The following is a 144,179-nucleotide window of genomic DNA, read 5'->3' on the forward strand; positions in this document are numbered from 1 at the left end:
CTTTTATTTTCATTTGATTATTGTCTGCTTACCCCTGGTTAGACTCTAGGTTCAAGAGAGGGAGGTGTTCTTTATCCTGCCTCCATTATACATTCCTAATGGCTAGTGCAATTATCCTAGCATTTGCGGAAGCTGCATTTCCCTGCAGTGAGTGAATTCAATAAAAGTGTACTCAAAATGCACTTACTATGTTCCAGACATATTACTAAATTCTGGGGAAAACATAATGAGCAAGACCCACGATCCATACCCTCAGAGAGGATTCTGTTCCTCTTTAAACTTATCTGTCATTAATTTTCACCCATAGTCTCTCTGCTCCAACTATATATTTCATTTGCTCTTTCTTGAATACATCCATTTCCATTGCAATATCCTTAAGGATATCTCCTCTTTTCCTTCCTATTTTTCTAAGCTTTTGATTGATTTCCATGTTGTGGAAGATTTATAAGAGTCCCCAAAACAAATTCTTCTCTTCTATAGTTACAGATTTTAATAGGTACTTTGGCATCCTAGCTTAAGACTACATTTTCCAGCCTCTCTTGTAGTGGGTATGGTCATGTCCTCCATCCTTGCCAGTGAGTGGAAGAGATGGCTGCAACTTCCATATCATGTACTTAAAAGAAAATTATTTGCTCTCCACTTCAAATTTGTTTTCCACCTCCCTTGATCTGGAATGGAAACAATTATGGTTGAAACTCAATTTCAACCACGCATGCAAAAACAAGTCCCCAAGAGACATCATGAAAACAAGATACAGTTAGCACTTGGTTATCCTCCAGCTTTGCTGACTTGCCTTCTTCTGGACTCTTTGGTGAGATAGCAATAAATTTCCACCCTATTTAAGACACTGTATTTTGGGGTCCCTTTGTTTTAGTAGCTAAATCAGTACTTTAAGTAATACATCTGTTTTCATAGAATTTTGAACTGGAAATGATCAATTCTAAACCCTGTGAAGTAGGCAGAATGCTCCCCACCCCAAAGACGTCCATGCTCTAATCCTTGGAAATTGTGAATGTGTTATGTTACATGGAAAAAGGGACTTTGCAGATGTAATTAAGATTATGAACCTTAAAATAGGGAGATTAATTTGGATTATTTGGGTATGCACAATCTACTCTCAGGAGCCCTTAAAAGCCAAGAATTTCCAAAGTAGGGAAGACTCAACACCCTATTGCTGGTTTGAAGATGGAAGGAGCAATGTGACAAGGAAAGCAGACTTGAAGGAGCTGTGACAGGCTCCCAGCTGGAACAGGAAGCTCAGCCTTGCAATCACAAGGAAGGGAATTCTGCCAAGAACTTGAACATGGTTGGCAGTGAATTCTCCTCCAGAGCCTCCGGGCAGAAGCCCAGACCTGGTGACACTCGATTTCAGACTTCTGAGTCTTAGAGCAAAGGAACTAGCTGAGCCCACCTGGACTCATTTCAGATTTCTGACCTACAGAACTGTGGGATAACACGTGTGTTGTCTGAAGCTGCCCGATGTGTGGTCATTTTTTATGACATTGTATGAGTTTCCTAAGGCTACTGTAAGAAATCACTACAACTTTGATGGCTTAACACAACAGAAATTTCAATTTCACTTAGGACTCACCCTGATAATCCAGGATAAACTCTTCTCAAGACCGTAACTTAATCATGTCTTTTGCCACATTAGGTGATAGTCATAGGTTCTGGGGATTAGAAAGTAAATATATCTGTGTGGCAATCTTTTCAGCTTATTTGAGGCAGAAATAGGAAACTAACACACTGCTCATTTTACAGACTAGGAAAATAATGACTGAAAATGTTATATGGCTTGTGCACTGTCATATGGCTTGTTACGGAAAAAGAAGAACATAGGATGAGTTGGAATACTGGCTTCTTCACCTATTCTGGGCAAATATTTAGCCATTCCCTTATCTATAAAATAGAGATATTAATATCTACATTGCAAGATTAAATGATTAAATGTGATACTATAAAGTGCCTTGTGGAGTAATTAGCATATAGTAGATGCTCAATAAATGGCTGTTATGATCATTATCATAAGTCATCGATATGAACATCGCAATTTCTTTGTAACTTTCTGTTCTGATGGTTTGTAGAACTTGTTGATTCTACTCTTTAAAACTTAGTATTTACTCCCTATAGCTTCTGTATGAATTTGTTTATACTCCTTTAGATGTAGCAGATTGTAAGACCCTTAAGCTTAGAGCTGGTCCTTATTTTGGTTCCAGCTTTATCTACTTGGTAAACATTTAAGCAGTGTTTGTGGATCATATTTATTTAACACAAATAAATTCGGGTTGACTTGGAAAACAGTCTAAACATATCACATTCAATAGAAACAGATTCAATTGCATAAGCACTGAAGGACAAGACAGATTTTTTTTAAAGCTGGGGGTATACAGTAAGACTTCCCCCAAAACATCTTTTGCTTATTTATCTCCTCCTAAATCCTTACCTCATGACAACTGATTCTTTCTTTCCCTCTCTCTTCTCCAAACTTTAGTTTGTCCCATCACCAATCCTCCCTTTCCTTCTCTCTCACTGATCTTTTCTTCTCTAGAGGCTCCATAGCCTTTATATTATGTGGGTCAATTTAATATCTCTTGGATTTTCCAAATACATGTCTCCGCCACTGACCATGATCAGCACATCGATGGGCTGACCAAAGCAAATGGATAATTCTTTAGAAGACAGAAGAGTCAAAATTACTACTTTTGTTTTCATCATAGTCTCATGTCTTAAAAAAAAATAGAAGGTGAGGAACCGAAGCTCAGGATATCAGTATTGGCATTGGGCTTATCGAGCTGCAAACACAATCTGAATAGACTTATTAGGAGGATGTTTTGTTCTGGGGAAAGTAATGGCCTTAAGGAAGCACACTATTTTGTTGGTCCTTCCTGAAATCCTAGAATGTGTGAGATGCCTGATAAATCCACCAGAATCATATAGAACTTGAATATTGGAATAAGCACATGGTAAATATCCTTCATATTAAAAAAAAATTACATACTCACTCAGAAGGTTAAAAACCAATACTTTTCAGATAATTGCAGAATCTTGTGTATGGTTTTATGAACTGTGGAAGAAATAAGGGTGTAGTAGACAGAATAATGACTTCCCACAGATGTCTGTGTCTTAATCCCTGGGACGTGCACATACATGTCAAAGAGGAATTAAAGTTGCTTGTTGAAGTAAGGCTGCTAATCAACAGCCAGGGAGATCACCCCCATACTGCAATGGGCCCAGTGGAATCAGAAGGGTCCTTAAAGGCAAAAGAAAGAGACAGAAGGAGAGAGGCAGGAAGAGATGTAAATACAGAAGAATGGTCAGAGGGATGCAATGTTTTGGGCTTTGAAGATGGAGGAAGGGGCTTCAAGCCAAAGAATGTAGGTGGCCTCTAGAAGCTGGAAAAGGCAAGGAAATGAATTTCCCTGTAGAGGTTCCAGAAGGAAATGCAGCCCTGCTCACACCTTGATTTTAGCCTAGTGAGACCTCTATCTGACCTCTAATCTACAGAATTCTAAGATAACAAACTTATGTTGTTTTGCCAACAAGTGTGTGGTAACTTTTTATGGCAGTCATAGAAACCCAATACTATTAGACTTAGTCTAAATTGTATTATTTAACTTAAGTGTCCTAATGTGTGGTTTTATTTATGCGCATCCTCTCTTTATACAATCCTTCTCTCTCACGCTAACTGCTGTCTCTAATTATCCATTTTTTTCTATGTATGACATATTGGACCAATGTCAGAATACCAAATTCTATTTTTTTGAGAAGGGATGATAATTAATCAACTGATAGTTGCTATAAAAAATGGAATCACTTGAAATTATCCTGCAGCCTTTCCTCTTTTTTAACAGGAAATGGGGATGAGGAATCCGACACTTATCTGAGGTATTTCTAGAGCAGGAGAACTTGACCAGTAATGCACGCACTACTGTACCACCCTGAAACAGCATCTCTTATCATGATTGCATCTCTGAGGATTAGACAGAAAGCTTTATTGGTAAAATGGTGAGCCTTGGGGATTCTTTTTTCTCCTTCCAACCTCCAAAGAACGATCTGACTAACTCTAAACACCAGCATAAGCCTTTCTTCCTGGGACATCTTCCATCAGCAACATTAGGTCACTGGCTATAGTAATCTAAAATCCTTTATTCTTAGATTTGAACTTCACTTTTTTCAGAGTAGGAAAATGAGGGAGAGAGAGGAAGTCATCTTTTGATTTCTTGCCAAACTTTTTAACCAATCAATCTTATTTAGTACAATAATCATTGACTTCACTATTCCAGAGCAGGACAACCAACAATAAATCCCTAACTGCTTCTATTGACGAGACAGATTCTCCAGAGACAATTGGTTGAGAAGTTAATATGTACCCATGCTACATAGTATAAATTTTAAAAAGCAATATCACTTGAAAGACATAAAAGTATGGAGATAGTTTCACCTGAGAGTCATTCTCAGTAGAGTAGCTCTTCACAAATAAACTAGAGGCTCTAAGGAAGACATTCTTCAACTCCTGCCCATTCCCCTAATATCTCCCAGTCTTAAAAATTGATGTTGTCTTTCTGTCTCCTGTGCCTGTCTCCTCTTCTCATACTGTTTTGGGAAACTTTACTGTTAACATCCCTTCTTCACTGACTCCTTTCTCTCAGCTGGTGTCTGATCTGAGGTCACCTGCAAAGGATACCTTATAAGACTTTTGTGTTTATCCTCTGCCTGTCTTTCTATTCATTCACAATCTGCCACTCTACCAAGTACAACAAAGATTTCCACCCTGCCTTTCTTCCATGGCAGTTTCTACAAATGTGCTTTACTCTTCTTTGGAAGACCGAAAGGCACCCCCACTTCCTATCCACTGCTTTGGTTCCAACACCACTTTCTGGAAAAGTCTTATTTGTTCTCCAAATCTCAGTTGTTCTTCCTGATATGGTCTCTGCCCTCCCTTCTTGCCCCAGATCCTTTCTGTATGTTTTGTACCTTGGCAGTTTTGCCTATGTGCTTCCCTATCATATTAAATTGCAATCATTTGTTTGCCACCTGAAGCCTTTTATAGATCCTGAATAATTTGACAGCTTCATTGCTATAAATCCATATTTTTATTGCAAAGCTTGAAACAGTGCCTTCACATATGGTAGATGTTCAATAAGTGTTGAAATAGTAGATGAAAGGTGAAACAAAACATAGCATAATATTTTTACATTTCTCTAATTATAGACTTAATCCAGGTTTTGGGCAAATATCAATCTGTGGAAGAAAAGTTAGGATCAAGCCTATTATAGCCAAGTACTTATCTTCCTCTATAGTTTCAAAGTTCTTTTAAAAGAGGAATTAGCAGTTCTTTACTACATCAGCACTATAATCCCCTTTCCAAAAATGCCAGAGGTCACCTGGAAATTGAATGCCTGAGTAAGGATTAAAACATAAGAATAGGGGGTCTCTGCTAAGCTAACTGGCTCACTGCTTCCATGTCCTTGTTAAATATGCTTTGTGGACCATGACAAGAAAGCATGGTGGAGGTCATGGGTTGAAGAGCTTAAGGGGGAAAGAAGGTTTTATTGATTGATAGTAATCAATTCATCTTATACTATGCTTCTCTTCTTCTGATTTACAGCTTATAGTCTTCAATCTGATAATGTTCATTAGTGACAGACGAGAGTCACATGTTCCCAGATTTTGTGATACTTATTTTTTTACATAGACACCCTTTTCAGATCTCTGAACACTGGCAATCTCCTTGTAAATAAAAAAATCCCCAAAGTGTTTGAAAAGAGTGGAGAGAATTTTAAATTTTCTTGCAGAATAAAAGATGATATGAAATATCTGATTCTTCTTTAGAATTAACCATTTGCCTCCACCAAAAGAGATGTTTACCTACAGTCCCTGAATTTCCCTTCCATTTATAGACTGAAATCTCCCATAAAAGTCACCAAAATCACTTCTGTAGTTTATTGGTTTATCATGGAGGACTGGGGAAAAGTAATGGAATTTTGTATAAATAACAATCTAGGCTTATGTCTTGGTGAATCTCAGTAGACTTCCATCAAAGAAGACAACTGAGCATGAGTACTTCATGCAACATACTCTGCTGGTAATCTGAGCTGAAACTGTGAGCTGTAGAGACAGAAAGAGTAGTTGCCTGATGACTAACATTTTATTTACATTTAGTCTGGCTGTACTTCTTGTTGGATTCCATGAAGTCCTCTCCATCATCAAATAGAGCTTCCATTTTCTTAAACTTCCTTGAGTGAGTGGTTATAAACAAACAGCAAAAGAATGTAGTATGTCAAACAATCTCTTACATTCTGAGGAGAGGATTAAAACTTACTAGGTACTTACTATGTGCCAAGCACTATGCTTGGAACTTTCTATTTTACATACATGTAAGATGAATATTTAAATGCATATAATGTATTTCCAAAAGTTGACTTAAAAGGCAAGCATTATTAAGTCCATTGAATAGATAAAGGAACTGAAACGAAAAGATATAAAGCCGTCTTCTATCGAGTAATTATGGGAGATAGAATTCAAGTCTTTTTTAGTCTCATAAAAATTTTGTCAAAGCTACCGTCACCATCAAAATGGGAAATCTTGCAAGAAATAAAAAGACAATGAAAAACATGTAGAAAATGGAAAGGAGTAGTGTAAAAAATTAGCATTAAGAAAAATTAAGCCCATTCTTCTAGACATAAAATAGACCCAAATCGTGTGATTGGGGGTGGGAATAGGGGGAAGGTGAAGAAGAGGAAGCAGAAAAGTGGAGAAACAAGAATGGTCCCACGAGGGAAACTTTTCTGAATCCAAGCACTGAGGGGATTACCAAAGCTGAATTTTTTGAAATGTCCTCTTTGACTTTGAGAACCAACAGAACAAAAATGTTTCTTTCACTTAAAATTGAATAACAACATGGTCAACAAAACCAACTGATGCTTTAACTTCATCTACTTTATAAAGCAAAACAGGGGCTTGAGATGAATGATTTAAATACATCCAGTTTTATTGTGGTTATCATATCTCATTTCCTTCATATTATTTCCTTATTGTCGGGTCCACAGCTTCCAAATCCAGATTCTTAAGATGTCCCTTGTTTGCCTCAAACTTCCAGGTACTTGCCTCAAGATCAGCGTTACCAAATTTAGTTTCATGGATATAGTTCAATAGGGTATTATCAAATACACGTGAGCTACGATTATTCATTCTTAGAATATATGAAGCTTGGCAAAGTCAAGCAGTTTTTAATGTTTCTCCTTGATTCTTAAGTTACAGAACTTCTCAGAGCCCATTCTGAATCTCCATGTACAGGACTTCTCAAATGTCTTTGATCCCAATTTCTTCTTTTAGAGGGAAAGCTCATGACACTCATGTTTTGGGAAACACAATGGGAACTGTTCTTGATTAAGATTTCATAATCCGTGGACCTGGAAATACCAATTGATCTTCAAATATTGCCTAGATATCTACTGCTGCCTCTCTCCTATGCTGCTTTTTAAGGTTGATTTCCACTAGAGAAGGAAGTATGGCACCCATTATCCATTCTCAAACATTAGTAACTTGCTGTCTGAGAACCCCCTCATTTCTTGCCCAAGGATGCAAAAGACCAGAGACGTAAAAAGTAGCTTCTCTTGAGAGAAAGTTTAAGAACTCCTCTTTTAAAGTCAATGAGATATAACAGAAAGACTTTCATTTGAAATCTGTTAGCATGAGTTGGTAACATTGTAACATCTGTCTTGTTACTTAACCTTTCCAAGGCTCAGTTTTCTTATCGGTAAAGGGAAAATTCTATCGACAACGTAGGGGTATAGTCGGAATCTACGATGTAGTGAATTCTTTCTTAATATACCTAGACACTGCAAGGTCAATAAGGACACAGTTCCCATCTCTCTTTCTTCCTCAGGCTCCCGAGTGTCTCAAGGTATTATGTCTTCCTGGACTGATCCTCCAGGAAACTGGATCATACCCAAAACATGGATGCCCCATTGGCTAATGTCTCTCTTTGCAAATATTACCTTACCAAGTTGTGTGTGAAAAAAATCCAATCAACTGGACAATGAAAACTAAGTAAAGAATTCAGATATTCAAAACAAGGTCTTTGTTCCCAAGGAACTCATATTAGAGTTGAAAAGTCTTGACAAATTTACATATTAACAACATATTAACAAGCTCAAGGCAGCTCATGCACTCAAAGAAAGAGTAGAAATAAAGAGAAAAAGCTACAACATTTCCGAAGAGGGAGAAAATAAGGATGTGGGATTTGAGTTGCGAACTCTTGAAAGGGTAGGGTCTTCCCATGGAATATTGAGGAGTTTGGGGTGATGATTGAGATCTTTTTAACCCCACTGTGCCCCTTCAGTGTGCACATGTTGGGTAGAGATCCTTGTCCCTGAAGCATAGTGAGCTTCTGGGTGGGCTGGATATGAGTTCTTAGCCTGAACATTTTTGTAGGTGACAGCTGGAGAGAGGGAGTTTGCTGGGGACAGGGCGGAGAAACAACAGCATGCCTGAGCCACCCCAAAGATCAGAACTATATGCCAGTCCTTGTACCAGGAACGCAAGAACAGTGGCCTCAGAGATCCTAACCACTCCTTCCATGTCAATTGTTTTCCTTCTTTATCTGGTTTCCCAAACATGGGGTATACAGACAAGGTCCTGAAGAAGAGTTTGGCTCACACCAGCAACTTGGATATTTTCAAGATTTAGTTTAAAATATGGAAACAAAACAAAACCTTGGAAAGTAAGAATTAAACGACTTGAAACAATGAAGTTTTAGAATTCTCCTCAAAAATAAGTCATGCTAATTTAGGATGATAATATGATGCTTTTAGAGTTAAAAGCCATAACATGGTGGTGAGAACTTGATGCCAAAGGAAACCGTGAAAAGACTTGCCATTCACCAAGTCGTCACTAGAGGGGGTGATTGCACGCAGATAGGGTTCAGTTCCTGGGCAAGTAGCTCACCCTTCTACAGCGTAGATTTCCCACCTCCACTAGCGGTCACAGCTTTTGGTTGCTATGGGAATCCCTAAACAAGGAGTAAATATGTCGACAATAGCCATAGACAATTTTATTTTTCATCCTTTTTTAATGCATGGCAGTCTCAGAGCACTCCATCTGCAGCCTGATGTTGCTCACTGGCCTGTTAAGTCTGGGCAGCACAAGCCATCCATTATTGCTAAATGGTATCACAGCACGTAGCTCTGTTCACACACTGTGGGGCATTGTAGAGGTCCCCGCTCTATGGAGAGAGAAGAGAGGAAAAAACCCCTCTTTTTTCCCCTCTCCTTTTTCCCTAGCTTGCTCCCCCTTCCAAGCGCAGCTGAATCTTCAAATGTGGATAATTCCTGAGCCTGTCTGTATCAGGCCAGTAGGCACTCACACTGATTAAGCATGGAGAAAGCCAGTTTAATGTGAGGCAAAGAGGAATTGAAAAAGAGGCGTTCGATTCATTCTTTGGGGCTCAAAGCTAGATGTACGAGGTGACTATAATATAGTTGAAATAATTTGGCTTACTAAAACGCATTCCTCTAAATGGAGTTTGTGACAGAATTAAAGCTAACAATGTCAATGCCTGTGCCATCACTGAGCCTGTCTCAAGACGGTCCAGTTTGTAGGCGAGAGCTCTAAGCCACTAGGAAGAACCTTAGACAGGGACGTGAATTAAGCTGAGAATGGGGCTGTGTTCCCTAGTAGCAAGTAGCAAGTAGCAAGCAAGTAGATATTATCTCTGCCAAGATTTCCAGAGTTGTGCTCATCATTTACTATGTACCCACTAGGTATTAGGCACTCATCTGGATACAAAGTGTTAGTAAAGATGACCTTCCATTTGAGACGCTTACAGTCAAGGGAAATTTTACCTGCTAAGAATTGGCCCTGATCCAAGGAAACGAGGGTTGCTATGGCAATAACACAGATTCCTAACTCACAATTAGACCCTTCCTCTCCACCCAGCCCCCTTCTCATGTTAAATGAAGGAAGAGCTTCCTCACATGGAGGAGGAGCAGGGCTTTAGACCTGGTTCCTTGAGCTCAGGAACTGGGTCAGCCAGTTCCAAGAAGTACCCTTTATAGATATGCCAATATGTGGCACCTAACATGTGTTCAATAAATTTGAGCTCACTAAATGAAAACCTAGATGATTGGATGGATGGGTGGAATAATGAAATGGGTAAGGTGCTTTGAGGATTTTTGGTGGATATGTTTAAAACGGAAAAATATTGATACTCACTGTATCATAGAATGCCAAATTTGCATAAAAAATAAAAATATTCAACATTCAGCCTTTCATTTTAGCTTAATCTCCCAAGTTTTATCTTTTAGTGAGCTAAAATTTCTTTTATCACTCTAAATATCAGAATATTTAAATCATAGCACTAATAAAGCCCATTTTACTGTCTTTAGCTGGTAAAAATTCATGTGTAAATTATTAGGAAGGAGAAAGGAAATGAAATAATTGGCTGTCCAGTTTCTGGGAGGGTTGTTCCAAATACCATTCCTGTAGAGAATTGTTGGCCTTTCCTTAAATTTCCATTGATGATTTGGGTTCCTGACACGTGGGAAATTCCCTTCTCAGTCTGAGATTTCCCAGAGGGTGTATTCCTGGGAGTTTCAGGATATAAAACTAAGAAGGGTGGAGGGATCTCTGAATTGTGGGCCCTTATCGCCCAGCCATCGGTGATGCTACTATGATGATGTTGGCCGGTGTTGGCTTCTTCCCAAAGGGGCCTCGGGGTGTCTGCTTAACTGAAAACACATTCTGCTGTTACAGCCAAGAGGGGCGACCTTTCCCCAAATGGTTCTTGTTTTGTGATTCAACATGTGAGTCATTTGGTTAACAGCAACTTCCTTTCTGTCCCAGACACCCCTTGGGAAATTTGAATCTCTTCTGATTTGGGGAGGAATCCTCCAGTCAGTTGCTAAAACTGCTAGTTTGAGACTACTTGTCAGTGTAGTGGAGGTGATAGAGACTTGCCATAGCTTACTGAGCTGCAGAGGAACTGGCAGTATTATCATCAGAAATCAGACCTTGCTATCAGAAGGTTGCCTTACAGACAGTTATGAAACGTTCCCAAGAGAATGTCACGCTACCACACCACTAAAAATGAGCATATGTGATTGCTCACAGTGGAAAAATCCCTTCACTCATTCACACATGTCACGGACTTTGTCCCCTAGCATCCATTCCATCCCTTCCTTATTATTTAGTCACCATCAGCTTGAGGTAGAATGGACTCACCACCAGCTCTGCAGTGGGTTTAAGTGCATAAACTAATCTTATCCATATTGGTACAATGCTCAGATTAGGAATGGGCAATTAACCAGGCTTAAGGTAACCAGGACAAGGCATTTTCCTTGTCCTAGGAAATCTAGGTCATTCCCATCAGGGTGAAGTTAGCAAGCATTCCGTGAGTTGAGGGAAGATACTATTTTTTTTTTTGGATACAGAAAAGCATGTACATAGCTCTAGAAACTGTAGACAGCCATGCTGTGTCTACTTGGGCACCTCAGCCTTAGGATGAGCTCACAGGAAGAAAAGGGAAATAGGAAGAAACTGGTGACAGCAACAAACTCCTGGATGAAACCAAAGACCATTCTTCTGCTATACTCTTTTTATATAAACTGAACTATTTCCTTTATTAGTTAAGCCACTTTGAGTTGGGTTTCCTATTACTAATGACAGAAGGGATTCTTAATGCTTAAGTGATATAATTAATTAATTGGTCGTTCAATCACTTATTCCATAAATACTTACTGGCTGTCTGCTCTGTGCAAGGCTTGAAGATAGAGGTAGTCCTTTGTCTCTGGGAGGACAGAACATCTTGGAAAAGCAGACATACAAATGGAAAATAAATGTATAGAATGGTAAATGCTAAACACAGGGGAATGTATACAAGGTACAGTGGGAACAACGAGGAAGGAACCCTAAAATATGCCTTGATGGAGGCAGGCAGGGAAGCTTCGCAGAGGAGATGGTGCTTGAGACGACCATTAGAGTAAGGTCGGGAAATAAGGCAGGTGAAGGCAATCCGGGAAGAAGGAAACGCACCTGCAAAGAAATTTAGGCACAAGAAGCCATGGCTTATTTGAAATAGGTAGAGCATAAAAAGCAAAGTAGAGGAATGGCCACAGGGGAGGCTGGACAAATGGCCAGGGTGAGATGTTAAGGAGTCTTTCATTAAGATATTTCTTTTTCTTGTTATAATGGGGAACTGTGAAAAATTTTGACCTGAGTTTCCATTTTGAAAGCACATATTTTACAAGTTTTTAGCCTCTCTATGATGTAAAGTAGTAAAACATTGTGGTAAAAAATATGGGCTGTAGAATAAAACTGCTTGGTCTTAAATCCTGGTTCTATTGTCTCCCAGTGCCTCAGTTTCTTCACCTGAAAAACGGATGCAACGAGATTGTCGTCACGTTTAAAGAACTTCCTAGTACAGTGGCAGGCGCATAGTATATTTATACACTGGTGTTTTTTTTTAATCCAAATTCCCTCTTGTTGATTTCAGCTCCTAACAATACATACTATGAGTAAGTTCCCTTTGCCATGAGGAACAGAGTGCAGAAAAACCTGTCACCCAGCTACTTTGTTATACAGTGTGTAATCTCAAACCCGAGACTTTGTTTTAAATGTCAGGTAACCATTGTTTCCTGCAGTTTAGTGACGTCTGTCTAGGCTGTTTTTTTGTAATTCAGTTATTTTTGTGTTTCTGGAGCACTTTGTGCATACCAATAGAGAGGGTATGCACAAAATAAAACATCCTCTTAAATAAAAATATCCTCCATGAAAAATAAGGTAAAAGATAAAGGCATACTAAGAGGTGTGCTGTAGGAGGTCCATGAGAGCTCATGATAGCTCTATGAAGTAAGCAAAGTGGGTTGTCTATGTAAGATTTTGCCAGAACAGAAAAGAGTAACCTTGATATAGGCATGTGCCAGGCACGGTTGATATTCAGCTGGTGTTTACACCATATGGCTAAACTGGTTGATTATTATTGTCTCTCTCTCTCTCTTTTTTCTTTTTTTTGAGGAAGATTAGCTCTGAGCTAACACCTGCCACCAATCTTCCTCTTCTTGCTGAGGAAGACTGGCCCTGAGCTAACATCTGTGCCCATCTTCCTCTACTTTATATGTGGGACGCCTGCCACAGCATGGCTTGCCAAGTGTTGTGTAGATCCGCACCTGGGATCCGAACCGGTGAACCCCTGGCCACTGAAGTGGAATGTGTGAGCTTAACCACTGTACCACCAGGCTGGCCTCTATTAGTGTCTCTTTTGATTGGTGAGCTCTTCTTTGATTAGCTAAAGGTTGAGCTGTGGTACATATTAAGTATTCTGAACATCATTCTTGCAACTAAGGCTGTCACTCTTTATGCCTAAAACTCACAGACAGGGAAGAGTGGTGTTGGTAGGCAAAACAGTGGGCTAAGTCGGTACCAGCTGTGTGAGAGTTGAGTTCAGGGGAATAAAAATCAACAAATCCTAGACGAAGAGTGTGGAAGGAGGACAGGGATCAAAAGTGCAATACGATGGGGAGTGGAGCATCAGCTCGCCAAAGAACCAGACAGCTCTAGGTTTGCATCCTACCTTCTCTCTTTCTAACTGCGAGAATTTTTATAAGTTGTTTTTGACTTCTCTGAGTCTCAGCTTAGATGGAGAATGCAGACAAGGATTCTTACCACAAAGAGCTACTGGGAAAACTAAAAGAGGTCATCATCTAGTATGGAATCTGGCCTAAACAGTGAAGGCAATTGGCATCTGTTATTGTTATTGGTCTCTGACTAGCAGTACTGGGAAGATCACTCAATTTATATATTATGAGCCATTTAGGAAAGGAGTATAGATTATGGATCTCTACTAAGGTTTAACTCCTGCCCAACAACTAGAGAAGTTTTAAAGGCTTCTTAAGAAATGTTTTGAGAATAGCTTATTCCACCTTAGGTATACTATATTATTCAGGGGCCATATAGCACAACTTCAACAAACTGTTGTGATTATGTTTTGCCTAGATGGGAGCAAACGCTAATTCCAGTATATTTCGTTTTACTCTATCATTTCGTCCCTAGGCCTGGCACAGCATTCTGTACATTACAAATGCTCAGTGAATGTGTATTAAGTGCATGAATACATGGGTAGCCTATAACTGATGAGTAATACCAGAAATCAAGATCGCCTATAAGATGTAATTGTTCTTTTATTGGGAAGGTTTTGACTTCACTCTTCACCTCTTCACTCTTGTAATTTTCTTATCCAGTTCTGCCTTGTAATATGATTATTTTGTTCATGTTGCATCCCTTACTGAGTTATAAGCTCCTTGAAATCAGACTGTCTTACTTTTTCTTTTCTAAAGATCCTAATAGATAATTGATTCTCAACAAATATCTGATGGATGATGAAGTAGTCTAGGAAATACTGTATTCAGTTTTAAGATGACTTGTCCTTCAATGGGTGTACACACTAAGCACATATCATCTCTTTAGTTGAGACATGATGCCTGCTCTCAATTTCATTGACTCTCTAGTGGATCCCAAGTGCTTTGCCTCTGGGACTGGCATGGGCAGTGAAAGGGATGCAAGTCTTGTAGTCATACATCTCACAGTTCTGATCATGGTAGTCATCTGTTCTGAATCACTTTAGCCTTGGCTGCCTCCCCACAGTCTGTCAGTGCCAGCAATGGGATGGTCACCATGGCCTACCAGGGAGCCCAGTATGTGCCTCCCTCTGAATCATACAGTGCATCTTGCCTGCTTCTGTTGGCTTTGATGTAACCTTCTATGAAGTGCCAGCTATTGAGAAATACATAGTCATGGCAGAGGGTGTGCAGAGATGTAGGGCTGCCAGAAAGTATAAAAGAAAGCACTCTACTTGGCTGAAATGACGTCCAGAATCACATCTGAAATTCTACCATGTTCTTCGCCTTCCTCCTTCCTGCTACGTCCATTTCACAAAGCACATTCACTCAGAGACATGATGAATGGGAGAGTCCTACATCCTAACACAGCAGAATCTTGTGAGTTGCTGACATTCAGTTCACAACAGATGCTAGTTGCCCAGTAGTTAGTTAAAATAAGATCTCACAAAAGAAATTGAATAAGCCAAAATAGTTTGACCTTATGCTCCCGCTTGCCGACTCTCTTTGACTTTTCTTTCTCAGATATTGCTTCTGTCAATTTCTTTTTTTCTCACAATAAACTCCCTGCTTCTTACTATGTCTTTGGATAAGAAAGTGTCTATTTTGGAAGCTACACAAGCATATGAAGGCACTTTCTAACACTTTTATGCATTCTCTTGGCCAGCCAGGGAGTTTCCACTCTGCGTCTACTTCAAAAGAGAACTTGGATCAGAACTCTAAACAAGTTGTGGAGAAAGGAAGTTTCATACTGTCATTTACTCATTAAGAAAGTTAGTGGGTAAATTATTGCCCATTCTAAGCAGATTCAAAGAGTCTTGGGTATTTTTTCATTTTTCATTCCGTCTAGGAACAGAATGTTTCCAGTTACTCTGAGTTATACACAAAGAAAACCTAAAATACTTTAAAAGATATAAACCAGGAACAATTGTGATGCTTAATAGGTGATCTGTATTTTTATATGGTGTTCTATTGAAATAAAATTGTATTGTCTTTTTCCCATAACCTTATCTTGCTTTCATCATCATATCTATTCTCACAGCTAAAATACTTTACTCATAAAATACATTTTATAGTGTAAGGAGAAACAGGAAGTTCAGCAAAGAACTAATAGGGTTTTGTGACTTTGAATAGTATATTCAATATTTTTGTCAACATTACCAGTAGTTTTGAACTCTGAGTTAACAGGTAGGAAATTTCAGGTTATAATAATTCTTAACCATCAATGTATCATAAACAGGAAGACTAATTTAAGCAGACAAAACTGTGCCTTTAAATAGCATGAATTATTCAGCATGTTTTATTTTCATATGAAATGTCTTTTCTTTTTTTTTTGCTTTTTCTCCCCAAATCCCCCCCAGTACATAGTTGTATATTGTAGTGGTGGGTCCTTCTAGTTGTGGCATGTGGGACGCCACCTCAACATGGCCTAATGAGCAGTGCCATGTCTGCACCCAGGATCTGAACCCTGGGCCGCCAAAGTAGAGTGCGTAAACTTAATCACTTGGCCACGGGGCCGGCCCTAAGTCTTTTCTTAAGGCATAAGAGGAGTTCTGGAATATAGGACAGGATCTGATAAGACAACACAGAGTTGAATAACGTGTTTCTCGGACCAGATGGTGCAAAACATCATTTTCAATAATAGTAGAAAGCATAGGCATCAATGTGCCTGCTGGGACACTTGGACCACGTTTAGAGAAACAATTCAAATAATTTTGGTGCAAAATATTATTTGACACTGTCTTATAATGGATTCCACTGAAACAGACCCTGAGACAGGGAGTTTTGTGCAAAAGTTTATTGGGGAGTGGTCTTGGGAGATATACCTGCAAGGAAGTAAGATTGGAATAAGCAGAGGGGAAAACTGACCCACAATGCAGTTGAAACTGAGACCTCGGCTGATCCCATAGTGAGCTCTGTAACTGGGAAGATGCTGTAGATGATCTCAATTGAGACAAGTTGGCAAAGCCTCTGTTTCCCTCCTTCAGCCAGTAATTTGCTTCATGCCAAGCCCTGGGTGGGGTCAAAATGTTGGAAGAGGCTGAGAGTAAATTCCAATAATCATCACAACTGTGAGTGGGCAATAGCCAATATTACCATTTAGGGGGTGGTGGAATTGGTGCAGTGGCCTTGAAGAAGGGATTGAGAGCACTAGAGTGTTGATACTAGAGCGGTCATTCTTAGAGTTTAGCATCCAGAGAAGTAACATTCACATTACCTGGAAACTTATTAGAAATGCAAATTCTCAAGCCCTATCCCAGATCTGCTGAACTGGAAATTCTAGGTGTGAAACAGAGGAATCTCTGCCTTAACAAGCCCTCCAGATGATTCTGATGCACACTGAAGTTTGAGAACCCCTTCACTGACCCATCTATTACAGGAACCCAACAAGATAGCATCAACAAAAATGTTTGGCTATCAGAATGAAATTTTTTGCGGTTAGACTTTTCTTTCTGTTAATAATGCACTGATTTATCCATCTGGTTATTTGTATTATTTTACAGCCTGGAAAATCAGACATGATTTAAAGCTTTAGTCAATTTGGTTATGATGGCCAATCATCACAAGATGCCACTGTCAGTGAAATGCGAAATAATAGTCTCTGTCATGCTGTGGGAGCCTAACCAAAGGAAATAGCTAAGAGGAGTGAGTGAAGAAGACAAAGAGAGATACAGATGTCACCTGTATCCTTGCTTATATTGGACTGTGAAATTTCCACATTGTGAAAACCTCTGACTCGCTTTGAGTTGAATTTAGATAGGTACCAAATGTCTGCCGTTTTGATTTTGAGAAGAAAACAAATAAAGCCTTCCTGTTCTTATAGAAAATGTATACAAACATTGATTGGCCATGACGATAATGCCAATAACCAAGGGGGAAAAATACTACCAAATGGTAAATGATATGGTATTTACAAAGTGTGGATTGTCTATAGACCATGAAAATCAGAACATATTCTCAAAATGAACAAAACAGGAAACTAAAGATGAAAGTGCTTACTCATTAAATCTTGTTTCTGAGTTCAGTTACAAAGTTCATTGCAAAGCTTGTCTCCTTACCTCCAAATATGATTCAGAATGCCCATGTTTTAGAAAGCTCTGAGACTTTGCAAGTCCTTAGACACTGCTTCTGTTTATTCAGTCTGGGTTTCTGTTATCTGCCTCTAGGAACTATTAGAAAAAAATAGACCTAAGGGACAAAGGCTCTGTTCAGCCTATCCCATCTCATCTTGATCACCATTTGCCATGTCTTATCCACACATGCCTGTGTTGTTCTAACTCACCTTCTTTTTCTGTGTTGTTCTAACCTAACTCACCTTCTTTGGAATGGCAAATGCCTCAGCTTGCTCAACAGCTAAGGGCTTAATCCTCTCTTCTTTTCAAATAGCATTTGGACATCATTTACTTTTTCAATTGCAGCTCAGTTATTGGCTAGGCTGTTGCAGCTTCCAAAACCACTTTTACTGTATGTGTGGGAGGCTTAGATAACCAGGAATACTTAATTAAATGCAACATATTTTCCCAATGAATCCTCCATGGTGGACTCGTTTTTAAAAGCATCTTAAGCTTCTTTAACTCTAGGGCAACTGGTCTTGAATTTACTAACAGCCGGATTCATCATGGAGACACATGAACTCTGGTAAGTCCAAAGATGCTCTCAAGTGGCTCTTAACATCTGTTATTGTATTTTGCAGCTTGGGTTCCCAATCAGTTGGGAAAATGAAAACATTCTCACTGCACGGGGGCCCTGTTATAAACTTCAACCTGAAGAGCTACTCAGTTCATTTCACAGAAGTCCCCTTGAAATACTAAATTCCAGAATCCTCTACTGCAGAGAAAATCAGTAATATTCCCAAGGCTGTTTTTCCTCCCTGAGACTTTTAAATAAAAAGATTAGCCTTTCAATACGTTTGGAGGACTTCCTAAAAGACAGGATGTTCACACTTATCTCAGGAGAAGCTGTATGATTATCTACTCATATGGCGTCTCATGTTCCACTGGCTGTAAGGAAACCACTCTTTTGTTATCACACGTATAAACGAAACAATGATAAATTATTTCAGAGTTATTGTTGTTAACATTTGTCCAAGCCAGCAATGAGCTGGGTATTCCAAGAATCACTAAATGATAGCCCCATTAGTTTTTCCATGAAGTAAAAGTGGTCTGAATTATATAGTGCAGAAATGTATGCTAATTTAATTTTAGTGTCTTGAAAAATTACTTAGATGAAAATTCACTACAGGTTAGGTAAAAATTTGAATAGAAAGATACATTAAATACCCTTACTAATATAATTTGGGAGTAGTTTTTTGTTTGTTGTTGTTAAGAGGAACGCCATGCATATGAAATGTGCACTGTAAGTTTCCCCTACATTATATGAGGCGGCATAGCTCAGAGGTCGTAAGCACAGACTCATCTGCGTCCTTTCCTATATAGGATTGTGAGGCTACACCACTTACCGGCTGTGTGACCTTGAGAAAGTCACTTAATCTCTCTGTATTATTGTTTATTCTTCTGAAAAATGGGGGATAACAAAATACCTACCTTACTGAGTTATTGTGAGAATTAAACATGTTAGAATACGTAAAGGAGTTAGACCAGTTCCTGGCACATTGTCAGTGACACGTAAGTGTTGGCTTTTAATATTACATTGTTACCACATTGTGTCAGAAGGAAGTCTATGTGCTCCCTACACCACTTGCTCCTCCAGAACACTAGGAAGATAATATTTTCTAGCCTCCTTTGTAGGAAAGTTATCACCTTATGACTGAATTCTGGCAAGTGCAACAGGAGTGAAAATTATATATCATTTCCAACCTGAAGCATGTAAAGGGCCAGTTTACCTTCTTTGTTCTTCTCTTTTCCCAGCACGGAGACAATGTATTACGATGGTTCTGTTGAAAAGCTGACTCCCCACCTATCACCGCCACACCTGTTGATTAGATAAAGCTGAGTTTATTGCTTTCCCCCCATAGGAGAGACCACTTCACAATCACAATTCAATAGTCCAGGATTCGTGGAAACTGCAAGGTAAGGATTTTGAGGCAAAGGATTCAAAGGATCTTAGGTCACAGTCCATCGATAGTTTCCATTGAATAGTTGATGGGTTTTTTGGAAAGTTCCTGCAAGGAACAATCAAACCGTTTGCTCTCCCAGGACAGTGGTGGAAGAGTAAAGAAATGCTAATGATGAGAGTGAAATACCAAAGTCATGTTAGTGCAGACAGCCAGGCACAGTTCAGTTCTCAGTGTCCAGACTGAGTGTGTGCGTAGATGGTTTTGGCTCTCAGTGGCGTCACGGATGGAGCAAACCTGGATTCCAGAGTCAATGGCTGGTGGAAAGCTTCTAATAATTGGCATCAGACTTAAGGTGAGCCAGAAATAAGCTTCTGTTTTATTAAAATGATTGAGTTTTTTGTGTTATCACAGTTTAGCTTAGATTAAATTATCCTGATGAAATATATGGATCATATGAAATAGCATATGTGGTGGCTATGAACACAAATGCAGGGTTTGTTATTTGCTGAAGAGTGAATTTGCCTTCCAAGCAGGTAGTCGAGGACTGTAGCACAGTGCCACTTCAGCTAACCCATCAAATTGACAACATTTGCACAATTCGAAGATCTCTAGACACACAAATTTTTGAAGACGCTTTGGGAGAACAAATCACATTTGTGTGATTTATTTTTTTGCTTCTTAATTTATAGCTTTGGCTTTCCAAAGACACAGCTTTTAAATTACAGCAAAAAAGAAACAAAGACTAAAATAAAAAGAACAATAAAACTCAATAGGAAAATGCCAATGAACCTAACTTCCACCATTGTTTTTGAACATACATTCCCTCCACCTCTTACATTAGCGCAAGAGCCGCCACCTCGTAGGTTAGTACAGATTCATAGTGGGAGCTATGAAAATATGTGCTATGTTAACAGCTGCCCCATCTATCTTTCCCAAAAAGATTTAATCAAATCAAATGGTGACAAATCCAGATGACTCCAGATGAATCCAGAAACATTAAAATTATAATCAAAGGATTTAATTATATAGAGTGTTATAGGGTCAGTAATTATCTAAGACACAGTGGTTGCTTCTTAAAGGATGGATGCACTAAGCATGTATGAATGGGTGACAGATGCCCTATGAACATTTCTAGAGTAATCAAGGATATTTGACAAGACTGGCCACGTTGTGCAGACAAATTCCATATGATAATGCTAACTTCATGACCAATTCGCTTGCTGTGACTTTCCAAACATAGGTCATAGGCTCACTTACAGAGTTACTCCAAGGAGTTCCTAACTCAAAGAATTATCAGCAGCCTGCATAATTTTAAAACACAGTTGCTACCAATGATTAATAGCGTACAAATTCATTTTTAAATATTACTGAAGCCAAAGGAGCTCTTACAGTCTTTCCCAATAGACCAATATTAAAGTATTTATTATTACTATGTTTGAAGGGAATGTCTGAAAAATTATATTAATAAAATATTCAGATACTTTAAAGAAATTAGTTTGTAAACTCAAGGCTGGGAATATCATGTGTATACCCCAGCACCCAGAAATTGTAGCCTGTACTCCAGGGCCTGTCGTAAAGTGGAAGTGTCATAGCTCACTGTTTAAGAAGATATAGTAAAATGGGCCTAAGGAAAATTCTTTGAGTTTTTGAGAGGTATAAAATGAAGTAAGTAATGTAGGTTACAGGCAATATCCTAAATAGTGACAGCCATCATTATTTTGATAAGTGTTCAGTACATGCATAGTGAATAAAAGAAAAACTCATACATGCTAGACCTCAGTTGTGTGATCCCAGCTCTATGTGTGGGTGTTCTGAACACTAACCGTGTATGGTTTGATGATGACTAAGAAGACAAAGTTCCGGATAAAAGCTGTGGACCTAAGCCTTTGCCTAAACCTGAAGGCTTTTTGTTTTTCTGTTTCAGTATTTTTGATGAACTCTTTTTCCTCTGCTCCTGAAGAAACAGAAGGATGACAGTAGGAGGACTGAGGAAATATAAGATTTCTCATGAGATCTCAAATTATCCAAATCTGAATGAGATCAGGCATCCTAAATAAGGCCAGGTGTATTCTTTTGGCATATCCAACTTCTTAAGCATTTGAACTTAAATATAACTGGAGTGAACTTTAAATCTGTCTGGCATGGGGGGCTGGCCCCGTGGCCGAGTGGTTAAGTTCGCGCGCTCTGCTGCAGGCGGCCCAGTGTTTCGTCGGTTCGAATCCTGGGCACGGACATGGCACTGCTCGTCAGACCACGCTGAGGCAGCATCCCACATGCCACAACTAGAGGAACCCACAACGAAGAATACACAACTATGTACCGGGGGGCTTTGGGGAGAAAAAGGAAAAAATAAAATCTTTAAAAAAAAAAAAACATAAATAAATCTGTCTGGCATGGTTGCTTGTGTGTGTCTGCCTCCTGTATTAGACTGGGAAAGCCTGGAGAAGAAGCATCATCTCTTCATCATCTTCTGTTTCCCCACATGGTTGAGTCCCATGTAGGATCTAAGTAAACTGTTGCTGAGTTGAACTGAAGAGCTGAATGTGGTAGGCTGTTGTTAGCCTGGCTTTGTCACACTTGTTTCTAGTCTGTTCTACATCCCAAAGGAAAAATCCAGGGTTGCATTTCCCAGATCTCTTTCTTCTGTTAGAGTTTGCCAACTGAGAGGTGATCTTATGAGATCTAGAAGGTGGATGAGAAGGAGAAGCCATATTCCTGGCTGTAACTGCAAAGAGATGCATGGGCAGAGAGCAGACAGAACGGCAAGATGGTGCTTTGGTGCAAGAGGCAGCTGATATCGACGGGGAAGCTCTCTTGAGGTTCCTGAAATTCACAAAGGATTTTCAGCAGACTCCTGGGAATCACACACATGGGTTCCACAGGCACCTGCAATCACCTATGTTTTCCCATAGGTCTAATACTTCTTGATGTCAGGAAGTCAGGCCGCAGCTTCCTCAGCCATCCAATACTTGTATAAGTTTTAATTTCCTGTATTATGTATTGTCACTTGGAATACAACTGAGTGAGCTTTGTTTTATTAATAAAACTCTGTCTGATATACTGGGGATGGAGAAACAACCAACAGAAGAATTAAGTTGGAGATTCTTCAATGCTATATGCCTCCACATCATATAAGATTAAAAAATATTTCTTGGTAGTTTCTCACCTTCAGTGGATATGTGGTAGCTAAAAACTAATGTTTGTATGATTAGGCAATATGGAAAACAGAACAAAGGAAATACAGAGGTAGAGGCAGTGATATGTGACTTTCCACCAGAAATTCTCACACAAAATTCTCTAAGCCTCTCATTTAAATTCTTCCTCGATTGCTGGTTAACTGAGGAAGATCTCACAGAGAAAATGAAGACATTACATCACGTTGCTAGTCGAAGATATTGTCATTGGCATCAGCTGGTGCTTGTTAGAGATGCAGAACCTTGGGTACTTAAACAGGATCCCGAGATGAAGAGAATGCTGGTTAATGATGAGAACCACTGCTAGGGCAGATTTGTTAAAACAGATTGCTGGGTCCCACTCCCTGAGTTTCAGATTCACTTTATCTAGGGTGTGGCCTAGGCTTCAGGAAATTTAAAAGCTCCTCAGGGAGTCCACCGTGCAGCCAAGTTTGTGAGCCTCTAATAAAACTCTTCTGGTACAGTCTGAATACCTGCAGGAGATTTGGCATGGCTAGTGAATTAACTGGAATGGAATTTGTTTCCAGGTGCCATTATCCTAAATACCTGCGCTGAATCCAAGTTCTGGGCTCTCCTACGACGATAGGGTTGTTTGGGCTTTTGCCAGCACGTAATAGGGTTGCCTGGCTAAGCTAGCACTCCACTGTCTATTTCCTCCTGAGCATTATGCCTGCAATTCATTTATTAGCTACAAAGTAGATGGATGCTTTTTGGAGGTGCAGACATAGCTTTGTGGTCTAAAGAGCTAGTCTTTCTAAAGACATGAGGTATTAGTCTCCTATTATTGCTGTAAGAAGTCAATACCAATTAGGTGTCTTAAAACAAGACAAATGTATTCTCTTACAGTTTTTGGAGGTCAGAAGTCCAAAAATTGAGTCTTACAAGGCTCCAATCAAGGTGACATAGGGCTGCGTTCCTTCTGAAGGCTCCAGCACAGAATCCTTTTCTTTGTGTTTTTCAGCTTCTAGAGGCTGCCAGCATTTCTTGGCTTATGGTCCTTCCTCTGTCCTCACAGTACATCACCTACCGCAAGCTCTGCTTCCATCATCTCATCTCCTTTTCTGACTTTGACCCTCTGTCTCCTTCTCACAACCCTTGTGATTACATTTGACCCACTCAGATAATCCTGAATAATCTTCCTATTTTAAAATCCTTAACTGAGTCCCATCTGCAAAGTCCCTTTTGCCATGGAAGGTAACATATTCACAGGTTCTGGGGACTAGGACGTGGACATCTTGTGGGGAGGAGGTGTTATTCTATCTACTACGTATGGTTAAATGTGTCAAAGGAATAGTGTACACAATATTGCTTTTTCTTAAAGAAAAAGGAGTAATTTATTAAAACAGTGATGCATCTGTAAACCAATCATTCAGGTTTTTAAAAATACATACAGCAAGATTTACATGAATATAAGCACTACATTTCCATGCAGTTCAGGTTTCATATTACCAATCTTAGTTTTTCTTGCACCATTTTGCAAGACCCTCCTTCCCCCTCCCCAAACCCTCGCTATACTGGGCACTATTTGTTGCCTAAACCTTTGACCCTTTAACAAAATTCAAGTCATCTTCTAACACAGGTGTTCCTTTGCTTTCATCTTTATTCTAGATCAGTGATTTTCAATCTTGGCTACACAGGAGAATCATCTAGGGAGCTCTGGAAAATCCTAGTGTCCAGGCCACACCCAGGACCCAATAAATCAGAATCTCTGGGGAGGAAACCCAGGCATCCCTGTATAATTAAAGTTTTCCAGGTTATTTCAACAGGCATCTGAGTTCGAGTACTGCTGCTCAAGAGGTCCTGTTTGCTCTTTCAAGCTTCAGCCTTCCTCCTACTTTCTACCCTCCGATGCCTGAAAGAAAGAAGAAAACTGCATCACAGGCTGCTCTGCAGAACAATACTGTGATGATCCTTTTCTAGCCAGGTAGTGTCTGAAGCAGCAGCATCATGTATCAGGAGGCAGGAGTTAACCAAGCAGCAACCACACCCTCTCAAGAGCGTACGAGGTTAGGAAAGGCCAACAAGATGTCCTTACTCAGTGTCCCAAAACTGACAGAGGCAATGGGGACTTCTTGCAGGAGGGTTGAACTTTGCCCCCACTTCCCCTTGAAGGTTCAGTCATCTTTTCTTCCACTCTAGCAATTCCCAAGGACAACCGTGGAGATGAAGAGTTCATAATCTGAGAACACACAGGGGCCACCTGTGTCCACACCTGCAAAGGACATTTCTTTGAATCCAGTCAAAAGTCAGAGGCCAACCCAATTCATCCTTCATAATTGTCTCTCTGCACAGGATTTTTTGTTTTCATTTGTTGCTTGTTTTTGCCCTGGAACCAGGGGCATTAGCAGTTTATAGGTAAATCATTTTATGGCAAATTTGAAATAAACATTTCTGATTTTAATTGCAGTAATATTTGCTAATTCTAGTCTGTTCTTACTCTGACAGGTACCCTGTTAAGCCCCTTACATATGCTGCCATATTCAACATGCCTTTCCCACTTCCTGCTTAAATTTTCTCCATTGTTAGCACTTATTGACATCAAACATATTATTTACTGTATTTATCTCGTTTATTGTATGTCTCTATCCTTAGACTGCAGAAGAAATCAGAGTAGAAATCTTAGCCTTTTTTTGTATCTAAAATACAGCCTGCGCATAAGAGGTGATCAGTAAATATTTGTTGAATGAATGATTAATAATTTCATCCTCACAACAACCCTATGAGAGTGGTACATCATTAGGCCCATTTTACACAGGATGAAACTGAGGCACTGGAAGTTAAGTACCCAATTAGAAAGCAGCAAAGACGATTTCAAGCCCAAGCAGCTGCCTCTCAGTCCCAATCATCTGGCTATTACTTTATATTGGTTCTTGCTCATCAGCCACACTCTTAAAAGCAACTCCGCATCAGCCCTGACAGCCTAGCAGTTAAAGACTGGCACGCTTCACTTTGGTGGCCCAGGTTTGGTTCATGGTCACAGAACCACACCATTTGTCTGTCAGTAGCCATGCTGTGGCAGCAGCTCACAGAGAACTAGAAGGACTTAGAACTAGAATACACAACTAGGTACTGGGGCTTTGGAGAGGAAAACAAAAGGAGGAAGATTGGCAACAGATGTCGGGAAGGGCAAATCTTCCCCTGCAAAAAAATGAATAAAATAAAATAAAGCAATTCCCTAAAGGCAGCACTGTGGGAAGAAGACAGCTATGGGTCTGAACATTGCCTCTGACAGTTCCTAACTGGGTGTTTTCCAGCAGGTAATATCCCTCTCTGAGCTTTAAGCTCATATGTGAAACAGGAACAAGTCCCTCTGGTGACTCGTGTGGATGCAGATACTCGCCCATCCTTTTACAGCCACCCTATTCTTTGCTCCTGGCAGGTCCTCGGACAAAGGAAAGGGCACATGAAATTTGGGGATGAGACAGGTGTTTCAGGAGACACAAGTTTACTCATCTCCACATTTGGGGACATTTTCATGCAAGGGTGAAAGAAGTGCCCTTTTGGTCCTTAAAAAAGCTGTTTCTATCTATCTACTCTTACTGTGCATAGTTGTGTCTAGACATCTGTGTAATTTGAGAGATGACTTACGCCTCTGCTGAAAGTATCTATGAAAAGAAAACTGACTAATAACTCATTTGTTACCAATAAAAGATTTAAAAAAATTTTTTTAAAGAAATACTTGTTGCTGTATGTTTTTTTAATCCACTGACTTGCTTTTATGAACGTGAATTTAAAAATTATTATTTGCTATGAGAAACAATATGTAGCTCCATGGATATGAGGTGTGACATTGAACATTCTATTTTTTTAATAACAGCTTTGTTGAGATATGATTCATATACCATAAAATTCACTTTTGAAGCACGTAATTCATTGGTTTTTAATATATTCATATAATTATGCAGCCATCACCACTGTCTAATTTCAGAATATTTTCATCGCCCCAAAAAGAAATCTTGGTCTCATTTGCAGTCATTCCCCATTCCGCCCTCTCCCCTCAGCCCATAGCAACTGCTAATTTCCTTTCTGTTTCTATAGATTTGCATATTTTGGAGATTTCATGCATGTAGAATCATACAGTATGTGATCTTTTGTGTCTGGCTTCTTTCACTCAGTATGTTTTCAAGATTCATCCATCTTGTGGCATATATCACTATTTCATTCCTTTTTATTGCTGTATAATATTCTGTTGTAAGGATATACTGAATTTTATTTATCCATTCGTTAGTTTATGGACATTTTCATTGTTTTCCACTTTTTTCTTATTATGAGTAATAAATGAACATGTACATACAAGTTTTTATGTCGAAATATGTTTTCCATTATCTTGAGTATATACCTAGACTGGAATTCCTGGGTCACATAGTAATTCTATATTTAACAGTATTTTTCATTTTGGTACAATGGGCATTCTAAAAATTAAATCCATTAAGTAATTGGAGTGGCAGGATAAGAGGTGAGTCCCCAAATCAGACACTTTATTTTTATCATACAATTCTACCTTCACAGTTGCTCTGAGATAGACATCCATATTCCTATGTTACAGAGGAGGAAACTTAATCTTAGAGAGGCAAGTGATTTGCCCATTGCCCCACAGCTATAAACGGGAGAGCAGCAATTTAATCCAAGTCTGTGAGACTTCAAATATTTCTATTATTATGTTGCTTATTATAAAATAGTACATACTGCTTTTTGCTTTTTCGTTTTTTTGTTTTTTTTTTTGCTGCTTCATTTTTATCTGCCTCCATTAGACAAATTTAGAGTTTTTAGAATTTGGAACTTTTAAGGAATGTTTCTCTTACTAAAAAGAAATGTGAAGTCATGGTCTGGGCAGTCCATCTCTTCCGTGATTTATGTAATCGGGCATCCATGCCAGACAGCAAACATTTCTTAAAATCAAAACACTGATAAATAATATATATCAATGGCTAATTAATAATATATTCCAGTAGATAATAAATATGTCAATATATACTAAGTAATATATGCCAATTTGTTTTTGAAACATAAACTTTGTTACCAAATACACTAGAATGCAATTTATACTCTAGAGAGCTGCTTTCTCTGCAACTCAGTGTTTTACTTTGATATTCACTCAAATTCTCCAAAATAAATGTTGACATTTACCAGAGTTCTTTTCCCACAAATGAAAATAGTTGGTACGCTGAAACAGTAAAAGCTATTTTTAATGGTTTAGAAATAGCCTTAAGGTCTGCTTACATTAATAAAGATTACTGATTTCCACAGAGCATACAACATTATTTTATCTGACAGTCACCTCCATATTACTGCTCACATTTGTGCAGTGGAATGCCTCAAATAAAGCGCTACTTTAATAATTTTTTTAAAAAAACAAAAGTGATGATGTTAAAATTGATGCGTAGTGACTACGAAAAAACTTGACTTGGGTCAGCCAAAGTAACAACTAGCTAACAATATCCATTAATTTCATACTCAGTACCATTCATTGGAATATTCCTGCAAATAAAAATATGCACATATATCAATGCATAAATAAGCATATTAGTAAAAACTTTTTAAACAACATAAAAGAATAAAGATAATGATTATGGTAAATTATAGAGTTATATTTGAAATACAGAATGGTACTCTTAGCAATTGTTTGTATTAAGTATTCCAGGAAAAAATTTCCAAGGCAACGTGGTTGGTGAGATATACTAAAATCATGTTGAGAAAATATGTGGCTTTGTGTTTTCTCTCTTAGAAATGCCAGTTAGAAGTAGATAGACTGAGTGTTGGGAACAATGAGAGAGATGAAGTAAAAAAAAATAAATCACTGCTGATTCATAACCTGGATAACCCATCCAATAATAATTTTTTGAATACGTTAAAACTATTTCTTTATAGACCAATTTCTTTGAATCTGCTTTGTTGTAAGAAACCATTCTGGGTTCCATGTAGTTCATTCATTCACTCACTCATGTAACAAAATTTTTATTGAGTGCCTACTTTGTACCAAGAATTGTGCTAATGATGATCAACGCAGACGTAATCCCTGCCCTCTGGGACCTTATTGTCTGTTAGGGAAATTTGTACAAAGCACAAAACTAATGGAGGGCCGAACACTTCCTCCTTCTCCATGACTCTTGGAAGAGTAGTCCCTTATATCTCCAATTTTGAAAGCTCTTCGCAAAATTTCAATCATCCCTCTACATAAGATTTTATTCTTTCAAATAAATTTATTTATTCTGCCAAGTAGTAATTAATTAAAGGATGAATTACCTAGTAAAATATTCTATAATAATAGAGGAATATTAAAATATGCATTAATTAGAATATATCTTTCCAAAGAAAAAAACAACCTGTGCAAGGCTTGCTTACTAGGTGTCTTCTTTCACATAGAAAGAACCCCAAGAATAACAACTGAGTCAAGAGGAACCAAAGTGATAAATGGATGGACAACATCAGGAGCAGGTGACCGAGCAGAGTGCAGAGCCTGGAAGGGCAAAGATGGAAGGTGAAGGAACAAACTCTTCTACAATTCATCATTCTTACCACAGGCACTTTCACACACTGCCACTTTCTAAACCCCCATCACATGGGTGGATCCAACTATCTATGTGATTCTTCTCTTAGAATCGAAGACTTCTAGAGTATGCAGGAATCATAGAGGTCTCCCCAATACCTATCTACCAAGGCCACTTTATTGACCAAAATAGAAAATTAAGACACGAAAGAACATAGTATTTCCTATAATTTAATTATTTCATATTCTTCTTTCTGTAACTCTATGTGCATAACTAGACTATCTATTTTATTACTGATTTGATGAAAACTTTGGCATTTATAAATTATTATCTGAGAGAGCACCAAGGCATGTCTGGTTTCTTTCCTTCGGTAATTTTGCCTGCTTCCGTTTGATGGAGGCATATTTATCTCAGGTTTCTGCTTCTTGCCCTCTGCAATGAATGACATTTCTTTCAGACATTTCCATTTCCAGATGTGATATTAGGTAGCTTCTGTAACACAGAGAAAAAAATCAAAGAAAGGAAAGCCTCACATAGGAGTGTTCTTTTAAACACATATCTTTTTTAGCGATAATTTTGGAAAGACATCTCTTACAGTCTTTTTCATACGCACACACTTTTAATTTATAGGATGTTTTAAATTACATGTGCAAACAGCCTGCAGTGAATCTTTTTGACATAACAGATCATGGGCTAAGAGGAGGCTGGTGAGTCTCTACTAACAGTGTTATGTAAAGTGAAGAGATATGAATATTTTCATCGCTCAATAGGTATCACTTTTTAAGAATATGATTTTCCCTGGGTCTCAGAAATATTATCTTTTCATCAGCCTTAGTCATGCTCACCAAGTTAGGGGCAAATATATGAAATAACCCCCAACTTTTGTTTCCATTGCTCATAAATCATTAATTTCTATTTTGGGCTAATATCTTTTGCATGTCAAGTGTCTTCTCTCTTCTTCTAGCTCTTTCTTCAGTGAAAAGAATTTCACTCCATAGGGCAGTGGCTAAGAAAACTACACATGGAGTGGAAAGACTATAGAGTGGAGTGCTGAATTTGTACTAAATTATTTAAATATGAGTTACTGTGGCTTCGTTTCAAGCAAATTCTGTGCAACACCCATGTAGGATGATTTGTAGGGGAAAAAAAAGTTCCAAAGTCAAGTAACTTTGGAAAAATCTCTGTATTTTCTTAGAGAGTAGAGTGCTAAGATTTAGGGAATAAAAATACAGAACATTCAGTTAAGTTTGAATTTCAGATAAACAACAGATAACTTTTTAGTATAAGCGTGTCCCAAATACTGCACGGGACAACATTTGGCTCTTTGGAAGAGTGTGTAGCTGATCCAATCGTAGTCTCTTAAATTGGGCAAGTGATGTAGGCCTGACCATCTAGGATATTTCTTCCTCCTGGCAATGGTGATTAACTCAGGAAACGGCTACCAGCCTTGGACTTCTGTTGGCACTATTTTGAAAGAGGCACCATTTCCCTTGGAGTTGCTATAGGATGGGATCTGAGGCCAGAGGTACTGGCAGCCATTTTATCTCCCTCTCTTTTGGAGAGCCTTCCTGCGAATGAAGCCAGCCCAGATGAAGTTGAGCCAAAGGAAGGAGCAGGAAAGAATCCAGTGACATCACTGAAACACTTGGATCTGGCTGTGGCTGGGGCCAATATTGAAGTTAATAAATTAACCCCTTCCTCTTTCTTTCTTTTTCCTTCTCTTTCTTTCTTTTTAGCTTTCTTTCTTTTTTTTCTTAGGCCACTTTGAATTAGGTTGTCACTTGCAACCTGAAGACTCCTAACGTCCACTTAAAAAGAGTTTAGAGTTGGATTATTGAAGGTATTTAATTTCAGGGTAAGACTTGAGCATTTTAGTCTGTCCTCTGTCATTGAATATTTCTGAGCAAGGGAGAAATGGGATTAGAGATGCGACGTAGGAAGGCTAACGTGGGGAAGGGTTAATGAAGAGAAGGTTTAAGAGCCGAGTGTACGGGTCAGGAGACTGTCACAAAGTCTTTGGCAAGCAGGGCTGCGACAGTAAGCTGGGGCATTAGACACAGCGTGGTTACAAGAGACTACAGAAAGAACTAAGATGAGATAGCTGATTAAACGATGGTGGGCGAGGGACAATTTATTATTCAATATATAAGTTTTACTAAACTTCTAGGGAGGTACAACTTATTATCAGGGTAGATCTTGAATTGGCTTCCCTAGTGATATAAAGAATATTTTTAAAAACTATAATCTGGAGGAACGAAAGGGGCAGAATAGACCACTTGTAGAAATTCACTGCAGCTTTGTGGTTCTATCAGTTGATTATTATGAGATGATGATAGTCATGGCCAGAAGCTGAGAGACTTCCTCTTTAGACTTAGGTTCTATTTATGTTGCTGAATAAACATCCATTTTTAAAAGCACAGCCATTAATAATTTGCCCATTTGTACATTTTCCCAAACCACCATGTTTTCCCAGTCTAAGGGCTATCATGTATGGCAGTCACTGTTAAGCTTTTAATGGCCATTTATTTATTTCTGCAATATGTTCATTGAATGTTTTCATTGAACATCCAGACATTTATTAGTCATTTGTTTACCGCTCCACAAATTTATGGAACTGTTAAATGCACCATCTTGGGGAGCTGTCAGAGAAGAGTTATAGTGCAGAGGAGCATATTGTTTGGAATTTGTTAGAAGCTCATCCCAATACTATTAATTCTGTTTATTAGAGAACTGAGATGATTCAAGTAATCTCACAGAGACATAAAAATCTGACTTGAAAAACATACTTCCCTTCAAATTGAGAGGCTATCGCTCTGAGGGAAAAAAGGCTTGGAGGAAGGTGGTTGTCTGTTGTAGGGACCCATTTGGAAGATGAACAAATAGCTAAATAACTGAGAGTTTAATAACACACAAGACTCTAGGTACATTATTCTCTTCGGGTCCATGTTTCAGAATGGCCAGTGAAAGATCTTTCAATAATTCAGTAATAATTGTTTCTTAGATGGGTTCTAGAAGCCCCTTTATACTGAAACTTTTTTCTTAGCATTTGCAGGACATTTTTGAGCTCTTTCTCTGATATCCCTAATAAATAAAACATGGTCTTTTGGAAGCAAGCCAAAGAAATAAAGTTACAGACTTTTTAAGTGAGTCATATTTGTATTTGAATCCTGTCTCTGACTCTTCACTGCTGTGCAGGCTTAGATAAGTGCCTCAAACTCTCTGAGCCTCAGAAGTCTTATCTGTATGATGGGGGTAATAATACTTTTTACTCCACATGGATGCTAGAAAAACTGATATAGGGCACGTAAAATGTGCATTTAGAACAAGATCTACCACAGTAAGGACTTGAGGGAATACCAGGTGTTAGTTTCATTATTGTTCTCATTATTTCTCTCTAATAGTATCTTATCAGAGTGATGCCTTTGGGTTGGTGATCTGTGCACTGCTTCGATTGACTTAATGTCTGATACCTACATAGCATTAAAAGATATTTTTTGAGACCGTAGTTAGAGCATATAACAATTAAACTGAATTTCTGCTTTTATAGTTAAGATAAAGTTCCTGTTCTTAATTTAAATCCTAAAGTGGGCTTTCTCCTCTGTGTTCCCAAGTACTGTGTTTTAAGGCAGCATGCAAAGAAAGCCTATAGGATTTAAATGGGGGCATCCCTGCCTGCCCACTCAAGGCCTCTAGGTGGAATCTGGAATGTTAGTAAACTTTCCCTCTTGGTCGAGCTCCAGCCCTCACAGCTGAGCAAGGACTGAGAATTGCTGCCTCCTGCATATTCTTCCCTCCCACTGTCCTTCTGTTCATTGAAGACAATCTCTCGCTCTTTCTACTAAACAGAAAGCCATTGAGTCCTAACTCAAGAATGAGCTAACACCTTTTGATTATAACGGCACATCCAGAGTCTTTTAAGATGAGGAAGACGAATTGAAATAAAAGGATGATAGGGACTAAATGGGGTCATCAGTTGATGTTACCATCTGGCAAATTGGGCCAAATGGCCTCTGTTCAGCATTTCAACTCATTCAACTACATATAGTGCGAACTCCAAGACTTTTATTCCAACAAGAAACCATCTGTAGCATGAAGCATGAATCAGTCCTGAATCTTAATTGGGCATCAGAATTATCTGTGATCCTTTTGAAAAATATAACTGCCACCTCTAAAATCAATAAGTCTAATAGGTCTGAAATGCAGCCCAAGAGCTTGTTTGTGTCTTGTTTTTAAATTTCCACAGATCATTCTGTTGAGAGCTAGGACTGAGAACTAGTGAATCATGAGGAAGCTTGTGGGTGAGGTGCTAACAGAGGGTGGCTAATTATCTCACAAACGAGCCAACCCTAAAAACAAGATTTAGGGAGTGAGGGAGCTGATACACATGAGTATGGAGGGTTTGCCAACAACGCATAAGAAAATTGGAGTCCCTTTTGAAGAATTTCACTAAAATATTTACTCCTGCCCTTCAAATAGTGTGACCATTTCTAAACCACTTGAAGTTACGTAGCCAAAATGACACTTTGGCCTCTCTTCACTTGGCAATCCTCCTTATCAGGTCTGATAGCTAAAGGCATGGCTGGGCAAGAGAAAGTGGTTCTATAATAAAGGGAGTTTTTTTGTGACTCAAATTATCTATGTTCATCATAAACAACCTCAGAATCAACTACGTTTTGAGTATGAATGCAATTGGACCAAAGTTCAAATACCATCTCTGCGTCTCCTCACCTACAAAATAGGATTAATAATATTTACTTTTTAGGTATGCTATAAGGCTAAGAGATAAAGTTTGCTGAATATCTATTAATATAAAGCTCTATTGTTATTATCCAGGAATCCTGAATATAGTTCGCTTTGTTTTTAGTAGAGGATAACTACTTTTATTATCACTAAAACTAGGTAAGCACAGAGAACCGGGTACTAGGAAAAGGTGCTAGGTACTGGCGTTGTTACTAGATGAAAGCCTGGAAGGTAAGGTACAGGAAGCCACCTAAACCCGCCCAGTGACGTCCCCTTCCATGGGAGAATCTTTCTCAATGAGGGCAAAGCAGCATTCATTCTGACAACGATTGACACCAGTGATTTCTTTAAACTTGATCAGAAGCTCTGGACATATTGGAGACATCACTTTTTAATGTCCCAACATTTGTGTCTCAGTTTTTCATTTTACATATTAAAATCTCAACCGGGAAATAAAATAAGCATGTTTAGGAAGACTCCTCAGCATTTTCCAATAGAATAGTCAGAAAGAACTTACCTTCTAGTTATGAACACAAACAGAAATGAATTTGATAGGAACTCATGTAAACATTCATTCTACATTTCACTTTGTAATGCTGTGTTTAGGGACAAGCACTCACGAGCACATTAAACTGACCTTTTCTATTTTGTGTTTTAGAAAATAAAGGTGCTACCTACCATGAATTTGGTGATTAGATGTCTCAGTTTGCTTGAGACTAAGAAGGTTCCTGGGATGCTGGATTTTTCAGATTTAAAACCAAGACAATCCTGGGCAAACCGTGACGCCCTGTTTGGTTGGTCATGTTTCATTTTAAGGTCATGCACACTGGAGCCTCTCCCACAGAGTGTAACATAACAGCTAGACCCATAATTAGGACCTAGCAACAATGTGTGGAACTGCTGTCCATATTCCATCTCTCACCCCAACCATGTGCCGAGGCTAGCTTTGAAAGACCAGGAATATCACCAAACGAAACAATCTAAGAAGCCTATATATTGACTTATCACTGACAATCATTTGTACTTGAATATTCATGAAAATTTTTACACAATACCTACATATTCAAAGATACTATTAGGTGTGGAAGTGCCTTGAAAACTACTAAGCCTATATAAACATTCTATATTGTTATGGATACCACTGAAGAATAAAGGAACTTGTCTACTGTGAGCATTATAGTTTCTTATTATTTAGCAAGTATCTATAGTGAACTAGGTGTTATTTACCATCCAAAGTATATGTTGATGCAGAAGTCATCTGTTTCCAATGTGACAGGGATCAGCTGTTTAAGAAAAGTCCTGCAACGGACTTTTCTATCAGTATCTACAAAGAGAAAATTTCGCAGAGAAAGGATAAGAGCTATTGAAATGAGTTTCCTTCTAATAGTTGAAGTGAAAGTGAAAAAGACATAACAAAGCCCAGATGTTCCTGGAGCAGTGATGGGAGGGTTAACTTTATTATGGATTTCATAGCACTGGGAAGTGTCAATTGATTAAGAGAGTTTGCAGTTCTGAGTGTTTTAGCCAGCCACCCATCTGTTTCACAGAAGTTTGTTAACACAGCTGGAAAGGATGGAGTTGCCAAAGCTTTCTTAAGCCTTTCAAGTCTCATCTTCTTCTTCTTTTTTTTTTCCCCCAGTAAAAGAGCTAAAACAATTAGAATGCCTTCTCCAAGGAACTAAGGAAGGGAGGAAAAAAAAGACTTTTCTTCTCTATTCTTTTGCCATGGCTGGATATTATCCATATTTGTGGCATTAAAATATAGATGCAATTATAGTTTCTAGCAGTCCTGAATATGCCTGTTACTCTTTTTTTAAAAAATGAATTATCTCCTGGTGTTTAAGTGTATATCATCACAATTTAGCCCGAGGTCGCAACCCTCACTCAAAAACTGTTTCTGTGATTGAATCTTCCCAGCCCAGGCTCAGTTTTCAGATTAGAGCTCTTATACATTGATTGGTGTTAAGCCAGTCATAGCCCTAACACGATGATGATCAGGAAAGCATATTCTGCCAATTCAAGTTCAGGGCTGTATTCATTATCCTTTAAATTCCAATTAAAAACTGCTGCGCTCCCTAAACATTACTAAGCATGATGACAAAGGGCAGGGTTGCTGACTGCTTGCCAATGTGTTCCCTGGTTGTTTTTAAAACAATTTGCTTGAACCCAGGAATCAGGCAGACAAGGGCTATCATCCATGGACTATCCTTTAACGCCAAGCATAATGGAGTTCTATGTTTATATCTTCTCATTTAATTGTGTGCTGACAATCATATTCTAACTGAGCTATTGCTTTATAGATGAAGAAATTGGAACTTAGAAAGTTCAAGTAAATTGGCAAAAGTCATAGAACTAACGTGTGCCAGTCAAGTGTAGAGGGTTGCAAAATCTCTTTCTTTCCTACTTTATCAACTTCTTGACCAAAATACAAGAGTTCCCACTTAGGTTTTATGGCCTTTTACATGTGATAAAGGATATTAAACACAACTTCTCTACTTTGAAGTTTAAATGATTGTGGAGTTGGAGCATACTTAAACTCTTTGTCTTTCAATGTCTCTATTAGAAGAATATGATTTACTAATAATTGTATTTTTGATACTCAAATTTTTTTCTGAGGAAGATTAGCCCTGAGCTAACTACAGCCAATTCTCCTCTTTTTGCTGAGGAACACTGGCCCTGAGCTAGCATCCGTGCCTATCTTCCTCTACTTTATACGTGGGACGCCTACCACAGCATGGCTTTTGCCAAGTGGTGCCATGTCGGCACCCGGGATCCGAACCAGTGAATCCCGGGCCATCAAGAAGTGGAACATGTGAACTTAACCACTGCGCCACTGGGCCAGCCCCTTAAATTATTTTTTTGGTGAGGAAGATTTGCCCTGAGCTAACATCCACTGCCAATCTTCCTCTTTTTTTTTTTGCTTGACGAAGATTAGCCCTGAGCTAATATCTGTGCCATCCTTGTCTATTTTGCATGTGGTGTGCTTCCACAGCATGACTGATGAGTGGAGTCAGGCCATGTCTGGGATCCAAACTCACGAACCCAGGCCGCTGAAGTAGAGAATACGGAGCTTAAACCAGTAAGCCTTGGGGTCGGCTCCTCCAATTTTTATTTTCATTCATTTAAAAGGATGTATTACGGGCCTGTTATCGCCAGGCACAAAGTCTAGTGCTGAAATACCAGCGCTCGATACAACTGACAAGACCTCTGCCCTCAGAAAGCATGAACTTTAGTAAAATGGTTCTCGAACTTTAGTGTCAATAAAAAAATACCTGTGGCCAACTTCCTGTACTCATGATTCTAAAAGTCTGGGATAGTGTCCAGGAGTCTGCATTTTAATAAGTCTTTCAGGTGATCTTTAGGTGAAGAGGGCTTCTCAGAGCAACACTGGGAGCGAGGGAGACTTTAAACAAACAGGTGACAAATTGTAATCACAGATTGTGTTAAGTACCTTGTCAGAACAGAACAGCATGATATGAAAGAGACATTGAACTTGCACTGGGGATCAGAGGAGGGAAACGATTTTCATCAGAGAAGGTTGCAATCAGCCAGATAGGGCCAGGAAGGGAGAAAGAAGGCAGACAGAGCAACAAAGGATAATAAAATGACTACAGGTAGTCTACAAAAATCTGAGTTGCTTCTTTGGAGATAAAATTGTTCTCTCTGATTTGTGCAAAGAAATTAAGCTTTGCACAATGAGGAAGCTGTAATTTTCACCAGTATCAGAACACAAGGATTAAGTTATCTAAGTCATAGGCTATGCACGGACTTGCTTGCATCCCTCAATGAGGCCACAGCTCCAGAATCTGACTTCAGCTCTTCCCAAATAATTTGGAACAATATCAAAAGGCAAGAGAACTCAGTGTAATCTACCAAGCTCCATCCATTCTCCTTGTTTTGATGTGTTAGGGAACTTTCCTGATAACTACTTCCTGTGAGAGGAATTGGCTGATCTTCAAGTTTCTATTATGAAACATCTAAGAGGCCATAAACTCAATGCTTAAGCACCCAGGTGTGGGGTGAGCTCTCAGACGCACAACAAGTAAGATTGTGTGGCCCCCATGAATATGATCATTTTGTGCAGCTCAGCATGGCAGGGGGAGTTCTATGCTCTGTGGAAGACCAGTCTCTACAATATAATCAGTTCCTCTGAGGCTCCAGCCAGGCTGTGTGACCACACAGTGGGATGTTGTCAGAGGCCTCAGTTGGCTCACTATGCCCGTGGGCTCTGCACACCCCTAATATAGAGTTCATTGTGTCATGATGGTACTGTCCAGCTGAAAGCATCATTTGTGCAGTGTAGAAATGATGGGCCTTCACAGCTAAGCCTCCACAGTAGGTAGCTTCTGGATGCTCGGGACAAATTTTGAATCCTAGATACTTGGTGGAAACAGGTAATTAGATTAACTTTATAGATCGGTAAATTCTCCCCTGCCCCAAGGGAAAAAAAATCCCAAAAAAACCAAATACTTTCTTTTCTTTCCTTCCCTCCTTCCCTCCATCCTGTTTTTATGCTTCACTTAAGGTAACATTCACAGAGCACCTACTATGTGCCAGGTACCTTGCTAGCCAATGGGGAAACGGAAATCGCAGCATCCCAGTTTGTTACCTTCGAAATCTAGTGAGTGAAACAGATGTGTAGGCTATTCATTGCAGTAAAATGATATAAATGCTATAGAACTGTTATATCTCCAATTAAGTATTAACTATATGTCAAGCACTATTTAAATGTTTTACGGTAATGACCCATTTAATCCTCACAAGTCCTAAAAGACAGTCAGGATAGATATACCCATTTTGCAGAATAGGAAACTGAGGTACAACAGGGAAAGAACGTTGGCTGAGTACATATTTAAACCCAGGAGTTTGATTCTAGAGCCAACACTTGATCCCCTTTGATGTCCTCCTGCTAGAATGTAGAAGGCAGGCAGAGGAGGAAGGTGTTTATGCTACTGGGGGTTAGTGAAAGCTTCAAAGAGTTGTTTTGGATCATTTGAACATCAACTACTAGATTTGGGGTTGTGGTGGGGGGATGTGGGGTGGTGTTATGAAGATGAATAAGTGAGCCTTCATGATTTCAAGGAACATATAGTAGAGTGGGAGTGACAAAGTTCAAAAAAGACAACTTCCCTATTATGTAAATTCTAGGTCTCACTACAGAAGACAGTGTGGAGGAGAGACATTTCCTCCCAGAACTCCTTTTTATTATGGAGGAAAATCTTTAAATTGTCTCCTCCCCACACGCCCTCTGCCCTCCTCCTCCACCCCTCTCCCCCTGCCCCAAGCCTTCCCCTTAGCTTTTATTGACCAATATTGGGCCACACTGCATTCATCAAAACAATCACTAATCTAATCAATGGAGTGAACCGTGATTGGATTAGGATGATCGGGGTTCAGTTCAACCCTGGGGTAGGGAAGGCTCACCGACCTGAGTACCAGGGAGATTAGCTACCCGATCTGCACTGGCTTTCTGCCAGCAAGGAAGAAAACAGCGTGTAAGGCTATTTGGTAACCAATGGGACTGTCACATTGAAACTCTGATATGGGTAAAACAATCTTGTTTATGACCCAGTGTAAAAATGGTTAGTGATGCTGAAAATCGCTGGGGAACCCCCGGACTGTATTAAGAGTTTCATTTATTTTATAGTTCATAGGATAAAAGGCAGAATGAAAGGGTATTACTAAGCGAAGGGAGCAATATAAAAATGACAATAAAATGTATACATATATATGCTAATATATATATATATACACTTTATATATAAAGCATTTATAATACATGCGTTACTTTAGTTAATCCACACCATTCCTACAAGCTAGGTAATATTATTATCCCATTTTACAGACCAGCAAACCTAGGCACAGTGAGGTTAAACAACTTGCGCAAAGTTCCAGAGCACAGAAGAAGTAGAGCATATATTAGAATAGTTAGTCATTGCGCTGTATGATACCACTGAGAAACACGCCAATGCCTCTGCTTAAACGATATGCAAATAGCCAGGGACTCCAGTCATTTACTAGTTAAAGCTAAATTCATCTTATTTTTGACCATAGTCAAATTTCATTTACATATTCTTACAAGGGTTGCTAAGCACATTTGCTGAAAAATAAGTTAAGATTTTGTCTTAACTTAAGATTTTGTCTAAAATAAGGTTCGAAGTCAAAGCTGTGGCACTGCATTTCAGGGCTTACTCCTTCCTTGACAGTTTTTATAATTTCACCTAAGACCAAGATTCAACCTGGGTGAAAGGGTTCTTTACGCTCATTTTGCCTCTCAGAAGGGGAGGAGGGCAAATGGGCAGGCATGGTTTTGGAATGTGGGGAGGTATTCTGAGTCTTCGACACACACCTATAACCTGATGTTCTTATGGGGAAGTTAAACAAATAAACAACAGACCTGTCAAACTCTCTGCCCAGTGCATCTCATTCTGTGGTCCTTTGGGGTATATTTTGGACCCTAAGGTATGTCATTAACCGACCCAGTCACCTGTGCCCCCACAGTCAATATTTGTGGCTTAAAATAGATAGTATGAGAATGGGAACATTACACATCGCCATTTTTTTAAGTTATACAAAAGTGAATGCACATTTTTTTAGAAAAGAAATAAAAGGGAATATGAACAATCATATTTAAATCTCAGATGGTGAAATAACATGACTGATATTTTTTTCAGTGTTTTATATTTGATCTAATGTTGTACTATGTGGCTACTAACAAAAAAAAATTCACGTTTGTAGAAATAGCTATCAGTTGGAGAGAATTTATAGGTGGTTCTCATGGCGTGCTTAGTATCTTCCAGGTGCTGTGCTTTGAATGTCTTATCTCATCCAAGAAACGGTGTTGACATGACACAGCTACCCAGCGTTTTATCTTCTTTTCTCTTATCTTTATTTAAAGCCTCCTTTCCTCTGTTCTCCCATTCCCATCCAGCCTTGCCAGCAGGGCAGGTACATCCTCTTCTATGTGTATTAGAAATATGTAATTGCAATTATACAAGAAAGCCTAACTGTATGACTATACTCCCATAATAACACCATCTGAGGAAACAGAGTCTGAATGCCAAAGAAGAGAAAAAATTATTAGTGGAATTTGAGGCAGTCCCAGATCTCATATGTAATGTCCCCAGCCATCTTTCATTACTTGGCCATTGGATATGAATTCTGGGAGTGTCAGTTCTAAGCAAATGGTTAGAAGAAGAAAGACCACAGATGCCCCATTTTTTCCCCCTTGGAACTGTTTCATAAACAGATAGGCATGGGCCTCGAGGTGGGGGCTAAATAGTAGCAAGCTGCTGGCAAAGGTGATAGAAATCTTCCAAGGATTGTAATTTGTGACAATCAGATATTTAGTGTGTGTGCGCGGGGTGTCGGGGTGGTAAAAACATTGCCAAATTATAAATAATGTGGAAACATCCTGGGTCAACAACAAGCCCACAGTTCAAAATACTGGCTGAAAGTAGTTGTAGCATATGAGAAAGAATACAGGATTTATGATCATAAGGATATTTCCAGTTCTTAGATCTGCCATTTCTCCACTGCGTTGTGATTAGAATCAAGTCAGTGCCTAAGTCAATGCCTGGCAGAGAATAAAATTTATAGATTAAAAAAAATGACTTGGGGCATGGTAAAAAAAGACTACAAAATTTTTACTACAGTATGATTTTAACCATGTGAATATATGTATGTATGTAAATATACAAAAATATATCACATATATATTACGGGGGTTATATATTTCACTAGACACAAAAATATGGAAAAATTTATCAAACTAGTCAGAGTGAGATTATGACTAGTTTTGATTTTTCTTCCTTATGCTTTCTTGGTTTCAAAATGTTCTGCTTTGAGCAAAGCTTTTGTAAGCAGAAGATAAAATAGAAATATACACACACACACACACACACATATATATGAAAGAACACAGAATATACACACACACACACCCCTACCTTAATTTTCATTATCCTTAGTTTCTTCACTTTACCAATGGTAGAAAAAATGATAAATCCTAGGGTCATTTTGAAAGTTAAATAAATATTCAAATACACAGCATACTTCGTAAAATCGCTAATATGACAAGGAGAATTTACTAGGTGTATGGATACCAGGGTTTGTGATGATACTTCAGATTATTAGTCAGCCTTGTATTAGCTGGATATTCTCCAAGGTTACCAGACTGTTCTTAGTTTTTTAGTTTTCTTTTGTCTCCCTCGGACCTACTCAAGCAATAAAAGTCAATGAAAACTATGATCTTCTCATTCTTGTGTCACAAATTGAAATTCTGATGAGTAGTTAAGAACTGTTTAGGTTTGATCTAATTGATAAATATCTGGGTAAAAAATCAAACATTTGGTAAAAGAGCTAATATACTATAGGTCATTTTTTAATTCATTGTTGGTTCTTTGCTCACTATATTTGGTAATGATTATTTCTCATGAAGAAGTAAGATCATTCACCACTTAGTCAGCATTTTTGTGCTTATCACCCGTTTTGGGTTCCTGGACCCAATTTCAACATGTGTTCATGCATGCACGTGTGTGTGTGTGTGTGTTTGTGGGCTTCTCCACATCAACAAGCAATTCTCGGATACCAGCAGGGTGTCTGAGAATGCAACTCAGTTCAACTCAATGCTGACACTGTCTACCCCGGAGATAGCATCAGATTCCACAGGTAAAGGGTTCAGGCCCCCCCAAGACTGTTCTCCACTTTAGATGCTAATCGCAAGCCCAGGTTGCCACCTGTGCTTCTGACTGGCTATAAATCAGAGGTTCTCACGACCCCCCTCTTTGGGTTCAAAGAATTTGCTAGAATGGCTCACATTACTCAGGAAATGCATTTACTCACTAGATTACCAATTTATTTCAAAGGATATTAAAGAATGTAAATCAACAGGCAGATGAAGAGACACATAGGGTGAGGCCTTGAAAAAAGGAGGTTCTGTCTTTATGGGGCTTGGGCCCCAGTATGGTGGCACTTGAAAGTGTTCTGGTCCCCAACATGGGAGCTTTCTGAACCCTCTCCTTTTGGGTTTTCATGGAGGCTTCATTACATAGGCATGATTGATTAACTCATTGGCCATTGATGATTGATTCATCCCCAGAAATCAGGGGACGGGACTGACAGTTCCAATCCTCTATTCATGATTGGTTCTCCATCCGGCAACTAGCCCCCATTCTTAGGTGCTTTCTGGGAGTCACCTATATTAACATAAACCCAATTGTGGTAGAAAAGGGCTTGTTATGAATAACAAGATATCCATTTCACCTTTATGGCTCTGAAGTGTTTTCAGGAACTGAGGACAAGACCAAATATTATAAAAAAAGATGCTCCTATTGCTCTTATTGCTCAGGAAATTCTAAAGGTTTTGGGAGCTGTAAGCCAAGAATTGTGAAGACCAAGTATATATGAGAAATATATTTGGGTCATCTGAATGAACATATTAAAAACATATTTCTTATAAATCACAATATCATACCATCCTTTCTCTGACCCTTGGAAATGCTTAGCTCAAATTTTAGTTTTTATATTAAAATTATTTTTGGTCTCTTCTTCTCCCCTCTTTATTCTAAATGTCATAGAAGTCTTAAATACCCTAAAGCATGGCTATCCTGTTGTGTCCACGTTCTGGAGGCTTCCCTTGCTGTTAGAATAATAAGAATGGAATTAAGATATATCTAGGATATTTCCAGGGTCCCAGCAAGAAAAGAATAAGGAATTTTGATGAAATGCTTTCTTCTGAAGTCAGGACAAGATTAGAGAAACAATGAGGAATGTCGAGGCAACTGGAGACTAGCATCAAGGGAAGCTGCCTGAGCAGGGGAAGAGATTCTGTTATCAGAGCCCCCATGATATCAGCAGCCATGGAGAAGCTCCTGACCTACAGGAGCTGTTGTCACGGAAGGACACAGTCACTGCCTAAGCAGGGAGGGGCTGGGGAAAAAAAAATAAATACCATGGCTTGTACCTCTTCCCGCTTCGAAATCTCCTGCCAGTGCCTTCCACTGGCCAAGCCCAACCAGAAGCCAGGGGGTGTAGGGACCCAGATGACACAGTTCACAGAAGCCAGCCTCCCTGAGCACAGGGTAAGTCAGAGAAGGGCAGATAAGGGATGTGGAGGGTGGACTAGTGGAGGCCCTGTATCAAACCACCAGTCTACCCAGCATGTAATGTGCCAAAAACACTGCTTTTATCTTTTCAGATTCCATCAGCGTTCTTGAAAGTTATTATCTTTATACGACAGTTTGGGAATCTGAGTCATATTGGTCGAATAAAGTGTACAGTTTCTGGTCTCTGGAAATTAGCAAAGCCAGGATGCAAAATGAAGTATATTTGAAATCAAAATCTACGTTCTTTGTAAACAAAAACCTCAATATTTTTGGCCTAGCCTTCAAGGGTTCCAGCGCCTTTCCAATCTTTTACTTGAGTTCACTTCTTTAGCCAGCCTGAGCCAGTGTCAGCTGAGCAACACTGTCGCTCCTGCTAGGAAAGCCTTGCTTTCTCCTTTAAGGTAACGAAATACGGGTTTCCTCTGCTATTGGAAAGTAGAGCGCTCATATGGAATCTTTCCCAAGCAGAAACGGCATAAAGTGAAGAAGCAGTTACCTTAGCAGACATCTTGCTAACGGATGCACAGTATAAATTGAGATAATGCACAGATGCTCACAGACACAGTTCAAAGCCATGGCAGCCTGACGCGGGGATGCTGAGCATCGTTCGCGGTGGGCACGGCGTGGGGGAGGGAGGAGCTTGGCGATGCCGCTCTTGCTCCTCGATGTGCGCTGCCTCTACAGCGGCTCCCTGTAGAACAAACGCTGAACGCTATTTTCCCCTTTCTTCTTCAAAGGAAAATTCTCTGCGGAGACAGAGACTAATATAGTACTAATATAGTACTAATATAGTATTTTGTAAAAGCGAAGTGGCCTAAAGCAAACTTTTGAAAAGCAGAAGATACTTGTATATTTATATTCCATCTCTCCAAGCCCAACTCAAATTATTCCCTTTTTTTTTAAACCTTCCCAGAGTGCACTAGCTGACAGGATTTTCTCTTTCACCTAAACTCTTGTACCTCTTAGAGTTCTCATTTAGCACTGTTAAAAGATAAACTGAGGCGTATTAAAAATTTTAAGAATTTATTTGAGAAAAAAGTCATTTATTTTTATTTTATTTTATTTTTTTGAGGAGGATTAGCCCTGAGCTAACATCTGCCAGTCCTCCTCTTTTTGCTGAGGAAGACTACCCCTGAGCTAACATCCGTGACCATCTTCCTCTACTTTATATGTGGGATGCCTACCACAGCATGGTGTGCCGTGCGGTGCCATGTCCACACCTGGGATCCGAATCGGCGAAACCTGGGCCACTGAGAAGCAGAACATGCGCACTTAACCAGTGCGCCGCCGGGTCAGCCCCGGAAAAAAAGTCATTTAAATTGGGCAGCATCAATTCTAGCATATAGAAAGGAGCTCTGAGGAGCTATTCAAAACATGAAAGACTTTTATAGGCAGAAGGGAGCAAGAACAAAGAAGTTATATTAGGCAAAAAGTGGGTTGGTTATTGCAAAGTTAAGTTTCCTTTAGGGAATGACAGGAGTCTATCAGGCAGATTCCCTAACTAGTACTGATAAGGCCATTCCTGATTGACTGGTTCAAGATTCTATTTGTGGGAGTAATTAAGTTAGGTCTCAGTTTGGTGATGTGGGGCTTAGCGTAAGTGACTCCATTTTGGGCTTGTTGTTTTTGATAGCACTCGCCTTACTGCTGCCTTGTAATGTTATTGATCTGATGGCTCACCAACAAAAAAGGAAAATAGAACCCAGATATGGCAAATAAATTGATCATGATAATGTCCCTAGTAGGAGGTAGCCTTGGATTTCAGTCCAAGGTCTTAATTAATCACAATCAGAAATGTTTTCATGATACAATTGTAATTGGAGAGGTATTCTGGTAACATTTTACCTAGTTATCTGATATGTAAAAGGACCCAAGTCATTTTTAAACAAGAGCTATGGAAGAGTTAGGAAGTTAGCACTCGGGGCAAGACTTTGAAAGTTTGTGATAGGTGATGTAACATGAAAGGACATATGACATAATTTAGAATACATCTCAAACTAGAAGACTTTTGTACTTGACAATAAACAGATTCGTTGAGCTCTGTGCCTGTTTGGATAACATGTTCTAGGTCTTACTGTCTAAAAGTTGAGAATCACAGGGTCCTTACTAGGGAATATTTGAACTGGTCTCTCTTCAGTTTTCCAGGCTCGCAAAGCATTTCTTGTACCTTCTGCATGAAGCAGCCATGGATGTAAGTGTGAGCTTCAGAATTTTTGAACAGATCAAATTCATCACTGCATTTCTAATGAGCCAGCCCTTGAAAATTGAAGACACCAGTTTATTTCTTCCATATCCTGTTTGCTCTGCTTCAGACATATACAAGGCAAGTAGACATCATCTTAGCATTCATTCTATCCAGCAGTGGAAAACCAACAATGTGGCATTTTAAAAGATAAGATGTTACTACTGTTCCACATAAGATCTGGGTGTTAAAAAATCTCTAAGTCCTGTCTCAAAGATTCTTAGTCAACACAGCAAAAAGCATAAACCAATAATGAACTTTATGGAGCATTTGGAAACGCTCATTTAAAAGGTTTCACTTTTCAGGACAGATTTACCGCACCCTATTGGTGGGAAAAAATGGCTGTGTCCTTCTGAACACTTCCAGTTTGACAAAATTAGTTTTAAATTAAGAACAGGCACAAGATAACAAGTTTGATTATTTTTTTCACTTTTTGCTTTTGTTCTTATTACAAAGCAAATTGAAAACCTCATGAACATACTGAAAAAAATAAGAGAAGGAAATATGTAAATACATGTCTAAGGAAATTTTGTATATAGCATACAACAAATTCAGTTGTTTTCAGTATAAATGAGATTTGTGGCTTCATGGATTAATCCCTGTTTCATGCCATTTATCTAGGAATTAATTAACTGGTAATAGTAATAACAGTGATGACCACAACTTCTATTTATGAAATGTCTACTCGGTTTCAAACATTGTGTTAAATACTTACATGTATCATCTACTTTAATTATAACATCTATCCAGTAATGTAAGCATTATCATTCCATTGTCCATATCAAGAAATGTGAGTCTTAAAAAGATTATGTAGCTGTCCAAGATCACTTATTTTTTTAAAAAAATAACAGAATTTAAACCTAGCTTTTTGTAATTAATATTCCATGCTCCTAAGTCTCATGCATACTTCCTACTATGACTATAAAGCATTGTGCTAGATATCATGGAGAGTTGAATATGGATACATAAATAAATAAATTTATTTATTTTAAAAATACATGTTTATATAAAATATAAATTATATATATTTACATAGAATTAAGTGTGTATATATAAAAATATATGTATTTGTTTACTTTCAAATATCATGTAACGAATTTGAGGAACAAAAATGAATATGCCAAAATAAGTGCCTCATAACAGAGTGTATATAGAAAGACTGAAATGTGTGATATATTCTCCTGAGTATTGTGATAAGTCACAGAAGAGCAAACTCATAGGCTGAAGAAACCAAGATGGGTTCATGAAGAAGGTAAGGCTTGAACTGGTTTCTGCTGGATGCATTTGCTTTGAATAGGGGCAAAAGGAAGGGTGGTTGGTTGTTTTGGGGAGGCAGGAAGCAGGGATAGGATATAGCATGACACAATCATGGAATCAGGAGTGAGAATGACGGAGGAAGGAGGGGGATGATGAGTAAAGAGATAACCCTGCCACTCTATTTGTGCAGTAGTAATAATAGCCATCATTAAATGAGTGTCAGATGCACTAATTGGCATCTATTCATTATCACATTTAAGTATTAAATGACTCTAGTAGTTAGGTATTAATCATTTGCCCATCTTTATTAATGAGGAAAATAGGACACATAGAAGTAAAAGTACCGTGTACAAGGTACACAGTGCTTGATAAGGCCAAGGTAAAGTCTTTTCTCTTACAAACTTGGATTCTTAACCACTCTATTGTATTGTCTGTCAGGATATGTGGATTGGAATATTGTGATATTTACTTGAAAGTGAAGAGTTATCACTAAGATTGAGTTTTAAATGAGTATAATATAGATTAGAAGAGATAAAATATATCCTTTGTTTCTTCTATTCAACAAATGTTATTGAGTATCTAAGTATACCAGGGCACCAGGGGCTATGGGAAATCCAAGATTAAGGCAGGGTCTCTGACCTCCAGGAGGGTCTAATCTATTGTGGTAGATGAGACATGTAGACTAACAGATAGCATACAAAGTATTATTATATGATATGTATTTTTGAAGAGGCAAAAACAGACAGAAAGGAATATAGAAATGATTATCTCCAAATAAATGAGCAAATTAGAGAAGACTTCATGGAGATGGTGGAGTCAGATATGTGTGGGATTCTTATAGGATAGAGAGAAGCAGAATCTGTTACACAGAGATAAACCAGTGTGGACTCAGAGTATGGAACAAGATTGATCATACATGGTCTGATTTGCTTAGGTCATGAATGCATAGAGGGTTATAATGGAAAGGAAGATGGGAAAGGTAGATGAAATCAGATATGGAGAACGTTGCTGTCAATATAATAGCCCAGACTTTACTTTGTAGACAATGAGGAATTATTGAAGAGTAATGAGCTGGGAATATAAACTCCCCAGATGCAGAGGCTTTTCTGTCTTTTCAATCCTTGCCTGGCATATATTTGCTCTTGATAAATATTTGATGAAGGAATCAATGAACTGCCATCACCCAGTCAAGGCTCTGTTTTAGGAAGGCAGCAACACATAAAATGAGCTATGAAAGGGAAAGGCTAAAGAAAAGGAAATTAATTAAGAGGCTGTTGTGTTCAATCAGGAAAGACAAAATGAGAATTTCAACTAGGCTTCTGGTAGGGGGAATAGAATTGGAAGTGGGAATAGAATTCATTAATGAAGCATAGTCAACACCTGTTGACTCTTAGGATATATGGAGAAAAGTGAAGAAAGAGTCAAATATGGAACCCGAACTTTGAATCTGATGAGAAAATAAGACACTTAACAGAAATAGTTGACTCAGGAGTTGGAGTTGATATGTTCACATATTCAAAGAATATTTTTGAGGGACTACTGTGTGCCAGGAGTTTTTCTCAGACATTGAATACACATCAGACACAAAACAGACAAAAATTCCTGCTCTCCTTGAGCTTACGTTCTATAACATGGGAAGAGGGTAAAATATGAAAAATAAGCAATAATTGGTTTAATTATTAGTATATTTAAATGTTACAAAAATAGAGCGTGGTAATAGGATTTGGGGTGCAGTGGCAGGGAATAGTTGTCATTTTAAACAGGGTAGTAAGGGTAGGCGTTATGTTGAGGGGATATTTGAGGAAAGAATTGAGGTAAGAGAGCTGGATATAGAGATCTGAGAGAGACACTAGAAGTCATTTGCTTTAAGGTGACCATAGACGAGGTGTGGGTGGGTAAGAAAAAAGAAAATCTCTCCTTCTTCTATCTGAAGACTGAGGGTAGAACTCTGGGGGGCATCTACGTTTAGTAGTTGAAAGATGCCAGAATAGTTACGAAGTGACAAAGGAAAAAGCTGTATACTCATTTCAAGATCAACATACTATTCTATTTTATCTGCTTTAAAACATCTCAGTGCCTAGCAATTAGGCCCGGGTATTTAAAGCTCCATTAAAAACTTTCCAATTTCTCCTTCAGTTTAGGAGGAAGAGCGGATTGTCTTACATGTTGAGCTTTCTGTGAACCTTTTAATTCTCAACTAATAATAGAAAAAGCCAGAGGACGAAACTGAAGCTACAAATATACTTTGGGAATGAATTTTTCAATTTTGCTCTATTATTCCTTATACCTACCAGTAGAGAAATCATAGAACTCGGCACATAGAAGGTTCTCAGTGCATGTCAGATGAATTAAAATTAAGCTAATCAATGCCCATCTTTGGGGAAATGTATTGATGATTGTACTGTGCAATTGCTATTTAGCAGAAAAGACTTGAGTGATTCGATATGCCAGCTTTGACTTAGGGGATCAATCGAGTGTGGACACCATCTGCTGATTCCTGGGCTGAAATGACCTTCCCACACAGAGTAGAGTCCTCAGAAGGTCATGAGGTTCAGTTCCCTTCCTTCAGGCATTCAAAATCTGAAACATCAAAGCTAGTGAGAATCTATTCTCTTTCATTAAAGTTGATTCTAAAACATCTTATACGTTCAAGACAATAATTTTATATTGAACCAAGCCTCTCTTGATGAAATTGAAATTCATTTCCAATTGTTCTTATTGCATGTTTGAGTATGTAAGAGATTCCAACATTTAGACACTTTTTGACTACAACCCTATCAGTTTGTTCTCAAAAGAAACCATCATCGGCTTTTACATGGCAGTTAATGGAATGCTACACTTCAGGGCAGATTCATTCACAATAGACTTAACTTTAATTTTTAAAATTTGATTTTCAAGAATTATATTACTGGAGGGATATAAACTTCAGATTTGATTCCCTAGAATTTTCCTTCTTGGTTCTTCTGCAGTGGGCCAAAGATAGCAATAGCAATAAAACCTAGGTTCTATATTAAATAAAGAGGGGGAAAAAAAACTGCTCTTGATTTTTTACTGAGACTTAAAAGATTTCCCCAAATGTTTTCTCTTTTCAGATAAGGGAGCCAAAGGCTATGATAGCAGCTTGTCTGGATTAGAAGGTTGATTGTTTGCACTCTTGTTTAGTTTTGCTGCTTAATGTAGACCAGGATGCCAGGGGTCTTCTGTGAGAGAAGCTGAGGAGAGCAGAGACCCAGGGTGGGGCCTGGTGGAAGACTGACTGTGAGGTGTGTGTGGGGGCAGTGCCGGGGGAGGGGGATGGAGGCAGAGATCAAAGAATCATCAAGAGCTCTTCAGCCTTCAGCAGCAGAAAAGCCTTTGGCAACTCTTTGATGTCCAATTTGCCCTCTGCCCCCAATCAGAAGAGTGTCTAGGGCCTTGAGTGAGATGGATTTGGGCAGGACCATTTTATAGGTCTGGGAGGCAGAAAGCATCTTTGAGTATCTTCTAAAAGAGTTGTGCAGAAAAAATTACTGTCATTCCTGACCTGCAGGAGCTTACATTCTAGTTCAGCAGACAAAACATGAGTGACATGACCAATCAACTTTGCCAAGATCCTCCCACAAACAACAGAAATATTTGGTTGTATCATAATTGTAATTTCTATCCTTAACACAATAGTTTACTAAAATCAATTACTCTCCAGAATAAAAAAGCACCTGAATACAATGTCATCATTCTGCCTGGTAGGGTGTCTATTCTCAGTCATGTTCCTATATTGACCCTCTTTTTCTTCTCTGTGATCCATTTCTAGTGTTTTGTTTTTTGCATTCCCAAGTAGGTGTGACAACGTTATGGTCATATATGTATTTTTCTTTCAGCAAACAAAATAATTAAGTCTTATCTGCCCTCTGGACAACATAGGCTTTGGAAGGACAACTTACTGCTAAATTAACTTTAAATTCAGAACTCTTGAAAGGACAAATCTGAGTAAATATCACTGACAGTATAGAACTGATAACTTCAAAATGACAACTCAGGTAGCTAATTCAAAGGCAAACAATTAGTGCTCTATTTTACAAAGTAAAACAGGAATCCTGAAGATGTGTAGGTATGTGAATTAAATAAGTATTGTGTGATTTCCTTAACATCAGTATCCTTCTTCCATGAAATTAACTTCACATTGAGTTTACATCCAACACACAGATGGCCCCACAGAGAAGTGAAAAATAAATAAACTCCCTTCCTCATTTGACCCAGGTCTGCCCGTCTGAATTTCTTTGTTCCGGTTTCCTAGATTTGCACCTAGTGATTCTTTGACCTACTGGGACTGGAAACACTTTAATTTCTCTTTTCATCTTAACTAGGCAGTAGAAAAAGCAGAGAAGATCTGCAGGGAAAAATCATCCAAAACTACTAGTGGCTTTAGAAGCCTACAGAAATTACCTGATGTGACCTACCCGGCATGGCATGGTTGTTCAACTAGCACCATGTTAGCAAGTTAAATTCTGACCTTCGGGAGAATGTTATCGTTTGTCTCCGGGTAAAGAACAAAATGGAGCTATATTCTTCACAATTAAGTTGTATTAAATATCAGGACAATAAGCAACATTTTGCAACTCACCCGCTTCCAAAAATGTTCCCACTATGTCCTCAGTCCTTTCCTGGATCTTTAAGGGCAGAAAGCTTAGTATAAGGGAAAGTCTTATAAAAACACTGGCTAGTTTTACTTTACCTCAATGTATTGCATCTCTACACTGGAAAGTTCCATGTATATAATCAAAGCAACTTCGATTTTGAAAGACAATTTGAACCAATCATTGAAATATACTTTGTAGACAATAAAAGAAATTTGATGATTCTAGCATTCTACCAGTTTTCAGTCTTCAAAGGAAAGTGCTATTGTGTCTGTGTCTATGTCAGGAGAACAATATATAAGGAATCAAGAGCACTCTGTGTGCCTCCTTAGCGCAGTAGGCAGCGTGTCAGTCTCATAATCTGAAGGTCCTGAGTTCAAACCTCAGAGGAGGCAGTTCTGTTTTGCCATTGTTCTTTGCCCCCACCTACCCCAAGAAAAGAACTTTCAGAATAATATTCTTTTAGGGATTTTACATTCCTCCTAGTAACTTTACTTTCTTTAATTAATATTGGTTAATAATAAAGTGAAAAATGAAGGAGTGGGCCATATCAAAGAATAAGCCAATTGAAAATTATGATTATAATATTACTAGATTTCAAAACGCATGTCAAATATTTCATTAAAGACATTGTTTCAGATAGGAAGCATGCTACATGGATTGAGATTACAATGAACTGAACATAAAACTAAAAATATTGTATAGGAGAAACTGGTTGTAAATCAAGGTAAATATAAATATATATATATTAATTAGCATCTTTGTAAGAAAAACCTATGGAAGGAGTGTGTTCTTTTGACCCCAGAAAGAGTGGTAGTGGTTAAGAAATGTGTGTGGGTATTTTAATGGGATGCTTTGAACCTTAGAGAATATATACTGACAAAAAAATTTGTGTGTATATATGTTAATGGGTGTATGAGGGACTGGGAGAGCAGGAAGGGACCTGGTAGGGTTCAATGTGCATTCAATTTCAAACAGAGAAACCAGGCCAAGAGGCCGATATGCTTAGATATACATTAGGATTAGTGTAAGCAATCACTCTGGGGCTTTTAAGAAATGTCAGTCTTTAAAAAGGAACATTGGGCAATCTGTAAAAATAATCAAAGGGATATGGAAAGGCTTGTTTTTTATCCCAACACTTCCAACCAATCACCAAGCATCCCTTTTGCCCCATACTGTGTACTGAAGAGAAACACGGAGTGGGGAGAAGAGAAATGGAGTGAATATGAAACGGAGTGAATGAAGTCTGAGGATTAGGAGATGAAATTAATTAATCATTATTTTTCCTTTCAAAAAATGATTAAGATAGAGGTCCATCTCAGTATCAGTCATAGTTTGGTGTATAATTAAAGAACCTTCATATTATGATGCTGAATTTATAAAAGAAAATTGAGTATTTAAACATTTTATGTCAAGAAAGTTTCAGGAACCAAGACAATAGTACTAAAAATAACTGAAAAGAAAAAATAATCATAGTATAGAATCTTCAAACTGTGCCTTGGATTTACTGTGAAAAATGGCATGTGGGACCTGACTTCGAAGGCCAACAGAGAACAGATGCATCAGAGTCTGGGTTATATTACACTGATCTCTTAAGGGTTTTTATCTAATCTTTCTGGCCACGGCTAAGTGCCAGGGATATGATTGCCACTATATAAATATCAGAGATTATCTCAGCTTCTCAAGAGAAATCCATCTATTAGACATCAAAACCAGTCTAGGCATTGTGTGTCCTTAGTCCTTCTTTGGCAGAAACAGAGACAAAGGCAAATCAAATCTTTCCTTAACAAAGGACCTGTAATTTACCAACTTCTAAATATTTTCATTTTACCTTCCTGCATTTACAATATCATTTCTGAATGTGAGATCCTCTAAAAGCAAGGACCAGTAGAGAATATTTAGTTTATTTACTCCTGAGTTAAATAGTCATGCAAATTAACCCTAATCTATAGGTCTGGTCACAAGGGGAAAAAAAAAAGTCAAAATGTCATGAAGAGAGAAATGAGCACTGTAGTACAAAGCATGGCAATCTGTGTTTCAAAATGTTCCATCTTGAGGCCATAGACCAACAACATGCTTAAGCACACCATAGGCTTTGGAGTTTAGCACACAAGGGTCTGAGGACCATCTTTGCCATGTGATAGAGGTAAGATCCTTTCCAAGTTACCAATAACTTTGAACCTCTAGGTTTCCTTAATCTATAAAATACAGAAAATACAAAGCTCGCGGGGTTGTTGGGTACACTAGAGAAGGCAACTGATACAAAATGCCTGGCAAAGTCCCTGACACCCAGCAGACACTCAGTAAAGAGCAGATGTTTTGTTCCCATTAATTGTGACCAGGAAAACAAGTAACAGACTGAGGAAAAGTGTAGAAAATGGGCCTTTTGACAAAGAAAGGGACACTGTCTTACGTCTCTAAGGAAAATCTAGGGGACAAAAGTGCTGAATCAGACAAATTACAGGAATAAGGGGACAGATTTGTTTGTAGACCTTTTCCTTATCGCTCCGAGTCTCTGCTTCCCATTTCTCCTTAGAAAGACGTCGGTAGGTGTAGAGATAATGCATCTGTTTTAGTTTGATTCTCTAGTGATAAAATGTGCCATATCTCTCTTCATCTTTCTATCTTAATGTCTAATACAGTGCATGAAAAATAGTAACTACTCATATTTGATCAACTTCCTTCGGACAAACAGTGCAATAAATTTAGTGCTATTTCTTTGTTCGATGAGCATTAGGCATTTTGGTTTCTGGGAGTGTATGTGTGTTTAATTATCCTTTTCCCTTTAACTTAGTACAGATTGAATTAATACATGGGATCCCAAAAAGGCTGTGTGGTTGGCCATTATGACTTTATTTTTCTGGTTAAACATAGTAGTGCCAAAAATCGGATTGCCTTTTGTTGTGTATCTCAAAGCGTTAATTGAGAAACTCCTTAGGATTTGGCCCTGAGTTTGCTTATATTTGTGAAGTGACTGTTCTTCCATTAACCTGTTAAAACATTTTGTTAGGACCTTGTCTAACGTGTGCGCTTGTCTTTCTTTCGCCACCCAGTTGCAAAACGATGGAGAGCAGGATTATTTTACTCATTTGTCAATACCTGGCTCCGTGACCCTTGTTGAATTGCACAACCTTAGCTTCCTGCCTGAGTCCCTCACACATCCATTTTGCTTTGCTTAGCTTTCCCCTCTTTCTTGCTAGCGTTTCCAGTGAGGAAGAAGAGCAAGGCTACACTTTGTTGACATTTTTTTCTCCTATGGAGTTTTCTGGTACAGAGGAGCAGGAGCATTAAAAAGGAAGCATGTTTATGTTCAGGCACCCAAATTGGCCCAAATTGACCCACAGTTTTCTGGATGCTTGTCTATTTTATTCAAGAGACAATAAACCAAATTCTTCTTTGAAAAGAATATCTCTATACACTCATCAGTCAGTATTTTCTGAAAAATAATGTCCCAGAAGTGGGGTGCTAGATCAAATCATATGCGTAACTTACAGTTTACAATAATATAACCAGATTTATTTTCCAAAATTTATAGAAATTTCCAGATTCAGCACTGCTCTTGAAAAATAGTGTATGAGAGTGTTGTTTTCCTCACAATCTCATGAGCACTGGGCGTTAACAAGATCTTTCATTTTTGCCAATCTGAAGAGCCAAAAGTTTTATTTTATTGTTGCTTTTATTTTCACCTCCCTGAATATCAGTGTTCCTTGCACTATACATCGTTTTTACTAATTTGAAGATCTACTTATATCTTAAGAGTATTAATCTCTTGTTTTTCTGCATAGCAAATATTTTCTCCCACGTTGTTATTGTTTTTTAAATTTAAGTTGCCTTTTCCCATTCAAATGTTTTATGTTTCATTGTTTTATAATTTTATCTGGTATTTTATTTTTCCTTTTTATTTTTTTGTTTCCATCTTCCTTACTAAGCTTCCCTTTACCCCAAGGGTATATACATTCTTAACTTAATTTTTTTCTTTTAATATTTTATTTTTATGATTGGAACTTTCGTCTTAAGTTATTTTTGTCTATGGGCACACAATTGGGGCTACATTTATTTTCTTCCAGTAAATAATGATTATTAATACCAATTGCTGGTAAATTCATAATTTCCCCAATGACTTGCAGATTAGTTGTTTCATTTATTAAGTTCTCCTATGTATCTGGATTTTTTTCTGGCCTTTGAATTCAGTTCTTTGATTCAATTGTATAGGCCTGAGCAAGTGCTTTATTATTTTGAAGATAGTAGCTTTATATTGTCTCAATAAACAATAAATCCTCTCACCAAATTACCATTATTGAGTTTTAAGACTTTTAGACAATTCTTGCATATTTTTCTCCTGCATGGACTTCAGAATCAGTTTATCAAATTCTAAAAATGATTGCAGCATGTCTTTGATTTTAAGAAGCTGGAAACAATATAAATGTTAAATAGGAAGATGGTTGAATAATTTAGTGCCACCAAATTATAGAATAAATTTCAATCATCCAAAGAATGGAATACCATCCAGCTATCAAAAAGAATGAGGTAGGGCCAGCCCAGTGGTGCAGTGGTTATGTGTGCATGCTCTGCTTTGGCAGCCTGGGGTTTGCCGGTTCAGATCCTGGGCACGGACCTACATCAAGCCACACTGACGCAGCATCCCACATATAAAATAGAGGAAGACTGGCACAGATGTTAGCTCAGGGCCAATCTTCTTCAGCAAAAAGATGAGGATTGGTGGCAGATGTTAGCTCAGGGCTAATCTTCCTCAAAAAAAAAAAAAAAAAAAAGAATGAGGTAGACCAAATGTATTTAGAAGGAAATATATATGTAGGAAGGGTGTCAAGTATAATAAATACAGGAAATTATAAGATAAAATATTGAATGCAATTCCATATTTGTAAGAAAAACAAATCAACCTACAAATGTGCTTATATGCTTGAATAAGCAAAGAAAACAAACTATAGAATAATACAAAATTCTTAGTAATGATTTTCAGGGATGTGGGCATATTTCTGTGAGGACTAATAATTTTACTTTAGATGCTTTAGTTTCCCCCATTCATGTATTACTTATATAACTAAAAATTCAAATGTCTGAAATTAAGAGAAAAATGTGTTCTTGCTATATGCAAAAAGGCAAACAACAACAAGAAACAAGAGTTAAATCCTCATTGATTCTTTTATATTTCTATCCTTTGCAGAATCTGTTCTAGATAGAGAACCTCTCATCATAAGATAATTTACCCAATTGTCTTCCATAACACGCAATCCACACTGTTTTTCTCTCAATTTGTGTCCAAATCTCAAATAGCTATAATTGTAGATGAAAGTGTCGTCAGATATCTTATAGACCAAGTTTCTCAACATATAGGTGAAGTGTCTAAAAGGTTAAATACCTTGGCCAAGTGTAACGTGTGCTGTGCCCAAACAGAAACAAATAAGCTTTTTAAATAAAACTTCAGGTGGTGTTCCTTGACTGGTTCTGCTCATGTCTTGATGCTGCAAGTCACTAGGATTCACAATTTCAACATTTGAAATACCTGTAGAATTCTTTTACTTAAGACCTTGTACGTACATGATGGAGTCTTGGTGGGTGACTGAACTCCACACACATATATAGTCAAAGGTGCTATCTAGCAGCATGAGCCAGGGGAAGCCCACAGGTGGCTTTGTTACCCTGAAGGAAATTATTATAAAATTTAAAATAATTGACAACATTTGGAAATGAGGATGCTTTTCTGATTACTCTTGAAAAATCAGAATATCTGGAGAAATTGGATTTACTTTCTTGTACAGTAACAAATGTTCATACCTGGGATTAATTTGAAATCTCAAACTTTTATCTGCCCACGAAATCCCAAATTAAACTTACCACTTTCTCCTTCATTGTTAACAACTGGAAAATCCATTATATCATGTGGTTGGATTCACCATGAATAAGTGGTCTTTGGTCATTATAAACAACAGGCTCCAGTTCTATAAAAACTATAAACCTGACTCCAGCTAAGAAACTGGAAGTTGTCAGTGTCTTCAGAGCTGAACAACATTTTGGGAAATGATCACCTATTAGGTATGACATTTTGATGAAAAAAAGTTGTCCAGGCCAGGGCTGGAGTTTTAGTTTCCTAAAACTCTTTTATAATTTGTTTTGGGTAATTTAGCATTTTTAATAACAATCATAATAAGAATAATAAAAATAATAGAACAAAAAATTACATAGTGCTTATTCTATTTGAGACCTTATGCCAAGTGCTTTGTAGATGTTAACATTCTTAGATATTTCGTTGGTAAAATTTGTATAGAAATATTTTATCTGCTTATAAAAAGATCTGGACCGACCATAGGCTGTCAGAGACGGAAGTTCAGCGAGTTTTGAAGCTCATAGTGCTCTAAAATGATAGAGTTGGGACTGAAGTGCAAACCTCTTAGTCTCTTCCACTATTGTCCTTTTCAGTTCCCAGTCTCTGATTCTACGACACCGCCTTAGTCTTTTTTCCAGAGATCTAAATATTTAAAATAGCTTGGAGAGGTCATTTTGCTCAGCTATGCTTTTCTACCATTATGAGGTCTGTAAAATTCCACGCTATAATTTATTGTCTTTCCAACTTAACAATTTCAAAATAAGTCCTACAAATTCAAACAGAATTCAGCTGTTCAAAATTTTCCTCTACTGAAAATGGCCCCCCAAAGAATTTGATTTAAGACTGTGACCTTAGAAATGTTGCATTTTCCTATCTAAAATCGAAAGGAAATGACAGAGCAAAGAGGCTTTACAAACATTTTTTTGTTTCCTTCTAGTGCTCCTTTGAACTCTTGACTTCAGGGTCCTTGAGTAAGCAGTATACTGCTGGAAAGTTCTCTAATGGGACCAAATGGCAGAACAAGATTTTTCACCTTTCCCGCTCTGTGCTGGAGGGACCACCAAGTTGCGATGTGATTTTAATCTCTGGGCATACTATGATTTTGGCCTTTCTGCAGAAACTGTCAACAAGAGTGCTAATGACTGCCAACTGTTATGGGAAGAAACAGGAGTCCATGCAGAACTGAGCTGAGATAGCTGCTTCATTTCATTCAGAGCATTAAATCACCTGCTGCTGCCAGCAGCTTTCATCTACTCTCAATGTAAGCCAGGCTGAACCAGTGACCCACGAGGCAGAATTACCAAGCATCATATTACCAAGCCAGGCAGTCTGGGAGCCCATGGACTGGTTTGCATCTCTTAGGCTGTGCACTTCTCACATTTGACTGGATTTTTCCTCCGGCCTGTGGGCTTAATGTCACTTTTCACTACTTTGTCCCTCTTAAGGGTGGGATCCATCAGTGGAAACTGTAACGGTTGATCCGATGGTCCACACTGTAGTATATTATGTGAATTTAGAATCTATTATCTTGGGGCCGGCTCCGTGGCCCAGTGGTTAAGGTCATGTGCTCGGCTTCAGCAGCCCAGGGTTTCGCTGGTTCAGTTCCTGGGTGCAGACATGGCACTGCTCATCAGGCCATGCTGAGGCGGCGTCCCACATGCCACAACTAGAGGGACTCACAACTAGAATATCCAACTATGTGCTAGGGGGCTTTGGGAAGAAGAAGAAGAAGAAAAAAGAAGATTGGCAACAGATGTTAGCTCAGGTGCCAATCTTTAAAAAAAAAGAATCTATTATCTTCCTTCCATCCTCTGTCTTATACTAAGTTGCTTACATGAGATAGAGAAGGAAAGAGAGAGATTTCATGGAGATGTTTAAAAGCCTCTTGGCTTGAGTATCAGCTAAAATTCTCTAGGAACTGTCATTTTGAAGTGTTTGTACTCATAAGCTGTCAGTAGTATCACCAAGACAGTTAATTTTTTTTTAATCCAGTGAATCCATATTATATCTTTCGAATGAGTGTAACATAAACTTGAGGTTTCATCATGTAACATAAATTATTTAGGAAAAATTTTTTGGTGACTTCTCTTTTAATACTCATGACCCTTGGCAGTGGTACTGGTAAATGTTTAACAACTGACTACATAAGGGAATAAACGCACTGATTTTTAGTGTTTGTCCACTTCTGTGGTGTACATAGTCCTACTGTGGGCAATTTCAAGCCACCAACATGACATCACTAAAGGCAGAGTTGGGAAAAGATGTGCTGTAGCACGCCATGCTGTAGTACTCCCACCATACGGATATAATAGGCACACAATCTCAAGAGCCTAGGTACGAGCAAAGGTAGAAAAATAATTAGGATTTGGAAATGTAGAACTATAATATAGTGTATAGTAAAGTATATACTATTCCCAGTAGTAATATTATTAATGGTATTGGTTTTATTAGTGTTACTTATTAATTTTATTATTAATGTTCTTCTTATTATTATTAGCATGACAAATAAAGTGGGTGACAAAGGTACAAAAAGATTTACCTCTATTTTTAATATAATTTATTTAATTGCAAGTTTACAAAATTTAACTTCTAAAAATGATGTGTTTGACCACCAGCTAGCAAAATCCTGGACATTTAACAATTAGTTCCTGCAAGTTGGTGTGATGTGGCTCCAGCACACTATTGCCTCTGGGGAAGAAATGGAAAACATCGTGGTGCTCTGGAAAAGGTGTTGGGGTGAGAGATGGCTGACCCAGAGAGTGAACAGCAGTTAAAGGCAAAAATTCAGGAGCCAGGCTACCCGCTTCCAATGCCCAGCTTTTCTCGTGGGCTTGGACAAGCTGCTTAACCTCTCTGAATTTCAGTTTCCTTTATAGTACAAAGGAGATTGTACGAGAACTTAACTTACGTGGATATCGGGGCTTTAAGTAAGATAATGTTTGCACAGTGACTGTGCCTAGTAAGCAAACAATAAGACTATTATCACTAAATTTCAGCTAGGCCAATAAGTGCTGTGTAATCATGGGCAATTTTTTTCCCTCACCATTTCTTCATATGTAAAATAAGGAGTTAAATACAAAAAGATTTATAAGGTTCCTCCTAGTTCTCAAAGACACAATGATTAAGAACTAGAGCTCTTGAGTCAGACGGCCTAAATTCAGCTCCTGACCCTCTTTATACAAGCTGTGTGGCTTGGGGCAAGTTAATTCATCTCTCTTATCCTCCACTTCTTCATGTGGAAGTCAGGAATTAACACAGGAATTTGTTGAACAGAATTTTTTGAGGGTAAAATGAGGAACATCCAAATAAGTTCTTAGCCCACTTTTTGGCATGTAGTAGGTACTCAATAAAGAGAAGTTATTTTATTAACAATATTAATATTGTTATCATATATAATGATATTAATAATAGTACTATTTTAGTATATCATATAGTGCTAAGTAGTATATAGTATTTGTGTACTATATAATATATTGCATATATTGCACATACATAGTAATGGTATTGATATTTCTATTATTTATTAATATTATTTAATACTATTAACATGAATAATATTAGTATTATTAATAAAATGGAGCACAAAGGTACAAACATTTATTTTTTTGTATATGGTATGCCTTCCCAAGCCAAATCTCCATCCTAAAAGCTTGTCCTGTGACATCAAAATTAATATTAATAATAAAATAAATAACATTAATAATAAAATAGGTAATATTATTAGGCATTTTCTAAATGTCAACCATTGTAGTCAGTGCTTCACGTATAATTTAATCACCCTCTTTGAGTCTCAGTTTTATTATTTATAAAATGACTTTAATGCATATCACGGAGAGTTGTTAAGAAGAGTATAAATATTATTATTGTAATACATTGAACTCAATGTCTGAAACACAGTAGGCATGCCATAAAAGGTAGCTAGAATAATGATTATAATAATAATAGAATCTATTTTATAGGTTGCGAGAATATATTTATGCATTTTGAAAAATGCTTACCATCTTGCTTAATGCATTATATATGTTAATTAATGGTAGCTATTATAGTTATATAATAAAAATAAATGACGGGCATTTGCCACAAGTATTTCCTATTTACTGTCAATTTACCATTGAGAATAGTTTGGCAAGTCAAGATGCAGTTCAGAGAATTCAGAATACAGAGCTCAGAAGAGCTGTTAGAAAGAGTGGCTGTTGTGTTTTAATCTCTTGCTCCTGGGGTGGAGGAGGCGCAATGTGAGAATCTTGAGGGGGAGGAGCCAGCAGGTTCTTGCAGGAAAAGGGTTAGATGTTGCCAACACTGAGTTACGGGGTGTTATTCTTGTAAGGAAGAGGTGTTAGACCAGCATTGGCGTGAGGTGGCAATGTTCATCGTTATTCTTTCCCGTCTAGTAGCAGTATTGAATTAGGACAACTGAGTCTTTGGAGGAACCTGTTGAAAGCTGTGGGTTTTTTGTTGTTGTCACTTGGTTATTTGCTGATGCCGTGTCTTTTGCTATTTTAACACTTTTTGCTTCTTCTGTGGTACTTCAATGGGTACTGTTAACTGTAGCTGTGTCCAAAACATTATCAAATTATTCATAATCCCAGTTTTTGTGTCTTTGTGTTTATCATTGCACTTACTATGAATCATTTTAATAATTCCTTAAAATATCATCCCCAAGTCAGTCCATATGGCCTTGTGATCTCATACTTAGTAATAAACATGGGGACATATGGTTATAAAATGAAGTCTTTCAGGATTCTCCAGTCCCTCAGCCTATTGCCCCTCAAAGGAACAGAGTGAGCTGATCCAAAAGGCCAGATAGGAAATGAGAGTGATCTCATCCTCTCTCTTGGCATTAGCTGCCACCTCCTTGGGGAATAATTACTTAATAAACTCAGGCTTCCCCCTTCAATGGCTCTATAAAACACAGGGTTGGCTTTTTAGAATGCATTTGGAATTAATGCTGCTCATACCTGAGAACAGAGAAGCCTAAATAGATCTGGTTCTATTGAGTGATGTTAAGAAATCTGATCCTTGGTAAAGCACTTCTCTGGAACATCTGAGCCTGAGTTCAAACCCAGGGCGGAGTTCTCAACCAAATCAGACATTGTGATTATGTTCATAGAAATATAAACCCTAGGGGCAGTCCCAGAAAGATAAATAAAATTACCATATAAGGGACACACCCATGTGCATCTGCAAGCTGGTGGATGCTGAGAAATACGAATGTGTGTGTGTGTGTAACACACACATAAAATTTCAACAATCCTGGTAACCAAAAGTGCCGATTAGAATAACGAAGACATTCCTCTTTGCTCATGAGATTTGAAAAGGAAAACAAACAATGCCCGATGCCCTTAAAATTGTCGTGAGAGGGATGGTTCTGAAATATTGCATGTAAGAAAGTAAACTTTTACCATCTTTTTAACAGTTATTTAGAAATAAGAATCAAACTCCTCAAAATCTATATAATATATATTCCTTGATACGGTAATTTCTCATCTGTGACTCTGGACTTGGGAAATGTACAGAAACTCATGACTGCAAAACTTGTTATAGTAAAAAAATTGAAAACTACCTAAAAATCCAACATTAGTTAGCAATAAACATAATGTTTTTGAAGACATTTTTATGATAGGCAAATTACTCAGAGTGAAATGAGGGTGAAAATTATATAGAGAGCTTCATGACTTTAGCTTTATTAAAACATGTGAAGAAAATAATGCAAGAATGCAGTTATTTCCAGTGAGTGGGATTATAAGTCATTTTTATTCGAGTATTTCTTTAATGTTCTCTGTAGAGTATATAAACATAAGAATGAAAGTAATTTTTAAAAGATACTTAATGCTTATCTGGAAAAGCATCCTGAAATATGTGTGGAGAGACACAATAGAGAAAACTAAGGACACAAAAGGGATATAAAATATTGGAGTAAATTGGGTTGACTTTTCCAGAATTGAAATAACCCTTTTCTCTTATTAATTGCAAAATTGCTTTTAAAAAATATTTTCAGTTTCAAATACCCAGAGAGCTCAGTTCGAGATACATTGAGTCTAAGGGAAAAAAGTTTAAATAAGAAGAAAAAATGTCATTTTTAAGGATGGTGGTTTCAAATGGGTTTGGCACAATTGAAAATGTGTCTTTGAAATGTGTTTAGTATTTCCAGACAAGGAAGAACTGTCGCCTCACATTGTTTGCGAATCACGCTGCACATCTGGTCCTTCTGCCCTGGGACAAGGACTGCAGCAGGAAAAAGAACACATTCAAAGAGAAAGGACGTTGCTCTGCAATCAAACCTCAGATTCTTTTTTTGCGTGCTTACCACGTTTGAAAAAAAAATTGTAAATCATGTTTCTCCACTCATGGGAACTTAGCATTGCAGCCTGACATCATATTATTCTGCACTTTTTGCTCAACCATCCCTCCATGGAGGTCGTGTGAGGGTTTGGGTGGTATCGTCAACATGGGAAAGTGAACTCTCGAAATTAGCCAGCATCATCTCAGTTTCTTTGAAGTTTCTCCTGACTTATTTGAATGATAAAATCTAGAAATTGAGTACCTTCCTTACAGTCGAAATGCCGTAATCTAGACCAACTAAACTTTAAAAATAAAGAAATAAATAAAAGGTTCAGAGCAGCAGTTTCACATCCACAAGAATTACTGGATTAGTTAAGGTTTAGTTTTTTTTCATTGTCATGATGTTTTTATGTAGCGATAGTCATTTTTTTCTTATGGCATAGACAACATTTAAAATGGTTTTCTGCCTGGGCTGGAAATGTTCAGTACCATTCAGGGAATGGTATCTGTTGGCACAGAGACAGGGCAAGTGGGTTGGAATGGAGGCCATGAAGGATGGGTTTATTTTCTTTTTCTTAACAATTCCACCTTTCTCGCCCACCCCCTCCTGTTGGGTGTCTTTTATACATACAGTGTATCTTTGCCCAACTTTATATCTAGTCATTTCAGAAACGATTGTCTTCTTTTCTTGAGACTTTCTACATGAAAGAACATAGCTTATCTTTCTAAAAAATAAACAATATGACTTTTCTAATTGTCATTTTTCTTTCTTTTCCTTCCTTTCTCCCTTCCTTTCTTTTTTCAATCACATATTAATGAACTCCTGTTATATACCTGGGAGAGAGCTAGATGCTAGGAATATAAGAGTGAACAAGACAAGGTCCTAAACCTTAAAGAATTTACAACGAATTAGAGGTCACAGAAAAGTAAAGAAACATTTACCAAAGAATGGGGTCATTGCCTACCTTTAGTAGAGGTAAGTACAGTGGATCTGGAAGCATCCAACGTAGACACTTAACTCAGACTTGGGGGTGGAGAGAAGTGGTCCTATCTGTGGTCAATTTAAATGCTGAGTTGATGGGACTTATGTTTGGAGAAAAAAGAGGAAAGAGGAATTAAGGATGCCTCCTAATATTCAGACAAGACAGAAAGAGAGAGACACAGAGAGAGGAAAATGACATGACCATGTTGTAATTTTAGTTCCGTATAAAGAATGAATTAGAGAAAAGATAAGACTGAATACAGAATGTCCAGTTGGAGTTCTTTTGTCTCAAAATTCTTGATTTGAACAAGAGATGATTGTGGCCTAAACAATAGAGGTAGTCTGAATCAGGAACAGATTTAAAAAGTCTTTAAAGGACAGAATCATGAGGACTTGGTAAATGATTGTAGGTGTTAGAGAAAGGAGACCAAGGAAGCAATGAAGATTGGGAGGGATGGTTTAAGCAACTGAGAGACTGATGGATGGCATTCACTGAAATTCAGAGCACAAATGAAGATGCAGTTGGTGGGGGGTAAGAGCGTGAGTTCATTTTGGGAAATATTGAGTATTCCTCAAATATTTATCAGATATTTATCAGATATCCAAATGGAGATATCTAATATGAAATTGAGTATAAAGGTCTGATGCTCAGGCGAGATATCTGGACTATAAACATATGTTTAGGGAGAGAAACATGATTGAAGTGAAAGGAATGTTTGAAATCACTCAAGGGAAATATGTAAATTGATAAGAGGGCCTATGACAGAATGCTGAGAAACAGCAAGGAAAAAGTTCATTTCAAGAAGGTAGTCATTGGTATCCAAGAGGCTGTTGATGACTTTGTCAAAATCAGTTTCAGTGGTACAGTGGAATTAGAACCCAGATGGCAGGATCTTGAGAACCAAGGAGTCAAGAAAGCTTTGGAGTGTCCATGAGTTGATTCGCATGCATTTTTCAGACAGATTTAATTATAAAACTGAATTCTCTAGGTTGTTTTGGAAGAGGTTAGCAAATGCCATTTGTACTTTAAGGTAGGAATATCATTCTCTTCTTTCCAATTACAGTTTGTTAAAATTAGGTCATTTTAATTCTTTGGATATTTCTGATGCTACAACTTGGTGAGAGGCATAGACTAATTAATCAAAAATTTTACCATGCTTCTCAGTGTGGGCATTCACTACATTTCAAATTGTATAAAAATCATTTGTTTCTGGGCCTCTGAATAGGAGAAAAAGGAAAATAAATGCTTATTTCTTGCTATTGGGCATGAGATAAATGGTGTTCTCTAACTAAAATAAAATATTTAATTCTGAAGCTCAATGAACAATGTGGAGTTTAACAGAATAAATATATTCAGTCACTGGAGATTGACACAGATTAGTAAACAAAACAAAACATACAAATAGATTCCCACCCATAAATCTTCACAGTGCTTCTCAAAGAAGAAAAAACACTCAGTGGTTATCTGTTCTTCTTCTTCAAATAATAAATATTAATACAATATGGCTGAAGTAAATTACAGTATTTAGCTTTCCAAAGATGGCGTGGGAATACGTAGTTAAATGGAGAGCACAGCCAGCTGTTTCCTCAAGATAGAAATATCTCCAAAACAATTTTAACATGCTTCTACTTTTACACAGGAAGATTTTGGAGGCAAGCTCACTTTATGATTACTTTTGAAATTTCATGGATATTGAAATCGTTCCAAAATTGACTGTAAGATTTCAAAGAGGTATATTTATATTTCTTTTTGAATTTAGAGTCTGCCATTCTTCAAAATATTGGTTGATGATCCAGAAAAGAAAGAAAAGTCCCCTTTTCTTTGCTTATAGGATGGATTTTTATCTAAAAATCTCAAAGTACTTTTCACAAGTGAACTCATCATCCAGTCCCTTTAATATTCTGAATGAGGATTAATAAGACTCCTGTTCCACATACGGTAACATGGAGTTTCTGGAGTCCTTGGATGAAGTGAATGAGACATGACATAGCTGCCAGCAAGTTTGCAGATGAGCCAAGAATAGCAAACAGCATTTCTACTTTACTGTTTTAACCACCAGACACACAAATATTCATAGATATTAAATAATTAAAACAGCAGACTAAAACATGGTCTAGAAGGAAAAGTTCTTGACTCCAATTCTGCCAGTGTCTTGAACAAATGTCTTAATTTTGATGGTCTTGGTGGTCTCATTTCCCCATCTGGGGTGAATTGATTTCTAAGATTTCTAGGTATGGCATTCTGATTCTCTGTGGACCTTGCTCTGGAAAAGGAGCCTTGCTTGAAAATAAGAGTGGTTCAAAATATTTGTGGAAATATTGTGGCAGGACATCCCTGTGTGTCTCTTCATTCTTCTCCTTAGCGATATTTACTGAATGCTGCCTCTTCCTCAATAGCCCTCAAAACTAGCTCTTGTTCCTTTTAAATTGCTATTTCCCTCACTCCTTTCCAACAAAGTCAGTTACAATAAAGTCAGTTATGATATTCTCTAGATCATTACATAATTAACCTCACTCTTTATCCTTTTCTCTGAGAATAAAGAACTTAGGTACACAAAAGCAGAGTAGTTAAGAATGCAGGTTCTGGAATCATACTTACTCGGAACAAATCACAGCTCTGCAATCTATTTGGTGTGTGACTTTGGACAAATTAATTAGTCCATCCAAGTTCCAGTTTCCTTGTCTCTGAAATGAAAAAGATGATATACTACTACTAATGAACAGTTTTGTAGGAAGTAAATGAATATAAAGAATTTAGCACAATACCTGATACACAGTAAATAGCCTTGTTTCTCCTTTTCTTTGGTCTTTTTTTTTTCCTTTGCTGAGGAAGATTCACTCTGAGCTAACATCCACTGCCAGCCCAGGAACCGAACCCAGTCCACTCAAGTGGAGTGCACCAAAGTTAACGACTAGGCCACCGGGGGCTGGCCCTGTCTTTCTCTTTTTGATAGATACCTACCCAGACTCCAGTCTATGCCATCCTTGTGTCACAGGCTGGAAGCCTAGGAACTACATTTCCCAGAATCCATTGCCATCAGTCTTCTGGTTTAAATTTCCTTAATGAGATATATTTACATAAGATTTTGAAGGCAGAAAAGAAATAGAAATTAATATGACTCTCTCCCAGGGGCAGGAAAGTGCATGAACTTTGGTAGCAGACAAATATGAGGTTTTGCTGGTGGCTTTAATGAGTTCCCCTAAGAGTTACCATTTTGGTGCCATAGGCAGCTGAGATCATTGGCAGTGGTTTCCAGCAACTTCTATAATATCCAATTTCGTGAAAATAAACAGTAATCTCACTTAAATTTCATTTCTTTCATATCTTTCAATGGTTTTGTAAGCACCTAATTCCCTCAAGTAAATGCCTTCCAGCTTGAGTGGTCTCTGTTTTCTTGTATAGCCCCTGGCTGATATATTTTCATTCTTCTCCTCCTGCTCATTGAATTGTACCACAGATTACAGAATAAGAAAGGAAGAATGGAAAATAATAGTAATAGTAATAGCTGTTAATATTTAGGTCTTTACCCAAATGACATCATTTTAGTGAGGGCTTCCTGACTACTCTAGCTAAAATTTTGACCCTGCTCTTTGAAAATCTCCGTGGCATTTTTTCACTATTTTAAAATAATAGTAATTTTACTTGTTTATTTTGTTTATTGTTCCTTCTGGAAAATTATGAAGTGTTTTTGACCACTTACTTTGCTTTTGAATCTTCAGCTCTTTAAAAAGTATGTGGCATGTAGTACGTGCTCAATAAACATTTGTTGCCTTAGCAAATGAATTTGTACTTATGATGTATCAGATTTAATTCTAAGTGCTTTATGTATATTATCTTATTTAATCCTTTAGAAAAAAACTCTATCCAATGGCTATTACTATTATGCCTAATTTATAAAAGCAAAGATTCAGGCACAAAAGTGGTGGAACACAACTTTGAACTTAGACCAACTCCCAAACTTATGCTGTTAACCATGATACCACATTGAATATTTACTCTTTTTCTGCTGTTGAGCTAGGTACTTGATATTGTCTTGAAATCTACAAGGACACCATGTAGTATGTATGCTTATTCCATTTATAAAATGAGAAAATTAAGCCTTAGAGAAACTAAGCAATTTTTACAAGATGACATAGCAACTCAATGGCACAGCTCAAATCCTGTCTGCTACTAAAGCCCAGGACCATGCATTTTACCAAACTAGGAAACATTTTCAAACATCATCAGATGCTTTGCTCTTGAATTCAGATAAAACATACAAAGAAAAGTTATGTTATATATACTGCCCATGAGAAAAACCAGAGAAATAGGTTTAAATCTGCATATACTTTTATTAGAAGAGACACATTTTAGTACAGGGGAGGTCTTCTTGTCAGATGTTAATATAATCTTGGCTATAGCATATTATTTTCATTAAGCAATAACTGTTTCCAGGGTGTGAGCCTATTTAGCTTATAATGGGACACAGTGTAAATATCCCAATTGCAAAGCTCAGCAAAAGCAAAACAGCTGTCTAATATGAGGCATTTTTATAGGATGAATGGACAGCTCAGATTGTTATGGAAAGGCTAATTTTATGAAACCACACTTGAAAAAGCAAGTTGGGCTCTGCCTATTTTCCTTTCTTTCGTTAGGCAAAAAAAGCATAAGATGTAGACAGTAACATCTCTTAGAATGTCTCTGGTTATGGATGTTTCTTTGGAAGAGACCCTGTCCTCTATTCAGTAATCATATAAACATAGGAGGGAGAGTTTAGCCAAAAAAGGGATAAGATGCTTGAAATAGATGCTGTCATTTCCAGTGGAGTGTGGGGGAGTCTTATTAGACAAAGCAGTCACTGCAGATGGATGTTCTTCATTGACTGCAGTCACCCATTTTCATACCAGAGGAGGCTGTGAGTTGGAAATGAGTTCCCCTTTCTCTCCACTGTTCCATCCTCTCCCAGATACCCAATATTTTCATACTCCAGTTCTTAGAATATGCTAACTTGAAACTTGTGGACAAGAAAATTATTTTTCTTCTTCATTAAATGTACATTTTCCTCATTCCTCTCTTTTGCAGCCCGAATCGAATGCAGTAGGCTTTTAGACCATCTCATGTGATGTTTACTCTGCATTCTGTCATCATCATGTTTTTAGCTTGACAATTATTTCATTGGTAGGGATAAAAGAACTTCAGTATATAAGAAAACATTTTTTTTTCTCTGTGTAATAATACTGTTGTTGAATGTGGTCATGTCTTTGAAGGTTTTTTTTTTTGGAGGAAGATTAGCCCTGAGCTAACTGCTGCTAATCCTCCTCTTTTTACTGAGGAAGTCTGGCCCTGAGCTAACATCCATGCCCATCTTCCTCTACTTTATATGTGGGACGCCTACCACAGCATGGCGTGCCAAGTGGCGCCATGTCCGCACCCAGGATCCGAACTGGTGAACCCTGGGCCGGCTAAGTGGAACTTGCACACTTAACCAACTGTGCCACTGGGCCGGCCCATTTGAGGGTTTTTATGTGATGGAAAATGGAAGTCATTAGGAACATGAAGTATAGTTTAGTATAGGATGTGTAGAAAGCATCCTAGACTGGGAATCAGGAGACTCGAATCCTGACCTTGGTCCTTCCACTAATTAAGAGTGTAACCTCAGATAATTCATTTAAGCTTTCTGTTCTTCAGAGTCTTCTTAAATAAAAGATAAGAGACTCTCAAGTCCTAAAAGTGTATTATTTTATCTCATTACAAAAGAAAAACAGCACATAGTCAAAGGAAAAAATTCAAGATTACAAATTAAAACGTTTATTTAAATCAGATTTTTACATAAATCACCAGAATAATTTGTTTTTTCATTCATGTCAGGCCAACGATGACCAAATGAAGTCAAGGATAGGACAGTTTATCTAACTTAGTAAATATTAATAATGACATCTGAGCTTAATTATGAGGATAATTTGGTAAAATCAGATGAGTTTGGGGCTTTGTAGATTATTGTATTTTCATCTTATTTATGATTACAGACAGGCTTCATGGCCCACCTATTTACCTATGGTTATTGAGAACTAGGATCTTTATTTGTTCTTATAAAGGACTAGCCATCATAATGATGGGATAAAATCTAACAGAACAGGGCAAAGTGGTACATAAGATGTTCCCCCCGCCCAGAATCGAGTGTTAGTTAAGGCAAATTTGGGGGGTCCTGGGATTATATTAAGTTTTTTAAAGTTGGTAAAACCATTCAAATCAGTTATACTTCTAGGAGACAATGGTTTGGTAAACCTGACTCTATAATGGCCCTGAGAAGCAAAAGATACATGTATTCCTGACAAAGTGAGCATTGACTTCTCTGCTCCTTAACTGTTTCTGCTCCATCCAACAGGCATCATGGATTTGAGCTCAGAGAAATATTGCAAGGAATAGATGGCAATGAAAACAAGCACTGTATGTACTATGCTTTTTGTAAATTAGCCTTTTTGAATTTATCAAATAGTTTGGAACAAGTAGGTGGCATGTAATGCTAAAATGCCTTCTCGTGCTTTGGCATTCAGGACCTTCCACAGTTCCCAATTGGTGATAATCACAGGGTGTGTTTGCACAGTTTAGACTTTGGTAGAATACTTTCTTTGGAGGGAAACTTTGAGTGGTTTCCTAGGTTTGATTTTTGTTTTTTAATCACTAAAATATGTGATGCAAATTAACTTGCACTATTGTACTACAATTAAATGTGTACAGCTTGGCAATTATTTTCCTTCTCTTTGAAAAACGTTTCTGTTTGTTTACTCTTTCTCCGTAGCTCAGAAGAAAGCCAATCCACACCGGAGCACGGCTTTTTAAGACGGATATAATTTGGTGGTGAGATGCATTTAACATTATTCCCATGACCTTTCCCACTTTCACCTCCTCCCTTGTGCATTCATTTCATCATAGAGGTGGAAATGTAAAACAATACAGTCAGTGATGTGTTAGAGATCTCAAAGAAACCTGTACTAAGTACTCTTTTAAAATCGAAATTGGCAACCTGAAAATGTGCTGCCCTAAGGGTTGCTAAAAGTTTACCAACATCACACAATCATACAAAAATACTATAATCCTTGTAAAGGAGTGAATTACAATAATTTTTTAGGAATGTATTTTTAAATAATTGGAGAAAGCTTGTGATAAACTCAAAATGAATTCTAGAAATAATTATTTGAGTGATTCAAATAGCTCTATAACTTTATTTGCATTTATTTTATTTTATATTATCAGAATAGCTTTGGTTACACCAAAATATGCCTGAAGGCTAACTCAAAGAAATAACATCCAAGAGGTAGTAGGGAGTGTTCCTAGTCTTTGTAGTTTTATGGAGGAACACAACGGGAAGTGGGAGAGAATCTCCTGGTAGAGACTCTTCAGTGGGTTAACCATCATACTTCTGTTATTTTTAGTTCAAGTACTACCTTTAATTTTAATCCATACAACAGACTCACTTAACACCTATAACATCTGAATTCCTCATTGACGTGTAACCTGGGGCCGCCTTCTTTCTAGATTGAGGTCAACTGAAGGAGGGGGAATCTGTGCATGAACTTTGGAGAGGCCGTAATCTCTCTGAATAGTCTTTAAAATTTGAAACACATGAGCACTGTTCTGGGGTGACAGCCCAGGGTTTTACTAGTCCTCAAAAACATAACTTAGAAAAAGTTGAGAACTCTTGCTTGGGTAGATGGTTAACCACCTAGTACAGGGTTCCCAAATTTGATATATTGAATTTTCTTTGCTTCTCATCTCACAAGTCCTTTAGCATATATCTGGTAGAAGTACTTGCTGATTGACAAATGTGTACGGGAAGACAAAGAAGATCAACCCCAAAGAAGGAGGACATGTACACTGCAGTCGGCCCATGTCTGTGGCTTTTCCCTCTCTCTCCTTGTAGGAAACTCCCCAGGACACAAAGAAAGTAGAGACAGAGTCAGCTGTGTCCACAAAAGAACTCTCTCCTTCACATGCATCCACTAAAGCAGACTTTTAACAGCCTCTGACTAAAAGGAGAAAGCCAGTGCCAGAACACGTCGTGCTCCTCCAGGCTATCACAATGTCAAGGGCTCCCACCTAATCAGTCAAGCCTGAACTTCAAAGCCATCCTAGAAATAACATGGCCTCAAATCTCACTCTTTCCAGGTAGCTTTCACCTTGATTTCTTGGAGGATAGTTTTCTTCCTCATGCACGAATGATTCTGACAGAATCGATTCTTCTAAACACATCATTTGACTTAGATGATCATCCAGGTCAGTTCCTATTATTGAACTGATGCTGTATATGTACATAACTTAAGATGTGTCAAACAGGGACACAAGACAATTGGTTCTTCAGGCCCACTCTACCAGACTTTGATCCAGCAAACCATTTACTGTGCTGGTCTTTCACATAAACATCTTGGTTTTGCCACAGCAAAACGTCTTTATTTGCCATTTTTCCTGTCATAAATGCTCTTCTGGGCTATCTCTGCCACTAAATAATAGACCTCAAATTTTATCTCTATGCCTTCTGGGTGGCAGTTTTACCACCGAGAAAAAGCAGGACAGAAGTAGCAGAGTAATTTGTTCCAACATTGTTTTCAGCAACTTTTCCTTCAGATGAAATCTTACATGGAGGCCCAATAAAAAGAGTTGAATAAAGTTTTTAAGTCACTTTGTTTTAAGGATACAGTGGCTCCCTAGTAGGTGGGAGTGAGGAGCTGAAACTAGGGCTCTGGAGAGCCCAGCTAGAAGAAACACTAGTAGAGACATTCTCTAAGGTTTTGATTATAATATCTGAAATTATTTTTACATACTTCAGCAGATACTATGTGGGAAAACTTTTGTATTATTTAGTTTAGCCTGTAATCCAGATGCTTCTAGACCTGATGAAGAATGCACAATCCAGAGATCATCCATGAATGTGCTAATCAGAAATTCACAGTCCCGAACTGGATCCTGGCCCTCAGGAAGCCTATTCTCCAGATGTGGCAATTTCCGTTGTTTTGTGGCTTGCATCTGGATGGATCACTGTTACTTTGATATTTAATATACTGGATGTCAGAAATGGGGCTTTTATTGGTTAAAATAGTAGATCGTTGACAAGGATGGTTCATGTTAAAAATGGCTCCTTATTAGGGAAATTAAAAATATTTAATGTAGATATATTGGTTAAAATGTTTAGAAGATAACTTCCCATACATGCATGAACAATAAGAATGCAGGGAGGGTTTATGGCCTACGCCCTTGTAAAAGATGCCCTAATCTAAATCCCCAAAGATTCCTGTGTCCAGCCTTGAGTTCTGGAGGATTCTGGTTGTTTGATTTAGCTGTAATCATGGCAGAATCCTGGCTCTGCAATTGTTGTTGTGTCTGCTTCTAGAATATTGCTGTGTCTGCTTCAAGTGAACTTTTCTTGTAATTTGTGAAAACAATATCTAAAAGGACAGTGAGCTGAGACTTCACCGAGCTAACAGAACAGGTTGTCTGAACAGTTTTTGTTTTTGCTTTCTAAGCATTGTTTTGTTTGTGTTTTGTTTGTGTGTGTGGAAAAATTTAGAATGAGACCTCGTTTCATTATAACTGGGAGCAACGCTGTATTACAGGTGGAGTAGCTAGCTCGGACTCACCTCAGAGTTCATTGTTGGTCACTGGGAGAGGCCAAATAGTTATTCACAACCAAGTTGGCTGAAGTCCATTTTGCATTCTATCTCACCACTCAAAACTTCTTTGATTTGAAGAATAAGAGTACAGTGGGCATAATATTTGTATACCCCTTTGACCCTAATTTAATCATTCATGTCTGTGATTTTTCCTGAAATAACTTGTTTCGGTTCCCAGAGAACTTCCAGAATCAGCTGACAGCTACTTTTCAGAATTTTTTTTTTGTAGTTTTATTAAGAAATAATTGACATACATCACTGTATAAGTTTAAGGCATACGGCGTGATGGTTTGATTTACATATATTGTTAAATGATTACCACAATAGGTTCAGCTAACATTCATCATCTTATATAGACACAATACAAAGAAAAGAAAGAAGAAAAGAAAAAAGAGAAAAAATTTTCTCCTTTTGATAGGAACTCTTAGGATTTACTATCTTCATAACTTTCCTATATATTCTACAGCATTGCTGGCTATAGTCATCGTGTTGTACATTACACCCCTATGACTTATTTAACTTATCCCTGGAAGTTTGTACCTTTTGATCGCCTTCCTCCAGTTCCTCCTCTCCCTACCTTCTGCCTCTGGTAATAAGAAGTCTGATCTCTTTTCCTGTTTTTTTTTTTTTTAGATTACACATATAAGTAAGATCATACAGTATTTGTTTTTCTCTGACAGCTGCTTTTGAAGTATTTGCTAGATGTTATTTACTCTAGAAGAACAATATGTGATCGCTTTCCTTAATAACTTTAATATTTTATTTGTGAGATAAGATATTTATGCAGGAAATTACTTATAAAATATAAAAAGGTATATAATGAATAAAAAAATAAGTGATAAGAAAATAAATGCCATAATGATTGAAAGAAAGAGATAAATCTGTGACCATTATGACCAAGGAAGATAGAAGGGTTGAAGCAAGTCCGTATATGCTTAAGATTTAGACAATGCTTAACACAGGCAGGAAATCGCTCTAACCATCCTTTGGGAACAAAGATGGGTTAGGTCGAGCTTAGGAAGTATACTGAAATGCAGGCTGAAGAGCTCAGATTCTAAAGTATTTTTGGTGTATATCTCTCTGATAAATCTCTTTCATTCTGGTTGGGATGTAACCTAAAGCTTTTTGAAAGGGTAGCAACCCAGCCTGAGTAAAATGTTACTGGACGGATGTTATGCTTTTATGAGATTTATTAGATGGGGAAGATGAGCCTTCACACTACAAAAGCTGGCAGGAAGTCAGCCTCCTTCTCCCCCTTCTCAGGTACCTGCTAGAAAATAACTTTTTGTCATTTTCCCAGAACAAGGTATAGGGTAGAAGTTTGAAATTAACCTGGCCAGTGTTTTCCCAAGATAGGAAAGCAGCATTGAAGTTAATGAAGGGTCAGAGGGTAGAACTCAAAAGCATCCTCCCCCAAAAGACATTGAAATTTCAAATGTTTGCGATACTTGCCTCTTTCTCCTCCCTGTAACCTATCTCCTTCTTCTGTCTCTCCCTCATCTCTGTCTTCCTATCTCCTTAATCAGAACAGTCTGATTCTACCTAAGTAGATGGGACAGGGTTGTAAATTCTTCAATATTGCAATCAAACAGGGACATCTTTATTTTTCTATGACTAATTTGATCTCCATGAGCTCACATCTTATTAGGTAGATGATTTGGAAAGAGAAATTTGTTCCAGGATTTATTCCAGCTAGGTATTCTCACTCTGATTTAAAAACATAAGCTATTTTTCTGCTAGGATGACTTAGGTAATACAGAATATATCAGAGTTCTGTTGCTTCCTCTCTTCCAAAAAAAACCAATTAAGATTATGGGAGGAGGGTAATTTAGAAGGCATCACAGCAATTAACACAGAACTGGGAAGCAGATGCAGAAACAAAGTAAAAGATCACCGGGTTTATTTCAAGCCAAGACCTGTGAAGACTAAAAGGGGGAGGAAGCAGAATTAAACAGGGAAAGCCTTTCAGAGGGAAGGTATGGTACCTGTGAAAGGAAGGATGGAAGGAAGCAGGACTGGGCAGGAAGACTATGATGCAGATCTGACAGAGGCTCTGTCAAGCCAGCAGCAAGCTCTCAAGGAAAGATTGATTGTTAGAGGGGTCTCATGTTGGGCAGAAATAACCAGGCCCTAGTACCCCTGCTATATTCAATCATTGCAAGGGGCTTCCCAGGAACAGGGTGCTCTTGTCTCAAAAGGGGAGTGAAATTGACGCCATTAGGGAAGCTGTCAGCTAACTGCACTCTTTGCAACTGAATAGAGAGTTCTGTCTTGAATGGAGATCTGAGTGCTGAACTTCCACCACTACCCTAGGTTCTTTGGATTCTTGGCTTGTTATTGGTCTCTGGCTCAGCTGTCTTCTCTCTTAACACATGACACTGTGGAGGGGCAACTGTTCCATTCCTAGGGAGTCTGTCTCTTTCTCTTTTAATGAGGATGGCATAACTTGGGATCTTTTCTTCTTTTGGTCAGAGCTTATTGATCTTCTCTGGAAATTTGCCCACACCTTGGCTCTCAGTGTGCTGTGACACCCTCTGGCAAGATCCCTAGAGAACTCTTAAATAACTTTTACATGCCTTCATGAGGGCTCCATGGGAATCCTTGAATACATTATACGTAAAAATTGACAGCAGCAGAGATGCCATTTAACATACGAATGCCATGTCAAGTTTGAATTGGAACATTCTCGTAGTGCAAGGCTGTCCAAAATATCGTATGAGACATTTATATCCCCCAAACCCCACAAAAACCAAAAAACCAAACCCAAACTAATGAACAAAACCCAAATTCACTTCTTGATCCCAAACTCAAATACAGCCAGGTGCTCTATATTTTTATTTGCTAAATCTAGCAACCCTGGAGAATAGCTCTGTATAACTAAACTCGGATTCCCCCCTTACCTAATCACAGCGAATCATCCTATTTGGTGCAACTATCTCCAGGATGGTAAGAGAATAGCTTAACAGGAGATAGCCTTCCAGTGTCCAAAAAGAAGTAGAGCGAAAGCTCTTCCACATTTGGCGTGACCCCCAACCTATCCAGCCTGTTTCCTCTTTCTTGGATTTTGGCCTGTGCAAGGAAGCTGGGGTCACACTTCTGATCACCTGCTGCCCTTTGTTCTCTCCCCCTTCTACATCACATTATTTATTGGGATCAGAAAAGGTGGGCTTTGAGCTCTCTATTTCCTGTTTGTCATAATCTCTTTCTCCTTCTACCTGGTGCTCTAATGTGGTGAGTGAGGCTGCCTTTTGCTAAGTTCAAAAGAAGTTCAAAGAAATGTTAGAAAGTATTTTCTTACTCAACAAAGTCTAGTAATTATTACTTTTGTTGTACTAAAGACATCAAGAGGAGCAGCTTTCATTCATTCAGTAAGTGTCTATTAGGTGCATACTACGTGCTAGGAACTCTTCTAGAGATGGAGCAGTAAACAAAAAGTGTGGCCCCTCTGCTCCTGTAGCTTAGAGTCTAGAGAACTGAAAACTCAAAGCTGGTGAAGGAACCTTCGTTCCAGGCAGTACCTGCCCTCCTTGTCCCTAATGTAGTCAGCCTCATGGTTCTACTTCGGTTGTAGAGGTTATAAGAAAAGGTAATGGTGGGATGGAGTGAGGCTGGTGGGAAAATAGAGATTTGATATTTGGAAAAATATATGGGTGCCATCATATCCTTTGGGTGCCATCATATCCGTTGGGTGCAAATAGCAAACTCAAAGTATAGTTAAAAAAGAGAGTTACTGGAAAAAAAAGATAGGAATAGAAAAGGATTGAGAAAGTCAGAGGAAACAAGAGAGATGATCTACAATCCTTGACAGAAATAAGGCCTTCAACAATTGCACTAGATGCCCCTTGAGCTCACCAGAACCATAGTCACCTGGTAGAATCTTTAATGTGTTGTACTTGGCTTTGACTCAATTATCAATTGATTCATGCAACAACTATTTATTGGTCACCTACTATGTGCTTAGGACAGTGAAAGGCTCTGGTGACATAATGGTATATGAAGCATGCTCTCTGCCTTCAAAAGAGTTCCAGTAGTGAGGAGGAGGACCTATAAAAATTGCCAAAAATAATAAGAAATATAATGGAGGAATGGAACAAGGTCACTTAGTAGCACTGACTGCTCAGTGAATTCCAAGCAGTCTTCGTAGAGGTGGTGATGCTTGTGTCCTAACGTGAGCTCAAAGGAGTTTTCCAGCTCACAAAAGAAGGAATGAAAGGCATTCTGAACAGAATGATTAGACTTTGCATAGACCAAGGGACCTGGAAATAGTCCTGTAATTGCAAGGGAGTTGGGGTGAGGATTTTGTTTCTGAAAAAGAAGATAAGCCACACAAAGAGTTTCAGAATTTTTCTATAAGTAACGAATAGCCAAAAACAAATTTTAAGCAGGGAGGCAACATAGAGATACATTTTATTTATTTATTTTTTCGAGGAAGATTAGCCCTGAGCTAACTACTGCCAGTCCTCCTCTTTTTTGCTGAGGAAGCCTGGCCCTGAGCTAACATCCATGCCCATCTCCCTCTACTTTATATGTGGGACGCCTACCTCAGCATGGTGTGCCAAGCAGTGTCATGTCCGCACCTGGGATCCGAACCAGCAAACCCCAGGCCGCTGAGAAGCGGAACGTGCACACTTAAATGCTGTGCCACCAGGCCGGCCCCTAGATATACATTTTAGAAAGATGGCTTAGACAATTGAGCAATTCAGTAGTTCTCAAACTTTAGTGTGCATCTGAATCGCCTGGAAGGCTGGTTAAAATACAGATGGCTGGGCCCCACCTCCAGGATTTCTGATTTAGGGAGGTCTGGTGTGGGACCCTTGAAGCTGCATTCATGACAAGTTCCCAGGTGATGCTGACATTGCAGGTCTCAGGATTGCACCTCCAGACCCACTGGAGTAGAAGATAGAGTGGAGTCAGTCAGGACCAAAGGAGGGGCCTTAATTAGACGCGATGTCTCTTTTTTATAGAAAAGTTTTACTCAATCCTCTCAATAACGTTTTTAAAAAGTTAATCTTTGCTATTTCCCTTCAGTGAAAGTTCTTTAGATTGTAGTCTATTTTCCAAAGAAACGCATTATCTGCATTCTCAGGAGTCAGGAAAAAAGGGAAAAATAAGGACAAACATGTTGCTGATTCAAAATCATTTTTTAAAAGTGAGGCATCTTCTGCTCTCTGTTTTGAAGCTGTGGGGAAATGTCAGGCCTGAACTATTTCATGACAGACGGTGGTGTACTGCAATGGCTTTGGAGCGAGACCAGACATCTGTTCCATATGAGACCTTGTGCAGGTCACTTATCTCCATGCAGCATCAGTTTCCTCATCTGTAAAATGTGCCTAGTGACACTGTGCTCTCAAACTTAGCGAAGCTATATCAGATCATATACATAAAACGCAAATACAAATTAGGCAGGCAGAGTATGTTGGTTCTCCTCCTTTTTTTGACCGAAATAAAACTAAAGTGTGTCTGTGTAATTTCTCCTTTTTATGGACAATTTTTGCTCAATCTCCTTAACCTTAAAAACAGTTAATCTTTGGCATCAGCGAAAGTTCTTTAGATTTTTGTTTTTTTCCCAAAGAAATGCATTTCTGCATTCTTAGAGGTCAGGAAAATATAAGGGAAAACATACATATAAACATATATGTGTATACATATATAAAACATATGTAGGCATCTATATATGTGTATATATGTATGTGTAGACGAGTGTGTGAGTATTTGCTTTGCTTTTAACTTTTTTCTTTTTGGTACTATTAGGAGTGAGCACCAGATGGGGGAAAGCAAAGACTAGGGTTAAAAGCTGATTTTTTTCCTCCATTGCTCATGAATTCCCTGTATGTTTTCACTTACCTTTTAGCTTTCTAGGGGTTAACTGTGCTTAGACTATGAAGTCAGAGAATGATGTCAACCCCCCGCCCCCCGCCACAGGAACCCCTTGCACACACTTACACCATTCCTCTGCTCTCATCTGTCCCAGGAACCTAGAGGAGTCTTTGTTCTTCTGGGTGGGTGGGCTCCTTGGAGGTCATTAAGGCTGAATGACCTTTGCCTCCAGCGGAGAGTGTACTCTGCCTGGCTGTCAGGCCAAGACCCTTGCTCTCTCACTTCGCATCTGCAAAGGTAGTCCTGGTTCTGTGAGCCCAGAATGCAAGGCTGCTCCTTGCATCACTCGAAAGGGAAACAATGATGAAACCCACTTGCACATGATGCAGTCCAGCCCTGAGAGTCTGGTTCTTGCCAAGGACATACCCCACACAAATGCTTACTGGGAATTTTTAATAACCCCATTCAGAACCTGACATGTGATCCACACTGAGTGTTTTCTTGATTGCTTCTGGATGTCATTAGTTGAGCCATTTTTAATCAGACAATGTCATGCATATTCCTATAAGAAACTCTGCCATTTAGAAGCTAGTTCAAAACTATAAAGCAAAAGTCAGCCAATTATCTAAGACAGCTGTGATGTGTTAGAAAGAATACTGGAATTGCATTTCTAAAAAGCTGCTTGTGAGTCCTAAATCTGCCCAATAATTTAGCTGAGTGAACTTGGGCATGTTACTGAATCACCTCATTTCCTCTTCTGTTAGAAGGGCACAATAACGCTTCCATCCCAAGGCAGACTCAGTGAGAGACTGTATGGAAATGCATGTTATATAATATATCGTAGGTGGTGTATTCCGTATTACATACGATGTGTTGTACATTATGGAGATATTACATCATCCATCTTGACCACATGATCCCAGTCACTATTTCCTCTTTTCGGTTAGAAGCACAGTGATACTCATATCACAGTGAAGAGTCAATGAGAAAATATACATGAAATGACTTTGGAAACTATAAAATATGGCACATATTATAAGTATTACTTATTACTTTAATATATTAAAGCATAACATGTATAGTTATATATTACATATTCTGTTATATATAATATATATACAATATATTATTATATGCTATGTGTTATACATTATATATAATATATTAAACATTAAAACATATATTATAATATATTATGCATTAAGTTATATTGCTATATAATACACACATGTTATATATTATTCTATATTATATACCAAGGTGTATTATTTATGCATGATTACTTATTATGTAATATTATTATAAACTGTTTCAGACAATCTGATTATGAGACAATGCAAAAATAATTTAAAAGTAGCTTTTACTTTTTTAATAATAATGCTGTTGGTAAGAGAAAAACCTAGAGGGTGAACATAATCAAATACTTTTAGAAGGTGTATGAGAATAATAATTTTACTCACAGTGGCAGAGAGATTTGCGCAATCATTTTGTTGGTTCTTGTGAAAACAGTTCTGAAATGTATTACAGAAAACCTGTTCTTGAATAATTCCTATCCCTCATAAAGTCATGAAGACGGGTTAAAATGAATTAGTTCTAAAGCATTTTGACTCATATGAGTCTGCCTCTTGACTTGTCTTCAGCTGGAGGAAGCTTTGAAATTAATGATCCCCTTATACTCTTCTTACCATCATCCGTGTGTGATGTGTGTTGTAATTTACATGCTTGATGTTTGAGCATTTCAATTCTCTCTACCTCCCAGGTCATCTCTCCACCATTAAGGCACAAGGTCAACAAGCGGTGGCAGGGGACTACAGAACCTTTGCAGGGGAGAGATTTATGCATTTTATGATGTTATTACAAAAACAAGAACATCTTTATTAAAACAGCTAACAAATTATTAGATAGTAAAACTAAACCTTATATAAGTTTCTACCATCCATGCATTTACAAGAGCCAGAAGAATAGGCATCATTTTTGGCATTTTTCTCTACTACGCTTCAACCTTGAATTATCACCAAGAGCAGTCAATTTTTCTTCGAGAAATGTACGTAATGCACCCTCTTCTTTCCATCTCTGTGACCACCTAATCCCGGCCACTAGGGTCTCCCTTCTAGTCTGCAGCAGTCATCTGCTGGAAGTTCTCTCATCCTCTCTGTTCCCGTAGCGCAGGGATCTTTTCACAGCAGAAATGGGACTATGTCTGCTCTAACCTCCATCGCTGCCCTTTGCTCTCCCAAAACCCTTTAACAGCTTCTCTCTGTTCTTAGGATAAAAACCAAAACCTTTAACTTTGTTTAAAAACCTTTGAATTGTCTGTCCCATCTCCCTGTGAGGGTCACCTGCGCTTTGCTCTTCCTCACTCTGTCCTTATGCAGTCCTTTTTGTCCCTAATGGCTCCTATGCACCAAGGTCCTTTCCCTTCTGCCATCTGGTCTTTGCACATGTTTCTCCCTCTGCCTGGAATATCCTGCACCCCAAAACCCTTTATATCTGGCTAATATTTATTCATCTTTCCCATTTCCACTTATGTCACTTCCACAGGAAGCTGTCCCTAAAGACCCAGGACAGTTCAAGTCCCCTTGTTAATGCACTTACGTAACTAACTTAATGACTCTAATCACCACTCGATTTCCCTTTGCTAATTTCTGTTGCTTGTAGCAATTACAGACTAGCAATTAGACAATCGTGCCTAAAGTTCTGCTCGGGACAGCCCTGGGAAAATCAGAATGTGTTGGTTACTCTAATGTGCACTCAAAATTGTGCTGAAAAATGAAATTTAAGGATTAATGTCCTTTTGTTCAGTGTGCTGTGTTTGTCACCAAAGCTTAATTATTAAGATCTTAAAACTGTCTCTTTTTTCTTCAAATTTAACAGATGAAATATTTTACTCCTAAAGTTAATTGCTTTTGTGTCACTTTCATAAATTTCCCTAACTGGGCTTTCAGTTTCCCAGCTGGTAAAATTCATTACAAAGTAACTTTTAAAACAAAATCTAGTATTTTTTGAAGAAAGGAGTTCAGCCATTTACTCAATCACCTTGAGGAAAAAACTCAATATATTCTCCCATCTATAGATCTAATAATTTCAAATTCACAGGATTATGATAGCAATCACATACAATCACATATGTAAAACACCTAAAGTAGTATTTGCCGTAGGGTAGATGCTCACTATATTTATATTTCCCTCTTCAGTCAGGAAGTTCCCAACTAGAGGAGGGAAACGTACCCCTCCCGTTATTGGGGTCATTTCTGAGAGCCGTGGCTTCACTTAAGTGGAGAGGAGTATTTCTCTTAATTGCCTGCTATTAACCTGAAACCTTTGTGATTTGCAAAGAAGTTATTGTATGTCACTTCTCAGACGGTATTTTACATAAAATCAATTTTTGTGTTCTTTCAGACGTATGTAAAGTGGTTTCGTGATTTTTGGTGACTTTATTAGTAGATGCTCAGCATTCACCTAAGACAGTATAAGCAGTGTGGGGCAGGCAGAAGGCCACGTGCCAGCTGCAGAGAGAGCAAGCCCTTCTCTGTTTCAGGTGGAAGCCCGTGCTTTTGTTTCCCGGAGACTTCAAGGGAGGGTTCTGCGGCACTATTTATTTGGTTTATGGTAGCCTCTCAGATGTGTTGCATCTGCTTTGCAGTAAAGGATGTGGGGCTCCCTTCTGGTGACTTGCCGCCTGCCGCAGACAACAGACATATTTGTCCTCCCCAGCTTTGATCTTTTTTGCCTGGTATCTAAATGAAACCTTTCTTGTGCCTTCAAAGCTAAGTGACTTGTTCGGCTTCCAGTTACAAAACAGCTCTGCTCCTGCCACCACTGGGGTTCCCCTATCCTCGCTTCCAGTCTAGTGCCTGCAGTAGGAGGGCTGCAGGGAGCCAAGATGAAGTACAAGGAACATGTAAAACTCAAGTACAGTGTGCAAGAGAGGGAACGGCTGCTTCCTCGGGGGCGTGCGAACCTGGAGAAAAGGGAAGAGGAGAGCATAGGAAAAGTTGGCATTCTTAAAAGAAAGCATACCATTGTGGCTAAACATGAATGCTAGATTCAGACAGCTTGGGCTGTGAACAATTATTAGCTGTGACAAATTCTGCAAGTTGTCAAGCCTCAGTTTTCCTGTTTATTAATGAAGGGTGATGCTAGTACTTATCTATCCCATTGTGAGTATTAGAGGAGAAAATACAAATAAAGTGCTTAATACAGCAGTGCACATTGAACAAGCACTCCGTGAATACTATGGTTTGGTTATTAATAGTAATGATGTTACTTAGTGTACAAATACAGTGGTCTCTCCCATGCCCTCTCTAGGGAGATGGTCCTGATTCATAAAGGCCAAATCCAAATGCCTACTTCTGCGCATATTTTCTGATAGCCTTGTTGTCTAGTCCACATGGATGCTGGGTGCTAGAGCTACACAGATAAAAAACACAGTGTCTGCTTTAAAGAGTTAGTTAGTCTCTTTTCTGTTTTTCTAAAGCTCATGATTTATGAATAATTTGAAGACTAAAACAGTCTGAATTGAGTTAGTTATTTGGTTAATTGGCTAGTACATGAGATTGTAAGCTCCTTGAGGTCAGGGCCTTGGTATTACTCATTACTGCCTCTCAGCTCCTGCTACAGATACATGACCATAAAGAGCTGTATCTTACAGTGACTAAGAACTAAGACCACCACTTACTCGCCATGCCGCCTGCAGCATGCTGAAAAAGGGCTCTATTCTCCGGTTTCCTCAGGTAAAATGGGAACAGTCGAACCTGCTGCTTAAATCACCTGTGAAAATGAAACAAGACAACATATATAGTGTACCGGAAACATATTGATTGCTCAGTTAATTGTTGTCAGTATTACAATAACGTAGATGAATGACCCGAGTCATAGGATCCTGGTAACTCCCGTGTCCTTTGACATAGAGAGTTTCCTGCTTTCTTTTATTTTCCTATTTTGCACTATGTTTAACTTATCAATTTCACTATATCTATTTAGAGTGTGCAAATATATCCTCAATAAATAAATAGTGAAGATGGAGGAATTTTGGGGTGTGTTTGAAACCCGAATATATTCATGATTTCTGAATGTCGGGAGGTTCCCCACTCCATTTCGCTGAGTTTAGAAGACACGTAGGACTTCTCAGCAAGTTTTCCTGACTGGTTTTACAGTTCTTTACATTTCGGTTATTGTAATTCCAGAACTTTTGAATCTCTCTCTTCCGAGGTTCTCTTTTCTGAACTCTACTTCTGTAAATGTATGGTGCTATTTCAGGACTGGATTAGGACTCAAAGCAGAGAAACAAATAGAACACATCTTACCTTATCCCTTCTGTTTCATTTCTCCCGACAAATTGGCCCTATGAAGGTTTCCCTTTGAAAAGTGTTAGTTTTTCCTATTCCTCCAGATGTTTTGCGATTTCATCTCGTTAATATCTCAGTGATACCATGTATCAGATTGATAAATATATAGTGTTCTGAATTGTCCCTGATTTCTTTTTAAATACAACTGAGTGACCTATTGTCATTAAATGTGGCTTCTTTGTACTAGATTATTTTTTAGGTATAAAGATTTAAATAAGGCAAAATCCTATTATGTTTGTTTGCGTTATAGACTTTCTTAACTAAATTAGGACAGCTGACAGTGCGGAAGATATTGGAAAGAATAGAAAGATATTAGATAATGTTAGATAACAAAAAGACATTGGAAAGATATTAGAGAGAAAGAAAAAGTTAAAATAACTTTCCCTTACTTTCCAAGGCAAAATATGAGCTCAGATTTTCCACATTTGTTTAATAAGTAAGCAAGCATGATATACGTTATATGTCATCATTCCATATATCAGTGATTCGCAAAGTTTTTGTTCAGGATTCTTTTACATTGTCAAAAAAATTTAAAGACATTAAAGATCTTTTGTTTGCACATATTATATTTATTGATATTCATTGTATTCCAAATTTGAAAAGTAGATTTTAAAAATATTATTTATTAATTTATTTTAAATAATAATAAATCCATTATATGTGAACATAAATAATCTATTTTTATCAGTAATAAATATATTTTCAAAAACAAAAAATATTTTTAGCAAAGAGTGGCATTGTTTTTACTTTTTTCCAAATCTCTTTAATTCCTAGCTTAATAGAAGACAGCTGGGTTGTCATATCTGCTTCTACATTCAATCTGTTGCAATGTGTTGTTTTGCTTGAAGTATATGAAAAAAGTCTGGTCCCACACAGATACATAGTTGGAAAAGGGAAGAGTATTTTAACTAGGTAATTAACTGGATAAAAGAGTATTTTAGTTAGATAATTGTGGATGTTCTTTGATACATGGAAATTCTATAGGTGTTATTTTCCTAAAGATTAATTGCAATATGCAAACTGAAACCAGATTAATGAACATTCTGTACTTGATGTCCTCACAGGATGAGAATGGAAAAGCCAAATCACGTCTTAGTAATGTCATAAAAATAGTTTTGTCCTTTTACATCCCATGAAAATGTCCCAAAGATACATATGGGTGCCCAGACCACGCTTTGAATACAACTGCCGTATACTACCATAAATTCTTATAATCTTATCTTGGGACACAAAAACCCAGCTTTGCTGAGAAAATTATGCAAGAAGCTGTTAAGTAGCTTGCCTAACTTTTGCCCAGTTAGCTCGGGATAGAACCAGATTTGAATTTAGTCTTCTGTTTTTATCTCTCTTTTAGGACGTATTCCTTCCAAAAAATGTGAAAGTGAGGAAATACAGAGGCATACAGTATGATTTTTCCCTGGGGACCATAATTCTTGAGAGATAAATTGGGTTTTATAGCTACTGAGCATCAGGTTCTGGAAAGAACTTGGTTGGTCTTTTAGCATTGCTATAAAATCACATTGCGTGAGAAGATTTTCTAGTTCAATGGGAAACAACCCTAGGGTGAAATTTAGGAAAAAACAAAAGGACCAAAGTAGGAATGGGGAAGAAGAGTTTGGGAAAGTCAAAGAAGAGATAATACAGTCCAGAACTAAGGCTCCAAAGATCCCAGGGGAAGACTAATCCTTTCACTCAGGTCAAAGTAAGGCTGCCATTTTCTCCTCTAGGACTCAGAGGAGATGGATGGGGAGGTGACTCAATACCTATCCTTTTGATGACTTCTCTTTGTTCTCTTCTTCCCTGACTAGGCCCTTATTCCAATTTTCTGTTCCAGGCCAGTGAAGGAAAAGGGTTCCTTGTGATATTCACCCATACCTTTGTCACTCTGGCACTATAAAAATAAAAATAGCAGAAAAGATAGAAAAAGAATAAAGGAAATCAAAGAAATAAAAAATAAAGTATTGATGTTAGTGTGATGTGTTTCAGATGGTATTGTGATATATGCGGATATGACACCACCAAATTCTGCTTTAAACAGAAGATGGAGAAGGGAGTTCGCATCTATCATATACCTACCACATGCACGGTACCGTGTTCCATGCTGGGGACAAAGCACTAAAAAAGTCAGTTAACACCAAGGGTGTCCCATACCTCTCCCTAGCATAAAACCTGATTCTCTGAGAATGTCTAAGAAATCTTAAACTATTCCCATTAAGCCTATATGAAAACTATAGATTCTTCCAAAATTGGAAAATACCTCTAATGTTGAGAAATTAAACATTTTACCTCTCATGAGCTACATTTTGTCTATTTATTTCTTTTCAAGAAATTATGCAAGGTAAAACAAATAGTTTACAAGGAAAATCTAGGTGGGTTTCTATTTTTTATGTGAGTTTAGCAAACAACATAGGCATGTTGTTATATGAGAAATAAAATTATAAGCTTAAAATAACTACTTAATGTTCAGTTTGGTTTACACATTTAGCTTTGGTTAAAATTAAACTTTACTGAATCAACCATATTTAGAAATATTTTCATTAGATATTTTAAAAACGTTTTAATGTAAGGCAGTGATATGTCGAGGGAAGGAGAAAGTCATGTACTGATTGGTCTGAGATTCCAAAGAGCTTTGTGATATTTTTTTTTTTTGAGGAAATTAGCCCTGAGCTATCTGCTGCCAATCCTCCTCTTTTTGCTGAGGAAGACTGGCCCTGAGCTAACATCCATGCCCATCTTCCTCTACTTTATATGTGGGACACCTACCACAGCATGGCGTGCCAAGCGCTGCTGTGTCTGTACCCTGGATCCGAACCGGGGAACCCTGGGAACGTGTGCACTTAACCACTGTGCCACCGGACCGCCCCCCACAATATTCTTCTGTAATGACTAGAAGAAAAAAAGGCTGCCGTAAGTTTTGAACTATTAAATATGTTGTCATTTATACAGCAGCAATCCTTGGTAAAACCTTTTTAAAAATTGTTTAACTTTTTCAACCAGGTAATACTAATGATCAAACCCATCAGTCTTTAAGCTTCCCATCACCTGGAATTACATCTACCTGTCCTGTGTTTTATTCCTAGGGCCTTGCACAGTACCTGGGACATAGTAGTCCCACAATATTTGTTGAATATTTTCAATGAATAAATGTGTAAAAGGGTACTGTCTTTATTACCCATTTTAAAGAAATTTAGACGTTCAAAAATAACTGAGCATAGTTTGGTCTACCTTTACCCCAATTTTTACCATCTGGGTGCCACCTGTAAGTCAGGGGTATGAATGGAGTTATTACGGGGTCAGAGAGGAGAGATCATGGATCAGAGTGAGCCAGGACAGGTACTGCCGGGGGGATCGCTTGTAAAAAACACAGAGCTGAGAAAGAAAGAAGAAAAGCCCTATATAAGACGACTGCTGAATTTGGAAGGAAGAGGGGTAAGAGAAAATGAGGAAGTGAGACATATCTGGAAAAAAATAGCCCGTGAGGTCAGTAGGAAAGGGGGTTGGAAAAATTAATTAATTGAGCAGTTAGCAAAATATAAATCTATGCATATTGACCATGTGGTGTGCTATTTCTTTTACATAAAAGTGTCTACATCTCCTAAGAAATGGAAGAACTCCCAGTCACAACGAGCCAGACCAGATTCCCGCAGTCATTCTGTTTAATGCTTCGATGGAGGAGAATATTTCTGAGAGCAAAATACTACCTTCTCCCTGCCTCTGGGACTAAGGAAATAAGAATGGTGTTATTTCTCTAACCACAATCATCTTTTCCTCACCCTTAGTGGATCTATGGAAGCTACTGCTTGGGAGACTCATCTGTATTAAAAAGAGCAAGCTTATGCATTGAAACCCAGAATGTCTTACACCATCAGCTGACTCACCAACCTAGTTCTCTCCTCCATTCAGAGGATAGAATCCATTTAACACCATCTCATTTAAACGTAACCCTATTCTTTCCCCCACTTCCTAAGACTATAACATCTGAATTGAGAAGTATGTAAGGCTCACCTCCTTCACAAAAAGACATTTGTAATATAAATGAATGAATCAATCAAGGCATGAATGAATAATGAATTCTTTTCAAAGTTAGGGCAAGACTTGAAAAAGGTGACAAGTTATTTCAACATCTATATTCCTTGTCTCTACATATGAAGATGTGCTGTAGTGTCAAGAGTGACTATAATGACATAAGTAAGGGAAAATAAAGCAGAAAAAATTGGCAAGCTTTATTAGGGCATATTTGTTAGAGCAAGTGGTGAAGACAGAGTGCCCAGATTAAAATACTCGCTCTGCCACTGCCAAGTCATGGGAACTTGTTAGATAGAGACAACAGGAGTTCCTCACCTTAGCAGGTTTGGGGAGGATTAAGTATGTTAGAGCAATAGCTGACACACAGTGTTTGCTAATTTGTTAAGCATTGTGAGAGATAAAAGAATATAAGACTCAGCCTCTATTTTCTAGTAGAAAATAAGATACTTGCAAAGGTAAGACACCTGAGCTCAGAAACAGAGTTAACTATGTCTGAAGGTGCTCTGATAAAAACGAAGCCCAGTGCTGTTCAGTGCTCGTGCTTAGGGTGTACTTGCGTGTTCTAACACGGTCTCTTTATTGGCTCTTTAATTTATTTTTATTTTGAAGTTTTCAGGTTCAACAGTGACCATTTCCTCTGTCACATGTCACATGTTCATGCTACCTCAGGGTCTGCCATGCTATTCAATCATGACTTGATCTCAGGCAAAATCGTTGACTCTTCTTATTGTCAGCGGGATTCAGGCAAGATACACACAGGAAGACCAGTTAGATCTGCCTTCAGCAAGAGGGCTTAGCTGGCATTCACATGAGACACCCAGAAAGAGAAGCAACTATCCTCCTTTAGTGCCACAGTTTTAACAAACGTGAACCACTAAGTTAGGTTTAGAAATGATTTGCTTTGCAAGAGCTGTGGTTCCAGCACCCTTACCTCTAAGAAATAGACCACGGCATTCCAGAGCTGTGCTGGAAACTCATCTGTCCCCTCTGGGATCTGAGTTGAGGCTGGAGATGCAGGGGAATTTCTGGTAGAGGGCAGAATACCTCTGTCAATCCTGACTGTGTCAATCTTGTCTTTGTCCTTAAACCACGTTTCTCAACCTACCAGAACAGCAGGAAATGTGCTCATTTCAAGGTCTGGATCATTTCAACTCTGAATTAGAGGATTGGCATTCCTCTTGTGGATTTCAAAACAAACACACACACACACACACACACACACCCGTCTCTAATATAGGCTTGGTTAAGACTTTTAAATGACATGTTCCTCTCTCTCCATCTCCTGTATCTCCCTCCCGCCACCCCCAATCCCTTTTTGCCTTCTATTTGTTTACAAGCTTTGCATTTCAAGCCACTGAAGAACTCAGGTCTTTTTTACTTGAAACGTGACTTTCCATTCAAGAAGCAAATTTGTAGGAGCAGAAAGGACTAAATAGCTTCATGTCCCAATGATTCAAGGAACTGGCACTCAGGCGATCCCTCGCATTATTCTCTGAATGCCATGACCTATATGTCAGTGAGAGGACGTTTGGGGATGTTTCTTGTCTTTGAAAAGCAATGCTCCAGGGACAAAGAGGTTCTTTTACTGGGCAGCAATGACGGCCACGAGGTGGGAGCCATAAACCAGGCAAGCCTGGGCAGTGTGCATGCTGACATTTTTCATTCCTAATATCCCACAAGTATTTCAGTTTCAACAGAGCCTCTGTGCAGATGAAAAGGAACTTTTTTGTTTCTCGATTTTGTTATATTATGTTTGAAAATTCCTACCAGCCTCCCAATTACCAATTTGAAGATAAACTGGCAAAATTATTTTTTACCACCTCTCTATCCTCCATTTTACAAGCAAAAAGAAACACTAACATTGGTGGTGTTTCCTCCCGGTAAACGAAATCTATACTGCTTTCTTCCCCAGACTGTCTCACCTTTTTGCCTGTGGGGCTTGGAAATCCCAGAAGCTATTGTTCAGCCTGGCCTGCCCACAGCCCAGCCCTCAGTGATGTGCAAGTAAGCAGATTAGATCCCAGACATTAAAATTTTCAAAAATAATAAAAAGCACGGCCAACTTTTGTAAACATGAGTGACCTATTCCAAAAGAAAAGAACATTTTGCACAAAGACAGATTGAGACGTGTTTGGGGCAAAACTGCCCAAGTCAGCAGGGGATGGATTTATACACTGCAAATTACTTCAAGAAGCAGCTACAATGCATTTTTTTTTTTTTTTGAATGGGAGAGGAGTACAGGATTACTTCATATCTTTGATAAACTCGCTGCTTGTTTTTGTTATTGGTTGGCTTATTTTTCGATCTAGCAATAGTTTGCAAAACTTTTGCCCCCTTTGCTGGCCCTCTCCCCGGAAGCACTCAACCTATCTTCTTTGGTGGAAAACCCCATTCAGAGCCCCCCCTTGCCCTCTCTTTCCTTCCTTCCTTCTTGCTTTCTTCCTTCCTTCCTTCCGTCCTTCCTTTCTACTTTTCTTCTTTCCTTCCTTCCTTCTTCTCCTCTTCAAACATCTTTTGAATACGTGCTATGTGACAGACACTGGGCTCAATTCAAAGGAACAAAACCATTAAAAAGGACGACACAGTCCCTTCCCGTGTAGTTTACAGGCTGATTGGGAAGGGATATAAAATAGATAATTATGTGCATAAATCCACCAGTGTACCTGCTATGAAAGCAAAGTCTAGGGAATTATGGGAGCATGGAGTGAAGACAATCTCATCATAGGTGTCCGAGAATTTTCCCTGAGGAATGGCATTTAAGCTGATACATGAAGGGTGAGAAAGTGCAATGAAGTATCAAAGAATTTATTAAAGAAGTCTGTTTAGGATGCTGTAAGGTGCAAAAGAAGATGAGTAAATTCTACCTTGGAGAAGAAGAGAGGTATGGAGCTTTCTAGAAGAGGTTATATTTGAGCTGAATATTGAAAGTACCTGAAATAAAAGTAAATTCAATCTCACCAGAAAATAACAGTCACTTGCATTCAACAGATGCACTTACCTTTACTGTACTTAAGATTGTCTTGAGTTCTCTGTCTAATCCTATAGATTTTTCTTGGTTTTCACCAGTTAGTACCTCTTTCTTTACTTTGTGAACTTAAAGTACATGGAACAAGTCACAACCAAAGTCATTCCCTTTTTATATTCACTTTAATAACTCACAGTAATCCCAACTATGTTTAAAAAATATCAAAAGGGGATAGTGATAACAACAGTTATCAGTTAGCATAGAATTATGGATGAATTTTTCGTTTTTTTAGTTTGTTCCTATATTTTTCAAATACATATTCTTTTTTTTTAACCAAAAGTCTATATATTTCCATCTTAAAAACGCTTATTGTTTATCGACAGTGTCACTACCAAGACTTTTACTATATTATTCTTGGTTGGATACAGGTCATCTGAAATTCACACTTCTTTAAAACAAATGTATTAGATATAGATGTCCAACACTTGAGACTTTCTTCATCTACCTCTTCTCTGAACTCTGTCCTGCTCTGTTTAATCAAATCCCGAACCCAGCCTAAATTCCCACTCTAAGACATCGTGAGCTCCTGCTCTGGATGATGGTATTAATTGGATGATAGTATCACCGAAGTGATAATGTTACACGGATGGCTTTTCTCCCAGACGATGATCTATATGTTATTGCACAGATTTTCATTTTTGCCTTCACTTGTGTGACTTATATCAATCTTTTCGTAAAAAACAATTTTAGAGTTTTTATTTATTTATATAGAGTTTTACTTAAAACTGTAAAATTGGGACTATTTTGACTTAAAATTAAATTTATGGTATAAAGATAATGTGTGACATTTTGCATTGTAAAAGGGATCAGGGCAAGCAGTTATCTTACAACCTTAATGTACTTTCTGCCCATGCTAAATTAAATCTGTTATTTCTCATTATTTTGCCTCATTTGGGATACAAAATAGCGGTACTCAACATTTTCTCAATATTTGTTGAGAACTGACTGCATATGAGGGCGTATGCCAGGTGCCCCTGCACTGGCTATGCCCACCAGTACAATGTTGCACGCAAGTGGTGATTACAATTCTTGCTCACAAGCCCGGTGGGCAATCATTCCAATTTTGCTATAAAATGTAACATCTGCTGATTTTTTAACCTATTATTTAACAAACTAAAGATGTTAACTTCTATTCTGAATTTTCTCAGAGTTCTTATCATAAGTGGGTTATAACTTTTGTCAATGTTTTTTGCATCCATTGAATTGATTGTAGCTTTTTTTCTTTATTCTGTAATACAGTCATGCACCACATAACGATGTTTTGGTCAACGAGGGCCTGCGTATACTACGGTGGTCCCATGAGATTAGTACCATATAGCCTAGGTGTGTGGTAGTTTTCAGTAAGTACGCTCTATGCTGTTTGCATAACGATGAAATTGCACAATGACACATTTCTCAGAATGTATCCCAGAAGGTAAGTGACGCTTGACTGTATAATGAAGTACCGTGATTTGTTTTCAAATGCCAAATCACTGTTCCTTTCATACAATGAACTAAGTGGGTTGTGATGTACTATCCCTTTGTATAACATCGAACTTGATTTTCTAATATTTTGTTTGGAGTTTTTGCACCTATGTTCATGAGAGTGAGATTAGTTTGTAATTTTCATCTCTTGTAATGTTCTTTTAAGCTTTATTGGGAAATCTTCCTTCGTTTTTAAATTATCTGGTACAGGCATATAAGATTAGTGTTATTTCTTCCTTCAACGTTTGGAAAAATTCTCCCCTGGAATCACCTGAAGCCATGGATGGGTAAACTGAGCCCTAGCAGGTAGTAAAATCACATGTCCAAAGTCACCTAGAAAGTTAATGGACAAATTAAAACAAAAGCCTATGTTTCTGGGCTTCCAGTTGAGTGCTCAGTCTGGTTCTCATTTTAGTGCTATTTTATTATGCTATCTATAATAATCAAAATTTGTTCTGGAAAAAAGATACCACTCTGGGAGTCTTAAGAAAAACGTAAGTTAATATATGGTATTAGGCTTACATATTTGTTGATAGTCTGGAGCAGTGATGATTAGAAAGATTACTTTCAGGAATTCTGGAAGTCCAAGGATAGCATGGAAGTCACCATCAGTGGCCTCTGTTTGCTGTAACACTGGGGAGGCAGATACTCAGAAGGAATCACGGAGCCATAAAACAAACCCCACATTCACTGTCTGCCATGGCCCAATTGACTACTGATAGCAGCTGCCATAAAATAATGGCTTACTTCTCTTCTGCCATCTAGATCTTACATGAGTGCCTCCCATTGGCGAAGCTAGTAGAACACCACTGGCCAAGGAGTCTGGTAAATACCGTTTCTGAGAGTCATATCCTTGAGGTACAAGGAAGAGCTTAAGAGAGTGGTGATATTTCTGAGCAACAATAATCAATATCTGGCATATTACCAGAATTTGAAACGAATATTACACTCATTTTTTTCTTAATGTACTTTCTGAATGCACTTGAAGATGAACAATACAAGTAAATAGCCTTATTATATTAACTATTTAATTAAAAACTACTTTACCTCTTAAACCCTTTCCTCCTGCTATTTATCTTTTTAAGTTGTTGTTTCCGAGTTTTTCAGCAAAGATCAACTAGATGGTGACATTATCAAATCACTCTTTTGTGCACAGGTGTGCATGCGTGTGCTGGCTATTTAATCATCATCTAACGTTTAAGTACTTGCAAAATGCTGAGTTTTTCTGTATAGCCAGTAATTAGCCAAATGTGGTACTTGAAAGTTTGTATACCTATACAAGGAAACTTGGGAATTTTGACACTTTTGAAAATCTCGATGAAATGATTTCATTTATATAGGACAAAAATATCTTGCCATTTAACCTATGCCAAAATAAAGAATATGGACAGATACATAAGTATGGGATTACTAAATTTCAGAAGTGAAGAATCTGGGAAAAGTTGTAAACATTTTCTCAGGGGAAAAATGTCTACAGCTATGTACAGATAAAAATTTGCTTATGATTTAGGAGTCGTGGACTTCCTAAAATCTATCCACTAATGAACTTCTTTAACCCAGGTTAAACCCTGATAGCAAATAATGAAAAACAATGACTAAAATAAACTGCCAATACAATACTTTAACAGGTTTTTTCTAAATATTTCAGATAAAAAGATTTTGTTGCTTGACTTTTTGGAATAAGTATCTCGATTCTCCATATTTTATGTGTAAAAATTGTCTTTATAAGATAATTTCTTCAACCACATGTTCATAATAGTATGCATAATAGTGGTAGTGAATATTTTGGGGCACTCACTGTGTCTTTTTATATTTATCTTGTTTGATTCTTGAGGTGATCCTATTATTTTTCTCTTTGTATAGATGAAGATAGGGAATTTTATAGAGGTTATGTAAATCACAAGTTTGCATATCTCATCAGTGTTGGAATGGAGTTCTGTTGCTGAGCAGTCTCCATCAAGAGTTCAGGTTCTTAACCACGATGTGGAATTGTCCCAGCGACGACAGTGACATGAGGAGATCCTTAGCTTTAGCAGAAAGAACCCAGTATTTGGAGTCCGATAAACTTTGTTTTGATTCCAATTTGTGTGTACCTTGAGCTTACAAATCTTTATTTTATTTTGCTAAGAACACTTAACATGAGATCTACCCTTGATAAAATTTCAAGTGTACCATACGGTACTGTTGGCTATCGGTAGAATGCTGCACAGCAGATCTCTGGAACTCATCCATCTTGCTTAACTGAAACTTCATACTCATTGGTTACTAATCAATGAGCTCAGTCTTTTAACCTCTCTGAGCTTCAGAGAGGGAAGATCATTTAGAAAATTATAAAACTCAGCACATCCAGAGTTAATTTTAAAACTCAGGATTTAAACAGTCCCCTCTCTCCAAGACCTTTTCCAAACATACTAGAAGGAAGGTGACACTTGGGTGGAAGAAAATAGTGACACTTTGTTTATATGATTTAAAACCACATACATTATAATATCACAATTTCCCAAACTGTGTTCCACAAACCATGAGAGTTTCTTGAACCATTTCTTGAAATATATTAATATTTCAAGAGGCCAAATAAATATAGAAAATTCTGTGTGCTATTTAACTCTTTTGGGAAGATCCCAATGCATATTAAAACATTGAACTCATCTCTGAGAAATCCCACCATAAAGAAACTGCTTTAAGATTTTTAGCCCTGGCTTTTTCTAAACTTATTTTATCAAGGATCAAAACTCGATTTTGTTTTTTTGTAAAGAACACCAGTTAACGTCTTTCCTGTGACTTATGTCCTGCAGAAGATATTTTGGTCCATGCTTGACATACCTCCTTTGGACTGTGTCTCTACTTTGGAATAACTAAAATGACAGTTACCTCATTTTTAAAATAGAAAAATACAGGAATCTTCTTCATAGATATTTTAAGGGATAACTTGAAAAATGCATTATGAACAGTGGGTTCTCAGAAAAGACATACCCCATTATTGCTGCTTCTGGGTGATTTATAAGCAGCGTTTGGCTGGCTCAAGGAAAAGAATAAGACTGAGCTTGTGTTTGTTTCCACAGATGTATTTTGGTCACAGATTCCAATAACCCATCCAATATTGAATCACAGAAAGATGACTTTGTTTGGTTTCTGTCTAAGCCGCCTGAGTTGCCATGATATTTTCTAGGAAATAATAAGAATTTTACTCTTGGAGATAGCTCTAGCACCCTGTAAACCTTTACAAAAATTAGATTATATTTTAATGCTAAATGTCATTAGCAAAAATATTTTATACTTTCTAATTCTTGCTCTATTATTCTGAAAACTGTGATTTCCCATGAAAAAAATAATTTAAGTATTGTATGAAGGTATTTTATAATGTTTTTTTCTAAGAAATTCTTAAATTTCTTTTAGAAACAGCCATTTTCAAGGCCTATGTCCATTTAACAACTTGACCTTTTTTGCCAAGAAACTCACTGTTAAGCTAATTAATTAATTTGTACAATCATTCATGAAATATTTATTGAGTGCCTCATGAGTTCTAGGCACTAGGATAAGTGCTGAAAATAAGGAACAAAATCAAACTTTTCTGTCCTTACAAAGTCTGAAATCTAATTTTGAAATAGATATTACTCAAAATAGCAGACATAAATATAAAATGACAACTTTAATAAGAATAGGTACAGGGTGCTATGTAAACTTATAATTTGGTCTTTGATTTATTCTGGGAGCTCTACAAGACTTCCCAGAGGAGGAGATAACTTAGTTCAGACCCCCCAAATGAGAATATTATTAGATAAAGATGAAGTGAATAGCATCTCAGGTTGTGCAGACAGAATGTGCAAAGGCCCTGTGGTGGGAAGGAGCACGGCATATTTGAGAACTATAATTCCAGAGTGTCTATAGTAGAGAGAGATCAATCTTGGTATAGATGAGGCTGGAGAAATAGGTAGACACCAAATTACACAGGGCTATGTTGCCCATATTAAGAATTGTGTTCTTTATCCCCCAAACAATGAGAAACCTTTGAAATATTTTAAGCATGATCAGATTTGCATTTTGAAAAGATCAGTCAAGTTGCAATGTTGACAATAGACTGGGAAGGCACATGAATGGATGTCAGGGAAATGTTGCTGAGAGAAATGACGGGAGAGAGAGAGAAATCAAGATGATGGTGTTGCAGATGGAAAGCAGAAGAGAGACTCAAATCACAATTTTCACTTGATCATGGAAACGGATATGGGCACTGAGAGAGAAGGAGCTGTCGAGGGTGATTTTTTTTTATTTCTTCTGAAAATATTTTAGTTTTTATTCTAAAAGATAAGGATTCTTCATTTAAACATAACCATAATACCAGAATCACACCTGAAAAATTAACATAATTTATCTTTTTAGGAAGACTGGCCCTGAGCTAACATCTGTTGCCAATCTTCCCCTTTTCCTTTGTTCTCTCTCCAAAGCCCTGGTACATAGTCGGATATCCCAGTTGTAAGTCCTTCTAGTTCTTCTGTGTGGGATGCTGCCACAGTATGGCCTGAGGAGCAGTGTGTAAGTCTGTGCCCAGGATCTGAAGCAGCAAACACCAGGCTGCTGAAGTGGAGCACCCAAACTTAACCGCTATGCCACCAGGCCAGACCCTGAACATAAATTCTTAATATCAACAAATCCAATCAACATTCCCTATAGTCTGGTCTTTTTCTTTTTTAATTATTTTATTGATGTCATAATGTTTATAACACTGTGTATTTTCAGTTGTACATTATTATATATCAGTTTCTGTATAGACTACATCGTGTTCACCATGAATAGTCTAGTTTTCATCTGTCACCATACATATGTGCCCCTTTACCCCTTTTACCCAACCCCCCTCTCCTTTCCCCCTGGTAACCACTAATCTGTTCTCTTTATCCACGTGTTTGTTTATCTTCCACAAATGAATGAAATCATATTGTATTTGTGCTTCTCCATCTGGCTTATTTTGCTTAACATAATACCCTCAAGTTCCATCCATGTTGTTACAAATGGGACGATTTTGTCCTTTACTTTTATGGCTGAGAAGTATTCCATTGTATATATATACCACATCTTCTTTATCTATTTATCAGTTAATGAGCACTTGGGTTGCTTCCACATCTTGGCTATTGTGAATAATGCTGCAATGAACATAGCATAAGCCTTTTTGTATTGTTGCTTTCATGTTCTTTGGATAAATACCCAGTAGTGGCATAGCTAGATTGTATGGTATTTCTATTATTAATTTTTTGAGAAGTCTTCCTACTGTTTTACATAGTGGCTGCACCAGTTTGCATTCCCACTCGCAATATATGAGCATTCCCTTTTCTCCACATCCTCTCCAACATTTGTTATTTTTTGTCTTGGTGATAATAACCATTCTGACGGGTGTAAGGTGATATCTTATTGTAGCTTTGATTTGCATTTCCCTGATAATTAGTGATGTTGAACGTCTTTTCATATGCCTGTTGACCATCTGTATATCATTTTAGGAAAAATGTCTGTTCATATCCTCTGTCCATTTTTTGATTGGGTTGTTTGTTTTTTTGTTGTTGAGTTTTATGTGTTCTTTATATATTTTGGAAATTAATTCCTTGTCAGTTATATGATTTGCAAACATTTTCTTCCTGTTGGTGGGTTGTCTTTTCGTTTCATTCATGGTTTCCTTTGCCTTGCAGAAGCTTTTTAGTATGATGAAGTCCCATTTTTTTACTTTTTCTTGAATCCCTTGCTTGAGTATAGGTGGTTTTTGAAAAGATTCTGCTAAGACTGATGTCAAAGAATGTACTGCCTATATTTTCTTCTAGGAGTATTATGGTTTCAGGTCTTACATTCAAATCTTCAATCCATTTTGAGTTAATTATTGTGTATGGTGTAAGATAATGGTCTACTTTTCTTCTTTTGCATGTGGCTGTCCAGTTTTCCCAACACCATTTATAGAAGAGACTTTCCTTTCTCCGTTGTATGTTCTTGGCTCCTTTGTTAAATATTAGCTGTCTATAGATGTGTGGTTTTATTTCTGGGCTCTTGATTCCGTTCCATTGACTGCTGTGTCCGTTTTTTTGCCAGCACCATGCTGTTTTGATTACTATAGCTTTGTAGTATGTTTTGAAGTCAGAGATTGTGATGCCTCCATCTTTGTTCTTTGTTTCCTAAGGATTGCTTTAGCTATCTGGGGTCTTTTGTTGTTCCATATAAATTTTAGGATTCTTTGTTCCATTTCCATGAAGAATGCCATTGGGATTCTGATTGGGATTGCATTGAATCTGTAGCTTGCTTTAGGTAATATTGACATTTTAACTATGTTTGCTCTTCCAACCCACAAGCATGGAATATCTTTCCATTTCTTTATGTCTTCTTTGACTTCTTTCAATAATGTCTTATAGTTTTCAGTGTATAGGTCTTTCACCTCCTTGGTTAAATTTATTACTAGATATTTTATTCTTTTTGTTGTGATTGTCAATGGGATTGTATTCTTGACTTCTCTTTCTGCAGGTTCATCATTAGTGTATAGAAATGCAACCAATTTTTGTGGGTTGATTTTTCACCCTGAACTTTTACTGCAGTTGTTGATTATTTTTAATAGTTTTTTGGTGGATACTTTAGGGTTTTCCATATATAGAGTCATGTCATGTGCAAACAGCAAGACTTTCACTTCTTGCTTTTCGATTTGGACACCTTCTATTTCTTTTTCTTGCTTAACTGGTCTGGCAAAAACCTCCAGTAATATGTTGAATAGTAGTGATGTGAGTGGGCACCTTTGTCTTGTTCTTCTTCTCAGAGGGATGGCTTTCAGTTTTTCACCATTAAGTAGGATGTTGGCTGTGGGTTTGTCATATATGGCCTTTATTATGTTGAGGTACTTTCCTTCTACGCCCATTTTATTGAGGGTTTTTATCGTAAATGGTTATTGGATCTTGTCAAATGCTTTCTCTGCATCTATTGAGATGACCATGTGATTTTTAGTCCTTATTTTGTTAATGTGGTGTATCACATTGATTGATTTGCTGATGTCAAACCATTCCTGCGTCTCTGGTATAAATCCCACTTGGTCGTGGTATATGATCCTTTAAATGTATGGCTGTATTCGATTTGCCAATGTTTTGTTGAGGATTTTTGCATCTTATTAGCCTGTAATTTTTGTTCTTTGTGTTGTCCTTGTCTGGTTTTGCTACCAGGGTAATGTTGGCCTCATAGAATGAGTTAGGAAGTGTTCCATATTCTTCAATTTTTCTGACTAGTTTGAGAAGAACACGTACTAAATCTTTGATGTTTGGTGGAATTCTCCAGAGAAGCCATCTGGTCTTGGACTTTTGTTTTTTGGGAGGTTGGTGATTGTTGTTTCGATCTCTTTACTTGTGATTGGTCTATTCAGATTCTCTAGTTCTTCTTGATTCAGTTTTGGGAGGTTGTATGTGTCTAAGAATTTATCCATTGCTTCTAGGTTATACAATTGTTGGCATATAGTTTTTCATAGTATTCCCTTATAATCCTTTGTATTTCTGTGATATCCATTGTAATTTCTCCTCTTTAAGTTTTAATTTTATTTACTTGAGACTTCTCTGTTCTTTTCTTAGTCTGGTAAGGATTTGCCAATTTAGTTTATCTTCTCAAGGAAACAATCCTTAGTGTCATTGATCTTTTCTATTGTGTTTTTAGTCTCTTTTTCATTTATTTCTGCTTTAATTTTTATTATTTTCCTCCCTCTGCTGAGTTTGGGGCTTTTTTTGTTCTTCTTTTTCTAATTCTGTTAGGTGTAGTTTAGGATTATGTATCTGAGATTTTTCTTGTTTGTTGAGGTAGGCCTGTATTCCTATAAATTTCCCTTTTAGCACTGCTTTTGCTGCATGCCATGAGAGTTGGTGTGTTGTGTTTTCATTTTCATTTGTCTCCAGATATTTTTTGATTTCTCCTTTGATTTCTTCATTAGTCCAATGGTTGTTCAGCAGCATGCTGTTTAGTCTCCACAAATTTGTGCCTTTCCTTGCTCTATTCTTGTAGTTGATTTCTAGTTTCTTGGCATTGTGGTCAGAAAAGATGCTTGTTATTATTTCAACCTTCTTAAATTTATTGAGGCTTGCCTTGTTTACCAAGATATGGTCTATCTTTGAGAACGTTCCATGTGCACTTGAGAAGAGTATATATTCTGCTGTTGGGGGATAGAATGTTCTCTATATCTCTATTAAGTCCATCTGGTCTACTGTTTCATTTACAGCCACTGTTTCCTTGTTGACTTCTTGTCTGGATGATCTATCCATTGATTTAAGTGGGGTGTTGAGATCCCCTACTATTTTCGTGTTGCTGTCAATGTCTCCCTTTATGTTTGTTAGTAATTGCTTTATATATGTTGGTATTCCTGGGTTAGGTGCATATATAGTCATAAGTGTTATGTCCTCTTGGTGGAGTGTCCTTTTTATCATTATGTATTGCCCCTCTTTGACTTTCATTGTCTTTTTTATCTTGAAGTCTGCCTTATCTAATATAAGTCTGACAACACCTGCTTTCTTTTGCTTGCCATTTGCTTGGAGTATCATCTTACATCCCTTCAGTCTGAAACTATGTTGGTCTTTAGAGTTGAGATGTGTTTCCTGGAGAAGCATATTGTTGGGCCTTATTTTTTAATCCATCCAGCCATTCTGTGTCTTTTGATTGGAGAATTTAATCTATTTATATTCCATTTACATTTAGAGTTATTATTGATATATGAGGGCTTAATAATGCCATTTTAGCTCTTGTTTTCTGAGTGTTCTATATTTCCATCGTTTCTCTTTCCTTGAATTTCTGACTGCCATTTCAGTTTAGTGGTTTTCTGTGATGGTTTTCTCATTTTTCTCTTTATTTATGATTTATGACTCTGCTCTTTTTGTTTAGTGGTTACCATGAGGTCTCTATAAAAGATCTCTTAGATGAGATCATTCATCTTCTGACAGCCTCTTATTCTCCATTAGCCTAATCAGGTTCCATCTCTTTCCTCCTCCGCTTCTGAGTTATTGTTGTGAAGAATTATTCTGTTTTCTGTTGTGAGTTTGTAACTACATTGAAGTGTTTATAATTATTTTTGATCCTTTCTTTCTATTTATCTTTTATGTTACAATGAAGTGTTTGCTAACCTGTTCTGTTAGAGAGCTACACTTTTCTGATTTTGTCTGTCTACTTATCTTCTTGCTCAAAGCTTTGTAAACCTTTGCCTTTTTGTTACAGGTAGGAGGGCTTCCTTCATAATTTCTTGTAAGGGAGGTCTAGTGGTGATGAATATCCTCAGCTTTTGTTTATCTGTGAAAGCTTTTATTTCTCCATTGTATCTGAAGGATAGTTTCACTGGATAGAGTATTCTTGGCTGAAAGTTTTGTCTTTCAGTATTTTGAATATATCATTCCATTCCCTCCTAGCCTGTAAGATATCCAGTGAGAAATCCACTGAGAGCCTGATAGGGATTCCTTTGTACATTATTTTCTTCTGCCTTGCTGCTATTAATATTTTTTCTTTTTCATTGACTTTTGTCAGTTTTAATATTATATGCCTTGGAGAAGGTCTTTTTGCATTGATGTAATTAGGAGTTCTATTGGATTCATATAGTTGTTTGGCTGGTTCTTTCTCCAGGTGTGGGAAGTTTATGGCTATTATTTCTTTGAACAAGCTCTCTGCTCCTTTCTCTCTCACATCTCTCTCTGAAATACCTGTAATCCTTATGTTGCTTTTTCTAATTGAGTTGTATATTTCTCAAAGAATTTCTTCATTTCTTAAAAATCTTATTTCTCTTTTCTCTACCTAAAGGATTTCTATATTTCTGTCCTCTAATTCACTAATTCTATCCTCCATAACACCAGCTCTATTTTTTATGGTTACTAGACTATTTTTTAATCTCACTAATTGTGTTCTTCATATCCAGAATTTGGGGTTTTTTTTAGAGCTTCAATCTCTTTGGTGAAGTGTTCTTCTGCTCATTAATTTTATTCCTGAGCTCATTGAACTGTCTTTCTGAGTTTTCTTGTAACACATTGAGTTTCTTTATGATAACTATTTGAATTCTCTGTCATTTAGACTGTAAACTTTTGTGACTTTGGGATTTGTTTCCAGAGCCTTGTCATTTTCCTCTGCTCTGAAGTGTTACTGTAGTTCTTCATGGTGTTTGATGAATTGATCCTTTTCCAGTGCATTTGTGGTAGTATCAGGTCACAGATTCCACCTGTCACAACTTGAGGTGGAGTAGAAGCTGTCTTTTTTGATCCTGTCCCATCTGCTGGAAGTTGTGCAGGTAGGGCTGCTCTGCATCTGCACAGGCTGGCCACAACCACTCTTCAAGCTGCACTCAGATGAGCAGGGCCTCTGTGCTTGTTGGGCAGATTGTGCACTGTAGGGATGTCCTCTCTGCTTGGTGGGCAGGTTGCTTCCATGTGGGCAGGGCTGCTGAACTGGGCACGTGACCAGCCAAGCTGCTTTGTTAGGTATGAAGGGCATCTACACAGAAGAAGTGGGTCCCGTGGGCTGCTGTGCTCTGCAGCCATGATGCCTCCTCCTGAGTAGAGTGCCTTCTCACCTGCACTACACTTGGCTAACAGGTGCCTTCACAGGGATGGAGCCACCACTCAGTGGGTCCTGTGAGCTGCTGTGCTCCATGGGCAGAGTGCGTTCTAAGCAGAGAGGGCACTTCTCACCTGTGCTGCACCCAGTGGGTGGATACCTTCATGGGGGCTGAGCTTCCATCACTTAGTGGGGAGTATTCCCATGGATGGGGCTGCTGTGGCATGGTGGGTCCTCCTGTGGTACAGGCTACCTCTCCAAAAGGATTTGTGCAGGCTGGGCTGCACCTGCCTCTTTTTACAGTATGCTAGTCACTGTGTGAGGGTCTGTGAACTGGCTTACTCTTGCTGGGGAAAGAGAGGGGTGCACTCACCTAGTTCCACTGCTTCCCAGGGATCCAGTTGACTCACCTTCAGATGCACAGCTGCCTGGATATCTCAGACATCAAGTGATGCTGTGCAGGGATGCTCTGCTTGTTAACAAATGTTCTTTTAGTTGTAACTTAGAGGGGAAAGATGAAGGGAACAACCCACTCTGCCATGATGCTGACATCACTCCAAGGGTGATTTAGATGACTCTCTTACTGTTGCCTTTTTGAGGAAATAGGAATATGTAACAGTTCTAAGTTGATTTGGGAGTCAAAACTTCCTGGTAAATTAAGAGGATGTAGCTAAAGTATACACACAACTGGGGAGCAGCGTATGTGGTCCACTAACACAGCATGGGATTTAGAGACAAAACAGACAAAGCTCACATCCTTTTCCCCCTTTTAATGACCCTTCCCTCAGTTTGGCCTATTTTAAATGTAAGGTAATGGGATTTTTATAAGTATTTAATTAAAAAAACATTTTTAAAGGGTATTTATGGAAAACTATAATCTGATTTGCAGAAGAATGAGTAATAGAGTGCATAGGCTGCTCATGTTGAGGTGAATGCAGAAACTTCCTCACCAAAGGTAAAGAAAGAAGCCAGTTTTTATAGATATGTTGTTTGTTGTTACCTTTTGGCTCCAAGGTTAAACCACACAAACTATAGAAATTTAGAGGTGAAAAGGAGACCAGATAGTCAACTCTTCATGCATTGGAATGCGGTTGTGGTACAGAAGACAGAGTAGTACTTAAAGTGAGAAGTACTAAACTCAAGTTTAGCAACTTGCTCAAGATTGCATGAGTAGGAAATCCTGAAACAGGATTCTGATCTAGGTCTTTTTTTTTTTTTCGATTTCTCCTTTCTTAGGTCTCTAGCTTTGAGATCTTAGGGAATCTAAGAAATAGATGTTTTAAATAATTTTATCTGTAAAAGTTGGAAAATAAATGGCCTCACATGATTGTGATGGGTATCAACTGAGACAAATGAATTCTTTATAAATACAAAGGTATATTCAGATATTAGGCATCATTGTTTTTATTATTGTTATCACTTTCACATTGCTGACCATCCATCCTTAAACATATTTATAGTTATACAATCTTCAGAGTAATTGTTTATTGTGGATCAGTAAGTGGGTGCATTACTCTGGTTGATCTCCCATTTGCTCAAGAAACAGAACCTACGAATCATCTTGATTCTTTTCTTCAAATCCCATATGGAATCTTTCAACAATCCTGTCAGTAATACTTCCAAAGTACATACTAATTCCATTTTCTTCCATTCATATCATTACCAGTCTAGCATCAATCACAGCCATACCTTATCTGGATTACTATAATAGCATCGCATTTGGTCTCTTAAATTCTCCCCAGCAATGTGGGCTTCAGTCACACTACACTTCTTGCTGGTTCTCTAACATATCAGGCATCTTTCTCTCATTGCTCTCAGACCTGAGCACAGCTGAAATATTGTCTTTCAGGCAGGCCTACCCCCAAAATTTGTTGGGCTTAGGCTAAGAGACTAAATGGAAACCCACATACATCATGTCTAAATGACTGGCTAACAAGCTAGTAAGAATCTATTATATCACATTATAGCCTCCAAACATGTCCTTATGACAAAGAAATAAATTGCACATATGTAGAGCTATAGGGTTTATGTGATTGCAGGTGGACAAAATATCAGATAATTGAATCTAATTTAATTATTATTGCACATGTCTCAGTGTTCTGGTTGAAAGACTGGTGATGTTTTGAAGAATAATATAATAAAGTATACACAGTTTATAAACCATTATGTAATAATTCCATGAATTTAATTTTCTTGGCTTTACCCTAACAATGTCATTCATTGTATTGCTGTAATTGATACGTTTGTACAATTTGTAATGTATTCGTGATAATGATCAAAAGGATCAAAAATAAAATTTAATTGATTGGAAGTACACAACATTTGAATACATTTTAAATACATAATATTTGAATATGTTTTTGCTAAAATAGTAAGAAATTAAATATAAAAATCAGTCATAATATTATCGTGTTTTCAAAAAGTTATTTTTAGCTATTTAAAATTATCCATTAAAATTAGAAAGACAAAAGGCAAATAATAACTAATGTCTATCAATGTAAAATGAAAATTATATAACATTTAAATATATTTTATATAGACATTTATATCTTTAAATAAATTTATATTTTTAAATAACTCAATAGCTTAATAAAAATACAAGTTTTTCAATTCTAGAGTTCAAAGATTATCTAGATCCCAATGTAAAAAATTGGTATAAGACTTCATGTATATTCCATCTAGATCTACTATATATAAATATAAGTATAGATAAATATAGATATAGACACATATATATGTCCATGGGTGAACATGTATACATATTCATACATACATAACTCATATATAACATATATTCATATATATTTTATATATTGCAAATACCATCCTGACTTGCAAATACCTCCAGAAACAAAAATTAGAAGACAAATAGCAAGAAAACGGACCTATTGTAGTACTTGAAAACGCTTCTTTCTGTGCAAGAATTTTATGCATTTGTTTTAACTGAGAAGAATTTGTCCTTTTTCTTACCTAAGCAAGTCAGCTACTCAAGTCCTCCATGGACACAAAAGTGACCAATTCTGAAATCAACAGCAGACAATGCTAAACCTCCACTGTCTTTTATCAAGGACATAAGGCCAAGAGAGGTGAAGAAGCCTTTTCTTGGGGGCTGAATGCCATGAGTCGTGAAGGTAGGTGTTTGAAGTTGAAGCCAACACTGTGCCTGCAGTGATGGATGAAAAGTGCCAAGTGCACCTGTGTATTTGTGTTTGTGTTTTGCAATGTGTGTATTTTGCGCGTGTGTATGTGTGTGTGTGTATTGTGATATGCAGGACCTTTAAAGCACAGAGCCTAGATCCAACTTATCATAGTCACACCATAATACCTTCCTTGACTTTCTCTCTAACTGGAACTTTCTTTCTCACTATAATCACTTTCTATTATATCACCCTCTTTTACCTTCTATACAGTACTTCTCACTACCCAAACTTACCTTACAGTTTTCCCTGTTTACAACGTGACTCCTTTCAATAAAATGCAAGTTCTGTGAGAGGAGGAATTTTTCCTGTGTAGCTCACCAAAGCAACTTTGATGATAAAACAGCGGTTGGCACAGAGTAGGCTCACAATAAATATTTATTGAAGAAATAAACTATATGTTTAACTCTGATTAATTGTGCATCACAGGGAACTATGCCTCTGAAATGAATCATTCTTTCCTCATTAATATGCTCTTCCCTTTTCCCAGTTTTGAAATGTCATTTCCCACAAATATGGCCTTTCATTCTCATGAAATGGATATGAAAGTAAAATATGAAACAAACCATTGTTCCTAGAAGTAAGGGGATATGCATATTTCAGAATGTGCTATGGAGGGCATTGTGCAACATTTTTCTTCCTGATACGTATTATATCACAGTTTCACTTATTAAAAATCAATTGAAACTGTTCTTTATAAGGTCAAATGAGTAAAATTTAAAATTTAACTTCTTGCTTTATTCTTCAAAAAAACCTCTTCTTCCTCAAACGTAAAATCTTATTTTGTTTCTCTAAGGCATCAAAAAATTCTTAGAACAATATAGTAAATTTCAGTAAGTGAGACCACAAATTCCAAATCTGTGATCATTTGAACAAGAGCAGGTCAAAATTTACCTTTGTATTTATCTACGGAAAAGGAGTTTGCTAAGCATGAAATATTGTCAAGATTATTTCAAACAGGAGGTTTTGAAAAACAACTGATTTCATATACTCAATAGAGATTTGTACAGCAAGAAATGCTGACTTCCATGATCCTTATCTATTTCCAGTACGAATCTGTTCAGGCCACATCTGGAAAATTTAGTCATTAGTCTCTGTTATTGTTTGTGTCTGAAAGTAAGAACAAGCTTGCTTAAGTAAGAAAGTCCTGCTGTACAATCTAAGTCATAATTTTAACTTTGCTATTTACACACCCCCAAACATGCAAGTGTGTGCACATATGCGCACATACACACTCACCAACACACACACACACACACAAAGTGGTTTTTTCCTTTGTGAAAAATGACTGTTCATCTCCTCAGATCATTTTATATTACATGAGAAAATGTGTTATTTCCAGAAATAACGAGGGCTCAGCTTTTGAAGAATATTCTCTGGGCTTTCAAAGTTAATTAGGACATGATTAAAAGTAGAGCATGATGTTTTAAAAGAACACAGACACAATACATTCACACAACTATATACAGAGACACACATACATGGAGAATTTCTTTTACATCAACCTAGCTAATAATAATTTTCATAAAAGTTGTGATCATGTTCCTCCAGAATAGACCCCATATCTACAACAAAAATAAATTTAAAAGCTGATTAAAATCTTGGTATATAGTATCTGATTAAAATTATAATATAAATGGACACATGATTATGCTAAAAATTTAATCTTTCTGAAAGCTAAATGTAGTTCGTAGAATGCTGGATTTGAAATATCAGGGAGCATGCTCTTGTATTTTTGTGCTTATTTATATTCATGAAGTGGTACCATACCACCCATTTCTATCTCCTTGAGTTTTGTACCCACTGTCCCAATGCATAAATAAACCCATGCTTAGAGAACATTCAAGCATATAAGTTATTTCCAACTTTTATTTTCTAGGCCCACCACAGGCAAAGTGTACCTGGGACTGAATTTGATCTTATTTTTCTATACTTCCCTTTAGAGCTGTTTAATCAGTCATTCACCAGGCATTTAATGAGAAAATTATATGATAAGTATAATGCTAAATGCTAAAGAAACAAAATTGACATATTTCCTGATTTTAAGGAGCTCACATTATAGTAGGCTTGAGAAGTATATAAACAAATAATGAATACTGAGGACAGAAATGTTTTATTCATGAACACATGATAGGGAATTGCTTTGCCACTTTGCCTAAATAAGTCCACAAACTTTAGTCATTTGCAAACCGTCTTCCTGATATTTGCTCTTTTTGGATATATGAACTAATATATATTTAATATTTTCCCATAAATTGATCCATCATTTACCTGTAATTATTGATAAAAGGAACATTTTACAACACTTATGTATGAAAACCTATATCATTTGCCATAAAGGAAAGTAACCTTAAAAATAAATACAATGAAAACAGTGTTATAGAGTTCTGGAAAAATGGTGTCACCAGCCAAGACTCTGAGTCTGTGACCTGCTCTCTCTAGGTTAAAAACGAGTGTTAGCAACACCAGAGGAATGCTAGTCTCCTGTCACCAGACTGGGACTTCTGCCTGACTCGATCAGAAGTTTGAAAAGAATTGGAAAGGGAAAAATTGTTTTCTCACTATGTAACACAATACTATTTTTTCAGTTGATTCTCTTGTGTTTTTCCCCCCTGTCTTCCTGTATATTACTTGAATGCTTCAATGTTTTCTAGAATTTCATTTTGATTTATCTGTAGTTTTTTTTAAATATATATGTATTTTTTTGAGGGGAAGATCTGCCCTATGCTAACATCTGTTGCCAGTCTTCTTCCTTTTTCTTCCTTGTTTTTCCCCTCCCAAAGCCCCAGTACATAGTTGTGCATAGTTGTAAGTCCTTCTAGTTTTCTGTGTGAGCTGCAGCCACAGCATGGCTACTGACAGACGAGTGGTGTGGTTCTGCTCCTGGGAACCAAACCCGGGCTGCTGAAGTGGAGTGCACTGAACTTAACCACTAGGCCATCAGGCCTGGCTTTTATCTGTACTGTTTTTGAATGTACATTTTACACTCAAAATAGTGTAGCTTTTTAGTGGTTTCTCTGGGTATTATGTTATACATATATATATATAACTGATCACAGTCTATTTGTGTCATCATTTCATTAGTTCCAGTGGCATATAAAAAGTTTACCTTTCTTTACTTTCCTCTTCTCTCCCTCATTTATAAGATAATTTTCTTAAATATTTCCGTTACATGCATTTAGAAACACATCAGACAGTGTTATAATGTTTGCTTCAACTGGCATAATTTAGAAGACATAATTTAGAAAATTCAAGAGGAGAAGTGAAGGATCTTGTATGTATACATATTTTTGCTTACTGTTTTCTTTCTTCTTTCCAAGGCTTTTTCTTCATTGTTTTCTTTCTGTTTAGATAATTTCCTTTATTCATTCTTTTTGGGTAGGTCTACTGGTGACAAAGTCCCTTAGTTTTCCTTTACCTGAGAATGTCTTGATTTCCGCTTCATTCCTGGAGGATATTTTCCCTGGGTCTAGGACTTTTCAGCACTTGAAAAGTACTGAGCTACTTCTTTCTGACCTCCACGTTTTCTGATGAGAAATCAGATGTAATTTTAATGATTTTCCCCCTACAGAAAAGATGCCACTTTTCCCTGGATGCTTTCAAGATGCTTTTGTGTTTAGTTTTCAGAGGTTTAATTATAATGTGTCTAGGAATGGATTTCTTTGGGTTTATCCTGTTTAGAGCTTGCCTCTTGAGTCTGTAGGTTTACGTCTCTTGCCAAACATGGGAAATTTTCAGCAATTGTTTCTTTGAGGACTCTGTCAGCTATGCTCTCTTTCTCCTTTCCTTCTGAGACTCCAGTGATACAAATGTTAGATCTTTTGTTATAGCCCAGGTCCCTGAGGTTCTGCTCATGTTCTTTTCAGTCTATTTTCTCTCTGTTGTTCAGATTGGGTAATTTCTATTGTTCTATCTTGCAGTTCTCAGTTCTTTTCTTCAATCCCCTCTATTTTGTTGTTGAACTCATCCACTGATATTTTTATTTTGGTTACTGTGTATTTTAGTTCTAATATTTCTCTTTGGTTCTCCTTTAATCTATTTCTTTGCTGAGAATTTCAAATTGTTTTTATGCGTCTTAAGCATGTTTATAGTTGCCTGTTAAAGCATTTTATGATGGCTGCTTTAAAATCTTTGTCACATAATTCTAACATCTTTGTCACCTCTAAGTTGGCATCTATTGTCTCTTTTCATTCAGCTGGAACGTCTCCTGGTTCTTAGGTTTCTTTTTTATTGGCACCTGAGCTAACATCTGTTGTCAAGCTTTTTTTTTTCTTCTTCTTCTTCCCAAAGCCCCCCAGTACATCGTTGTGTACTCTAGTTGTGAGTGCCTCTGGTTGTGCTGTGTGGGATGCTGCCTCAGCATGGCCTGATGAGTGGTGCCATGTCTGTGCCGAGGATCGGAACCAGTGAAACCCTGGGCCAGGAAAGCAGATGGAGGGGGCCAACTTAACCAATCAGCCACAGGGCCGGCCCATATGTTAAGTAATTTTTAATTCAAATCTAGAAATTTTCTTCTTATGTTATAAGATCCTGAATCTCCTTTAAACCTTCTATTGTACCTGGCACTTTCTGACCCTGCCCCAGCTGCAGAAGGGGGATCGAGTGCCACACTGTTACTTTCAGGTAGAGATAGAAAACCAGATTCTTCACTCAGCCTCACAAACAAGAAGGAGGATTCCTCATTACTTCTGGTTGAGGGTGTGAATTCCTGATACCCACATGACCTCCACTGATACCACAGTGGTGGGTACCTTATTACCACTGGGTGACAGTGGAAGTCCTGACTCTTTACTAAACTTCATTTGACACCATGTCTAGGCTATGTGGAGGGGTACTCCATTGCTATGGGTGAGGATGGAAGTTCAGCTTCCCAGTTGTCTCCACTGATACTCTCTACTCAGCCTTCTCTGACACCACACAGGTGGAGGTGCTGGGGTGCCTCATTACAGCCTCACAAGAACATAAGTCTAGGTCCCGTATTTCATCTTTGCTGATGTGGATGGAGGAAGGTCCGGAGTGTTTTCTCTGGTGATTGGCTGGAGTACAGTAGTTATTGTCTAAAAGTTTTCTATCTCACTAAGCTGCCTCTTTCTTGGTTCTTTGACTAGAGAAAGAAAGCCTTTGTTGGAGCTTTTGTTTACCCATTGGCATTGCCAGGTTACCAGCTATCTTAGTCTGTTCAGGCTACAATAAAAAAAGTCTTAGATTGGGTGGCTTTTAAACAACATAAATTTACTTCTTACAATTTTAGAGGCTGGGAAATCAAGATCAAAGTGCTGGCAGATAAAGTTGTGATGAGAGCCCACTTCCTCGTTCATAGACGGCCATCTTCCCACTGTGTCCTCACATGGTGGAAAGCGTGAGGAATCTCTCTGGAGTCTCTTTTATAAAGGCCTTAACTTCAATCTTGAGGGCTTCACACTCATAATCTAATCATCTCCCAAAGGCCCCACCTCCTAATGTTATCACATTGGGGGTTAGGATTTCAACCTATGAATTTTGGGAGGACACAAACATTCAGTCTATAGTACCAGCTTCTTTGGCTCCAAGTATAGGATACTTGAGGCAAAAAGAAAACCCAAGGAGCTCACCATCATGTCATCCTTGGGTATCAAATCTCTGGTCAAGTTGTCATTCTTCACCTTTCAGAATCTTCTTATGTTTGTTTCCATATAATGTCCAGAGTTTTAGTTGTACCTATTGAGATAAATAGAAAGGTATATCATCTTCCTAGAAGCAGAAATCTGAGTCAATACTATCAGACCTGTTTATATACCACCCAAAATTATTTCAAGTACCCCTAATACATGCATTCCAGTTTTGAACTTATTTGTCTAAACTCTTGAATACTACTTACTCTCATTCATTATGTCTTTTAAAATAGTACATCATTTGGACTTACTTTCCTTTAATTGAAATTATTTTCTAAGCCTGCATAGTAGCATTGTGAAAGGTATGCTGAATTTAGAGCCTAACACTCTGGATTTGTGTTTCGTTTCTACCATTTGTTAGCTGGGTAGTCTTGAATTCATTTAACCACGCAATGAATTAGATTCTTCTATATAGTGGTAAGATCAATATCTCCCTCTCCAAGGATTTTTTGTGAGGTTAAAGTATGACACCATATATGGAGACATAATGTCCTGGAACATAATAGCTGTTTAATAAATGTTTATGGAATCTGATGTCTTCGGAGCATACTGTTTAGCTGGCACTTCCCCCTTAAATAGATAAGATTACTTTTACTATAGTTACTGAAAAGAAAGATAAGAAGGTCTAAGTTGAAGTGGGGATGGACTAGATGGTAGAACTGAGTAAGTTACATAATTTTTGTGGTTAGCCGCGCCAGAAAAAAAATAGAGATAATCCCACTTAACTAGCTCTAGCAGTGATATTAAGCTGATATGCTGTAAAAATACAAGCTCAGTGGCTTAAAACATCCATCGAAGGTTTATTTCTCACTCACTCATTTTCTGCTTTATATCTGAAAAACTCTGCAGGGAAGCTGTCTTTCATGGGATGGCTGCGTTTATGCTTCCATTTCAACGCCAGCTACAATGCGTTTCAAGGAAGGTTAAGAGAGCACTAGTGCCTAGTATAGTAATTAAATGCACTCTGCTCAGAAATAACACATCACACATACTTAAATTTCATTGATCAAAAGAAGTCACATGACCTGATTTCAATAGGCATGGAATTTCATGCCTTTCTGTGGCTAAAAGGAGGAGAATTGTACATGTCGGTGAGCATCATCAATGTCTATCACACTAACCTTCTCCACCGTACCATTGTAAAGGGTAAAAATGAATAATGTGTATGTGGCCCATCTAGCAGCTCACGCCTCCTTTTCTTGTCAACAGAAGCAGGATTTATTCAGGTATACAGTAAGTATATCCTTTAGGGGAGACAGGACTCTTCTTTTGTTCCTGGATGTGAATCTTGATTAATCTTCCAATCGTGGTAATGATTTCTCCTGGCTAATGAGTAGTGAGGGACTACTGCTGCGGATTTCTAGAAAATACTCGTTGCTTTTAAAAAGGAACACTTTTTGGGGCCGGCCCAGTGGCATAATGATTAAGTTCGCATGCTCTGCTTTGGTGGAATGGGGTTTGCTGGTTTGGATCCAAGGTGTGGACCTACACACCAATTGTCAAGCCATGCTGTGGCAGGCATCCCACATATAAAGTAGAGAAAGATGGGCACAGATGTTAGCTCAGGGCCAGTCTTCCTCAGCAAAAAGAGGAGGCTTGGTGGCAGATGTTAGCTCAGGGTTAATCTTCATCCAAAAAATAAAAAAGAAAAAGGAAAAGGAATATTTTTTATTAAAATAAAATAATTTTATAATATTTGTCCAAGTGACATAGCATTTATTTTGACTTTAATATATTACAAAGTTAAAGCAAATTAAGCATGTACTCATTTTTATAAATTAACCTGGCAAAATATTATTACAATGAATACTAGGAGCTTAAAAAGTGCCTGTCAAAACAGCCTGCTTATGAGTTAAGACTTCTATCTAGAATTAAAATGTTTAGGCAATATGGTAAGTATTTTAGGCTATTTAGTACTTGCTAATACATTAAAGCCACAAATGAATAAATATACTCTCCAAAAGTGTGCTGAAAGTACCAATTTACATTCAGGTAAACATTTTAAATCACAGACTTCTCCCCCTTCTGAGTATGGTTAAATTTTTATCACTTGTAGTATATTTTGAACTAGTAAACAAATTTTAATAATATTTTATATTTATTCAATCACCAATCCCCATCACGAATGCGGTTCAACAGTTTACTTGCATCTGCTGTCGCTGGGTAGGCACATGCTGAGCCAGTCTGGGTAGCGTGCACACAGTCTCTGATGTCTAAAGGCATCATAGACCTGTTATTGCTCAATCTTGGTGGCTGAACTTGTCCCTCTAAGGAGTTGGAGGATGCCAACTGCTCCAGGGTTGCATAACTAGTTAGCATGCCAGGGTCTCCCTAGTTACAGGAATTAAACAGACAAATTGCTCCACCAACTAAGAACAGCCATGCAACACCACGCTTTTGTTCCCTTCTTCCTTTCTGACTTGGTTATCTGATGACATGAAACTGGGAGGTGCAGCATTCACGCTGTGATCTTGGGTGGGTAAGCTTGAGGACAAAGTCCACCGTGCTGAGAATGGCAAAGCAAAGAGATGGTAGGAACCTGGGTCCTTGAAGATTTATTTGAACCACTGAATAACTGATCCTGTATACTGTATTGGCCATGTAGCTACACAAAATCACAATTTCTTCAATGTCTGTGTCATTTTTATTTGTGACATTTTATTTTTCACTCAATGTCTGGGTCTTCTCTTATTTGGACAGAGTTTGGAAACATCTCATAAATTACTATGCATATTACCAGCCCTGATGGCCTAGTGGTTAAAGCTCAGTGCACTCTGCTTTGGAGGCCTGGGTTTGGTTCCCAGGCAGGGAATGACACCACTCGTCTGTCAGCCATGCTGTGGTGGCAGCTCACATTGAAGAACTAGAAGGACTTAAAACTACAATATACAACTATGTACTGGGGCTTTGAGGAAGGCAAAAAAAGGAGAGAGAGGAAGATTGGCAACAGATGTTAGCTCATGGCAGATCTTTCCCAGGAAAAAAATAAGTTAAAACTTAATTAAAAAAATTACTATGCATTATACAAACCATTGTATGTATGTGTGTATACCTATATATGTATATCTATATCACACTAAATATATACATATTTAAATAATATATATGTAAATGTGTATATTTAGTATTAAAGCTTTTTGGAATAACATTTGTGTGTGTGTGAGGAAGATTTGCTCTGAGCCAACATCTGTTGCCAATCCTCCTCTCTCTCTTTTTTTTTTCCCTTGAGGAAGATTAGCCTTGAGCTAACATCTGTGCCAGTCTTCCTCTACTTTATATGTGGGATGCCTCCACAGCATGGCTGATGAGTGGAGTAGGTCTGCACCTGGAATCTGAATGCACAAACCTGGGCCACTGAAGCAGAGTGGAACTTTAACCACTCGGGCATGGGACCAGCCCCTGGAATAACATATTTAGCATATGCAGGTATATGTTTTCTCAATCTTGCCTCAAATAATTAAAAGAAAATTGGAAAACTGCAGTATAACCCCACCTTCTCATCTTTAGGGCAGTAGTAATTTCCTGTCCCCAAAGCTAAATACTTTCATGGAAGTAGATTGTGTTTGGTAAAGGAAAGGTCCACTGATGGTTCTGTCTTAATAGACTGTATAAATCCAGGGAGGAAATTCTATCACAGAGGCCAGTTGTTGACTGATTAGCAAGTGGTAACATCACTGTGTGAAGAAAGGGGCGGGTTGTTTTATGCAGATCCCCAAGGCCTAAATCTTCTGGCATCACTAACTGCTGGTGCTCCTCCTTCAAATATTAGCTTTAACTTTCAGAAGGTTGATACTCCCAGTGGGTGAGCATTGACGTACAGCTAAAATGGTGTGTGAGGTCAGTAATGCATTTTTAATCATGTTGGGATTTAACTTCAAAGCGAAAGACTCAATTAGGTGGATTAAAGGTAACTAAAGCATGACTTATGTCATCTTTCTTTACACTCCTCTAATATAAGCAGAATCGTTCTTATGTCAGGCTCTTTAAAAATCCTCTCAGGGAAATATTCATCAATTCTTCAGTTATTTATCAGACATTTCTTGGGCAGAATGCTGGATCCTTTAAACGAGACAGTCATGAGACTTGGAGCCAGTCCTCAGGGAGGTCACATACAGCCCACCAGGGAAGATAGAGAATAAGGAAAATAATAATACAAGAAGAGTAATGACAAGGGTCTCAGGACTAGAGCAAATAAGAGAAGACGATGTTTCAAATCTAGGGGTATCTATTTGAGGGAATTAAGAAAGGTTTGTGCAGGAAGTGACTCTGAGGTGGGTCATGAAGGAATGACTGAATTTAAACCCAAAGAGTCACAAGCACAGAGCATTTTAGAATCACAACACAATTAAGAACAAGGGGTTCATGTTGGAACCAACATGGGTTTGCAACCTGGCTTTGCTCTTAGTAACTGGACTTACTTCTGGAAACGAGTTAATCACTTTGAATCTGTTTTTTCATCTTTAAAATGGGTATAGTAATATTCACCTGATAGACTTATTAAAAGAATTAAATTCTATGGCCATGTAAAGGTACTAGTGTCTGACCTAGATTTTATCTAAAATATATTAACTATCGTTACTATATGCATCCGTTTTCCTGAAAAGGTGACATTTGAGATGGGTTCTTGAAGGAATTGTAGCAAATGGAGAAGTGGGTGAAGGGCATTCCAGATGACTGAGTAACATATTTGATTACCTGGAAAACTCCAGGCACAGGAACAAGGAGTGGTCTTTTGGAGAAGAGCATAAAATGCAGGTGTGACTCCAAGAATGGGGTCTGGGAATACCAAAGTGCTAATCAAGATATCAAAATATAGCTTTGTGGCAGCTAGACTTTGGGTGGTGAACATGATGTAGTCCATACAGAAGTCGAAATATAATGATATACATCTGAAATTTATATAATGTTATAAATTTATGCTACTTCAATAAAAAAATAAAATATATATGTATAGCTTTGGTCAGCTGGTTATATTAGTCTCCTAGAACCTTAGTGTAAACAATGAGAAAGGAAGAATATGTCAAACTTAACAGTCTGTAACAGTGAGATACAAGAGAACAGCTAGATGTGGCCAGCATTACTGGAGCAACCTTCTCATTGTGACTTAATTTTCTAAGGATCTGCAATATGAAAAGAATTCAGAGTTCTATGGACACAAACATTTGAGTCCTGACAGAGAAATTTGTGGATACTATAGGTTGCAAATTAGGTGCTGTACAGCAAATGAGAGGCATGCATGCTGAGACCTCCTTCTCCACCCACCACCTCTAGATCCACCCACGGACACATAGATGACATTGTCAAGTATTCCTTGCAGGTTAAGTCTTGCTGAACTTCATTATAGACTCGATATCCTTCTGTAAAGAGCATGCTAGATAGCCACTGGCATTAAGTTGGAGTTGAAACCTAGTTCCATCCCTATTTTAGTCTCTTGTGAGTTTCTTGGACCTAAGAACTGGAAAAATTAAAATTTTTGAGCTGTGAAACTGAAGTCCAGGTAAAGAAATGTGGCAGAAAGGGAAGTCAGAGAGATTTGAAGCTTGACTTGATTCATCATTGCCGGGTTTGAAGATAGACATAAGGAGCCATGAGCCAAAGCAGTTAGGTAGCTTCTAGAAGATAGGAATGACCTCCAGCTAACAATCAGAAAGAAAATGAGGAAATCAGTCCTACAACCACATGAAAATGAATTCTTCCAATAATGTGAATGAGTTTAGAAGTGGATTTTTTCACAGCACCTCCAGTAAGGAGCACAGCCCTGCTGATACCTTGGTTATCAGTCTTATGAGACTTAAGCAAAGAATCGGCTGACCCATGCTATGCCCAGAATTTCACCTTCAGAAACTGAATAATAAGTTTTTATTGTTTTAAGCCTCTAAGTGCATGGTGATTTGTTACAGCAGCAATAGAAAACCAATATACAACTAACTGAAACTACGAAATTTGTCCTAATGACCGAGTACCATGAGAAAATACCCGACCCCAGCACCTTCACACCACACCTGGCAAGAGAGCACCCAGTGAACACTCAGCCGGAAAATTTGAGTTACCTTTAGTGCAAAAGAAGGATTAATGTACATGGAAGTTACATTACCAAACTCATGGGGCTGTATAGAAGTTCCTCCTGTAACTGAAGCTTTGTGGCATATGAATACAGATGCAACTTCCTGGTATAAAATTCCCAGCGTCCATGCTGAAGAAATGGGGAGCAGGAAATAAAGGGAGTAGAAAACCTAATTAGAAAGATTAATCATGATAAAACCCACAGTTAGTTTTCTACTCTGTATAGCTGTGGATGAAATGGATATAATGCACGAAACTACAGATAAATCCTCATGTTCATGAAAATTATATAACAGGTGTTTACCAGCCTGAGGATACAAGAGCATGAAGGGTGGAGTGTGGTGCGGAGGGCTAAGAATAATAATTCTATGGTTTATCTCCCCTGGCTGGACGGCTAGGTTGCAAGAATTCCAGCTGGCTACTTCTTGCCCCTCACCTACACTTTCAGCACTTTCTGTACCTGCCAGATCACTGAGGGATGGAGATCAACAGACTTCACCTTGAAGCTGATGTCAAATGCGCTAATATGCACACATTGCCTGGCCTATGCGATGCTGTTATATGATCATCATCATTATCAATCATCTCACCTATTGAGCATTTTCGACATACCAGGCACTGTGTGTACATTATCTCCTTTCATGCTCACAACTATAACCCTATGAGGTAAGTAGTATTACTATTCTATTTTTCAAGTGAAGAAACTGAGGTTTAGAGAGGTTAAACAGCTTGCTCGAGGTCTCAAACTAGGAAGTGGTGACAGAACCCTGGAAGTCTGACTTCAGAGTCCACGCTCTTTATTACGTACTGTATTTCCTCCTTGTGCAGGTGCCCCAAATCCTCTAAAGTGCCTTCAAGGGCTGCCTGCTTTGTATGTGAACCTGAGAACCAAGCTTGGAAAGTGGCACAACCATGAGATGCAGGAATGAAAAGTACCTTATGCTCCCATGCTGGTGCTGAATCACTGCCTCCTAACATAGGCTCTTGTCTGTACTAGCAGATGGCCAGCAGCAAAGGTCCAGGTTCCCAGAGCCCCAGGGATCTTTTCCAGATCTGTCCTCTCTCCTCCATTCTGAACTTGGGGCTCTGTCCTGACATCTCCCTTCCATTCCCTCTGCCTGGCTTCCTTCTCCTCTTCAGAGGGAGTGTCTCGGCTTCCTCTGCAGTATTGCCTTGGGATGCTGCCCATAACAGGCTTCTTGGCTCCATGCTCCTTATCCCAAAAACCTTCCCCCTGCTGCTGCCTCACTCAGCCTAGCCCAGCCCCTTGGAACCAGAACTCCTGTCATGTCTTATGTTCCAGGCTCACAGCTTGTTGAGAAGACCATGCGAACCGTCCATGAACCTGCCAAATATTCTCACCACCGTACCCCAACCTCTCACTGCAGTGGTCCTGCTTCCCAGCCTGAAATCTCAGATGAGTTTAATTTATTCTAAAAGTTGGATCCTACAGCAAACACTCCTATTTTAAAACTAGTTCAGTTGCTTTTCCCACTTTGGTGTGTCTCTGGAAATGTATTCACCAAAGTTTCAATGACATCAACTTTCTAAGTTTCTTTCTCTCACTCACACTTCCCTCACCCAGAGGGAGCATTTTCTTTTCTGCAACCATAGTGCACGCTCCGATTGGAATTCCATGGCTCTCAGTCTACAAGACAGCACTTCCTTTTTAACCCAATCTGGGACTTTAAAACAATCATTTGTTTAAAAAGTAATAAATGCACATGGGGAAAAGTTAAAATAGCACAAAAGAATTTTTAATGAACAACGTACTTTCCACTCCATTTGGCCAAAGAAGCCACTGTTAACTCTTCTTGCTCTGGCTGTCTAGGTGTATTCCATGCAGATAAAAAGCATAGATACACACACCTATGTGAGTGATATGTGTGTGCACTCGTACATACATATACATATATATCCTTTTGTGTGTTTTAAATAAAGGAAGCATATTACACAACGTACAACATACAATATACAATATTTTGTGTTTATTCCCTCTGTGATGGAGATATTACCTTATTAGCATATGCAGAAAGCTCTACCTCAATTTTTAACAGCTGTATAATAAATATTATTTACCTAGCTGTATCTTAGTTTTTTCAATGAAACCCATATTAAGACATTTTCACTGTTTCCTGTTATTTTTTGCTATGGCACTATTTTAATGAATATATATGTATGTATATACACATGTAATGTTTCTACTTAGTCTTCCAATTTCCACTTTTATTCCTTTTATAGTAAATAAATTTATCTAATTATGTTTATTTCTTAATTTGCTTATTTATACTTTGCTTTCCCCACTAACCTGTAATTTCCCTAAAGACAGGGACTTTATTTTTCTTGTTTACTACTGTATCTCTGGCACATAAAATTGTGTCAGAAACACAGGGTATTATTCAATAATTTTGGAATAAATGAATCCATGAAGAAAGGCATTTTCTTGCATATTATTTACAGTATACCTGTAAGATAAAGTCCTCAAAGTAGAGACGAGAATTTAAAACATTTACTGGCATCATCAAATGTCCCTTAAGAGAGGTTGTACCAATGTGTACTTCACCAAGAATGTTTGAAAAGGCTTCTCCAACCCTAGAGGCAGTTGCGTAACTAATACTCTCAGGTCAGGGCTCTTTTCCCCATCCCACAGCTGAGTCCCTTACCTCTAGAAGCTTTCAGACATGTAGACATCCCAGACTGCACTTCAAATCTCTGTTCACGCCTCCTCACAGATGCCCCTGGCCTCCCTTAGGCCTACGGTTGCTCACACTAGTGACATAGTCACCATCAGGACAAGATACTCAGGGAAGATGGTCATACAGTCCGGAAGCAGGTTCTGGCTTTTGGGGCAGGGAACCCCAGGGTCCCTTATTCCCTGAGCAGGATCCAAAAAGGTGTGTGTGTGTGTAGGGGGTGTGTGTGTGTGTGTCGTGTATGTTCTGGGTGGGCATGTCCCCCTGGGTATGCTAGAACAGGGGTCCTGCTTGCTCAAGTCTAATTTCAATACTGCTGCTATTCGAAAAAACTGCAATTTGGCCACTTTTATGAGACTGCAGTTGAGCATTTTTCATATATTTGTCCTTCTTTTAAATAAATCACTTAACACCATGCCTTCTTCCCTCGCAGTTCCTAACAAGAAGCAAAATAGAAATGTCCAAAGGAATTGAGAGCATTAGCACAGATGAAGAAAATTTGTTCTTTAATGTAAACAGTACCACACATTTTGAAGCAAGTAAATTCAGGAAAAACAAAAGGATTTAGTGTGTTACATTATAGGCAATTAACATACGGAAACTCTACCCCTGAGAAGGAATACAGATTGAAAATATAAAATGCTGTATATTCCTGTCAATTGAAGGGCTAAATTACCAGAAAGTTTTGTTGCAAAAGAAATTGCTGTTAAAATTTACGTGATAGTAAGTTCAACTTATGATTAGGAGATAGAGATATAAAAGCGACTATCAAAGCCATTATAAATATATATTGCATATATATCAATATAAAAAAGGATAAATTCAACGTATTACCTAACAATGACATTTTTCATATCTTAAAACATAAATACTGGACAATGTAAAATTAACCTTCATTTACCTTTTCTTGCTTGGTAGAAAGCTTTTACTTTGTTTCCCCAGGTTTCAACGTGATGGTTGTACATTTGCTACACTTCGTAGGAAAAAGCATTCATTTTAAGACTGCAATTCTCAAACTATCTATGATAAAAGGCCAATTGTTTTTCCTTCCTCAATCCATCCTTGACTGACATTTTTATAAAATAGAAAAGAAGGAATCACTAGAAAGATAATATGAAAAATAAAGTCATACATAAAACAAAGAACAACCAAAAAACCAAAGGCCTACATTACGGCTTTAGTTTTATAATCAAATAAAATAGACATGAAATTACTTCTAAGCTGCTGTACAAGTTTCTTACAGCTTATTCTCAATGTCTATTCTTCTCTAGCAGACAGATAACAAACCTTTAGGGATCAGCCCTGGTCCACAGACGACAATAGAGGACTCTTCCAAGGGGCATATTTATTTTCTAGGGCTGGATTCTTTGTCTATATATTCAAGTAATTTCAGACATTTTATGAAATTTTGACTCTCATCTTTGGTATCCTGTTTAAATCCTTCCTTTCCTCCTAGAAATTCAAAGTAACTTTTGATGGAAAAAAAACTTTGGAGGACCTTGATTTAATCCAGTAGCCAGAATTGAATTGATAAATTTGTTTCACCAATGTTGACTCCTTGCTGGGCATTTCAGAAGCCCACCGAGCACAGTGCCCCAGTCCTGTCAGGCTCCATTCACTCAAACCCCCAACTCCCCGCTCAGCCCCTCACACAGTCCCTCAGAGGCATTTCTAAGGCTCAAGGCTTATTTTAATTTAATTTCCTTTATTTCTCCCAGAGTTGAATTGCAAAATCCTTACTCCTACTCTCCCATTCTCTATGACTTCGTTTTTCTTTCCCAATATTTGGTTTCTGCTTTTGCTAATGCTCCACAAGAGAAGTAATATAAGAATTAGTACGTGCTGAACACAAAACTCTCCTTGTTGAGGAAGATATAAGCAGATGAAACCTACATATACTAGAATCGCAAATAAAGGAGAAACTCATGGTTAAAGAAAAGAAAACAAGACTGCCCATAAATCCATCACTGAAAGAAAGCCATTGGATACATTCTGGTATATGACTTTCCAATTTAAAATTTTAATTAAAAACATTACTCCTTAGTCACCAAGAGTCTAGTCCATTCTGTCTTAACTATACACTTCCGTTTTCTTTTGTGATTTATTTTATTTTTCTCTGGAAATGTTGCTTTGCCTTTTGTTCAAGAGAAAAACTATTGTTAACACAGCAATGTCTGGATAGCTTACTATTTCTGACATACTTCTTTTGATCAGGGAAAATATAAATTTTAAGACTTGAAAAAATTCATCGTAGGCTCAAAAATATTTCAGCTCAATTTATGGAAGATAGGTCTTTAATGGACTATAACAAAAATCATATGTTTGAAGAACTTTCCAAAAGTTTTTGGTATTGGCCTCAGGTAAGACTAGGCTTGTCTGCACTGGCTGAATCGCTCTTGGATCTGATGCAATTTGCCAAAACATATGCTTTTAGAAATAGTCAAAAATTGGCTTTTAAGCTCTTTATCAAACATACAGAGCCAGTAGAGAGCTCTCCCTCGAAAAGAAATTCAGTAGGAAGTGCTATGGGGGATCAAAACATCTCTGCTTTGAGCTCAGTTCTGGTGCTGACAATCTGTTGAATTTTAGCACATCACTTAATTTTGGGGCTTCTGACTTGCCATTTGTTAAACAAAGATAGTGAGACCTTTCAGAGAAAGAGAGAAGATCGAAAGAAGAGTTATTGCTGACATTTAAAAGCCGAGTCACCTCCCTGCAATGAAACAGTCACTACTGACTAGTGACTTGAGAACTTAACCTGAGCTTTTTATTGAACATATGCTGTCTGCCGGCTTTGTTCTCAGTGCTTTATAAGAATTAACTCCTGTAAGTCTCAGAACCACATCATGAGACATGTACTATATTCATTCCCATTTTACATTTGAGCAAACTGAAGCACAGATGGTTTAAATGGCTTGCCTAGCAGCACATGGCTAGGAAGTCAGAGTGCCGGGATTTGAGCTAAGAATAGTCCAGAGTTCACATTCTTAACACTATGCTATGCCTAGTCCTGGAGCTGCCTATGATCTAATTAATACAGGCACCCAGATGTCATTTTTAACTTTGGTTGGCAAGTCTTGGCATCTTTACCTCTTGAATATTTCAAAAATCTATCTCTTGCTTTGAACTTATTCCTACTCCTGTCATTCAGGTCATTCAGTCATACATCAATAAGTAATTGTTCTTTCAGAAGATATTATCAGGCATTTGCTAAATGCTGGGGCTCTCATAGTGAGCAAGGCACATTCCCTGTCATAAGCATGCTTATTATCTTACAAGGAAGACAGCATTGGACACATATGTACAGAAAAAGAGATTATTTATGACTGTGACCAGCTTCTCTGTTCAATTACTTCTTATATTCTTTCCTCTAGGTCTTACATTGTTGTAATTAAAATTATATGTAGTCTCTAGTCTCCTATGCATATACCATATTTCATAATTCTGTACCATTGTTCAAGTTGTCCTCTCCACTTGAACCATCTTTTACCTCGTGGCTCATACTAACCTTTCAAGAATCACCTCTTCTAGGAACCCTACTCAGGCACAAGTTAAGATGGCCTAAAAGCAAACTACATTGGGGTGTGTATTCCTTGATGAAGTACTGTGCCCTTTTCATCATTGAATAGAGATGCTGTCTTAGTCTGTCCAGGCTGCTATAGCAAAATACATATAAACAACGGAAATTTATCTATCACGGTTCTGGAGGCTGGGAAGTCCAAGATCAAGGTGCTGATAGATTCAGTGTCTGATCAGGGCCCACTTCCTGGTTCATAGATAGCATATTTTCACTGTGTCCTCATATGGTGGAAGAGGAGAGCGATCTCTCTGGGACTTCTTTTATAAGGGCACTAATCCCATGACCCTCATGACCTAATCAGTTTCTAAAGGCCCCACCTCCTAATACCATCACCTTAAGGGTTAAGATTTCAACATATGAATTTTGAGGGTACGCAAACATTCAGTCCATAGAAGATGCCAAGGGCAGTACCTGGGTGCCAAGGGCAGTACACTCAGCACATGTTTGTAGAAATGAACCAGAGAAGTTAACATGTTCTATCCTCTCTCCCGAGTCTGTAGTCCCTCCTCCATTTCCCTCACACCTTCCTGCTGGAGGAGGATATTTATAGCTACATCCTAGTGAATGTTCCTAGTGAATAATCAGTGTTCTTTCCAGTCACCTTTCTCAGACACTTGCTGAGTTCTTGTTTCACCCCAGGTTAGGGACCTCAATTCTATAGATCTGGGAAAATTCATGGTTCCGTTAACACCCATAATCTACACATATGAAGATTAGGAAAACAACTATTTACTTTCAACAGGCACAGAGGAAAAACAAAAGCATTGAGTTGATTCTATAACAATATTACATTCTTTTTTTTTTTTTAGTCTCAAAAATAGATTAGGAGGGGTTGAACACATAATATAGGATGCAACAATTATATTTTGTTATATTCTAGAACCACGTTTCACATACACTATGAGTGTCTATTTATTCCTTTAAGTATACAGGACATATTCTCTGTGTTCAACATATTTGGGAAGGCCCAAAAACATTATCCAGCAAAGATCATGGCTGAAATGCTGTTTCTACCAAAAAATGGGATAGAAATTGTGGGTTAGAAAATAAGTTGAAATTACATTTGTAAAGTAAGTAATCAACTCCCCAACCCATTTGTCAATTGTTTCCTTTATGGTCACACTCTTATCAATGAGAAAATCAGTATTTTTAAAGTCTAACTTAGGTTTTTAAATATATTATATTTCCTAAAATTGTTCATTGTTGTATAAGCAATAAAAATTCATGTACTGAGTTCTTACTTACATAAAAACCAGTTTAATATTTAAAGGTTAAGGGGAAGAAACATCACTGTGTATTTCTGTCTCCGTCTGTGGAAATGGAAATTGAGAGCATTTTCAGCAAGTTTTAGAAAAGTCTCACAGGAAAAGCTAATAAAACCAAAGAACCAACAGAATTCTGCAGTATTCTTAAAGTTAAGATTGTGAGTTCTGTATTCCTGTTTTAAGACTGAAGTGGTACCTAACCTCCAAAGTACACTGAGAAGGGAATCATTTCCCGAGAAATTGGTCACCTCAATCCTTCTGTACCCTGCAATAAAATGTGGCACAAGCAAATAAGAGTTTATTTACTGCTGCATAAAACTTTGGCTGAACAGGCAAGGAGAGGAAGTCTGCTTTTGATTTCAACCATCTGGAAATATTACAGTTCAAAGCTAAGATCTTTCCAATTTTCTTGTAGGATAAGTAGCGTGTCTTCTCCTTAACTCTACACTCTGTAGGCCAGAGCAGATGTCACAGAAATGATGATCGTCATAGGTACATTTCCCCGTGTAAGTGTATCATGCCTCAAGAACTTTCAAAAGCTTGGGGAAAAAAATATTCATAATGACCCTTTTAAATGTGAAATCCCCACACGTTTTAAATTAGGGACATTATTTGCAAAGTCATCATTGCTCTGTTTTGTAATCCCACATAAATGTAGAACATAGCTCTTTTGCATCTATTTACTCTCAGAGCGATTTTTCTTCTTCAAAATAAATAAGAATCACTTTTTATCCAGAATATCTGGCTAAGGAGATTTGCCCTGAGTTTCGAGATCAGCCCTCTGAAGTACTGTTTGACATTTTGCAGGTCACTTAACCCCTTTGGAACTTCTGTTTCTCTGTCTGTAAAATAATACTGGCCACTCACCAAACTCAGGGACATTGAGGCAGCCCTGGACTTGGGGAGCGGGTCAGTGTTTAGGATGAAATTGTCACGTAAATTCCAGGGAGGCAGTGTGGTCTGGTGTAGAGAGAGTTCTATTAATCCCCAGGAGACCAATGGGTTTTGTTCTCAATTCAGAAGCTAAGTGACCTTTGAGAGTCCATCTACTCTTAGAGCCTCAGCTATTTGACAGGACAGTGCCCACCTCAATAACTACTCAACTGTGTTTCACTCTCTTATTTGTCTTGCTTATTTTGGTTTCATTTTTTCCCTCCTATATTCTTAATATCTTCCATTCATTTTCTTTTTCTACAAATTTGAATTTATTTATCTATTGTTTTGCTTAGAAAATATAAAAATTGTTGTAAGATCCCAGAGCTCTTCTTGGGAAAAGTCATCCGGAAATAATAAACATAAATAACAATAAGTACTGGAAAAGTTCCCCAGACAGATGAAGTCCTTTTGCTATTTCCAAGCAATAGATCAAAATGAAGCCAAGTTACTCAATTTCTCCCTGTTGTTGGTCTTCAATCTATTCTGACCTTGGAGGAAAAGGCACTATTTAATTCTCCATGCCATTTTAATCATAAATTAAGACGAACAGAATTTTGCGTTGAGAATTGAGAAATGAATTTTACTCAAGAGATAATGGACAGAGCTCATCCAATAAAAATTTAGAAATAAACAGCAGCCAAGACACTCAAAGTAAGATAGGCAGGTAAGTCACAACTCACTAAAGTTAACTCAAAGAGGCAATTCTAATTCACATTATCTTTACTTGTGATTAGGAGCAATATTACTTAAAATAAGAGGACTTCTGGACAATACTTAGCAATTCTATGTATTATTTGATGATTTGAGGTTTTCATGATATTTGCTGTTCAGGGACAGATCATTTTACAAAAGCTTTGCAGCTCTCACTCTTCCTAAGCCAAAATAATTAGCAATGTGGTTTTCATGATGATAGATATAATACACTTTCAGTTTGTTTCTGCTGGGTGCTTCCCTTTTGTTTCTTAGTACGTTAATTACATTCAGCCCTGGACACCATTTGTAGACTCGCCGAAGTTGAATGGAGTATAGAATAGGCACCTGTGACAATAGCCCCAGGTGGGTGTCAAAGTGCTTAAATGTCCTGCGGCAGAGAGTGTGGTTCATTGGCAGGAGCTTTAGAGAGGCTGTGTTCACTTGGATCCAGTAGTGCTTTTTTTGGAGTGGACCATTGGTCTTATTTCCGTATTAAGAGAGGAAAAATATAGAAAGAAGACAGAGAAACTGTAGGATGTTTTTAGTTGACATAAAGCAGCACATATTTAAAAATAGAACACAGAAATATACTTGATATTAAAAAAGAAGCAAAAATAGAAAACAAAAGAAAATCCTTTAAAGGGCATACAAGTAAAAGAGTCTTTGCAAAGAATCATAGTACATAAATCAGGATCGTCCCCAATTAAGAGCTTAGTTATGAAAAATTTGCCATGTTTTTCTATTTTGCAGATTCACTCCAAAGTATGAGTAGACACAGCCCAGAAATACAAACTGGTCCCACAGGTGATAAAAGCTGTAAAAATAAGTGGCCAAAAAAAGAAGCTAAGAAAACAGCATGGATCTAGCATAGTGTGAGAGGAAAAGAGTGAAGAGCTATGAGATGGCCACATTCTTCACATGGGAAACGGACTAGAGAAATTAAAAAATATTCCAAACACCCTGAGGAATGGCGGGGGCTGCAAAATAATGGAGGAGGGAAAGAAATGAGAAGGTGGCCAACCACTGATCTGTGAGTGCCTTTGGATGGAGTGAAGATGAGGAGAACGGAGGTACCCCAGCTAAAAGGCAGCACCAACTACCAGGTATGTGAATGAAGCCATCTTGGTTCTCGTAGCCCAATCAATTCAGCCGCTGTCTGATTGCAACTGCCCCAGAAATTCCAGGAAAGACTGGTAGAACCACTCTTCAACCCATAGAATTGTGGGAAAAAAATAAATTGTTGTTGTTCAAAAACTAGGTCCATCTTTTTGGAGACTGTACACTCCAAACAAAAGGGAGGCAAAAATTGACTTGAACTATGTTATCTCACGCATAAGAAGAGGAATGCTTTTTTAAAAAATTATCATTTTGTTTTATATCTATAGTCAATACTTTTGACAAAAATACCTATAAATTTCAAATAAGACAATTTGTCACCAAAAACGTTAATTTGCATTCATTCAGAAAGCAAAACGCATTGAATATCAAGGAGTGTAGTGACTTTCTTTTACCAACAGTTGCTTAAGCTATGGAAATTCCAAAGACTCAGATTCGGTAAGGAATTTCAAAACCAGGACATAAAGGAATGTATTTTTCCATGAATCCTGGTGGAAGTTCTGAATTTGTTAATGAAACTATCTCCACGTTTTTAAAAGAACTACTGATAGGGAAGAATGAACAAATGCTTTCACAACAAATGCTGGGGGGATGGGAGTATGTTATAACTTAGGACATTGATTAATGACTGCTTATCCATACTTCCTTAGATATATACAAATCAGCTATATTTGAGGGATACATAAGTATGGGTTCCTTGCTATTCATTTAAATTGTTGAGCCCTTTAAGCCAGCTTGAAGAATCATTATTTTCTTTGTGAAATGGAAATTATCGTTCTCATATTACACAAGACTTTTGCCATGACAACATAATAGTCACAGAAAGAAACAAATCCATCTTAAGCTACCATAAAAATATTTAACCTAGTATTACCAAACTCTTACAGTTGCAATGGGCAACAACAGCTGAAATGATAGTGGGGGAGGGGAGGATCTTCAAGATCAAGACTGGAAGAGCAAGACTGGCCCCCTGAAATCCAAACCCAAGTTTTTCACAGAAGGACTGTTAATAATCAGGGAGTTATCCCAGTTCAAATATAAAATATACCATTTTACCCTTTCCTCCAACTTCTAGTTTTTCATTTTTAATGTCTTTCCATCTTTTCCAGTAGCTCCTTCAGTACGTTTAATAGAATGCTTCTTTTTGCATGTTGGTAGCTATAATGCCAGGTCTGTAAAAGCAGGCTTTAAACAAACAAACAAACAAACAAAACCCCTTATTCATTCATTTTTCAAAATTACTCTGGACAAACCCTACCCTAAGCATTGCAACAAACATCTAGATTCGAAAAAGAATAAAATCACCCACGGCAATCAATAGAAACCCTTGGATGCTGAACTTCTTTTCTAATATTGGACCGACTTATGCAATTTGGCACCAGTAAAGAGGACTCGTATTACCGACTTCCCTTTAACAGAGTTGGCTTTCAGATCTTCTCTAGCTGTTGCTGCCATCGAGGATTTGTCTGCATATTTGAGGAGGAGAGCCAGGAAAAATAGTTGTCTTTGCCCAAGAACATAAGTCTATCCAGTAGTGGAATAAGCCAGGGATATCTAAGCGAGCTTTGGGTTTTGCACTCAGCTTAAAAGTCATCCTTCCCTTGATCTTCTCAATGCATTTTCTTAAAGGTATTGAAAGCTGAACGTCTCTAAAGAAAGGTCTCTGCAAACAAGGCCAAGGACACTAAAACCTCAAACCCGTGTAAATGGGATCAGCTGTTTCCTGTAAACCTCTTGTTCACTAGCAGCCAGTCCGCTAACTCCACTCTCCCACGTACGCCAGCGTGTTCCTAGAATAATAATTACTCCTCAGGAAGGTTAAACAAGGGGCCAGAAATCACATAGCTAGTGAATGGACTAGAAGAGTGAGGGTAGACTCGATCTCGACACTCAAGCCTGATCTTCCCTGCCATACTGTTTCTCTGTGTGCAGGACACCATTCCGAGTCTTTACGGTAAGTCTGAAGAAGTGTGACATAAGCAACTGCCCTGAAGGAGTTTCATTCTCATTCTGGAAACAAGATGAAGACACATATTGATTAAGTAACGATAAAACATTGAAATCATCCAAAAGGTCACACAGCAGCAGAAGTGTCTTTAATATCAAAATTTCCCAGAAAGTTGCAACTGTAGAAAATACTTAACGTGTGTTCTGGAGGTGATAAGTTGAACAGCTTAACCCCTAACTGATATTTCACTTTGGGAGAGCAAAGAAGAGAAGGGAAATGTGGGATTGGACTGAGGAGAGCCCAGATACCCTAGCTGGGTTCTGTGTTTTCTAATCAGGGTATTCTATTCTGCTGCCTAGGGAAACATACTGTCCTTCCAACGCACTCTGTCTATTGTCCATTGTCTGTCTATGGTCGTGGTTTTCACTGTATTTTAAGATGATAGTTACTAATTGAATAAACAGTGGTTACATTTTAAAAAGGCTAGGAAGGCACATAGTCACTGATAAAACATACTTTAATCTTGCTTCTTGGAGCCAGTGCGCCCAACTCTTATTTTTTTCCCCTATTGGTGATTCATAAGTAGGGAAAGCAAACTCTTCTGCAAGTTGAGGTGGTGTAATGTTTAGGTTAGAGAGAGCTTCCTTGGGTCCCTGAGTTATCTCCAGAAGCCTAACTGAGCATAACATCACCTTCAAGAGTAGTGTCTATTGAGTACCGAAGTTCCAAGTATGCAGGACAGTTAACATAACATTTTAATTTGAAGTTTGTTAAACTAACATAGAAATGATCGTTTCCTTTTTAGAAGCCAATCCTTAAGTTCAAGAACTCCTGATTTATAAACAGGGCTGCTGGCCTTGAAGTCATCCCTTCTCACGCTGAAGTCCTTTTGTGATAAATTATTTTATCCATGCACTTATTGCTTCACCCTTTTACACAACGCCAAGAATTTCAGATACAGTTTAAGTAAGTTGTAAGTTCCTCTGCAGTCCTCAGATTACCCTCCCAAGTTTTTAAAATAAGAATAACATTGAGCATTTGGATGGACTGACACAGGAAGAAAAAGCCTCTTTGTATCTATATTATTTGGAAATTTGTATTTTCCTTTGGGTTAAAAATAAGCACAGTGGCATACCTTTCTAATGAGTAAAGTCAGAAAATGAAAATTAATTTTGTACTACTGATTGTTACCTATTTTAGATAGATAACAATTGTTGGACTTAGATTATCGAAAGTGTCACCAAATAGCTATGCATTTGGCCCACATTGTGTGGCCCTTTCATTGAAACAATTTCACTAAATGTTTGATTTGCCTTTATTCTCACAGCTAGCAGTGAGGGATACACTAAGACTAGAGGCTGTTAAATTGGCTTTCACTTGACCTCTAAAGGTGTCATTGAAATGGGGGGAAATATCTTTCAGGTCTTGACTCTGAGAAAAGCTTTGTTTCCCCTGAGCAGGAAATAAGAGTTTATTGCTATTGTGGGCTCTATAACCAATGTTGTTTACCTCTTTGCCTTGGCCACTGGGAAGTTCAGAATTAAGTTGAGCCAATGTAATTAGTCAGGACTTTACTATAGGATTCATGTATTTGCCATAACTTAACCCCTGGCTTTATTATATATTCTACCTTTTATCCTATAAGGTTTTAGTTCTTTTAAACATGACATCTACTATTTTGGATTGAATTGCATCCCCTTAAAATTCCTGTGTTGAAACCCTAACCACCAATGTGACTCTATTTGAAGATGAGGCCTCTTAAAAAATAATTTAAGTTTAAATGTGATCATAAGGGTGGAACCCTAACCAGATAGGACTGGTGACTCTAAGAAGAGGAAGAGTCAACAGAGACCTCTCTCTTCGTGTGCAGGCACAGAGGAAGGGCCATGTGAGAACACAGTGAAAGGGGGGCCTCTGCAAGCCAGGAAGAAATGTCTCACTGGGAACCAACCTTGCCAGCGCCTTGATCTTGGACTTCCAGCTTCCAGAATTGTGAGAAAATAAATTTCTGTTGTTTAAGTCACCAGTCTCTAGTATTCTGTTTTGGCAGCCTCAACAGACTAATACACCTACCATAATCTTTTTTTTTCTCAACAGTCAAAACTTCAAGGTAGGAAATAGAAATTACACTGTGTAAGCCAAGTACCCATCTCTTTTTCCCTTGTCTTCTTGGAGACATTGGTCTATCTCTGTACCCTCTTCGAGAGATTACTGTGGGTGCAATGTACTTCCAGAACATTTACGTCACCTATTCTATCTAATGTTCAGAAGTTCTCTCTCCCTTTAGCCACATCTTCCTCTTTCATCTGTTGTGTGTGTGTGGAGAGAGGGAGCAAATCCAAGGAACTGTGCTTTTTTATTCAAATAATAAAATCTCAGTCCATGTTAACCCATTTCCCTGTCTTATAAATGCTTCAGCCTTAGATGTCAATGGCTTTCTTGGCTCTCACTCCCTGGTCTAATAATAGCTGTTCCATAAGGGCCAGGGATGGACTCTGATTTCAGTGGTTTCTGGCTCCTGTTCACTTACATAGAAGCAAAGATGAGATCAGGGGAACATGAACTTGGGGCTACATCTGGCATTTTATAGAGTACCTAAAATCAAACACATCTTGCCACTTCCTTATGAAACTACAAAAATCCTCCCAAATAATCCAGAGACATAAAGAATTCATATGCACTCTACTGTGAAAACTTTGTTACTAATTCTTATGAATGAATAACCATGACCTTATTATGCCAGGGAGCATTTGTCCCTTCCCTGCCTTGAGTTACATTATACATTACAAAGATTTCTATGTTTACTAACAATACATGACATCCCCCTCAAAATGTCATCTCTCTAATGAATAGGCAACTTCACTGACCAAGAGAGATGAGAGGAGATTTACAGTTTCTCTCCCCACAATTAGTAATATGAACTGAGTCATTCCTAAGAAGTAAAGATGACAGAGGGTTGCAAATTGATTTCTTAATGCTATGTGATCAATTTAGGACATTTATAACATAAATTTTGTATCCAAGTAGCTTGCTATGTTAAGAGTGCTTGGTTGTTTCATCACCACTTGTCTTAGTTAGTTAGCTTCTATAACAAAATACCATAGACTAGGTTGCTTAAACAATAAATACTTATTTCTGAAGACTGGAAAGTCCAAGGTCAAGGGGCCAGCAGATTCAGCATATCTGGTGAGCTCTCTTCCTGGGTTGCGGACGACCATCTTCTTGCTGTGTCCTTGCATGGCAGAGAGAGAGATCATCTCTCTCATGTCCCTTCTTCTGAGGGCACTAATACCCTTCATGAGACCTCCACCCTAATGACCTAATTATCTCCCAAATGCCTTTCTTCCAAATATCATCACGTTGGGGGTTAGGGCTTCAACTTGGAATTATGCGGAACAAAATTACTCAGTCCATAGCACCACCGTTTTGAGAAATAATAAGGCAAAAGCCCTACTCTTGGAGGGATTTCCTTAAAGTTGAGAGGGAGCCCTCATTCACCCTGAACACTTTCATCCAGCTTTAGTTGTCTTGAAATGTTGTTCTTGTCTTTTCAAAAGAATATTTGAAACTTTCACAGAGTGACCTAAAGGTCAAACTTTTGATCAGATAATAGGGTGAGAGCTTCTAGTGAGACATGGCCAGGAGTGTGCTCAGTAGACAATATTGTGACCAGGAGGTCCCAGAGAGCTAATAGCTGCCAACAGTCTCAAAGATTTCAAAGGTCACTCTCTACTACTTTTAATCCTAGACTATTAAGAGCCGCAAACTTCTCAAAATGAAAACATTCTGAACAGAATCCTTGAGCAGACACTCTGCGAGCTTACCAGCTATTCTTGAAAGACGAATAGGTGTTCAGAGCTAGGACTGTGTTTGCCTTTGGTACCTGAAAAGGACAAAAAATTTCTATGAAACCTTTGAAACAAACGTGTGATCTTGACTTAACTCAGGAAAAAGAGACCCAAGACCCTCCTTTTTTCCAGGCAGCTCAACTTCATTTCAACTTTACCTCTAGTTACTTTCATTTTGAGTAGTAAAAGAGTTTCCAGGCCAAAAAGAAATGCTTGATCCTATAAAATAAATACCCAATATATATGTAATTACACACACATGTATTTGTCTATGTGTGCCTCTGTTTATATATGTGTGTGCAGATAAATTTCTCTCTCTCCTACATGAAAATTTGCATTTACTTGTTTATTACCTTTTTTCCTTGTGAAATTTCATCATTGTTTCAATCATTATTTCTCAGATATAATGCTTATATTTTACAGAACTTCAAAGATAGGAGTGTTTTAGAGGATGTTCTCTCAGCCATACTAATTGATTTAATTCCTTAGTGCCGACACTCCACTAAATCACTGGTTTGGGTATGGTGACCTATATCAACTAACATTAGGTGAAGATTGGAAGATGTGTGTGAAAGTAGGATGCAGCTAACGTCCATTTCTTGCCTTTTAGGTCCTATTATATGCATCCATTTTGTAAGAATAAAAAGTCTGAGAGTCTTCTCTTGATAGTTCAATAGCTGGTGACAAAAATTTATTTACTAAGCAGATATTCTAAGTGAGTTATCTCCAAATGTTTTTGACTGTTTCTTCATCAAGAAAAAGTATCTTTATCAGGCAACCCAAACATACGTATATCTGTACTACTGTGGAAATATATTACGTATAAGACACATGTGAAAAGTAGAAAATTTAAAATTGTGACATAAAGATGAAGTAAAAAAAATTACAAAAATAATTTTTTATTATGTTTAATAGTGGTACAAAAACACTTTGCTTTCATTAAAATATTACTACTATTTACATTAGTCTGAGTAGTACTGGCTCCCCAGCAGTAACAATGAGTTCTCATTGGCTTATCTCAATAAAATTTATTTCTTCCTCACATCAGAGTCCAGTGTGGCTGTGCTTTCATTGGAAATTTCTTCTCATGTAACTCCAGGCTCAGTCCATCTTGTAATGTTGCAACACGAGTCCTCCACAGTCACTTAAAAATGGGGAAGTAAAATCTAAAAGATTACACAAGAAGTGTTAAGGGCCAGGTTCAGAAGCAGTGTGCAACTGAATTTACATTTCGTTGGCCAGAAGTCAGCCAGATAACCCTGATTTTACTGCAAATGATCAGAAATGAGAACTGAGGTCTTTATACGTGTCCAGGAAAAGAAAATGATGGAGTGAACACCTAGCATTTTTTCTGCCATGATAATATTTATTATTGTTATTAATAATAACATTATTATTAATGTATTTTGATTAATTTAGTGAGAACAATACAAATAAATAACCTTAATATTTTATAAAATATTGATTTGACACACTGTGTTACAGAAATTCAAAGATCTGGTTCCAAATTTAATTATCTCAAAACTGGCTTTTAGGGCTGTTATTCCTGAAAAAGTTACTTTGCAAAGATATGTAGGTTCAAAGGGGAAAAGAGAATTTGAAAAAGACATTTTAATGTTTTATATAGAACTTAAAACTCTTTTGACTAACAAAGGAAAGTATTTTAGCTTTTGACCATATTGTTGCCCATTACTTCTTGCAGGCATTTCTCTGCAGTGGGAAAACCAAGTGGTGCTCTAATGATTTCAGTCTTTTGCCATTAATGAATCTCGAAAGTGGTTCCTAAGCATTTATTTTACCTTGAGGGAAATTTTAAAAAGTACTTGTTTTAGTGCCAAATATATTAAAGCATTATTAGAAAAATCAAAGAGTTACGTCTTGGTCATGATGGCATCATACTATTATTTACCTGTCAATTCTCAAGGCACAATATGCCCTTAGGAGGAGATTCATAATTCATTAAAATGGTTATAAATCCATGGTTGGAATAGTCTCCCTAATAATTTTAAATATTTTCAGGTTAACATCTTATTTTTACTTCGCAGCATGGCTGATAAAAGTTTGTTCTAATAGAATGGTTACCTTCTCCATGTTCTTGGATTTTGTTGTGTTTGAGTTGTTAATATTATCTGCAATCTGCAATTTCTTAATAGGAATATTTTAAGCCTCTTACTCATTTTATTACATGAGATTGTTTAAAACTGAAGGCTATGATTTATAAATTCACTTAAGGGGGTAAAAGTAAACTACAAATTATTGCAATACACTAAAAGAGAGAAAAATGAATGAAACTTCCAGTGCCAATCTCTCCTTGTTTGGGAGTTTCCACTCTTCCCTCTGGAGATCTCTTGACCAGTTGCCTGGTGGCCTGAGTGAGGCCTCCCATGTCCATCTATGTTTTAAATATTTGTAAAATAATTGACATATTTACAAATAAAGACGAGTAGAAGTTCTAATATTTTCTTCCTTCAACCCAGTGGAGCATCTTAAGCATTCCCTGAGTGTACATGCCCCACATTTTAGGACGCTGCTTTAGGAATCAGCAGGGGGCACCTCCTCCAAAATGGTAAGAGATGTTACAACGAATTAATCCTAAAAGTTTTAGGTAGAAAAGCTTTGAAATAAAGCTAGTTGTATTTTCCTATAAATTAATTTTAGTTTTCTAGTTTAGTATTATTTTCATTTTATTTTGTATCATCATGTTTCAGTGTTTAAGTTTTCTGAAATCTTAATCTGGCCCTGGATATTAGTCTGCGTGAAATATTTTTATGTTAAAAGTTCTGGTGCTGGCCCCGTGGCCCAGTGGTTAAGTTTGCGCGCTTCGCTTTGGCGGCCCAGGGTTTCACTGGTTTGGATCCTGGGCGCGGACATGGCACTGCTCATCAGGCCACGCTGAGGCAGCATCCCATGTGCCACAACTAAAATATGCAACTATGTACTGGGGGGATTTGGGGAGAAAAAGCAGAAAGAAAAAAAAAGAAGAAGATTGGCAACAGTTGTGAGCTCAGGTGCCAATCTTTAAAAAAAACAAACAGAAGTTCTGGACTGGGAATGAGGAGAAGCATGGAGGGTTAGGCATGGGAAGAGTACTGGCCAACAAGGCTATTTCTGCCCGCCTACTAAAATCGAGGTCACTTCAGCTTTTGGTTTATGCAAGAAATAAGCGAGGTCCTGTATTTTAATGTCCATCCAATTTGACGTTAAAAAAAGTTAAAATAACTATTATTCATGTATACATTTTCTAGATTTGTATGTGGATTTTACAATACTTTGGGCAAAATGTGATTATATCTACTGAATATATTGCAGTGCTTAAGCCTGGGGCTCTGAAGTTAGCTTTTCTGGGTTTGAACACTAGGCCTCGCTACTTAAGATGTACACAGCGTTGACAATTTATTTAATATCCTTAAGACCCAGTTTTCTATCTCATAAATATATTTGAGGGTTAAATAAGATAATACACAAACCTGAGTACATCTGAGAGACAATGTGTGTTGAATACGTTAGATTTATTATTTTTATTACTAATATATTCATGACTACTGCTACAGAATAGTGTAGGGATATATATATAATCACATTTTTAAGTTTCTTGATTCTTCCTTAGGCCATTCATACTGAAATCTTCTGTGTAACCTAAATGATGTCCATTGACTCTCTTGTGCTATATAAATCCAAGGGTAAAATATAAATGTCAGAATTTGGGTTTCATTGAAGCTCTTAAAAGGATCTGCTAAGACCCTGGAGTGTTTTATTTTTAAGCACTCTTGTATATTTACATGTTTATTTTAATTTTTTACCATGAGATCAACTATGGTTTTTCCAGTGATCCACTGATAAGGCACTTCTAGATTTTAGCATAGACTACTAACAGAAAATATAAGAACAACAAAATTGTCCTATTTGTATCACAGTGTGACCCATGACTCAAGATCAGTTTCGAAGCCAATAAAGAAATGAAAAATAAGCCAAGAACTGAATTCATATTTGGACTGTTGTATTCTGGGTGTGTCACGGGGCTTCACAACCTTTTAGGTTAGATTACTTACTCTGTTCTCATTTCCCCATGCTGCATGTGTTTTTCAGGGAGAACTTCCGATATAAAAGGCTCTGGTCCATACCAGCTGTCAGAAGTTTGTTTATAATGATCAATTCGAATGAGCAAACATTGAATGCCTATCATATAACTGTGCAAAGTGGCAGGACCCAAACAAGGAAACAAATAATTGGGTCTGCCTTTCAAGGGCTCAAACTGCAACTGAAGAGCCAGAGAGAAGAGGAGGAGGGAGAGAGGGAGAGGGGGGAAGGGAGGGAGGGTGGGGTGTCCCTCAGGCCTTTACAGAGATAAGCACTTTAACAAAAGAACAAACAAATTGCAATAGAAGAGGAAGGGATATGAGCTAAATCATTTAAATAGTTTGCAGAAGATAAGGGCCCTTTCTCAAACCCACCTATAAACTAAATTTCTTACTTGATTTCGAAACAGAAGAGAGACATCTAGGTTTCCATTTCTTATTCCTTTTATTTTTAAAATAAAATCATATTTTAATTCCTAAAGATGTAATGCTACAAATGGAGATTGTATTTGCCGAGTCTATAGGATATCTCACTGCTTTCAACAAGCCTGCTTAGTTTTATACACCGTGTTAATAAGACCAGAACTTTTCTAGTCTCCCCCAAGCTTTGCAACCTAAAGCAGAGAGAGGCTGCTTCTAAGGGAGTTCCTGGTAGCAAGTGGGAGTTACCTGGGAAAGGATGGGTTAGGGAAAGTTTCCTGAAATGGTAGCTCGGGTAGAGCAGACAGCAGGTCATTAAGATATGTATTTACATTCTTGTTCTACAGCTGATGAAGATGTTACAGAGGGTAAGTGCATCGCTCAGGTTTATATGGCTAGAAAGTTCAGACCTGGGGTTTGAATCAGGTCTGTCTGATTCCTAAGCTAGTCCTTATTTCTGCTATATCATAATCCTCTCCTGGAAACAATTAAAATCCTGCCATAGAGGGAAGTCTTCTTGGACATTGAACTGTAAATAATTTTTTATTCTGTGTTAACTGTTCTTGTAGATACTAGTTTATTATGGATCAGTTATTAGAGAAGAGCAAGAATAATTAGAAAAATTGAACCAGGGTTTCATCTATTAGGAAGAGAGGCACAGAATCTCCTAATTTAATGGAAAGTTGAAGCTCGTCAGGTCCAGCCTCCGTAATCAATTGATGAAGTCCAAAGAAGTGACGTGACTTATCCTAGTTTTCAGCCACCTTGTAACAAAGCTGCTATTAGAATCGGGATCTTCTGATACCCCATCTAACCGTTTGTCAGCACACATTCTTCCCTTAGTCTCTGTCTGGTAGTTGTAACTGCAAAATTAGAACAACTGACAATATTCCAATCTTTCTTAAGCATTTTCTTGGCTGAATAAGTTTGTGCGTCCAGGAGCAGGTGAGACTCTAGGCTACAGAACCTTCTTCACCCTGCATCTACTCTTGCTTAGGAGCAATGGGTAGAAGGAAATATTTTAGCAGTTTTCCAAGATACCCTTTTTGTACTACACGCCTCTCCACGGATTTGATTGTTTCAGGTGAACATAGGGAAGCATAACATACTGCTTAAGAGCAAAGCTTTTGGCACAACATCAGGATTTGATTCCTGGGTCTACCCCTCTCTAGCTATCTGACTTTGGGCAAGTATCATCTCCATGACTCAGTTGCCTAATATCTAAAATAGAGTGGATAATAATGTGTCAGAGTTGTTATGGGGACTGAAAAAGGTACTACATGGAAATACACATTGTGTTTCTCGGAATCTCATTCTTTTTTATTGCTGAGTGATAATCCATTATATTTATTCATTGGCCCATTGATGGGCAATTAGGCTATTTCCATTTGGGGGCTATAATAAATAACGCTGATATGAACATGTTGTACAAGTCTTTTTGTGAATATATATTTTCATTTTTCTTGAGTAACTACTTAGGAGTAGAATTTCTGGGTTATAGGGTAGGTGTCTACTTAACACTACTAAAAACACCCAGATCTTTTCCCAAAGTGGTTGTAGCATTTCATATTCCCACTAACAAGGTATGAGACATCAGTTGACGTTGTTAATTTTTTCTATCATATGTGTTTTGTCTTTCATTGATTTCTGCTGTTGTCTTTATAATTTCCTTCATTCTCCTTATTTTGGAATTACTCTTTTCTTTTTGTGTCTAACTTCTTAAGGTATAATCTTAGGTCTTTGGCTTTAGATTTTTCTTCCTTTTTAATATAAGCATGTCAAGCTAGACATTTTCTTCTAAGCACTGAGTTAGCTATATCCTACAAATTTTGACATGTGTTTTCATTATTGTTTAGTTATAAATATTTTCTAATTTCTCTTTTTTTAAAAAACTTTACGATTTTGAAACAGTTTTTTATTTATAGGAAAAATTGAGAAGATAGTACAGAGAGTTCCCATATACCCCACACTCAGTTTTCCCTGTTATTAACATCTATATCAGTTGGTGAATTTGGTACAATTAATGAACCATTATTGTTATTGTTAGGTGCTATCAAGTCAGCTCCGACTCCTGGTGACCTTATGAATGAGTGATGTCCACAGTATAGGGTCCTCAACAGCCCTACTCAGCTCCTGTAGACTCAAGCCTATGGCTTCCTTTATGAAATCAATCCATCTCATATTTGGTCTTTCTCTTTTCCTACTGCTTTCTACTTTTCCCAGCATTATTGCCTTTTACAAAGAATGCTGCTTTCTCCTCACATGCCCAAGGTAGGACAGCCTCAGTTTCATCATTTTTACCTCCAGTGATGGTTCAAGCTTAATTTGCTGTAGGACCCACTTGTTCATCTTTCTGGCAGTCAGGGAATCCACAGAGCTCTCCCCTACACTGTATTTCAAATGAATCAGTTTTTTTCCTTCAGCCTTCTTCCCTGTCCGCTTTCGCACTTCTGCATAGTAATTGGAATACAAGGCTGTCGATAATCTTGGCCTTAGTCTCTAATGACACGTCCTTACACTTGATGATCTTTCCCAGTTCTTTCATTGCTGCCCTTCCGAGTCTCAGTCTTTGCTTGATTTCTTGGCTGCAGTCTCAATTTAATTTGATGACTGAATTAAGTTAAACAAGATCTTTAACGATTCCAGTGTCTTCATTGTCTACTTAAAGTTGTGTAGTTCTTCTGTAGTCATGATTTTTGTCTTCTTGATTCTGTGGTCCTGATTTTTGTCTTCTTGATGAACCATTATTGGTATAGTATTACTCACTAACATCCACACTTTATTCAGATTTCCTTAGTTTTTGCCTAAAGTTTTTTTCTGTTCCAGGATCCCATAGGATATTACAATACATTTAGTAATTATATCTCCCCAGGCTCCTCTTGGTTGTGGTAGTTTCTTGCACTTTCCTTGTTTTTGATAACTTTGTCAGTTTTGCTATTAATTTTTCATCAATTTTTAATTAATTAAAATTAATGCTATTTAAAAAAAAATTGGGGACTTGAATTATAATCCTGCATGGTGCTATTTTTGAAGCACCATTTGAAACACCTTTTTGCAGATCTTGGTGAATATACCATGAATAAGTGAAAAGAATGTGTATTTGGCAATTATTGAGTTCATTGTTGCATAATTTTCAGTTATGGCCACATTAATGTTGTTTATCTTGTTTCTGTTTTTTTCTGATTTGTCCAGTTGTTCTATCAGTTGTGGAAAACAGGATAATGAAATCTCTGGCTATGATTATTGAATTGTCTCTCCTCCCTTTTTTTCTGTCACTGTTGAAATTTTGGTATTAAATATACACATTTATGGTCTCTGACAAATGGACCTCATTATCATTGTGGGCTATCTCTATTTTAGTCTGGTAATACTCTTTGCCTTAAAATGTATTTTATCTAAAATTAATATAGTCACTCCTGCTTTCTTATGCTTACTGTTTGCATGATATATTTATTTCCATTTACTTTCTTTATTC

The 144,179-nt window shown here is 37.7% G+C and overlaps 2 long non-coding RNA genes and 1 other non-coding gene across 3 annotated transcripts; 2 read left to right on the top strand and 1 right to left on the bottom strand.

The window, feature by feature from the left end:
- Positions 1–29,525: 29,525 nt before the first annotated feature.
- LOC139085335 (uncharacterized) lies at positions 29,526–65,611 on the bottom strand. Its single transcript, XR_011543618.1, has 3 exons — positions 65,362–65,611; positions 35,279–35,375; positions 29,526–29,803 (listed from the first exon to the last, which is right to left on the bottom strand). It is a non-coding gene; the product is annotated as an uncharacterized lncRNA (long non-coding RNA).
- Positions 52,592–52,664, top strand: TRNAM-CAU (transfer RNA methionine (anticodon CAU)). The gene has a single exon. It is a non-coding gene; the product is annotated as a tRNA-Met (tRNA).
- A 139-nt stretch (positions 65,612–65,750) lies between the features above and the next one.
- On the top strand, positions 65,751–90,028 carry LOC139085336 (uncharacterized). The gene is made up of 5 exons (XR_011543619.1): positions 65,751–65,910; positions 71,744–71,805; positions 72,158–72,216; positions 88,175–88,274; positions 89,772–90,028. It is a non-coding gene; the product is annotated as an uncharacterized lncRNA (long non-coding RNA).
- Positions 90,029–144,179: the final 54,151 nt, after the last annotated feature.

The sequence above is a fragment of the Equus przewalskii genome, chromosome 8, assembly GCF_037783145.1.
Source record: "Equus przewalskii isolate Varuska chromosome 8, EquPr2, whole genome shotgun sequence".
Classification (NCBI taxonomy): domain Eukaryota; kingdom Metazoa; phylum Chordata; class Mammalia; order Perissodactyla; family Equidae; genus Equus; species Equus przewalskii.